The sequence below is a fragment of the Pholis gunnellus genome (genome assembly GCF_910591455.1).
Source record: "Pholis gunnellus genome assembly, chromosome: 8".
NCBI lineage: Eukaryota > Metazoa > Chordata > Actinopteri > Perciformes > Pholidae > Pholis > Pholis gunnellus.
This window is the reverse complement of record NC_136534.1, coordinates 10,142,985-10,287,163: the sequence shown is the minus strand read 5'-3', so window position 1 is coordinate 10,287,163 and position 144,179 is coordinate 10,142,985. Positions and strand designations below refer to the sequence as shown.

The 144,179-nt window shown below is 42.4% G+C and overlaps 9 protein-coding genes across 10 annotated transcripts; 3 read left to right on the top strand and 6 right to left on the bottom strand.

Annotated features, from left to right (window-relative positions):
* The first annotated feature begins 68,850 nt into the window (after positions 1-68,850).
* On the top strand, positions 68,851-82,286 carry rspo3 (R-spondin 3). The gene is made up of 6 exons (XM_079165567.1): positions 68,851-68,960; positions 73,593-73,787; positions 74,334-74,477; positions 74,692-74,838; positions 74,973-75,158; positions 81,319-82,286. The coding sequence occupies exons 1-6, from the start codon at positions 68,861-68,863 to the stop codon at positions 81,540-81,542; spliced, it is 996 nt and encodes a 331-aa protein (XP_079021693.1). The 5' UTR covers positions 68,851-68,860; the 3' UTR covers positions 81,543-82,286.
* A 730-nt stretch (positions 82,287-83,016) lies between these two features.
* mdh2 (malate dehydrogenase 2, NAD (mitochondrial)) lies at positions 83,017-84,563 on the bottom strand. Its single transcript, XM_079165552.1, has one exon. The coding sequence runs from the start codon at positions 84,448-84,450 to the stop codon at positions 83,437-83,439; it is 1,014 nt and encodes a 337-aa protein (XP_079021678.1). The 5' UTR covers positions 84,451-84,563; the 3' UTR covers positions 83,017-83,436.
* A 95-nt stretch (positions 84,564-84,658) lies between these two features.
* LOC306699670 (E3 ubiquitin-protein ligase rnf146-like) lies at positions 84,659-88,558 on the top strand. The gene is made up of 3 exons (XM_079164367.1): positions 84,659-84,768; positions 85,454-85,516; positions 85,767-88,558. The coding sequence occupies exon 3, from the start codon at positions 85,779-85,781 to the stop codon at positions 86,931-86,933; it is 1,155 nt and encodes a 384-aa protein (XP_079020493.1). The 5' UTR covers positions 84,659-84,768; positions 85,454-85,516; positions 85,767-85,778; the 3' UTR covers positions 86,934-88,558.
* Positions 88,559-89,783: 1,225 nt separating this feature from the next.
* On the bottom strand, positions 89,784-93,460 carry echdc1 (enoyl CoA hydratase domain containing 1). The gene is made up of 7 exons (XM_079164088.1): positions 93,251-93,460; positions 91,879-91,951; positions 91,227-91,405; positions 90,924-91,066; positions 90,746-90,798; positions 90,540-90,620; positions 89,784-90,438 (listed from the first exon to the last, which is right to left on the bottom strand). The coding sequence occupies exons 2-7, from the start codon at positions 91,938-91,940 to the stop codon at positions 90,021-90,023; spliced, it is 936 nt and encodes a 311-aa protein (XP_079020214.1). The 5' UTR covers positions 91,941-91,951; positions 93,251-93,460; the 3' UTR covers positions 89,784-90,020.
* Positions 93,461-98,160: 4,700 nt separating this feature from the next.
* Positions 98,161-111,218, bottom strand: mtcl3a (MTCL family member 3a). Of its 2 annotated transcripts, XM_079165300.1 has the most exons (8): positions 110,421-111,218; positions 109,900-110,067; positions 104,866-105,168; positions 102,800-103,354; positions 102,435-102,514; positions 100,482-102,312; positions 99,604-99,639; positions 99,385-99,519 (listed from the first exon to the last, which is right to left on the bottom strand). In XM_079165300.1, the coding sequence occupies exons 1-7, from the start codon at positions 110,853-110,855 to the stop codon at positions 99,610-99,612; spliced, it is 3,402 nt and encodes a 1,133-aa protein (XP_079021426.1). In that variant the 5' UTR covers positions 110,856-111,218; the 3' UTR covers positions 99,385-99,519; positions 99,604-99,609. The 2 variants fall into 2 exon arrangements, with proteins under 2 accessions (XP_079021425.1, XP_079021426.1); XM_079165299.1 differs by lacking the exon at positions 99,604-99,639 and having other exon boundaries at positions 98,161-99,519.
* A 2,257-nt stretch (positions 111,219-113,475) lies between these two features.
* mtcl3 (MTCL family member 3) lies at positions 113,476-118,265 on the bottom strand (the record flags this gene model as incomplete). The annotated part of the gene is made up of 10 exons (XM_079164756.1): positions 113,476-113,586; positions 113,721-113,850; positions 113,962-114,508; positions 114,634-114,724; positions 115,178-115,337; positions 115,572-115,891; positions 116,217-116,288; positions 116,743-116,901; positions 117,020-117,244; positions 117,504-118,265. The coding sequence occupies 10 exons, from the start codon at positions 118,263-118,265 to the stop codon at positions 113,476-113,478; spliced, it is 2,577 nt and encodes an 858-aa protein (XP_079020882.1).
* An 8,154-nt stretch (positions 118,266-126,419) lies between these two features.
* Positions 126,420-129,198, bottom strand: elovl4a (ELOVL fatty acid elongase 4a; the record flags this gene model as incomplete). Its single annotated transcript, XM_079165353.1, has 6 exons — positions 126,420-126,740; positions 126,920-127,047; positions 127,555-127,726; positions 128,228-128,308; positions 128,436-128,623; positions 129,132-129,198. 6 exons carry the CDS (start codon positions 129,196-129,198, stop codon positions 126,420-126,422), a joined length of 957 nt encoding a protein of 318 aa, XP_079021479.1.
* Positions 129,199-131,492: 2,294 nt separating this feature from the next.
* On the top strand, positions 131,493-133,345 carry prelid3a (PRELI domain containing 3A). Its single transcript, XM_079165056.1, has 7 exons — positions 131,493-131,606; positions 131,872-132,040; positions 132,174-132,263; positions 132,546-132,616; positions 132,710-132,812; positions 132,991-133,067; positions 133,225-133,345. The coding sequence occupies exons 1-6, from the start codon at positions 131,575-131,577 to the stop codon at positions 133,060-133,062; spliced, it is 537 nt and encodes a 178-aa protein (XP_079021182.1). The 5' UTR covers positions 131,493-131,574; the 3' UTR covers positions 133,063-133,067; positions 133,225-133,345.
* Positions 133,346-135,122: 1,777 nt separating this feature from the next.
* fbxo32 (F-box protein 32) lies at positions 135,123-142,555 on the bottom strand. The gene is made up of 9 exons (XM_079165339.1): positions 142,338-142,555; positions 141,681-141,811; positions 141,284-141,333; positions 141,057-141,149; positions 138,252-138,345; positions 137,540-137,724; positions 137,239-137,421; positions 136,533-136,676; positions 135,123-136,395 (listed from the first exon to the last, which is right to left on the bottom strand). Exons 1-9 carry the CDS (start codon positions 142,451-142,453, stop codon positions 136,306-136,308), a joined length of 1,086 nt encoding a protein of 361 aa, XP_079021465.1. The 5' UTR covers positions 142,454-142,555; the 3' UTR covers positions 135,123-136,305.
* Positions 142,556-144,179: the final 1,624 nt, after the last annotated feature.

The window sequence follows — 144,179 nt, the reverse complement described above, 5'->3', positions numbered from 1 at the left end:
CACGCACACACACACACAGCCATACAACAATCCCCCCCCCCCCACCTTACCCCCCGTCTCACCCCATCTGTGGCCCATGAAATGAAGGTGCTGATGAGCAGCCCCTATCAGCAGATGCCATCTTGACCTTGTCATCGGTGGCTTGCATGGTCACAGAGAAGGGGGCTGACGGCTTCGCCTTTCAAAGGCTCTTTGCCAGCCGCTGCCTCCCCTCAAATTCCTTCTCTCTCCATCTCTTTATGCTACATTTATTACTTGCACTTAGATAATATCCTGTCTGATCGTCCTTTTTTTTCCTTTCAGGTCAAATTGCAGTGGCTCTGAAACCGCGAGCCTCAGGAATAAGTAGAGGTGTTGAAATCCTGACATCACCATTGTGACCGCCATTTTCCCTTATTCACATTCATTTTCTCAGGAGCAGCACAGCTTTATTAGCTTGGCTGCTTGTACTTGTGTTGTCAAAGTCTTCCATATTACAGCTGATATCTTATACGTATAAGTCCATCTGGTTCTTGCACTTGTCTGTACAAGAATCTGCATACATGTTTGTCCGTTTTGTCTATCCAAACGATGCGTTTGTGTCTGGAACACACCGTTTCATCTGCTCTGTGTGAGTGTTCGTGGGCAGTCGGTGTGTATGAGTCAAACTAAAAGTGTCAGTGTCAGCATCGCAGGAAGACGGGTTTACCACTGTGCCCGTCTGGTTCCTGGACTCCACAGGAAACAGACGTTTTCAGAAGACACCTGGTACCTGTTTCCTCTTCAAACGTTTGAAGAAAAACAAACACCTGAGTGGGAAGGCAGGGGATTTCTTTCTGCTGGCCTCTATGACGTCAAACAGGGCTTCTGGTCCTCATCGCCCTGCATGGCTGACACTTACAGAAAGAGGGAGGGTAATAGAGGCAAAACATTAAATTAAATAGTGCTTCACAAAGTCGGGAATGGTTGCACACGGAGGTTGTAGAAAGATAAGACATTAGTGATTGTGTTCTAGGCAGCTAAACGATAGCTTCTTGCCAATGTCATTGATTCGTTAGCTATTTATTTGTTTATCTATTGGATGTCTAGTATATGTACTTTCCATAAGCTTCAGGTCTGTTCTCAGCTTTACACACTCAGCCGCTTGAAAATATCCACTAAATTGATACAGTTGACCTGAAAAGACTCAGCAGCATAGTTTCCTCCCCAGTGGCAATGTCACAAAGACACTATAATGCATCAAGTGTTAACTTACAACAGCGTTAATCTTGTCACTGTAAATGTTATCCTGGAACAGCAGAGGAAGAGAACGGGACAGTAGTCCGACCATCTCACAAGGACATGTTTGAAAAACTTGACTCCAAAGGACTCACTAAAAGTTCAAGATATGGAAGGACCTAATATACTTTTTGGTATGCGTGCATGTGATGAATTGAGTGTTTTACAATAATTAAGTGTTGTGCGACTGTACTTAGACTGGCTGAAGACCAGTTTAGACACTAAATGAAGGATATGTTACACAGGTTTCCAGGATTATGATTGAAAATTCCATTCAATTCATACCTCTGTAAACGGACACCTTTCTGTTCATGTTTCCAGAGTTAACATGCCAAGGAAATGTAAAAGGTTAAATGAAGAGCAGCCGTGTTTTCTTGGGCCAAGATAAAAGGCAGGTCCTTAATTCCAGCCCTGATTCCTCAGAATAGAGAAGAATGAGCTGATCATTGCACGGCTGTCGGCCGCTGGGCCTGCGAATCTGTAGGCATGACGGCCGCACACACTTTCCCCCAGTTTGCCACGCACACACATACACTCGAGCAAGAAAATGCTATCATTCAAGTGTCTGTAAAACTGCCATGCACCTTCATGAGGAAAGACACTTCCTACCATTCGCTGCAGAACAAATTTTATAGACAGTGGTTTAGTACTCTACCTCATAGACACACACGTGTATATAAATAGAAGGTTTGATTTCATTATATGGCATGTTCAAGCATGACAACATGAAAGAGGAGCTGCATTCCCTCCATAGGCTCCAAACTGTGAGGGACAAATGAGTTTAGCTTGGTGGTCACAACCACAGAGCCACTACTTCCTCTCATCGCCTTGCCTTCATCCTGTTCACATTGAGCATGCCTCACCACACAGGAGAATGACTACTCTGCTCAGAAATTATTAAATTAAAATTAATCTTATTTACCTATATAGACTACAGATGTAGCTTTTTTTCAAATCCTACTTCCTAAATGCTGCACTGCCCCAGGAAGAATAAAAAGAGAACTCAAACCTAAAGAATAATAATATAGACATGCACATATATTTGTACACTGGCAACTGTCTGAACCAGGAATAGTTGGTACAAGCCGTCCCTAACCATGAGGAAATCACACACACACACACACACACACACACACACACATCCACTTCTCCTGTCTTCATAACTCATCCTGATTGCGCAAAAATTGTTCCAAACTGTAAGCCCATGTGCAACAAGTACTTCATTCTACAACACAAGCATATATACACATACCAGTATAAAGGTTCACCGGCGGATCAAGATAAATCCCAGTCTATACTCCAGGAAATGTATGTTTTCTAGCGTAGTCTTGAGTCTACAGTCTTTTTCTTATTCCACACAAATGCAGTCTGCAGGTGAAATGTCTTACAGAGCCCATTTTGTGGTAATACTGATCAATTAGAAAATTCAACATCTATTCAATCCATTGCATTGCTATAATTATAGTATAGATCTTGTGAAACCAGCATTTGTGTAATGAATTTTTGATTGTATTCGCAAATAAAAATACAAAATAAAAAGAAATAAAAAGATATTCATTAATTTAAAGTAGTAACCCTCATATCATTTGTTTGACTTTTGGTGATGGGAGGTGGTTGCTGTAGGCAGCGCTCATTGCTCACTGTTCTTAACTCTCTGCTCTTTTTCTATTCAGTTATTCCAAACAAGTAACTGTCGGTGCTGCTGACGCAAGTCCCTGTACGTAAGAAGATTTTCCAGCTAACACTATCTGTTTATGAGGGTGAAAGCTTGCAGGTTGAGTCATTGCTGTGTTATATCAATATGTACAACATAGTTTTTTGATAGTCCATCTCGGAGTTGTGGTACCACAGCTGCACTGGTGCAACGATCCAGCGGAAAACTACATTCTCACAATAGCCTCATCTGTAGATGTTCCCAGGCCACAAAGAGCCTCACAGGCTAATCAGAGGTGTAACAGATATAAAAGTACACTTCCTGCTGGTTTGTTGCTGTTGTGGGTGATACCTGTGGGGGTTGTGTGTGGGGTAATGTCTGCACGTGGATGCCCACATTTCATAGGAAAGAGAGCCAAGGCGTGTGTGTTTATGCATCTCCTCTTTGACTACAGTGGAGTCATGTTTGAGTGTGTAGCAGCACATACAGTAGGTCTGTCTGACTGCGTTTAAGTGTGTGCGCCTGTTTGGGATGGCCTGGGGAAGTTGACTGGGCTAGTAAACTGAGAGTAGTAATTAAATAGAGTTAAAGCTGCTGGTTCTGATCTGCCACCGCCTGACAAAGCATAGCCCACCCCTGGAGACTAGCATGTTAGCACAATATTAGTGTTAATGTGCTTTTATGGAGACAGGCGTTAGTGTGTGTGTGTGTGTGTGTGTGGTACGTGAGGAGGAGAGAGAGAAAAGACCTGATTCAGACTAGTGTGGTTGTTTTGCACTTACCTGCTGTGATTCCATTTTGTTAGCAGTTAGTAGATTTTTTTAAAAGTTAACCCCCTATTCATAATACAAAGAGGTATTGAATCTTGTGAAATCAAGCTTCAGTCCCCGTTTATTTTTACAGACAAAATAACACGAGGAAGTGTTTTCTTTGTGCCTTCACTTGAATAAAATGTGTTTGACAGGGGGGTTCTTATGTAATCAGAGTATCGGTTAGGAGTTTTATGTCTCTGTGACTTGTCTCAGCTCTCATAGAGTTGTTACTCATATGATTCAATGAGAATAACCTCTTTCAAACTTGTCAGATATTGCTGTTGTAATGCCTTTTTGTTTCATTGTTTTAGTTTGATGAACTAAGAGTGTATGTCTCCCGAGTTGTCTGGTTCTTGTTCAGGCAGACAGATCAGGCCCTATTTTTGATGCTCGAAGCAATCTATGTTTTGTTTTACAGATGTATGACCCACATAAGAGCTGATCATTTGAAAATGCTCTTTTCTTTAAAGCACACTTTATTGTATTGTATAAAATAAATTCCCCATGACACATCGTCAGGTTGCCATGTGTCATTGCATAGGTGCATTAACTAGGAACTGCTCCAACATGTAAATCTCAGTTCTCATGAACCCGTCTAAATTGAATGCAGGCTGAATCAGTCATACTCTAATTCTACAAATTCTAAATAAACACAAATGTCAGCGGCTCTGTGAGGCCGTGCTAATAGCAGCATGCTAACATGCGCATGAAAAGTCAGGGGATCAAGTGATTACAATTCATCCTGAGGGAGACATGAATTTCCCCCAAAAATGCCATGGCAATCCATTCAATAGTTGTCAGGAAATTTCACTTAAAGCCCAAAACGTCAAACTCATGGTGGAGCAAGAGCAAAAGTAAGGGAATCAGTCATCAGGATTCATCCTTTGAGGACCATGAATATGTATTTACAACATTCCATGGCAATCCATCTTATAGTTGTTGAGATATTTCAGTCTGGACCAAAGTGATAGACAAATCGACTGACGGACCAGACGACAGACATTCCCACACCTAGAGCCATGCCGCTAGCGTGACTAAAAACTACACAATGTAAGGATTTGAGTGCAAAAACATGACCGAAATGAAAGAACAATATCAACAGACCCAAGAATTGTAAAAAACGATATGTGAGACTGTGGTTTGTGTGTGTGTGACCTGCTGTGTAATTAGCCCAGTGATCACTAGAGGTGACGAGGAGAGCAGGCCCTGGAATCCCCTCCCTTATGACAGCAAAGAAATACCCCCCAAAAAAAGCTCGCACACACAAACACATTCACTCTCGGCCTCTCCACCTCGACGAGCCCCTGCTGCCCAGTCTTCATTACCCTCCTGCCCCCCTGTGGGCCAAAAGGAGGTGGGGGCAGACAGAGCCCAATCTCCCCTTATATCCGGAGCCGTGGGGATGCACTGGAATTTACACCCCTGGCCTTGAGAACAGACGGGATCCACACTCCTCCACTCTTCCATTGTTGAGGAGGAAGAGAAATGTAACTGATTTCCCTTGTCTCAGAGGGGGCTTTTGTGAACAGGCCTCTGAGGGGTTCTGAATGCTGGAGGGATGGAGCTCAGCAATGGGAAAATCTTATTTAATTGCACATTTCTCCTCATCTTTCAAAAAGACCTTCTCCTAAAAGGTTTCCCCCTTTATAGCTTGTTACTATGTCTTAACTGAATGTCTACAGTCTTCCAAAATTAAACCACAAAAGTTCTAATCTCCAGCACTGCTAATTATCCTTCACTTAACAGGCCACATTACACCCATAATTACCTGAACTGGTAAAGTGAAAATGAGATTAGCGCCATCATTGGCTGTCTTTGAACTGCAGCATACAGGGGGAGTCTATTGTAAATTTACATTGTTCTGAATTCAAACTCACGTTGTGTGTCTGTGTATACTGCCAGAGAGGCCCGTAAAAAAGCACTTCCCCTGTAATTGAGGACGGTTTCATCCCCTCCCCTTCTGTTAAAAACAAACTGAGCAGTTAGACAGAATGAGGGAGGGAGAGAACGAGAGCGATCTCCTACCACCTGAGGTCTGTGTTTGTGTGTGTGTGTGTGTGTGTGTGTGTGTGTGTGTGTGTGTGTGTGTGTGTGTTTGTGTGTGTGTGTGTGCGTGCTGGCCTGCTAACCATGAGTAAACACAGTAAACGGTTTTGACTGTAAAAGCTTAAGTTCGCCTGCCCTTTCTCACGAGGAGGGAGCAACCGAGCCCTGCGCTCCGGACCGGCCAGCCAAGACAGACTCAGGCAAGCTCTATGAAATTACAATTCAGCGACGGACGGATCGGCATCGTCCCCAATGCTGACTGTGCTTTGTTCAAGTTGCCGTCATTTTCATCTATCCTGGGTGGGCTAAGTCTCATCTTTGCTCGATCATACATTTAAAAGCACTCAATGCTCACAACCTCCGTGCTTTCGGAGTCTCACTGTAGAGTGCTCTTCACATAGAATACAGTAGACCTATATTTCTGACTGAATTTCTGGAAACGCAGAGCCTTCACGCTGTTGACACCTGTGTTTAATTCTGCTTAGGTGAGAGTCGCCCATTCAAGTCTATTTAATGCTTTGTGAAGCCGACTCACTGTGCAATGTTTACACCAACACACTGAAACACGGGGCCCCATTGTGCCTGGTCCCCGCCCTGGAGCTTGCGAACTGAGTTATACCACCGGCTGGGCCAGAGTGCCCCATTAGCTTAATGGCCGTCTAGGATTTCACAGGGGATGCATCGCTGTTATGGCTGAGAGCTTTGCGTTTCCCTTTTTATGGCTCCTTCGGATTCACAACACCCAGAAATAGGGGTTAAGGAAGAGAGGAGGAGGAGGAGAAGGAAGAGGTGGAGGAAACAAAACAAAACAAACACAGAGACAAATTTATACTGGCTGGGGCTGGGCTCAAACAGACAGGTCAGGGAGGGAGAGATGGTGCAAGGAAGAGGAAGAGGCAGGAAGCGAAGGAGGGAAGCAGAGAGAGTGAAGGAAAAGATTTTACAACCCTGAAATAATACAACAAAGGAAGTACTGTACAGTGTGGTGATAAAAAACATAGAAGCTGCTGTTTTATGTTTTGGCAAAACGTCCTGAGTCTCAGAGTTTGTCTTTAAGCGTCTCTCTTGGGGATTGACTGACTTAACAACTCCTGACCTGACTCTCTTTCCCATAGCTTTGACCTTTGACTTCAGGGACTTTCTCAGCTGGTCAAAAAGCAATAGGAACAAAGGGTCAAGTTCCACTTCAGCCAAGTGGCGCATGTAACATGCAGCATGTCATCTGTTTGACTACCAGTCTTCGTTTTCCATACATCAGAGAAGATATATAGAAAAATGACAATGTCTTCATTGACTAACTCTTGAACAATGTGGGGGTTTTAACAGTTAACTTAACATAAACAAATCATTCCGTCATATTTCTATGTTCCGTCTTTTTCTAAAAAGATGTCAGTTATCCAGCCAAGAAATTCAGAATACATCAAATAGCCCGAACATGACGTAGACCACAATAAATGACCCATTCTCTCATCCTTTCTCAAAAGCCTTAAATTAAAACTGTGATTTGGATGGACTGGAATGTAGCATTGATAGCTGATACTTTCGTGGACAGACATTGATCCATAGCTAAAATATACACGAGCATTCCATGTTCATGAATACCACTCCGCACACACTGCTTTGTTAACTGCATGCAGGCATTTGGGTGTCACAGAAGAGATATGTTAAAGGCTTTGAACTTGTCGGATTATGATTGCCAATTACATCCCTACATCCCGTACATCTTATGATGTCATTTGATGCTGTTACCAAGCACAATGGCCATCTACATTGGCAGAGTGTTTTCAGTCAAATGTTAGGCTTCACTTAAGGACCCACAGGATCATACCTGCTTGGCATATATTGGGCACATGGCCAAAGCTATTGAGACTAACCTCCAATGACATATCTTGTCCTGCTGTACAAAGTAAGTTGATACTATTATAGGGCTCTGTGGATTGTGAACTCTGAAACTGGCCATCTGGTAGGCATTAAGGCAAAATGATTGTGATGAATTGACTTTTATTTGAAAGTGAGCAAGGCCATGAGTAGGATGATACTACAGCAGCACCAATGACCTAAAAATCAGGTGTTGGTAGTTTTTGTTATCCTTTCAGGATGGTTGTTGAACTAGGATTCACTCAGTGGTTAGTGAACAATGGCTTAAAATAAATAAATGGTAAGACATTTTGTCAAATGTACTTTTTACCTCCCGTCCTAGAGTTAGATGACAACACTGAGACAGTACCGCTCTCATGTCTGTTCGTTAAGTATGAAGCTACAGCCAGGAGGCCGTTTGGTTTAGCTCAGCATGAAGACAGGAAGCGGGGGAAACAACAAGCTTGGTTCTGTCCAAAAGTAACAAAATCTGCCAACCAGCACCTCTAAAGCTCACTAATTAACACGTGTCCTCTTTTGTTTAATACTTACGTACACGGAAATTCGAAAAAGTCACGTTGTGGTATTACCGGGGTAATGTGCTGTAATAACTTCAAGGCAGCTTCCAATGTTAAGTCAAACTTAATTGATATAGCATTTTTGTCTGTAAATCAATTTGTTATACATTTTTCATACTTTTTGGAATCGTTAGGTATTTGCTTACATGGATGGAGAACTTATTGTGATACAAGCAATCAAATGTAGATTTGAAGATGTTTTATAACTGTTTGAACAGGCTGAGTACTCTTCATGACGAGTAAACTGAACTTTATATACCTATCATTTTGAAAAGAAATTCTGTCCTCAGAGATACAAACATTTAGTGGAAGACATTTTTCCATATCAATATCACTCATTTTATTCTGTTTTTTCTACCTCTTAGGACTCAGTCACCTCAGGAAATAACTTGCTCAAGGTTCAGACATTTGCTAAAAATTGAGAAGGATGTATTGTGTTTATAAAGCATGAATGATCACAATGGACATCTGCTGGTGGGACAAATATTAAAGATAGAGTGGGATGATACTGTATTCAAAGAGGACGAGTCAGTTTTCTTCATGTTTAGATCCGTGGGCCAGGAGCATTTTCACTATTGTGACCAACTTGCTTTGATATATCTAGCGTGGAGCACAATGTGGTTATTGAACTTAACGTGAGCATCTGCTTGTCATTGAGAACATGTGACTGTGATTTATGACTAGGATTCAACATCAAGACATGAATGGGATGGGATAAGAGATGACATCAGGGAATCATAAACTGAATGAAAAAGCAGATTGTGTTCTTCACATTTACCTTTTTGAGCCAAGGTCAAATTCTGTATCATTCGTATGAAGTAAATCTTATGATACAAATTAACATGGTGATAAATGTTCATAGCTGGATGAGATCATAATTGCGTAGGGAATGTCATTAAAGGTATAGGGATGTTACTAAAGGGAGATGTGTCAGTTGTATTTTGTCAATTTTACCTACTGACTCACATGGACTGCAGAGTCTTAGGCTGTGAGCCATCAGTTGATGTTATTATACCACAACCATAATTCAATTGGCCCTGATCTGATCTGTATCTCTGACGGAGTTGACATTTTGTGAGAGGAACAACAGTGAACAGGAAGTAACAGACACATTTCTCTGGTGACCCAAATGAACAAACTTAAGAGAATATCAGGAATAGTATCATAAAAAACACGTTTTCTCTTCTGTGGAAAAATGTGTTTTGTTTGTTTTGCTATGAATGGTTGACATGATATTGTAATCAAATGTTTCATGATTTCATTATGTGATCTCAATGACTTAAAAAAAATGTAATCCTCTCATTTAATACATACTTTAGTATGTAACAATGTATCTTCAAACTCCCCTGCTTGGTAACGCTAAACATAAAGCCTAGTGAGTAAAAAGACAAATCTGGGATTTTCGCTGCACATTTTAAGAAAAGATCAAATTCAAGACATTTATTAAAAACTATTTGACAACTTATCAACAAAGGAACACACTACTTAATATGTAGTATAGTAGTATAGTTTTTATTATTGTCTTTTATCGTGGCATCTTATTCAAATACTATTGTAATTATTGAACTATTGAATTTTTGCAATATATTTTTTATTTCATGTTTAAAAACTTAACTCAACATAGTATCATTTGGAGTGTTTTTTGTATTATTGTAGACATCAGATCAGAGCACTGATGCGGTATTCTGATTTAAGAGACTGGTATTATTTGATGGCATTCTGTATACAAATGCTGTATATAAAACATAATCCTCCCTCTTTGGAACAATATCGCATGGTTGCATACCTCCTTTTCGCTCGTCTCTCCCTGCTTCCAGTTGAAACATTTTGAAAACGGAAGAGTTTTGTGCAACATTCATGCATACTGTTAGATAGCCGTTTGATGGGGAACAGCGAGAGTCGGCCCATCATAATGTTGTGCCAATTAATGTGGGTCAGGTCACCACTTCAGCCTCTTTACTACTAAAGGGACGGATGGAGGTCCATCCACTTGATACCACTCTGTAGGCTGTCTAGATTAAAGAACCTTGATTGCCGGGGAAAAAAAGGATCACTGGGATAGAAGAAAGACATAAATGGCTCCACTCACATACCTTACCCAAGCTGCCTTCAGTGTTGAGTTCCACCACAAAGCAGAACTGTGTACTTTGATCCAGTAAACAGAGCCAGCGGTTTGCCATTTGATAGAGGACTTGAGTGTGAGAGGCATGATACACAATAACATTTGGACATATTTTACCAAGATAGGGTCTAGCTGAACTGGTCTAACCCAAGCTGGGATTAAGCATGTCACTTATTATCAAAGTGAGTCAGTAGTGAACTTTAGATTAAATTGTGCCATGAAATAGGGGAATGCTCATTCTGTTTTGCTGGATGCTCTTCTTATCTTTTCCAAAAAGACTGAATTATTTGTCAAAATACGATTAAGCCATTAACGGGTAAATGTTTAAAAATGCCCCAACCCTTGAATAACAAAGAATACATTATTGTGAAAGTGAAAGCAGTATTGGGGCTATTTACAATGATATGGGACAAATTAACAGGGAATATATTAATCACAGTTAATGCAAATTTGGCCACCTGTATTATCGGTGTGGCGTGACCTTCAGAAAAAGATGAGCTCAGTGTCACAGATAACTATTTATCTTCTACCGGCTGTAAGTGGCAGAGCAGCCAGGGCAGCTCTATCAGACTGGCACTCTTGACCTTGCATGACTCTGCTCGAGTACCAGTTCCTCTGGCCAATAGCCAGGACAGCTTAGACCACTTTAACCAGTCTGCTACAACAGAGCAGTAATATCAGATATCAACAAGGTGAAGCTTTGCAGGGTTGCAACAAGAATAGGTATCCATCATTAACGTTAAATATTTGAAAAAGTTTATTTTAGTTCTGAATAGATAAGAAAAATCTAACTAAAAGATGAGTGAATGTAGGAAAGTGGAGATAAAGGTATGAAAGGCATGAATATCCTTCAGTTGTCATAACCATAACACTTGTGCCCTTACTTTGGTTCTCACTTCTTATTAAAACTAATCCCAATTTGCTCATTTACCATCTTTACATTCTTTCCTTCTCACTCCTTTCCTGTTTCTTTGTTTCACTCCTTCTGTCTTCCCTGCCTTTCTGCCTATCAAACAACTTTTTCATTCACGTATTTCTGTCTGTAAGTTTTTCCTCTCGCCGCCTCCTTCTCCCCTCTCTTTCGGACACCTCACCATCAGGGAGCTGCGCTAATCTTTTTGACCTGCCACATCCTCCACAGGCTCTTCCGCCAGCTTAAGTAGGGGCTCTACTACAGTATGTGCAGTGTATCTGTTGGAGAGTCTGTGGCGGGTAGCGTTTGTTGATGTTGGGATGTGTCTTTCTGTAGTTGTGAGGCCTGTTTGCACGCCTCTCAGGTTCACTGAGCTCATGGTTGTGTAAGCAACATCAGAAAAGAGACAGTTTTCTCTTTGAAAAGCATACAGGGCAATCAGAGGAATCAGTTCTAATTACAGTCATATTAGCATCCAGTCAAATTCAAAAATGGTGATTTTAAATGAAGAATCTCCTATTTACCAAATGTTTAATTTGTAATTAAGAAAATCAATGTGCACACAAAAGCCTGTTTTATTTGCTGAAATAACCTTTATACATATATTTTTCTTATATTCATATTGCTTTATTATAATTATTACATGTTCTTGTACACTAGTTTTCATTATTCATTGTACAGAAGTCATTTAGGACGGGGTGTTTTACAACATATATTGTTAGTTAAGCCCTTGAATAAACTTCTGAATTCTTTGATTCAGAAGAAGTAATTCTCAAATAGAAAGCCAGATTTTAGGAAAACAAGAAAAAAAGGCCCAAAATGAAAAAAAACTGCATTATGGGAAATAAGTCAGAAGGAGAGAAAAACATTTCAGTTAACTATAAACTGTGTGTGTGTGTGTGTGTGTGTGTGTGTGTGTGTGTGTGTGTGTGTGTGTGTGTGTGTGTGTGTGTGTGTGTGTGTGTGTGTGTGTGTGTGTGTGTGTGTGTGTGTGTCTCTCTCTCTCTCTCTAAAGGGCCAGCCCGACATTGTGATTTATGAGCTGAGAGCAAATTCTATCTCTTACTGACTTTTACACTTTGTCACCAGTGATAAACGAGCAGGTCACACACTTTCACCCCTAAATAAGCTAAATCTGCCTCACAAAAACAAACAACGTCGCTCTTTCACATTAGCATACAGTACATATATACGCGTGTACACAAAACGCACAGTCCCACACTGGTACGTCAACTGTCGAAGTACAAACAAATGCCCCCAAAAAAATCTATGCACAAGCACTCTCCTTAACCCATAAACACACGTTCACGCACACTTCTCACTCATTACCCAGAACTCTCTCACCCCCCGAGCCGCCGTCCACTGACAGGCGCTCGCCCCGACTTCTCTCTGACACGTCCCCCAGGGTCAAAGGCCACCTCAGTAGTGTGAAGAGCAGGGGGTGTTAAGGGCCCCGTGGCGTGACTGGGGGGATCAGACCGGGGAGGAAAGTCATATTCCTTTTGGTTCATTGTGGAGCAAAGGGCCAGGGGGACTGAAAGGGGGCAGATTGTTGAAATATACTTGTGATAATGATGTTATTTGGGTACTCGCAAGGCCTGCTCGGCAGCTGTTGACAGTAATGATGTAGTGTGTGAGCGTGTGTGTGTGTGTGTGTAATTAATGATTCTCACAGCTCTCCTACATACCAGCTGCTGACTGAGGCAGGAAGCGGATGATTGATGGGAATTATTGATACCTTTCTCCTTAAACACACACGTACATGTACCAGCACCATACTGCACGGGGTTGCTTAATCCTTGATAGGGTTTTTAGTTTGTTGCCGTTTCTCCACCCATTCACCAATGCACTCATCAGTCATTGGTGAAGGAATGTCAATACTCCACTGTGTTTAAAGTTACCATCTCCCATATGTTCTTTTTTGCGATAAAGGCCACAGAAATGGCAGCTACATATACTAATGGAAAGATTAGTGGAAGGCAGTTGGCACCAGTGGGTACATGATTGGTGATTGAAAACCAGTTTTATTGAATTTGGTGCATGACAAAATAACTTTTCACTAAATAAGATGATGATGATTTTATTCCAAAAATGGTTTTAAAAAGTATTAGCAGTGCTGGAAGTGGGTAGGTATCACCGGTACTTCTAAATTTTACTTTGTGTACATTGACTTCTTCTTGAATATCGGCACTTCTCACAAGCTGCAATACTCTTGTCTGCTCTTGGGCAATCTCCATATCAGGGCAATTCATTATGGCCTTAAACACCATTACCCACAGGGCACTGTAAAATAAATAATAATAGTCTGCCTCCACGGGGCAGAGAACAAGAACAGAGTCTGAAGAAGATGACACACAACAGAGCGAGTCACACATAGCTAAATGTAGGGCAGGAGCAGTAGGCTAACCCTAGCAGCGTTGACGAGCGTGTTGTCACTGCCAACTACAACATTAACAATTATATCGTGAGTCAAAATGAATGGTCCGACTGTTGGTCAAAGGATCAAATGCTGTATTTTTGCTGGCTGGTTGTCAAAGACAAACAGCTTGGATGCAAAGTAGGAAGCAAAATGACATCGCTTTCTGCTCCAAAAGAGCAGGGACTGAGGTTGACAAAGGAGTGGAGTGAGGGTTTAATTCCTGCATTTGGTACTGACAAGGCTAGACAACAACATCGATTGCAAAAGAAAATCAAGGAACACAGAGATTCCCAATCCCACTTAAAAGCAGCAGAGATTAAAAAGATTCACCAAGTAAGTTCAAGAAATGCACAGGTCTGAACACAATACAAGATGCAGAGTGTTCCCAACGGCCTATAAAATTGGTAAGCATGGGCATCCATTTAGAGGTAGGCAAACTAGTGTGAGTTTGCAAGAGTTAAATGAAGTGAATATGGGCCGAGTTTTGCACTCAGTCAAGACGTGTGGTGATATCATCGACGACCGTTGGTGGTCTGTTTGTGGGCAGTTATCGCTGACGCAGAGCCAGACACAATATTGTTTGAGCTGCTTGAGTTGGATGGGACCAAAGCAAATGATATCACCGAGACATCACTGGCACATCCTCACAAATATGGCTTTGATGACCACTTTTCGATGAGTGTTTTGTGGCCTTCGCAAGTGATGGAGCATCAGTCATGCGGGAGTTGCTACACAGCTTTGTGCTAGATTCCCAGACCTGTATTTATGGAACTGTTCGAATAATTGCCTAGAATTCGCAGTTTGGGACATTGCCAAATAGGTCAGTGGACTTAATCATTTTAAGACTTTCTTTGATAAGCGCTTTAAATCTTGCCTCACACAAAAGCCAGAGCGAATTGGTTGAGTGTGCACAGAGTGTCGGGGAGCATCTTCTGGTCTTTGGACGTGTTTTATCAATCCCCTGGGTTGCTTCAAGTGAGAGAACTGGGAAAGCTGTCTGGGAAAGCTACAGAGTTTTTCAGATGCACTTTTCTAGCGCTGCCAATGATGTTACCAGGGGTTCAACAGAGACATGATGTTCTTACCTCTGTGCCCTTTGTTTTAAGTATGTATGATGCCTTAACAGAACTCAGTGATCTGTTAAGGATGCTCCAAAAGAGAGACACAACGCCGCCTGAGGCAGACAAGCCGCTGGCTCAACAGATTTGGCTCTTTCAGTCCATGGTCTCAACTTCAGGCCCCTACGCAAAAACTATTCTTCAAGTTCCAACAGAGAATTCTTTCAAGACTGTAGCCCTGCATGGTAATTAAAAGATCATAAAAATCAATGCGGGATCAATGGTTCTTTTGCAGCATGGCCGAAAATATGAAATGCAGAATGACTCCTACAACTTCCTCTCATGTCAGGACACAAGACACCATGAGCAGCAGTTCAGTCCAAACAGTTATATAAGGTCATGGCTGGCGAGGGGAAGAAGCTCTGCAGATGAGACGGCATGCAAAGCCCCTCATTATTCAAGCACAGTTGACCCCAAGGCCTGCTGGAGCTCTTTGGCCAACATCTTATTTCTGATGGATGTCATCACTGGCTTATAATATTTAGTTCATGAAGAATACATGTTTTAGAGTAAGACTTAATATTTCGGTCATTGGCAATGAATATTTGTCAACTTTACTGATGTGTTTCAATAGATGCAATAGTACAATAGGTGACAAGTGGTGCTGAATTAATTTACCATTTAATGAGATAACCTCACTGAATTCATCAACACATTCATAGCTACCTTATTTTTCTTTTAGCCGCAGGCAAGGAGAGATGCTGATGAAACAGCAGCCAAAGAACCTGACAATCCAGTTTAACCCGGGAACATACTGGTGCCATTTCTGTAAGTATGTGAAAAATGTATTAGTTATGAATAACCGAGTTGTTTGTGTCGTCCCAAAAATGTCTAGTGCTTGCTGAATGTATGCCAACATCAAATATTCAACTCGATAATTCAACTTAATTGTCTACCGTTTCTTTAGAATAGCCAACTAGGTTAATCTGACACAGCACAGCAGTACACCGCTTGACGGAATTCATTGTCACCTGCATAGCTAACTACTCTCAAACCTTCCTTTTTTTAGTCACACAACAACATGTGAATAAGGGGAGTACTGGCACTTTTTTTCACTTCAAGAGTTGATTATTAGCACCAAAATATAGGATACCAATTATTCATTTAAAATTCCAAATTTAGCAAGAACGCCTACACTTGTCACTTCAGGCGTTAGAATGCTTTTACCAAGCTGCTTGTCAGATGGTCAAACAGCGTTTGAAACCCCGTCCCCACACGGCTTTTCAACAGCAGAGTTTGCGTCTTTTGTAACCTAAACTGACAGTCCGACAAATATGCCCACTTCAAGAAGCAACTGGCCAGGTGTGCAGATGTAAAAAAAAAAAAACTAAGTAGGGTTTGAATTTCTTTCTCACGGTATCGTTCAGGCATGGTCAGACAACTCTATAATATCTCAAAGTTTTACTTCCACTTAAGCCCCAAGACTTGATTCATGTATCTATGGTACATAGGGTTATTTTAACATGACCTGCCTGATCAGTGATTTCCATCCCATACGGAGCGTGTATGGGGTTAATTTTCAGTCCCCATGTGGTATCTCCATAAACGCCATAGCCCCAATATGTAATGACTTTTTTGAAGAAGCGCACATCAGCTATGGTGTTGCCCTATGAGGTATTTACAGCCTCTACTCACATAGACACAACCCAGTAACTGCTCCCCTTAGCTGAAAAAGAAAATGTTCACAAATGCAAAGTAACCAGGGAGTACAGGCTTTACTGTGAAACTGGCCACTGTTCTCACTGCTTTCATATGCACAACCAGATAATCAATTTCTCTTTGCAGGGCATTGCACACATGATGGTTGTCACTGTTGGGACTTCAAGTTTCTGACATTTGACTGATTTCTGCTCGTACTAAATGTGAAGCACAGGAATCTCTCTCCTCTTGAATAAAGAATTCTTCTCTGTGCACTGACCTTGCAAATCTTTGCATCTTGATATCATTGCAATGTAAAAAACATGTGTCGACTACATTTCTGAGCCAAAACCTATATACACTTGCCAGACAGTGTGACTTCTTTATTTTTCCATTTGTGCCTATTTGCAATGAGGCCAGAATATTGTAAAATAGATCTTTATGTGTAAGAACTTTTAAGTATTTATCAAATTATCTTATGGCCGGTACTCTGAGGGAATGCTTTTCATCCCTCTGTCATCACAAATTTTAAGAAAATCCTGCCAACAGCTGTAGCCATCAATAATCTTGTGTTATACATTAGGAGTCAGGAGGGTGTCCATGTTGATTCCACTCCATTTTAACTCTAGCACTGCGGATGAATATTCATCAGTTGCGTAATAAAGTCCCTGCATCATGTGCTACACTTGTAGACATGACCTTGCACAGATTGTTCAATCCATTGCATTTTGATATAAGCTCAATTTGGTGATATGCTGAGGATAATAAGCATATTGGCAAATTATATTTAGAGACTACATTCTAATGTTGACCTTTGACCTGATCTGGGTCTAGATTTACAAAACCATGCAGGATAACAATGATAAATGATCACAATCAAGACAGGATGGGAAGTACAGCAGAAGGATGGGGAGAGTGAGAGATCTGATTGAGTAGGAGAAAATGTAATAGAGACAAAGAGGGGTAGTATACACATTGCTATGCGTTAGTAATCATGCTCTTCTGCATGTGTTCAATGTGTGTCTTGGTGTGTATGTGTATTTACAGTAAAAAAAAAGGTCCTGGAACATGTGGCTGCTATTATCACCACAACCTGTGATCAATATAGAAGACTCTCGGCTTCTTGTGAGAGCATATGTGTGTTTATGAAAGACCCATCTAAGCTGTGAGAGGGCTGTGTTTGAACTCTGGATCGCCAATAAGGTCAGCAGATTATCATCATAGATCTTCAATTGTTACAAACAAAAATGTCAATTGTCAGTGTAAGAGATATACACTGTAAAAGAAAGGAGACAGAGAGAGAAGGACAAATACAGCAACGTGTAACAAAAACAGATTAAACTGGTCAGACGGTAAAGTGAATAAAAGATAACAGATTGAGTTAAATGGAAGGAATAAAAAAAAGATTCAAGAAATGCTCATGTGTAAAACACTGCCTGTGTTTATTTCAACGCCTTCTGTCCATCTGCTAGCAGGTCATAAAGTGTAGAGTCTCTGGCAAGCCTGGTGGATCTGCAGCATTTTTAATCGGTGTGATAATTCAAAGCGATGCGATGCACATGAAGAGTTGCCAGGAACTCGCAATATTATCCTGCAGACCTGTCCAGTTTTTAATGTCCCACAGAGAGACAGGGGGGGGGGGGGGTGATGTTTGTTTTTAGTTGTTTTGCTGAGGTTCTCTAAACTCAAGACAAAATCCGAAACAGAGAAGTTTCCAGCGCCTTGGTGGGTTCACAGGTTAAAGCACCTTCTGTATTGGGCATCTGTCATGTGAGCTAAAACCTGTTTCAGTGTGTCTCTCACTGTACTGTAAAAATCAGAAGGAGAGCTGCACAATGTCATCTTAAAAAAGTTGCAAAAAAGAAAGTAATGGTCAATAAAGGCCAGATGCAGATAGATAGTGATGTCGGTCACGGTACTGTCCTCATGTATTAGTCTGGGTCATATTTAGATCCACATTGTTGTATTCCATGGTTTTTTTTCCAACAGCGTTCTGCTGATACAGACACCAGCTCAGTGCGGGACTGTGCAGCCGGTGAGCGGTTCATGACCTGCTTTAATCTTCTTTTCAACTTCATCTTTCTGGTTAGCGCTAGCTAACCTTGTGGTTTTATGTTTTGACTCCAGCAAAGTTAAAACCCCTCGCTCCTGCGGGATCCAAATGCTGTCCTCCAGCAGAGCGCTGCACACACACACACATCCGTCGCAAATCTACACAACTCATTGGAACGGCTCTTCTTAAAACACTTTCATACTTAAAGTACCAGTACTAATAAAATGGGGGTATTGTACCATTTGTAATGGCAGGGTATTCCAATGACTTTCATCAGTATATGTGCAACTGTGTCACAATTTAAATTCTAAATCGAGCTTTCGATTTTGACCTTCAAAGTCAAAAGCCGGATCGGCGATTCTTCCACCTACTAGCACACGTACAAAAGGACGTAGCTACAGCTGCACTTTTTGAGACGCCATGGCCACTGCCAGAAGCGGAGATAACGGAGACACAAAATAACTGGAAAATCCTCCCGCTTCACTGAAGTCACACGTCTGGCAACATTTTGCCTTCCCTGTAAGTTATTTAAAAAAACAAATGCATCTACAGTTTGTCCCAACCAATGAAACGCCCCCAGTAAAGAAAACAGGGCTCAGCAAACTGTTTACCGATTCCAGCGGTCCTGTATGTCCACTTAAAGTTGATTGTGTGTCTCCGTCGCTTTGTTGTAATCTGCCATCTAGTGGATCTTCTTTTTGTTGTTTAATTAACAATCTGTTCACAATTGACTGGTGAAATAAGTTACTGTCATTACGTATTAAATCAATTATTTACATTCTACCATATAGTGTGGTACATTACAGATAAAGATCACACTTGATACCATGTAGCTTCTCTTCTTAAAGAGGAATGAAGATTGACAGTCAGGGCATGAAACCAATGATCTGTTGATCTTAATGAATCAAGACTCCATCGTCTAACAGTGCCATAGTTGGCACTAGATGTCAGGATTTATGTTCGGTCACAGGCCTGCAATGATCTCGTTCAGTCAGCCATAACCACAATCTATCTCAACCATACTATAGTTGCCATGCTCAAATACGGCAAAGAAAGTTAGAATTAAAATAAAACATTGTCACTGGATGTTGCAGAAATAGATAAAACAATCTCATTGAATGTATTCGAATGTCTTGAAACCATTGGAGGAACCTGGAACACCCAGAGAAAACTCAGAAAGAGGGAGCAGATGTATATTGTATCTACACAGATAAAACCTGGCAGCTTCCTGCTGTGAGGTGAGATAGTGTGTTCAAATAGAAGACCTTTGAATTGAGGCGACTGTACATGTGCTATATACATTTGACATGATATATGTACAACCGACTTACTAAGCAGCTGTTCTTAAAAACAAAGAACCCACCGTCACACACGATGCATATCCGGAATTAGAACCGTTAGAATTGGAGACCACATGTGCAACAAGTTTTGAAGTAATGTCATAAAGTAACACCCACTTCAATCGTACTGGAGGCTTCAGTAGCTGCTGTGCATCTACAGCTTCTTCTGTAGTCAGTGTGCTGTCTCTGTCTTGCACACTGTTGACAGTCAGTTGGTAAAATTAGACATCAAACAGTGAGGCCTGATGTTCGTCTGCTACATCTGTCTCAGTGCTGCTCACTGTTTATTGTTTCATCTCCACTTTATTTACTGTTGCCTTAATTATTTCCATGTTTGATCTTTTCGAGGGATGTTAGGGGCAGCCATTTTCTTGATGTATCCACACAGTCACACATGCCAAGTCCAGAGGGTGTGCATACATCCACTGTTCCACACACACACACACACACACACACACACACACACACACACATACACAGGGTGCTCCTTTTCACTTGCAGTGCAGGTGACAGATACTTCAACCACAAGATGGATGTCTGTCTGACTGCGACATCTTAAACCTGTTACCTCTGAGTGGATGTTTATTTGAATTCTCCTCCCCGCAGTATCACATACAGGGGGGAATTCTCTTGAACTGCAGCAACAGGAGTGTAAATATTATGGGGAAAGCCACCGAGACATGAAATGTAGCTTTAATTACAACATTGATATATCGAGGTCAATCCCTCAGCGCATGTGGAAGGAACTTGACCTTTCCTTTTTCTGCCCATGATTTCTTGTTTGATTTGGTGTAGACACTCATTAAACAAATGTATTATATATGGTACAGTGTGTTTGTATAAGGGCAAGATGTATGGTGAAGGCTACATGGGGTGCTGGGGGCTGAGTCACAGTTGTGCAACTGGATGAGATATCAAAGACAAGTTATGTAAAACAACCAGTGGGTATATGAGTAAAATGTGTCCACAAGGTTGAAATTATTCATGAATAATGAATTATTGAAAAAGTTAATTAATAAAGTTACAGTGAAACAACTGTGGAAGATGTGACACATTTCAGATTCAGGCTATGCTGTAGAAATAGAAATGCTCTTGTTTCTCACTGTATCGAATCATCAAATTTCCAGATAAATAATCTTTAATTTACAGTGCCTGCTCTGGCTGAAAATCAAATAGACATGATTAAAATATATTTCCCTGCGAGAAATTAAAGACAGTATAAGACCTGTTAAAAATGTGACTTGCTTTAAAGCCCCAAGACAATTGGTTTCAGAACTTATTTCTCCTCAACAACAAATATTCATGACTTAATAAACAACAATCAAAGTTAAACTATAGAAAAAAAACATCACATTATATATTATTATATATACACAACTTGGCTGATCTGCTTCATAGGGACCTTTAGGGTGTTTTTATCCAATTTGAATGAAAGTGCCCCATTAATATCACCTAATTTTGATTAAAATGTTTCTAAACTCTGATTGGTGCATTTCCAACTGAGCCACCCCCACTTCAAACCAGTGAAAGGATCACATAGAAAACAAAATCTGTATATATTAACCAAAACATTTCAAACTTTGGCTTATCGTTTTATGTTCATGAACGACTCCCTCATTCCTAGAAAGAAACAGATTGAGAAATTGTTATTCGGGCCTTTAAAAAAATCTAAAGAGAGAGTTTAGTTCTAAAGGATGTGTATACTGCGATACTGCCCTGGTTTGTCTGAGCTGTCAGCTCCACAGTTTATACTGTAGCAACATGTTAACCATCGCCACCACCTCTACACTGTCAAGCTTAAACCTCTACCTGTAAAGAGAGGTGTTTGATGAAATATCCAATGTGGGACTGGCAGCCATTTATCTATCTCTACTCCTCTCTATCTTTGGCATGAAGAGGAAGCCACAGCGTATTGAAGCGTAATGGTATGTTCTGATAAATATTTTAAATGTTTTGTTTCATTTTCACTTTACTCTCTATTTGATGCTGCAACCACAACTAATATTGTACATGAATGTCTCTTTTTATTTTCAAGTAAGAAAAAGTCTTGATGACAATGAACATTTTGTATCATCTTCATTTTACAAAAAAGCAACTTTTTGTACACACAGCAAGTCATTGTTCAGCAGTGAGGAGCGAGAAGGCTCTCTCTCGGGCCGCAGGTGTGTTTTCATATGAGGTCTTTTAGGTTTGAAAGCACAGACTCCCCCAGCTTACTGACCGGGCTTTATGCTGGTCCCCAAGGGCAAAACAACCCCCCTGCTATTCCCAAAAGGACCCAATTTAAATCTAGAGGATTTAAAGTATGCCAGATATACCTGTTGTTGTCATGCCTACTTCATAATTTAATAAGACATAAACCAAATCGTTGAGCTGCAATAAAGATGGTATTTAGGCCCCCCCAGCTACATGGCTGTAACCCAATACTCAGCACTGGTGTAATTTAAGACCTGGTCTGTGATGAGCTGGGCTGGGCCAGGCCAGTATATGCCTGCTTTGTGGCTCAGGGAACTGACACGCTCTCAAACACAGAGGAGAGGCTGTCATGAGGCTTCACGGAGGAGGTCTGGTTTGAGGTTGTTTTTTTGTTTTTTTTAAAGTAGTTCAATGTAGGGAACAATGTCAAAAAGGCATAACACACACACACACACACACACACAGAGAGAGAAAAAGAGAAAAAGAGAGAGAGAGAGAGTCGCACCAGTAGAAACCAGCTTATTCACTCCTAAAATGCGCAAAAGCACATCTAACACACGCTCCAGTTTAATAGTTGAATAGTCAGTCTCTGTATTCCTGTCACAAATTGTGAATGATTAAAATATTAAATGTAATAAATAAAATTTCAAATGGATTACTGGAGTGTGTGCAAAATTGCTAGAAACAACATGAGCGCACTTGTCTGACTGTGTTTGCCCTGTGATAAACTGGTGACCTGCCCATTTACTGCCAGGTACCATGGGTCCACCACGCATATGCCACAAAATGAGTTTGTATAGAGTAATGAATATCTATTTCAATACTGGTACTGGTAAAAGTGTATTAGATGCAGTCTAGCTGTGGGTGACAAACATGGGAAAAAAATGCTCAGAATTGCAGTTCTTTTCTGTTTAGCAGTGCTTAAAAAAAGGGTTGAATAATGAATTAATAAAAGGTATCCACACTATGCCGGCTTTGAGAAAAACGATTTTCTGAGAGATCTGAGTGTGCGCCTCTTCCTTAAAAAAGTGGAAACATAAGAAAGTTGAATCCGTTGACAAAGTCGATCACTTTGCCTCCATGTGCACAAATCACTGTGATGTATTATTTCATGAACTTCTGCAGGCCGTCGTACCACCTTACGGTACCGTGGTACCCCAAGCTTGTACACTGTAGGAAATAGGTCTGGCCCTGTACGAGTCTTTGTCCAGGACAGGTACACGCTGATGGTAAGCATGTCTCCAAGCACCCTGGACCAAATCCTCACTGATGTGAAGAAAGAAACGGTTCCACAGCCTTCCAGAGTTTCTTCGATATTCTTCCTGAATATTCAAGCACATGAGAAGACTGCTTATGTAAATGTTTGGATTTTGAGACATGTTCAGCACACACACTGTTATCATTATCGTGGGGTACACAAGTCCCAATGGATGGATGTGGTACGGCCACATATGTACATAGTATGTACAGTATCAATCCATCAATTAAACCTGACTCTAACATCAGCAGTCAAGCATCAATCATGTATTTAAAAAGAGCATCTGATAATGTACAGCACATGCAGCTGAGAATCTGTCGGCAAGCATACAGATTAGTTTAATGGGCGCAGTTTTCCTTTCCCCAGAGGCTGTCTTGTGGTTGAGGAAAACACAATGGGATGCTTTTAGCACAATGGGTAAGCCAACAAACATAATGCTGCTTTAGTGACGTTGTACCATAAAGAATGTGGGTCTGTCATTTGGGCCCATTTTGAAGCAGGACAGTCCATGTGAAAATGCTGTGACATAAAAACCACGAGATCAATGTTTCCCTTTAGGTTCATCACTATAGACTTGATTGACGAACAATATTTGTAAAAATATTTATATATATATTTGTAAAAAAAAGAAAATCCACCCACCCACTATACTGCATATACCATAGATTTATCAAATTAGACACGAGAGTATTTATTTTAGTTCAACTGAAATATTTTAGATTTCCACCATCAAGTTGAGCCGAACTTTTACGGATGTGTCAGCCAGAATAAGATGGTAAAACAACATTAACCTCAAAAGATTCTAGCAGTGTATGTTTCATATTTGGACCAAAAGTATAAATCACATTAGATGTTAACAATGTGACATTTCTATATGAGGTTTGGACCTGCCAGACTGCGGATTTGACTCACAGGAAATGTGAAAGTGTAGCCAAGTCCATTGTCTTTTATCCCAATGAAATGGTCCCACTGTGGTGTACGGAGGAGATAAACAGTCCCATAGCTGGGAAGCCACGACTGTTTTCTATAACTCATAACGATGCAGGGATCCTATTACAAAACAGATGGATTGAGAAAAGACGCCGTGCAAAAGAGAACAATCAGTGAAAACGGGTTTAGACAAAGACTTAGAAATAGGATCCAAGCATTCAAAGAATTTTCCTGATTAGGAAAGGTCTAAATAGGCCATAATGTCTTCTGATCTTTGCAGTGGAGGGCAACCCACATCCGTAACTAAACCAAGTGCTGTCACTATATCCGATAAATAAATGTGCCTGATGAGAAGTTAATTTCTTAAAATTAAATTCAAAAATTAGATAGTATCCCATTCTACACACACAGATTTCTTTAAGTGCCCTGAACTGATCATATTAATTCTATGGAGTTTTCCCCCTATATCTTAATGCTAAAATCAACTAAATACACATTTTAAAGCTGATAAATAAAGAAAATCTCATTCATTTGGGAAGGTGTTTCTTGGAAATTGTTACAAAAGGTTAAGAACCCTCGCCCTCATCTTTGTCATCTTTTTTCACCCCTGATGAGTGCATTGGAGAAATTAAACAATTATGTTGGCTAGATGAAGAGGGGGACATGAATTACTGTGACAAATTTCATGGTAATTTATCCAATAGTAGTCGAGACACTTCACTCAAAACCACACATGTCTATGTTAAAGTGTTGCTACATGATCAGTCCCTACCACAGATTTTCCTGGCACATCTTGTTATGAAATATATTTTATTCCCTAACTTGGAAATGGCCACGTTCTGGGTATTTCTTCCATTGCTGTTTCCCTCCCTTTTGGCCTCAGGAGGGTGTGCCTCACCAGCAGGGCATATCACCACCCACTTTTTCATCCCTTCTTTTTCTGCACAGATGAACCAACCATGCAGCAGGAATACTGCAGGGACAAGCAAAATGATCTTGCTGGCTTCCCACCAGCAAATCCTGTCAGTTGTCCATCGTGGGCTGAAATGGCAAGATGGAAGCATTGCACTGGGGAATTGAACTCTTGTTCCTGCAGAGGATTGCAATCCTTACCCCTCTCCACTGAAAATAGTTGTTTGATTTGTTCTACTGTATGCAGCACTGTGGAACCGATGTCTCCTCAGTTGATGGATCTGACAGTGGTTTGACCAAAATACAGGAGTTAACCACATTTGGTGTGTGTGACACAGATGATGTCCATGAGGATAGAGGTGGGGACTCAGTACTGAAATATTGTATTTGTCCATTGATCTGACAGAAGAATAAGAGGTAATTTAATCTTGTTTTGGTAATTCTAGATAACAGAAAAGCTTGAATTTGGAGGGTGCTTAGCAGTGGTCTGCATTGTTGCTCACCTTGCAACGCACTCTTTCATCTTTACTAGCAATCCCACCACACCCATCCGCCAGCCTCCAAAAGCCCACCTCCGTCATTGACCTTCAGTCTCCATGGTGGATGCACAGCTAAAGAGCCCGGGAGGCCGGGGTCACTGCTCCTGACAGGCAGCCTTCACTGATCTGTCTGTTGGCTAGACACATCGACAGGGATTTGGTTACTGTCAGCGGGGTACTTCTGAGGACGAGCCGACCCAACACACACAAACACACACACACACACACACACACACACACACACACAGAGCAAGACACACACAGAAGTGTGTATGCATGAATGGATGAACACATGCTCTCTGTGTCTCACAGGCACAAACACACATCTAGATATCCACAGAGTTTTGACACATAAACACTCACATTCGCAATCGTCGCTCTACAAATTGCTACACAGCCGTAAATACACACGTGGAGTGAAGCAGCTTGAAATATAGAGCTAACAAGCCTCAGGTTTGATTCTAATTTCCCCATGAACAGTTTTCACCATGAACAGTTTTCACCCAGTGGCTGTTTTTTTTCTGGAGTTGTTTTGTTGCCGTGAGCTCTTCCGAGCAGGAGCTGGATGTGTTACGCCTGTTTCATCCAACTGTCAGTGTTGAGAGTCTCACTCTCCAACCTGCTAAAAGGCATGACACTATAGAAACTTCAGACGAGTGGAAGTTAGTGGAATTTCCTGAGGTCTTTAAGTGTCCCAGCCTGCAGATCTGACATTTATTCCAAATTACTGATTTAATGGAAATTATGACTGTGTCTGGCTTTAAAACTTGTGCACTGACGTTGTTGATTTCAGCAGTCTACAGTAGCTTGAGTTTCTGCTTGAAAAGGCCCTCAAATCAAAAAGCATTCTGTATTTATGACTAGAATTATGTCAAAGAAAACTGTTATCTGTCACCTGCATCAGTTTGGTCTGAGTGCACCTGTGCAAGGTTAGCTAACTCAACTGGAATGTTTCAGAGATACAATCGGAAATACAGTACTTCATTTGTTCATATTGCTCGTTCACTTATTTGTCACATGTAGACAACGGCATACATTTGAAAACAGAAATGCTTACTTATGCATGCTCATATCATTTTGGTAACATTTCTTCCTGCTCTCTGCCTCCAACCCTTTGGGCTTTCCTCGCTTTGCTTTGGTAACCCAATCCCTGTGAATCACCAGGTGATAAATGATCATTTCTTTCCAGCAGAGTATGGGTGGCTTCGCCTGACCCTGCAGCTCGACCTCGCACACACAAACAGCAGAACAACAAACTGCCATAGTCTTGACCTGGCACTGTAAGGTCCCAGCTTTCTCCTCTAAACACCAGGGATGCCTGTCACAGAAGAGCGCACGGCAACAGAGATGTATGTTCAGAAGAAGTGAAGATCAAAGTCAAGATTTTTTCAAGGAAAAACTGGCTACTTCTATTTAGGATGCAGAAGAGAGATAATCAGTCTTATACGGGGTAATTTAACCTAATGACCTGTTGCCAATTGTATATTAAGAAACAGTAAGATTTTACCGTCATTTAGTATGCAAAAAATAAACATACATTTTGTTAAAGACTGATTCTTTAAAAATATGGTTGAATATTCAATGATACAGTCATGATTGAAATGGTTCTTGAAATGATTTGGTTGGCACAAATGCCTACCAAATCCTTATGTACATTACATCCCATTAGCAGAGTAGTACCGTACAGTCAGTTGCGTGTATCTCGTTTCAAGCTATGAAAATCATTAGCGAGTTTATCCTCGCGTATGTTGCCGATTTTCCGGTATCATTCATTTGGTTTCCGAGGAGCATGTTACTTCCTTGGTGAACGCTCCTCTGGTATCAATATAATTAGATTCAACCGAGGCATACAATCTCAGGGACAGACTTTCCTGAAACTCCATGTGCACACAATGATATCAGGCCTTTCCATCTGCAATTTCAACACAGCACAGGTTTTCGTGACAAAAACAAGCAAAGGAGGCTCACAAACTTTGAAACAATGCCGACGTACTGTAAATACCCTCCAACTTCCATCACGATAAACCTGACATGCCCTATTGAGTGTAACACCCCTTGATCCGCTTTGAGTGACAAATGGATGTATTGGACTACAAGAGCGGTGGAACATTCGTGTTTGCCTTCATCTCGGTTAAAGAACATCAAAGTCACTTCACAACCTGCACCGGATGCATTATTGTAATGTTTCACAATGAAGAAGGGAGAAATGTAATCATTGAAATGAATATTGGACACGGATTAAATCAATATCAGCAACTGTGATGAAGAAATGTAAGTCACAGAGATATTTGAACAAAGGAATTGAGTTTCCAGTGCACCTGTAAGATTCCTCAATATGACGTCTGCCCTTCAGTATGCCTGTCATGCATGGCTCACGGGTGGCACAACCGTGGGAAGCAGTGGTTCCTGGTCCGACACGCATTCCTGTCCCTGAGTGCACACATGAACACACACCCAGACAAAATACACACAAAAAGACACACAGAGACACACTCCCCCAGCCCGCCCACCTGGGCTGGATGACCCCCTAAACAGCTCCAATTACCAGGCACTGACAGACAGACAGATTAGGTCTGAACAAGGGTGCTGAGGCCTGCGCAGACAGACAGACAGACAGAAAAGGCCGGGTAGACAGACGGGTAAAAACAGCAATATGGCTGCCCCAGACAGCCACGGAGAAGGAGAGAGGGATCGAAGAGAGGGAGAATTCACAAGGGAATTTTGTCATTTATTACAGTGAGTATGTTTACATGAAGCCTTCATCAGACCAAACCAAGGTGGAGATTAGTTTGCTCTTTCATCATGACTGAGGTTCCCTTGTGCCTCCCTCTACCTCCCTTTTGTGCACGCACACACACACACACACACACACACAGCAAATATTCTTCCTTGAGGCAGCCACCTTCACCCTACAGCCACCGTCACTCATGACCTAAAGCAGATATAACAAAACCTCTGTTAATGTCTAAAGGCCCAAATCTAACCCACACACACACACACATGCACAGACACCCCCCTCACACACCGCCTTTCTTCCCTTTTATGAAGGTATTTTACTGGCATAGAGTGAAGGAAAAACACATTAACAGGGTTGAATGTGAATTTTCAGGGTTTAGGTGAAGAACAACCAATGAATTGTCTCCCGACAACGTTGACGAGAATGTACTAAGGCGTTTTGGTTGATTATTATTCAGAAAATTAAGATGTTTTTCTGTGTTTGGGCTTGTTTGGGCAGCAAAATGTTTCAGTTTTTTTTTTTCACTTTAGGAAAATTGCTGCTCATGATGGATTTGTTTTCCAAGTAGGCCAGCGTTTACGCAGCAGTGGATAAAGTGATGACAAAGCACATTATGTGTTGTGTGATGTATGAGAGTGGGAGAAAGATTGCTCCTCTCATAAGGATTTGAGGGAGCACGATTAAAACAGAGAGTTTTTTGTTTGGAGAGCCTTACATGATAAAGCTGATCCCCCTTGACCAAGCCCTAACCCACACTGGAACAGAAACACAAGAGTAAACACACAAACACACACACACACACACACACACACTGATTCCTCACAGACAATCCTCCCAATAATCATCTGACAGCCATTAGTCATTAGATCGTGTTGTCCCCGGCAATGGGTCATGCTCACAGCAGAAGTGTCGGAGATGTCAAGTGTAAAACTTAGTTTTTTTCCCTCTAATAGTTAACATGTGTGGCTTTGGTTTCTCTCAATGTTGCTCTCTTTGCTTTTCGTCATTTTTTTAATGGCGGGGAAATTGAATGTTTTGCATTTTGTGCTTTGTATTTTTGTCTCTTTCTCCCTTTCATGTAAGTTACACCAAGGAGTGAAACTGACGCCTTGACAGGGCTCAACAATTAAAGTCCCAGTGAAACGGAAATTAGAGCGTCTTTGTCTTCTGTACTGTGACGTATTTCACAATAAACAGAATATTTGAGCACTGCACAAATAGAAGAGGGTTTTAAATCAAATCTTTTGCATTTGATTGGGCCGCTAAAAACGTGGACACAGTGTAGTTTTGCTACAGAGGACTGTTGGCTGCGCATACACGCTTCCCTCACCTGTTGATAGATTAAGAAGCTGCCCGCACTGCAGTTACACAGAGCCGGTTCAAAATCTGCAAAGTTTTCCTTTGAATGCATGAGACCTCAGACAAATTGTTTTGGAAATGTAAGTCTTTTTGCCCACTGAAATCCAAACACGCATCTCTTCCCATGTCTCTCCATATTGCTCTGTCAGCTACTGCAATCCACAAACAGTGAAGTGCAGATTTGTGTGACCAGAGCGACTAGCTCGTGGCCCAAAGTCTCATTTAATTGGATGAGCAAGTGAGTGCAGGATGAGCTATCAAACCTTTAAAACAGTTGTATTGTTTAACGGGGATGTAATCATGATTTTGATGTAATAAATGAACAATTAACAGAAGTTCCCAGGATTAAAACACATCTGAAATAACATTCATGTTACATTTTGTTACTGATAATATTTCTTAATAATTTAAAAAATAATAAAAACAATGAAATGGTTACTGATTAGAGCTGTATTCAGTGGGAAATGAGAAATACAAACATTGTTAACAATATTTGGGGTTACTGAAGGACAAAGGCTATCTTTAAGGACAAGGCAAGCACCTTAGCAGGAGATACAATGTTACTAACTTCCATTAAAAATCACAACATATCCCTGATGCGTAAAGACGAGGTTTGAAAAGCAGGTCAGAATTAATTTGAGGTGTTTTCAAGAGCGTCTGGCCAAGAAAGACTGGCTCAGCAAAATGTCTGATTAGGACCACATTTCCCCTGCTAATTGGAAGATCGATTGAAACAGAAAACGGAGAAAAAAGGGGGGGGGGGACAACAATACGAGGACAAGAGAACTGAAAGAACCCGAAAGCAGAAGTCTCAAGAAGGTAAATCAAAGCGAGAGAACCAGAACAAAGAGTGGGAGAAAGAGGGAATTGAGTTTGCGTAACTTTTGTCAGGGAGCCCCTTTAACAAGTTCAACAAGCAGACTTTTTCTAAGCAGCTCATTGGATCCAGATGACAACTTCCTCACTCTGTCCAGCTCTGTGTAGTATTGTTCAGCCAGGAAACCCACACTTTTGCAGAAAAGTACTGCTTCTGAAAGCCCAAATCAGTCATTATTTGGATTCTGCCTTTATACATTTAATGTTATGATATATTGACAAATTGCAATGTATTTTACTAAGTTTAACTGATCTCAGGCTCTGTGGCCAAAGGGCTATGGAAACAGCTGTAGAAATTGGATGGCTTACAAAACATTTGTTGAACTACACACATGCTTTTTGCTTGATTTCTGTCTTTCTTACTTTGGGTAGTGATAGTAAAGGCTTTATGAGACAAATCTTTCTGCCTGAATTTGTGTTTTTGAAGTTTATTGAGCATTCAATCACTTTGTAAAAGCTTTAAACAAGATATCCAGTGTAGGAGCTTGGACAGACACAAATACAGAGATATGACGTGATGTGTTTGAAGAAAAGAGAAAAATCTAGTTGGATGCATAAAATATGAGATTTACAACATGAAATAGATTGTTTCTAATATTAGCTGAAGTTGTGGATATATAGCTGAATTGTTTCATTTACAATTTTAGATAATAGGGGTGTATGTTTTTTGTTCAAAGTCCAGTTAAGTTTGCATCTCATTTGTTGTCTTCAATGTCAATGAAGCAAATCGCTTTCTTCCCAACATTCCTGACTTTTTAGTAGCCCAAACTCTTTATGTCATCCTGGAGTCTTTCAGTTGCCTTTTCTTTTTTTTTTGTTAAAGCTTCAGTTAAGAGATAGAGAGGTCAAATCTATCTGAAATCAGTCTGCACTGCATAATCATTTACACTGAAGCACATGTTAAGGGTTTACAAATGAATGCATATGAGATACAAAGACTAACATAATAGGATTCCAACAACGCAGTAATATATGATACGTCTTGGTGATAATGACACAGGCTCTCTTGTAAATGGGCTAAAACATAAACAAAGGCAAATTAAACCATTTAATTGATAAAGGCTTCCTGTGTCAAAACAAGCAACACATCAGGTACTATATAAACCTTATACTGGAGATTTTAGCTTTTTATCAGCATTGCTGGAAACTACGTCCAAGACAGGTTTTCCCCTCAGTGGCTCTTTAAGTGCTTAGTAAGTAAAAGTAGAACTGCAGCGGTCCAAACCTTTGTAAATAATTATCTTTCTCCGGTTGATGACTCAGACATCTCTGCCAGTGTTTGACAGCAACACTAAACATTACTGTCATCGCCACCAAAATCCTGTCCTGTCTGTGATGTGTTACTGTAACAGTTTGCTGATTGATGCTGATTTAGTTTCACAACAAGCTCAGAAAGACAACCACGTTTTCTGGGTGGTGTTTTTAGTTGTTTTATTTTGCTGAACATTATTCTTCATTATGAAGAAATACTTTTGAAGCTTTCTAAAGGGCATTATCTTCGGTCTGAGTATTCACCACATTATTTGTAGACAAAAACACACAGCTATTTGTTCTATTTCACAGATGTAAACCTTTTCTTGACTTTATTTTTTATTATGCATTTCCTATACATTAAGCAAATACATGTATTTGATCTAGTTAAGCAATGTCTATTGTATACGGTTTGTCTGCATGAAACGTTTTTGAACAGAGGATGAAGCATCATCAAAAAGTGATGATACAAAAATGTGGTGAGATGAAAAAAGTTATATTATTGTTTTGCAGTGGGCTCAAATACCATACATGGGAAAATCACTCACCTAATAATTGTTTTTCCACCATCAGTATCTTGATTGAGGAGATTTGTGCCACAAAGTAGACAAATGAATGACTTACATTAGCTTATTTAGATTTTACCTGTTAATCCTTTGATACCTTCAAAAATGTAATGTGTAGTGAATAATTTGTAATGATTCGAATGACTTGAAACTGAAAAGATATTTGTGATTTCTACTGTTTTTTTCAGAGTTACCATAATTAATATTCAATGTATTACTTTAGATGAGGTTTTGTGAGAAACACCGTTTGCATAACCTCCAAGGCTGGCATAAAGGGCAAGGTGATATAAATACTGTCCATGGTCATGGATGCAACCTGTTTTTCTAGGCCAGCCGTAGTTTAGCTGACGGGGCACGAACTGAGGTTGGCTGGATACCCACTGAAGGCTCTAAAAGCGGCTCCAGATTGCTTTGACATGGCATAGATACTCCTCTAAGTTTTGTTTTACACACATCTTCACTCTTTCTGCTTTGTCTCTATAATGGACCACATAATAGCCTGCCTCGTGTTTGTCTTATCTAGGAAAAAAAGAAACATTGTGTTGACAGAGGGGCTGCACCTAGTGGGAGAGCTTAATTGAAGGTGAGTGTTGGTATCTGGGTTTGGCCAAAAGAATGTGCGCGGCCCCAGAGACTCATGGGATGTCACACCCACTCGGTGGGCTTGGTTACAGCTGTTTTGCATGTCTCTAAAACAAGCCGCTACATCTGTTTTTACTTTGTGTTTTGTTTGCAGATTCAGTAAAAAAATGTTACATTGGCTTTATTCTTCTGGACCTCCTGGACTAACAGGAAGAGGGGATTGGTTGAACGAGGCAAAGGAGGAGAGAGGAAGAAGAGCGTCTGGGATGAACACAGAATTTTTTGGAGAGAGGGTCGTGAAAGTACAGAAAAAAAATGACACACAAGCCTAAACAGAGAAGGATAGGATTTCCCTGAGAGTGGAAACATCACATCTCTGCCTCGTTCAGCACGGCTGGAACACATTGAGGTTTACACATCAGATCCGGACTACTTTCCCCTTTCTCTACACTGTGTCATGCCCAGCAACTGACACCTACACAGGATTAGTATTAAAGACCTGTGTACTTCCAAGATGGGTGCCATTTTACCCGATGACCATGCATTCAATTCAAAGAGTGAACGATGGTGGCTAAACCACCTTTAGTCACAGCATTTTCTATCCATAAAAGGAATCCAGTTTTGTGACCTTTTGCATTCATTTCTGATAAAACTCATTAAGAACTCAACATCTACTCGTATAATCAAGTACTTTCTTAGATGTGTGGTCCCTCCAAACCATCTACTACTGTAACATCATCACGCTAAAAACACCAAACCTTCTCTATGCACTTGTCAAATATTCTATGTAAGACTGACGGGTGCACAAAAAGATAAAAATCTGTTTTTCCATTGAATCTCTCATCTTGTTTCATAATAACGCTAAACTGCTGCCAAAGATTTATAGCTCTCTCAAAATTCGAAAAAGTACACACAATTGTTTGGCTGCTTTTCATCTGTCTCTCTGCACGGCCTATCTGCCTATCAATCAGTATTTTTGAAATATTTGGGATTTAATATGGCGGTACAGCTCATAAACAGACATGCTATTACCGACCCTTATTTTTTTAAGGGCTCTGGCTAAATTTCACTTTATTACAGTCACTGAAGTAAAAGCAACTTCAAATAATATTAATATATAATGAGCAGTTTATGATACACAAGGGGTTCTCAGATTTTTATCAGGACACATAATCAAAGGAGTTGATGAATAGACACAGCAGACATATTGGCTGGTCATAGTAGGAAAAGCACAGGTGTAATTGATGACTTTAAAAATGACTGCATATTCTTTAGCTGAGCTAGTCCTATAGGGTGCTGGTGTTGTGCATGCTAGCTCACAGTCATTGCTTACTAAGACAATAATGGAAATAAGCCTTTAACGGGTTAAAATGTCTACCATGAAAGAGGACTAATGTTTTAACATAAGAAAATTGATGTTGTGTAAAGGTTTGGTGATAGCTTTGTGAAGCTGACGTTGGGTAAAATAACCTCTGTGGACACTTTAAATTAAAGGGCAGGAGATTATGTCACTGCAGCTTCTTCTGTGTTTGTTGTGTCGTACCTTTGATCTCAGCTATAAGTATTCAGTCTGCAGGGTTCAAAAGGCCGTACACTCTCTAAATGGGTTAAAACTTTGGTCTTTTCCACAAGGATATTCAATATTAAGAGCCAAAAGGTGAAATGCTCTTTAACTGACTGAGCTGTGTTGTTGATCCGTCAGTGGACTTTTGTCTCGGAGGCGAGAAAAGGTGGGAAGGGTGGAGCATGTTGCTCTCAGCCCCAGCTGTTACTGTTTGCATTGAGCGAGCAGCAATTACACACGCACACCCACGTACACACATATAAATATTGCTGTTGGCATTCAAATGGATGACTAAAGATAGAAGTCCTGACATGGGATGTGATTATGATGAGTAAGTGTTGAAAGTGAAGGCTGACATACAGTGTATATACTGTGTCCCTTGTGGTTTCGAGTGTCCATCTGTGATGGGACACACACACACACACACACACACACGCACACACACACGCACACACATAAAGTCCCAAACCACAGGTGAGGAGAGAGTTTTGTTTGTTTGGAAGGATTTAACTCCCTCCTACTTCTCCTCTCACAGTTCTCCCTTCTCCTTTTTCAGCCCTTCTCTGCTTTTTTCACATCTAGAGAAGCAGCTTCTCTGGTCAACTCTCCGCATTTCTAAAATACCAGTTCATGTCTTTTCATTCTCCTCCCCTTTTGACAAACTGTTCTTTCCCAGCTACTTTGCTTGTTTTTATCCTCTTCCCCTGTCTTGACACAAACTTTCACACGCACAAATTTGGAGGAATGTCGGGAATGTGTCCGTTCCTGCAGCATCATGTTGTTGTTGCACATACGACTGCAACCCCAGAACCTTAAGAGTGTGAGTGTTTTTCCAGAGCCTGTGGATGGACGGATGGATGGATGGAGGCAGAGTGATGGATGAAGAAGTGGGACAGTGTTGACCCAGCCCTGAAAGGCTCACTGCTTAATCCAAAGGTAAACAACAAGGTGCCGACCCAGCGAGAAAAGTCCAGCTTATTCCTGTGAAACCCTCCCTAGCAGCACGCCGATTTATACATATACACACACACACACACACACACACACACACACGCACACACACGCACACACACACACACTTCAGATTGATGGATAATGATTATATGATATGATTGAGTCTCTCTTTTTTTTAAAGTTAAAATTGCCACAGTGACGACACTGGCGATGATGTCACGTATTCTTTATCAGTTTTGTTTCGAGGATTATCTGTTGCATTAGCATGATTTTATTTAGTTCAATATTTGATATGTAGCACATAATTAAATACACACTGTCCTGTAATGCAGCACTAATTCTTCTTTCCTTCTTTGTAGTCCTGTGGCCACTTAGCATTTTGTAATTATAAGCTGTATAGCTTTGATGAAAAAAAGTATTGTCAGCTATGGTATTGTTCTTACTGTAAACATACACAACTCTTTACCAGTTTATTAAACCTGCTCATTGTAGGTCTAATTAGCACAGTCCCAAACCCCGACATGCCTCAGACCTCCTCCAGCGTGGGATGGAGAGGAGATTCATCTCTCCATGCATGGCTAACCTGATAGAAATGAAGATAACCTACCTGCTCATCGTGGTTTGGCTGAGAAAGCAGAATGTCTGTCTTCACTGGTCTAACAGCTGGTGTAAACAAATATCTGACCGTTAATGTGCATTTAGTTTGCAGGCAACACATGGCCGGTTTACTTCTTGTTAAGCCATCTGATTACTTTACCTGCAGGATGTGACGGATGTAAACTATTACATCTAAAAACAACAAGCAACAGACACATTTTCCTTCTGGATAAAAAAACCAGAATGCTCAAATGTCCTGCTCTTCCTAGTTCCTCGGCTAAGAGTATATAGAATTATAGTAGTTTATTGGGTTATATGTGTTTAGTTTAGTTTGGATACATAGCTTCCTTCATAAAACAACACCATCAGTGCATGCATTGTCATTAATCAATATGCTGTACGACATACTGATGAAGCATCACTGTATTAACTTTTTTTTCATAACAATAAAGTCAGGATCAGTGTCAATGGTCAAATTATGACAAAACATGTGTGCACCTGAATAAAGTAGGAAAACACACCGCATGCCTTCTTATCAAATCACTGGTATCAAAATCCTCATCCTGACTTATCTGGCTGAATGGGGAGTTGACTCCTGAGTGGCTGATGATAGGAAGCGCCTTACCTCACATCTCTCTCAGCTAGCTTACTGTAGCTAGCTGAGTCCATCTGACTGGGCTTAAGCTTGACCCCTTGTTTATCCCTCTGATTGATCACTTTGAACTCTGCTTTGCATTATCTCCATTAGTGTTTTACAATAATGGTGACATCAGAAGTCTGGAGGGCACAGTTTATTTCGACTAAAACTTCAAATTCTACCTGCGGAGAGTTGGACAGATGTTGTGCTGTATTATTCTGCATTGACACGCTTTACCTGCGTCATTATTTATTATTTTAGCTTCACGTCACAGAACTTTTTGTGCATTAATTTTAGATCCTGATGACAATTAAATTCAAGATGCAAAGGTGGATACGACACAGTTCTATTTGTATATTGTGATGGCAGCAGATAAAGGGCACAGCCTTATTCTTATAGAGTATGTCCTCAAACTACTCTGAAGACTCCAAAGATCTCCCAGGCCAGCTGAGATGTAGAACCCCCCTTTGTACTGGTTTGTCCGTGGATCTTCTCCCACCCAGCTATGTATCTAAACTAAACTAAACACATATAACCCAAGAAACTACTGAAATTCTATATACTCTTAGACGAGGTGGACATTTGAGCATTCTGTTTTTTAGCTGGGCATACCTCCACATGTGAGGCTTCTACAGTAGGACACATCCTTATCAGAAAGAACTCCTGAGGACATTACACAATAAAACGTCTATATTCATAAGACCAAGACTCAACTGAGCTCCTGGCTATATATCTTTAAAAAAAAATAAAAAAAGAAGGATGGCATTTGCTAAATCATTGGCTTTGCCCTCTGGCCTTGCTCCATTTGTACCACACCATTTACTTGTGCACAAGGTGAGGTTCATGCAGGTGCTGTCTTTTATATTTTGCAGCAATGCAAGTCCACTACAAGAAAGTTTGGGTAATAACAGCAACCAAAATGAATGAAAGGTTAAAGCTCTGTTGCCACCTTATAAGTATAAAGCTCAAAAATATGGGCAATCATTTGGATGATATACTCTGGCACTAATGATTGCCCACTGCTTCAATCTCCAAGTTCATATTTCTAAAAGGAAATAACATTTGCCATTTGCAGTTGTTTGCACAGCCGGGCTGTCTGGTGGAAGAAATAACAGCAACAGCCCAGCATCACCGACATATACTCTCCACAGCACATCCCAGCGCTGTATCTTGTTTTCCAACCAAAGGAAGATGGGAGACACAAGGTTATGAGAACCTCTGACGTCTCATTCTGTCTAAAAGCTTGTGGGCAGTGAACCTTAACCTTTTTTGGTCCAGGCCTGAAGGTTATGAAAACATCGGCAGTTTTAAAGTGATTACAATGTAGAGCTTATCTGCGTGTGGCATTTACAGCTGAAACATTTAGTTTCCGTAGTTCTAATTGTTCAGTTTGGATGTACTGCAGTGGATGAATGTATTGTGTATCTTAAAAACATCGAGCCGTAACGCTCTGAAACCAAAATATAAATAAAACTATGGAAACACTTAGAAATCAGACAAATTACAGGGTACTGAGAGATGTAAACCAAGCTATTTTAAAACCATTCAGAGTGGTTATTCTGTCTAAAAATAAAGAATATTTGAATTACTAGAAAATAAAAGATTTCCAGTGTGCTGATTGCATTTAATTTGCTGAGTAAAGCAAAGCTATCACAAAACAAAGATTGTGCACTTTCCTAAATCTGACCAGTTTCGTTTGCAGTTGCGTGTTCAAACAGAGAGAAGAAGAGGAGGGACATTTGTGTGAATTGCAACTGTACAGCACATGTACAGCCATGAATTGCATCACTTAATATTAATCCAAAATGAAGCGTCTCATGTGGTATAAAAGCAGACGTATCCGCCCTGGTATGTGTTTAGCTGGTCCACTCTGTTTTGTCAGAGGCCTAAATGATTTTGATTGGAATGAAAGTGTTCATAATTTATAAAGCAAACTGAAAAAGAAGTCACTGGCAACACACAACACTGAAGGATTTATCCCGAGCTAAAAACACCCAGCAGGGGATTGTTTTTGAAGATGTTGGCTGACCTTCCAGACCAAAGAGCTGTTTATCTTAAATGTTAGGAAACGAAACCATTTGTGTTTGCTAAAATTATCCATGATTGGAGCCAGACATACCAAATTAGATGCTAGAAAAATGTTTCTCATTGAAGGTGAAATAACATATTAGATAAAGTTCCATTGTTTTTCCCCTCTATCTCCGTTTAGCGATAACAATCTTCTAGAGCCATTTGATATACCTGTCAAAGCAAACAAAACACATTAACATCATTCACAATTACTCTCATTATATTGATGTTTTCCTTTTAGGGGTCAAGCTGACTGAGACAAATGTATGATTTTTTACTGCCCGTTTAAGAGAACAAGGGAAGCTGCAGAGATGGTATATATATATATATATATGTCTATCTCCATGTAGAATTGAAACTATGTTTGTGGGGCTGGCATTGTTACAACAAAGAAAGATTATTCTGTGGACTTGTGAAACAAACAGGATCAAATGGCAATAATCAAGTTTGAGAAAAGTCAAATTATTTGATCCAGTGTACACAAAGAATATTCGGTAACAAGACAAATGAGAGGAAAAAATGTTTCAGGAGAATTTACAGAAATCCAAAAATCAGTCAGCTTTGCTTGAGTTATGAAAGCCAGGGAAAGCCCCAGGAATTTCTCCCCACAAAGACAAACAAAGAACAGTATGTATGGGATTCTGGCAAATTATCTGGGAGCTACGTCTACATATTTGAGCCGTTTCCCATTTAACATCAATTAGGCTGGTCTCACTAACCACCTCTTACATTCCTCTCTCTTCATTCCAATGAATCTCGAATATACCGCAAAATTATCTGTCGGTTAATAATTCAACGCAATCCTTCATGTCACGCCGAGAGAATGATAGCTGTATAAACATTTCTCTAATGATCTACTTCACACTTTCACTTGATGGCAGTAATGATGATGATGCCCTCTAATTTTCTTTGATTGATTGATTCAGTTTGACATCGTGCATTTATTGTAAAGAATAATGAAAACAGCTTGAACATCGCTGTGAAACCAACATTTTAAGGATATGATTGTTTAGGGCTGCTTCGGCTGAGAAAGTGCACTTGCCAGTTTTTGTAGCTGGTAGGAATTTTGTAGGCAGTCATCAAAAGCGTTCCTGCACTAAGCAAAACTAAGCTGGTTATATAAAATACATTAGACGTTCTGTGTGTCGTACTTTTTTTAATAATCTATGTGGCAGCCAAACAGGTTCCGGACCTTATGTGATGGGAGCCAATATCACTACAATGTGTGAGTGTAGTGTGAAGCTTAATAGTATTTTGAGGAGAAACCTGCCAATGTTTAGTTCATACACAAAGTTGTTCTTTATTAGCCTGTGGTTTCTATAAATACCGTACCAAAAGACCCACAGTAAAAACGGATCACTGCAGATTTTTACACTATAATATGGAAAATGTTCTACTGTGGTACTGTCAAAACAATCTGATGTTAATTCTTATTCAACAAAGAATGCTTGTTTAATAACTTAAGGCTCTTCCCATGCGTCTCGGTTGTTTTGCATCTTTGTTTTGTTGTCTTCTTTGGTTGAACTGCTTTGTCCTTTGCTGGAATCCATTGTTCTCCATAATCCATTCTGTGGTAGTGTAACTTTCTGTGTCTACCTCGTAACCAATCGGAGGACTGAGAGAGAGAAAAGAGACACAGTTTGACTGGAGCGGCCGATGCCTGCAACATGTGTGAAGAACAGTCCTCAAAAAGCCCCACACACTCCGTTTCTCTAAGACTGTTGTATACAAACCTTTGAGGCTAGCTATACAGTGAGCTCCGATTGCTATGTCAAACAAATGTAAACTGATAGAATGTCTGACAGAAGAAGTTTACCCTTTGAGGAAGTGTTGCAGGCCGAGTACAATATGTCCTACAGAGTGAGGGCTGCACACTGAGACAGACCTCCCATCCCAATATTGCACCATCTAATGATCACAAACTCAAATTGGCACACTATCGCTTCCTGTTAGAATGATCAGCGAGCCTGGCAATAGTTAGATCTTATCACAAGTGAAGTCGAGTTTGGACTGCATTTTAGGAAGAAACAGATGAGAGACTAAAACCATTTACTGTAAAAAAAAGTTCCAGATTATTGGTGTTGCAAAACTTCAGAGATATACAATCCAGAATGTACCTATCCTGGACGACCACAGCTGAGGGGCATAACTCTGTCAGAGGAAGTGGTTTTCAAGCCTACACACTGAGGTTAATGCCTTTAAACCTCCACATGTGTCAGTGATTGTGGTTTAACAGGGTGACGGCCCAGTTGGCTCTGAACAAACGCTCAACGATGTTGCCACACTTTAGCCTCCTACTTGACATGACACTGGGATTATTAACATGCCGAGGAGGAGGAACCAATGCTGTATGGGTGGTGGTGAGCATGGTGAGAAACTAAGAAAGTATAGGGTATAAGTATATACCATTTCTATCAGTTCTTCTCCACACAACATCTTTAAAGCAAAAACAAAAAGACTCATTTGTCCACCACATACATCTGTCCTCCTGCCTATCTATTCAACATATGTTACCTGGGATAACCTTTTGACTTCCGTGGCCCTTGGGCAGAGATTTACATGATGTCGTTGTGGTAATATTACTCATCCATGTCCAACAGGTAAAAGGCAACACATGCAGACATTCTCTCACGTCTCCCTCGTTTAATGTGAGGACTTCATGGTAGACAATTGTTACAGTCCGTTCAGAGGGAACCTAATGTTTGTTTGGGGGCAATAATTGTGCAGTGGTGCCTAAATTAATCCGACGAGTTGATGTGTTTGAAACGGAGAAACGTGAACACACAGAACACTGTATATTGACCAATAAATCTGTTATTTGAATGTATAAGTATACCTGTTTAACGAGTTGGTCTCTAAAGCAGATTAGAGCATACAACCATAGATGATTAGATTCCAACCAAAAGGCAGACAGACAGAGAGAGGCAGGGGGGGAGGGGGAGAGAGAGAGAGAGGGAGAAAGTGAAACTCAACCAGGCCAATTACTGCAAAAGAGGACAACAAGTTGACCCTGTAAAACACGAGACCAACAACAAAGCTTTTAGTCAACAGCAAAACTGTCAAACACATGGAAGTCCTCATCAGAAAACAGAGGAAATTTGCGTGTTTCTTTGTGCGTTTCACATTTTTCAAGAAGTGGCTTAAAAGCAGATATCCCTGCTGGCAGAGGTTGGAAGGGACCTGTCCCCCTGAATTTCCTGGTCAGACAGTAGAAGCTGTAGATATGGTTACTCCCGCAGAAAGCTGAAGGGGACTACACTGCAATTAGACTGTGCCTCTGCTGGCCTTGATAGCTCTCAATTGGAGAGGCAGATGGAATTGATATATGTATGCCTGTATTCCCGTACGTGTGTGTGCATTTAACAAACCTCAACCTAGACATTGCCACAGCTTTCCAACAATGCTAAGAGCCTACATCCGTAGAAATCTAATAAAATCCATAAATTGTTCTGGTGGAATGCTGCGGTGCAATGTATGCTGAGCAGGCCACAGGAAGCAAATGAAAACCACCCACTAAAGACAGCGTGTGTGTGTGTGTGTGTGTGTGTGTGTGTGTGTGTGTGTGTGTGTGTGTGTTTGTGTGTGTGTGTGTGTGTGTGTGTGTGTGTGTGTGTGTGTGTGTGTGTGTGTGTGTGTGTGTGTGTGTGTGTGTGTGTGTGTGCACTTAATATGAGCACATGTATGTGATTAAGGTGCCAAAGTAAATAAACCAATTTTAATCTGTAGATAAAAGCAACACAATAACTGTGTTTACTTGTGCTCTAAAGTGTGTTGATAAAAACCTATAATGGATGCATGAGAGGAAATAACTCACCATTATCATTAATGCGTTTTACAAATATGTTGTTCTTCCCAAATTTGTTAAGTTTATTTTGTATTCATGATGAAGAAAACATTAAAGTTCAGCACAAAATAAGCATCACTTTAACACAAAAAAGTCAGATGACAGATTGAGAAAAATAAATTCGTAACCAATGAGAATAATGTGCAGCAGGTGCTGGTTCCATTATGACCGTAGTCTGTCAAAAATGTCAAATAAACTTCAAAATGCAGATAAAACTCAACCCTATCAGAATAAAAGAGTAAATCAATACTGTGAATGGAAACTGTAGGAACAGGAACACTAGGACTTTCCAAACGCAGTAAGAACGGAGGGGAAGTGCAACTATATTGGAATACAGCCAGTACCTGAAACATTCACAGTGTTGTGCACACTGTTGTGGGATGGGTGCTGTGGTTAAAGGGATCCATTCTTAATTCATGTGTTGACTCCATTAATTACACTGTGTATTACAAGCCTGGCGTAACGTTAGGGAGCGTCCGGTCAAGAGAGAGACCATGTGAGTGTGTGACGGTAATGAAGTCAGCAGCAACGTTATCGCCATGAACGTTGCAGTTCAGTGTGTGTACAGTTTATTTGTCAGTGAATAAATGCTACAACTCATCAAGACCAGTGAGGAGGCCATGATCAAAGAGAAGGGGATTAGCCCCGAAGTAAGCAACAACTCCGGCACACTTAAGGTGGGCTGACCTGTAAGGTGGACCAGCTATATTCCTTCATGTGACAAGCCGCTCCACAGAAGTTTGTGTGTGAAATCTGAATGTTAGGAGTTACATTTAAAAGCTCTTTAAATCTCTATCATTCCAACCGCCTCGTGGTACCCTGTGAAGTTGACTGCAAAGGGTATTCAGTGATGTTATTTAAGATTCCAAAATGCTCAGTTCAAAAGGGAACTGTGAACTGTGTAGGGAAGAACTGAACCACGGGCTTAAGATAACAAGCAAGATTACCCATCAATCATTGCCCCTCACTGGAGCACCAGCTATGCTAGCCAGACTAATATTGAAGTAATGGCGCTGTGTGACTTCAACAGTGATAATGTCAGCTGCTGAAGTGGTGTCTGGGTTCTTGTTGCAGGGTGTTCTGAATGGAGGTATTTTTTAGAGGGAAGTTCCCTTAACCAACATTCCCTGAACAGCAAGCAGGGAGTACCGTTCATGTACACTGTGGAAAAGAATGCAGCCAACTACATCTTTGTTAAGGACAGTAAGGCCCTAACTTCAAGTTCAACATCCCACTGAAACAGAAACCACAGTCTCAACAGGGCAGGCGACTGTAACATGCAGTGATATCTTTGCCTGGGTAGCAGTGACTTATCAACGTGGCATATATATGTCTACATTACCCATGGGTAGATGAAATTTAGTCAAAAACATAGTCGACGTTTGTTAGGCACACTGAGAAAGAGCTTGGTGTCAATGCACCAGTAGGAAACAGCTTATTCCGTCCTACAAAATGCACAAAAAGCACACACACTAAGCGTCTGGTGACGGCGCGCCCGGAGAAATAAAAAAAGGAGACAGAAAGCTTGGTATCAGCGCACCAATAGAAAAAAGCATATCCTACAGATTGCGTAAAAGCGCACAGATAACCATACACTGTGAGCATCTGGTGATGGTGCACCAGGATACAGAAAAAAAAGAGAGAAATATTGGTACCAGCGCAGAGTAGCCTAACATCAGACACATACACAAAGCCAAAATAAGTAAAGATAAATAAAGGAAAATAAATAAAGTCCATGCGCCTATCCCTCTGGACAAAGATGTCAATGACTTTGTTGTGAAAGTCTCAGGAGTACCCCTCAGTTCCATAAGTCTCTCCTTTCCAATGGAAATATGAGCCGAGGTTGAAAGCCTGTTCTGTTCCATTCTGTTAGGGCTGTAGGTCTTTGGGCACTTTAATGGTCATCTCCACAGATGCGGGGGTAGATGCTATAGTCAAGACCAGCTTTTAAAGCTGTGTGGCCTCGGGTACAGTCTCCAGCAGATTGATCAATTGTTATTGTCCATTGTAGCTGACATCTCGGCAAATTCCTTGCAGCAAAGCTAGAATATTATGTCGGGTCTCCTTATTTATCAATTTGAAATGTCAAAAAAACATTGTCAAACTGCAAACTGATTGTTTCAGGTACGCATGGTGTCTCTGACGCGCACAGAGCATAGGCCAATGTCAATAGCTTTGGGTTGTAGAAGATGTGAAAGCGCATCTGTCATTGTATGCCATCAGGAGAACACAGATGCTTCTGAGAGCCAGAGATCACATCCTGAGGCTAACAGCGAGGGTCTCGCCATCCCAGCCATTTGAGTTTTCCATCCTCATCTCCAGTAGGTGTTGGAGGACAGTTTGTACCAACCTACAAGGGTTCAGGACTTTCACCTGACAAATGATGCTCTGGATGCAGCCTGTCACAACTTCATCCAGTAAACGTGTGCCTATGGCAGACTTGTTGAAAAATGCTGCAAGCCTTAAGACTCTGGAGTGAATGTTGCTGATCGTGAAAGCATTATATTCAATGTATGCACATAGCAATGATTTAATATGGCTTCAGGCACTTTCTCCTTTTTTCCAATCTAGATATTTCCATGTGCACTCGTCATTACTCACGTCATCAAATTAAAAAAAAGGCTTCTTTCACCTCATGTGCGGTGTTGACACTGATATTTGAGCGTTGTTTGTGACATCCATGGCCTTATCCACTTCAAGGAAGGGGCTGCTTGTATGTATTTTTTTTAATATGACTCCTGATGACCTCGGTTACAGCTGCAATCATTTCCAATCATTTCCATGATTGGCAGAGCTAACGTTACTGCTCTCCCGAAAGACTAAGACCAGCGCTTTCTCGACAAGGTGACAGGTCACATAGATGAGGATGTTTGTTACTTCCTGTTTTTATTTACCTTTGCATTGAGCGCGCGGATATGGAGCCTGCATTGCTCGTCCAGGGCCGCGAGAGTGCGACTCTTGCCGAAGGTTTTCAAGGCGATCTGCGAGTGAATATAGGCCCCTAGATATTTCATGCTTCACCAGAGCTCATGATAAATTGTTCATGTCACAGTATCCCTCTTTAATCCGCATGCAGTCGCTGCTGAAGGAGAAGAGTCGGCACGGAAACCAAAATAAAGTGTGCGAGTCAGGCGGCAGGCGCACAGCCAGTCCATTTTCTTCCATACTACTCTGTTTGGAAAGTCCGTGTAATCTTTTGCCACTTCCGCTTGTAAGATCCTGCAGGTCGAGGTCTTTATAAGACAGCGTTGAACATCTTCTTAAGTAAGAAATATCCATGTGGACCACAGCTGTTTATATAAGCACTCTAGACATAAGGTGCTACTGCGAAGGCCGGGGGGGGAGTTTATGTCAGCTGACATGAGGCAGGGTGTTTTTCATTTATTTGTATACTTTAGCCTCTAATCAATGGTAATGTTAGAGAACATTAGATATTACAATACAGCAATACAGGGAGTATTGGGGAAATCACACTCACAAAAAAATGATGTATATACACAGTATATATAAATCTGCAGACAGGCACAGTTAGCCTCTGCCTTGAGAAGGGTCTAGCTCTATACTACTCTGAGTATTTCAAATCCTGAGACAAACAATGAATAATTGATAATTCAATTTAATTGATTAGATACAACTCTTAATATTATGATTATGAAGAAATCATCATGTAATCTTAACATTTCTTTTTAGCTTTGGTGAGGCAGTTCCTTCCTCGCTGACTCTGATCGCACATCAGCGAACAGGGGAACAATTCACCAGGACGATTTAACTCAAAGGAAATGAGCCGGACAGCGCAGCACATTAATTCTCTTGCAGGCTCAATCTGCTCAGCAATTCATCACAAATTTGAGCCGCGCAGCTCAGCTCAACGCCAGTTTTACAGCAAAGAATGACGGTTGGGCTTGATGCTTAGACACACAAACATCCCGATGGCCTCTCCTGTGAAATGTAGCATCGGTCAGAACTACATTTAAGGGAGGAGATGAGTGAGGAGCTCGAACCTCTTAAATGCTATTTAATCACTTGAAGCAGCAGCAGTAACCATGCAGTCCAGCACTTAGACTCCCCGTTGCTGTTTATCTCATCTTAATAATTGAGAAGAAGGTTGATGGACGCGTTTAATAGCTGGGGAGAACAAGACCACTTACAGGGCCCATCAATCTCGACCTGCTAGGGGTGAAAAAAAGACAAGAGCCTTCTCCATATCCAAGGGATTTGGCTGCACCTTTTAAGGAGCTTTTCCCAGATACATCAAGACAAATTGAGAAGAAGAAGAATGAGAAGAAGAGGGAGGGGAGGTGAGGGGGCGGTAGAGGTGGTTGGAGGAATGAAGGGAGATGGAGAGAGAAGATGAAGACAGAGAGATGTTAATTCAAGATGGTGAGAGCTCGCTGGATTTCCTTGTAGAGCAGAGAGTGCAGTGGATTTGATAAGAAGCATCATTTCCTCAATACGCTGCTTTGAGGTCGGGGCTACAGTCGCATGGTAAACTGGGAACAGGCAGAGAGGAGACAGGAGCCAAAGGAAGGAGGAGAGAAGTTACAACAAAAGTTACCACTATCATTTTGAGCTACTGTCAGATTTGAATTAAGGCGTGTAACACTGCAGCCACAAGAGCGAACCCAGAGTTCTGGCACCATTTTGTTTACAACGCAGAGAACACACTGTGCATTTCCCACAGTGCTCATGAAAGTTGAGATGGTTTTTTCTATCTCATGATTTAAAACACAAGCACATCAAATTAATTGATTTCAAGCTGAGGGAGCCATGAATTATCTCCTACCAAGCAGCAGTAAAAACCTTTACAAAAACATGTACAGTTGATGGAACAAATATGCAATATAAAAAAGGTAGAAAAAGGTAGAAAAACACACAGGTTGAGTGTACATATATTGAATTCTAAGCGTGATGGGACTACATGAGTAAACCTGACTTGAACGTATAGCAGCTTCATCTTCAAGCTTTTTTTTTTATTGTTCATAGTTAAACTTTGAGATGAACTCAAGTTTGGGTTATGTAATTCGAGATATGTAACTTTTGAAATAAGATATGCCACATTCTTACTCATAGAAATAATAAGTTGAAAATACTGGCAGTAAAGCATCCCCTTGCTCAATTCAATACACTGTTATAGCCTTGTTTGTTCTGGTATGACTTGTAGTTTATGGTGGCTAATGTAAACTAATGTCAGCAAACTACTGTTAAACTGTATTTTAACATTGACTTCTATCCTGTCATTAAAACAGTTACCCCAGTTAAGCCACAGTTTGGATTGCTATAAAATCTAACCTTAATCCTTCACCAACATGGTTTTACTTGTCTATAACTATCTGTTGGCTAAACATATCCATCTGGAAAAAGCTTGAAGATGGTGTGTCTAATTCACCCATTATTGTGTCACAAGGAATATTTTCATCCAATCTTGTAGTCATGAAAAGCAGAGCCTCTTTATCCCTCTTTCCCACTTCATGTTTTAAAATGAACACTCTGAAATGCTTCCCTCACTCGCCGCATAAATGAACTGCATCTCGGTCTGGCTGGCCATCAAATTCCACATGACTCTGCTCATAGCTCCCCTGCTCGGCTTTGCTTCGTTAAGAAATATTATGACTGTGATGATATGAATGCGGCTATTTAAGTGCTGAGATACTGACAGAGAACGAGAGTGATCCTAATCTAATTTCCTGGTTGTGCACGCTCAGGTCAACATCTTAATGATACCTCTAGTTTTTAGTGAGGTTTTTGTACATTCTGAACTAATGTTACTCTTTTACACGCATGAGGTGGAGGGGATGGAGGAGGGGGGTTATGGGGGTAGCAGGAGGAGAGAAAAGCAGGGACGAACACCTGCTTGCAATTTTACAGAAAAGAAAAAAAAAAGAATCTTCAATCTGGGCTTGAATGGCTGGCTGGCTGGCTGGCTGGCTGGCTGGCTGGCTGGCTGGCATAGGAACACGGCGTTGTTTTTCAGATCAATCCGATATCAAGCCTACATAAACGCCAACTTCTCTGGAGAACGAGCCAAGTGTTGACATTTTTGACACATGGCTGGAGGCCCGTGTAGGTAAATCTACTCTTGAGCAGAGAAATGTGATAAATGTCTTGAACAACTTTCGCACTCTTGGAAATTCAGCTTGTCCATATGTACATTCCATGCACAGCTCAGAGTCATGAAATATCAAAAGAAGACAAGCTGTCTTTGCCACTGTTCAGCAGTGAAAGTGTTTGATGGGATTTAAATTGGGTGGGATAATTTGTCCTCTTTTGGTGGGTCCCGACATTGAAAGCATTGTCCCACTGGGACACTGAATCCATGGTAATAAATATTAAGAATCCATTGTCTCTGTGCATCATGTTGACACATTCTATAATTATAGACATAACTTTGCTTAATGTTCTGCAACTTGCCAGGTCTTAAAAAAGATATTAGTTCTTCACATAAAAGGGTGATTACATTTAATATAAATGACATGTCAACCACTAAAACTATGAAGGCGGTCTTTACATTCCCACATTCAATTGCCAACATTCCCTTTTGGTAAGATCTAAAAACCAGTTTTGCTTTCACTAACTGGTCCTCTGAGCTAAAACATTTTGCATGTGGTTGAGTGTCTGTATGGGTCTGTTTGTGTGTGTGTGTATGGATTCTGTTATTCTTGTGGGTGCATTCATGTATCTGTATATGTACTGTACTGTACTCTGTATGCATTTGTTTACTCGAGCATGCAGAGCCTGCTGGAGATTTGGAGATTTGAAGCAACCCAAACCACAGTGATGTGGACATCGGAGTTTGTGCTGTCTCTGTGTTTCGGGCTATATTCTGACTTTCTGGCCTCGTCGAGAGAGAAGATATCAAAGGACCGCCATCTGGTTCTCTCTCTCTCTGTTCCTCTGTCTCTGTCTGTTCCTCTGTCTCTGTTTCTCCACATGTAGTAACAGGCGATACAAGTTGAGGATTCACTGAGCTGACTTGTGGGAAGCGATCTTGTACTGAAGTGACAATTGAAAGGACCGACGTATGTCGCTCCCTCTCTGGCGAGACATTTCACACACCATGTGAGGAAGGCCAATTCAATAAACTAAGTAACAGCTCTCCAAAAATCAACCTTTTTTTAAACTCCCTGTTGATTTAGCAGTTAATTGAGATATTTTACAATGAATTTAAAAGGGCTTGGTTTTCTATGCAGTCACAGCAAATAAATGTCATCTGGGATATTCAGGGATTCAGTAGAGCAAAAGTAAAACTACTTACAATGCTCCAGCGTCACAGAGAACATGAATGAATTTGAATGGCGTAGATATTACACATAGTGCAGATGCTGACATCTCACAGTGTTTATCCAGGCCTTATGACCCAGTGGCCTTGCCGCTGGTACACAAACATTTGAATTCACTGATGCATGCACACACTCACAAACACATACACAGCTGTCAGACACAAATACACGCTCACAGATCTCATCTCCACCTGGAAGCAGATCCTCCACCATCCACGTGGTGAACTATGTGCAAAGCTTTCATGGTGACTGCACGTAGTGTACATTTCTCTGGAGCTGGACCACGACCTGCCTGCCGCAGCTCTGCGGTTTAGCCTATCTTCAACTGATAAGAAGAATCTTCTGGAACAAAGCGTCCAAATATGTATGAACCGCAAGGCTCTGCAGGGTGACAGAGGAGCCGTGAAAACAAACAACTTTTTAGGACTATTTATGCATTCCTGTTTCACTAGTTTATTTGACAGCGTACGTGTCTCTCTAATAAAACTTCAGAGCTGCAGTACCATCAGAGAGCAGGAGAGAGTATTTACTCAGGCAGACACAGGCTCACTCTGATGCTTAAGCTGATAAGAAGAATATTTTGAGCTAAAAGAAAGTTAAAAGTACTGTTTCAGTGCCAGCCAGGGATCACACAAGTTACTTTGAGAAAACAAACATTGTGGTTTCAGGACAGACATGCTATTGAAACCACTTAACGCATTCAAGACAATGTCAATGAGATGCAATGTCATGACAAATATTGGTTTCTCTTTTCTCTAATATCAGGTATATGCCCTATTAGCACATAATTCAGCACCCTGGACAGCGAATATGCGAATTACAACACATAATAAAAGCTAATCAAAAAGCTAATAGTACAACATTCAAGCACCCATGAAACCCATTGGAATTAACTCAAACGTACATGCATGGGCTGCACGGTGCAGTGTGGCGACTGTGGCTCAGGAGGTAGAGCAGGTCTTCTACGAATCGGAAGATCAATGTCCCAAATTGCTCCCGAAGGCTGTGCCGTCGGTGTGTGAATATGTGTGTGTTATATGTTACATGTAGTGTAAAGCACTTTGAGTGGCCCCCCCAGACGACACCACCTGATGAGAACAGCTGATATCATGATTGACGGCCCGAAACAATGACAGCAAGGAAGTTATGAGTGAGCATTGTTAAGGTTTGTTATTCATATTGTTTGTTTGGTGGATAATATGCGGAGGTAAGTTAACATGAAAGTATAAGAAGAATACAGACAATTTTGTGTAAAATCTTTGATTTTTAAAACAAGAAGGGCAGTTTGTCACTGGTGTGCACAATATTATCTGAAATCTGACGCGCTGCACAACGTGGAGTTTTTGCTACAATCTCATCTCTGACATGAGTTGCTGTGCACGGGTCTCCACACATCTCGTCGCAGACAGAGATCTCTAAAGGCGTTATCAGTCAGAGCACTTAAACACTTGGGTCCGGGAACACTAGGTCTCCTCATAATTCTCTGGAAATCTCTACATACGGATAAACCTGTGCTAGCTTCTCGGTGTGTGTTGACAGACACCAGTATATGAGTAGAGATGGAAGGATAGTCTTTCAACAGAACAGAAACAAACAGGCTGAAGAGCCCAAGCATACTTCTAACCCGCTCCTCCCTCTCTCCTCTCTCCTCTCTCCTCTCTCCTCTCTCCACTTCTCCTTCCTCTCCTCTTTCCATCAGTTATGGAAGAGTCCTCCAAATCATCAGTCAGGCATGCACAAGGTTGATGCGAGGATGTTAGCTGTTACTCAGAGGGCTTTATTTATTAACCTGGATGTACAGGATTTCCTGAATTTAGAGTAGCGCTAAATTGTGGTTTGTTTGTGTTTGGCGTTTAAGAAATAAATGGCATTTTCTTTTTATTCTGTTTCACACTCAATCATTATGACTATAAAACGAAGGGAAAGCAACCATACCACCATCTAATGCACACTATCATGTATGGATATGATTGTTGCTATATAATATTAATTTATAGTCATATCAGGAAAAAATAGCAGGACCAAAAGAACCCTTAATATATCTGTGACATTCCTGGTACGTGTTGCAGCACATGAATACAGATACAGTAGTTTTGCCGTTTTCCAGAAATGTTGGCTGCCAACAGTAGCTGACACACAATACAGCCAATAACACATTCTCCAAATCTTACTCACAGCACTTACTCATCCTGCTGGAAATAATGTCCATTTGGTTCAGGAATGTTTTTGTCTAGGGCTTTAAAAAATCTGCATTAGGGTTAGTTTACGATGCTGGTGGCTGGTATTTCTTTGTTTCAATTTTTTTCTTGGCATTTTCTAACCAATTTGGTATCGCCAATTTCCTAGAGTCCCCGTCACTGCCAACTCCTCTGATGGCCTGGGGAGGATGAAGACACTCATGTCCCCTCTGTGACAAATGGACACAGCAACCTCTTCTTATCACCTGTCAGCAAATGAGCTTCACTGGTAGAGTGAGCAGAGGTTCACAATATTTTCCTTAGCTATCCCACCTCTACTTTGTGCAGGCTGCAAAGCCCAGCAAACCAATAAGACTCACCAGTGCAGTGCCCCACAGTTAGTGCAAGGTCATGATCCCCCACTGGCCTCCCACCCACAGAGTCAGCCATGTTTGATAGATTGCACATGGCGGGGGAGTGTGTTTTGTTTGTTTTGCTGTTGATCTAAGTTTTGCTGTTGCTGGTTAATGAGTTAACCGCAAACCATTACATTCAGTTCCTTACTAAATCTGAGTTTTGATTGGAATGGCATGTTTTTTGCCTGTTAATTTTCCTAAGCTCACAGTTGCAGCAGTAAAAGTCAACAATATGGATACTGGGACTGCTGGAATAAGATGGATAACATCCAAACAATGTACCAGCCTTTATTACCAGATATGTATGTTGTGTTTCAGTGTAACATTTTGGATATTGTGAAGAACTGTTTAGAGGAGAGTATCACAGTTTGGCGGGGTTGATGGAGGAGTTAAAATCACATGTACATGCACAATGTTTGAACAAGGGCCTCACATGACATACACAAACATTCATAAAGACCAGTTTCTGGAGTAAGGAGTGACATTCCTTAAGATGGCTTCGACATGCAGCTTTAACATCCCAGTTTCCTGTGATGCATTCAGGACGATACAGATGTGTAATAAAACAATGTTCTCTGTGGTTCATATAAAAAAGAAAACGGTAAAGAAATAATCAAATTAAACACATTTCTAAAGAATATCTAACCCGTTGCCATATGTAAGGCCTGGTCACACCAGAAAGTGTCAAAGTGAAATTCCTCCATGTGTCGTCATGTTATACGTGACTCTAGAAGCTTGGTGAGCTACTGTACACCATATTGGCTTACCCTTATATTTTTACCCTAAACCTAACTAATCTCACTAATCATGTCTAAACCTAACCAACCCAAACAGACTCTTCCACTAAAGGCAACGAGTACACTAGCCAATCAGAGGCAGAGGCAGGGCGGATGGCGACTTCGCCATCCTAGGAAAAACAATTTGGCCTACTGTAGCTGTTGAGCTAACCAATAACATGCTAGCCAGCCAGGAACATGCTACTTGTTCTTTGGATTCTAAAATCATTTTAAACAAAAATATGTTAAATTGAAGAGGAATAAAATGCTTTCAGAGCTCAGAAACTTGCTGACTGCTCGCTAACTGTCAGTTATCAAGCTTTTTAGCTCGGTTGCCAACAGTTCAAAAAGCTCACAGTTGAATTCCAAAGACATATTTCTACCATGGATTCCTGTCTCATAACTGTAAATAAATAACCTCTAGTCCATTAAGCTTGCTTTTAATAAGCTGTGAAATTTCTGCTGAACTTTTCCTTTGTAAAATGTTGCCGCTTTAGATGCTGGTGTGATGCAGGATTCATGCAGGACAGTTTTAAGGTATGCACTCATGGCAAGCTGTTAAAACACACCCTCTTCTCCCACCAGTTATTTCTTCTGTTAACCTATCATTGTTCCCCATGACCTCAAAGACATTCCCACAACTTCTACACTGGCTTCATTCAGTGACATAGACGGTCTCAAGCGCTGCTGTCATGGGGAAGCTATGAACATATGAAAGAAACAAGGCAAAAGATGAAAGCGTGACACATCACTCCAGAGAGCTTCTCTTTGCTCTGTAACGCACTCTGCTCATCAATGAACGGCTTTGACTTCAAACAGTCCCAGTCCAGCCAGAGAGTGACACGCAGGAAAACAAAGCACCACTTTTGATCCTGTCAGTCTGTCCGGTTCACCCAACAATAGCTTCAAAAAGGCTTTTAACAACATTTTTGTTTCAGTTTTGTCTGAACACTTAGTACCAAACATTTGCTGTCATACAAAACACTTCTTGTATATGCAACTTGAAGTGCATATTATAGAGTACATTTCCTTTTTAGAAGGGTCAGAGAGGGCCCTATTAAAACTGGAAGAATTATAATTATTTTTTATAGAGTCAAATATTTTTTGATGTTCACTTTTTTCAACAGCATGGGCATCTTTTTTACATTTTTAGGTATTACTTTAGTCGAGTCATACCTCTTGTCTGCAGGGGGAAAGCATTAGGCGTGCTTTGGTTAAAATCCAGCATGAATGAATGGAGATCTTGTTTGATGTCATTCCTAAGCAATTATCCTATTGGTAAGGAAATTACGGCTTCTAATCACAGAGCAGAAAACAATTCAGACAGGATTACTACCTCCCTCCAGACAAGAGCATTTCGACTGAAAGTCTATTAAATATCCGTCTGATCCTTACCATCCCCTGGATGCTTATCTGTACTCATATTTTCCGCTCTCCAGCTTCATTTTCAACAAACTAAACCTCAGTACTAAAGCAAACCCACAGCAGTCGAAAAACAAACCACGGAACTGTTTGGGTTTCACCCAAACACGGTTCAGGTTCAGGTGAGCATTTCCTCTGCGTTATCTCCTTCAGGTTGATTGTCATTTCTCTACAAAGCGAGAATCATCCCACCAGCCAGCATGGAGGATTACTCCCGGTGATGTGCCCTGCTTCCTAAATGTGGAACTGATTCAGGAAGCAGAGAGACATGGTGGTTGGCTGGTGGCGGCGTCACACTTGTGAGAAAGCCCATGGGTCTTATGTCTACCAACAGTAACCTAAATCAACTCCAGCAATCTCAAACCCAAACTATTGCTGAATATTAAAAATATTTTGACTAAAAAAGTCTTCACCTGCATTAAACTGAGAAAGAAATTGCACACTTGCCTCCTCTGTCAGTAGTTGGTTGTGTTTTTCTCCCATTTTATCTGAAGGTAATGCATAAAACAGTCGACTGAGTTAAGTTGTTGCATATGTTGAAACTATTTTAACAATAAAAGCTTGTGAAACAGTCATGTCCCACTTTGTAAAACAATACCAACACCTTGCCTGATCTTTTTTTTTATCTCCCTCCACTTTTGCACCATGCAGACAGAGTCAACTTGTATCCACATCCACATCGCTGCACATCATCTTTTGTGATGTTTCCCTGCAGAGTTGTGCAGTCCCTCCCTGGCAACCTGCAATATAAACCAAAATGTATTTAGGGAGTGATTTGAATCATTCCGTGTCCGTGTTGACCAAGGATCTGCCTTGGTCAATAAAAAACACAACCCTTGCTGCTACTGAGATGTCAGGGATTCTCAGGCTCAGCAAGGGGGCCATACCACTGATTCCATGCATGCCTTCTCTGCAGGACACCTCCATTTCACATCACAGCCGCAACCACACAACAACTCTCCCTCTGCCGCTAATTTGATGTTGTGTTTGGTTTTTTCTTGCCCTCTAAGAGCTTGTCTAAATGGCTGACACTGATGAATGCATGTAAAGGATATGCTGCAGGTAGGATATGGTTACAAGCTAAGCTGGGAGGGAGGGAGGGATGAGGGGATAAGAGGGAGGAATAGAGGGAGGCATAGTTTATAGATGGGCCTGGGGGAGTGGTGGGGGTGTGTGGAGGGTCAGGATGTTTGTCTTCCAATGAGCCGTGACTCTGAGAGAAAGAGGAGGGGAGAGTGGGATGAGAGAGGAGAGGAGGGTGAGAAGAGATGAAGGGAGGGAGATTAGCGGAGAGTGCCACAGCATCTTTATCGACAAGGCAGGGGGTGGTAGGAAGGTATCAGTTTTTATGTACGAGACTGTATTATTCCTGATTATGTAACAATTCTGAATACTCTCTTTTTCAATCTTTATTCAATTGTGTGTCTTTGAATTGAAATGTTTCTTTGAGCATATTTTTTGCATACTGTGTTGTAGTGATTGATGATAATCAATAGAGAGAGAGAGAGAGAGAGAGATGCACAGACAGCTGGGGAGATTGTTGGCGTGCATGTGCCATTGCTCAGTGGGATTGTGAAGTTTGTTTATTTGTTTTTCTAGTTGGGTCATAAAATGTGAGCGTATGCCTGTGTTTGTCTGTTTATGTGTGTGAGTAAGGTGCTGTGCATGTTTCCCTCAGGGCACGTACAGGGCAAAGGGAGTGTGTCCGTGTAGGTGTGTAAACAGAGCAAGTAGTGTACACACACGCACACACACACACACACACACACGCATGGCCCCGCGCTGAGGTGTTTATAAGTCCTGAGAGTTGAGATTCCCTTTGCACCTAGAGGGCAATCTCATTCCAAACCAATTAAATGTATACCAACACACACACACACACACACACAATCACACACACACACACACACACACACACACACACACACACAAACACACAAGCCCACACAAGAGCACACAGGAATGCCGACTTAAAAAGTCTCTGATCATGTAAACACATTTACCTAAACATGATAAGAATGTGACAAACTTCGTGTCATTTTGACTTTGAGGAAAATCCCTGAAATTATTTTCACAAATAAGACACAGCAAGGCTGCGATATTGTGTCACAGAAAGTGAAATCTTTCAGGTTTTTATGAAAACAATTGAAAGAAAATATAAAAAAGACACAACTGAAATTGAAACGTGAAAAAATATGAAATATGAAAGAAAAATAAATCTAAATCTATAATCATCAAATAAAGTATCATGTGAGTGACACACCAGTTTTTTCAAGAGCTAACCTGCCCAAGGATCAGAACTTATTTTTACAGTCCTGTCATGATATGCTTTGTTTTAGCACCTAACAGGTGCTTGAATGGTACAATATATTAAAATGGTTATGTGCATCTGATGATCATCAACCATTCTTGTTTCTTCACCATTCTACATAATAAGATGACTCTGTATATGAAAAACCTTCTATCGTAAATATAATTTAGCTTTTTCCCAGCTTCATTTCTTTAATTGTTCTAAAATCAGTTGAAAAACAAATTATTTATTTATTACATTAAGTTCCAAATTGGCCGTTTCTTCTCTAAAGCACATGGAGAGGGTGGAGTAAAAGGTTGTTGAGCACATAGGAGCATAAGAGCATATGCAGAATAAGCTACGTGGTTAAATCAAATAGAGCAGAGCAACGGAAATGATGAGATACTTCTTCCCCGTACAAATGTTTGGATTCAGCTTTTGTAATCATAGAAAACTAAAGAAACTATTTGGAAGAAATTATTAATTTTAATGATGGAGATCATTCATTCGACATTAAAGGTCTTTAAGTCTGTGGCGTGTACAGAACCTGTAAACGGAGATTCACAGGTACCATTTAAAGTGTGTGTGTGTGTGTGTGTGTGTGTGTGTGTGTGTGTATGTGTGTGTGTGTGTGTCCGCCCTTATAACATTGTGTGTCTGTTCTGTTTGCATGTGCCATCACTATAGTGGTGGTCATGCTAAATAAGTACATTGAGTGGTTTTGCCAAGCCGCCCTGGCACCTGTTATCCACTAACTGCACTTGGTTCAGTGTATTTGTTTACACAGTTGCTGATGAAAACACTACAGGGATGTGTTGCTGCGTAACCACTCCAGACATATTTACTGCAGCGGGTATTCCTCCAAAAGTGTGTACATTCTCTGTGTGTGTTCTCCCGTACACACACCGACTTGTCTGCGTAGCCGTAGGTGTTCAGGATCAAATTTATGGGCTAATAGTTCTGTTCAGAGTCGTTATGACACAGCTGTAAATGAGGTGACAGATGATAAATAGATGCAAATACAGATACAGGAAGAGGGGAGCTTGATAGAGAGAATGAGATCCAGAGACAGGAAAAGCTCGACACAAACCTGTCAGTCTCATCAACACTGCTCTGCTTTACGCAGCAAGGACTGTTTTTCCGTTCTCATGCAACGCCTCTCTACACACCCATAACTCTCCGTTAGTTAACTACCAGCACTAAAACATCTCTGATTAAATAGCTGGAAGACAACTCCTTATACTGCAGACTGAGAGAGAGTATCCGTCTTTAAGGCCAGTCTCCTCTCAGATTGTTATCCAGCGGGGTCGGGCGTTGTGGGATTTGACGTGCGGTTGCTAAACGTTTATTTCTCATAAATACATGCTCTGTAATAACTGAACTTAAGTCAGTTGCTATGTGACTTATGCTATGTTGTCATCACTCACATTGGCACAAAGGGATGTTGTGGGTGTTTCATTCATTTGCAGACACATGCCATATCATCTTTCCCCGGCCCTCTCTGTCTCTTTGTGCATTCCTCTTCTCTTCCTCATCTTTCTGTTCTGTCTCCCGCGCTTTCTCTTCCTCTTCACTTGTGTCTTTCATTAGACATTGTTCAGTTGTGGTTGTGGAATTCAGAATGATTCAGAAATTGTGAAGTAATGTAAACAGCTTGAATGTAAGTGCAGGGAAACTACTTTTTATGACGTAAAAAATGTTCCAGCAGTCTAACATGGAGGTATTTCTAAAATAACATTGCATCCAGTTTTTTGCGTGTAATCCACCTTTTCTCAGAGGAGCCAGGTAATGGTTTACCACCTCTGGTGTCAAACAGTGGTCTTTCCTGGTGTAAATCATTCCAAGACCACGTTGCTGTAAAGCGGTTTTGAAGCCGGTGAAGGCAAAAGACCATAGAGACCATAAATTCATCTTAGCGCAGAGCACAGATGGAGAAAATGTTTTTATCTTCCAGAACCAAACATACACAAAGCGACAGCAGCGGGGAATTGAGCCACTAGTCTCATCTTGTAAAAAATGATTATAGCCCTAATAACTTTGATTTAACACCTTATAACAAACACATCAATCAACTAATTCACTCTCGGGCCACAGCTGCTTGTAGCCATTGTTTCCACCATTTGTTTTTGTTAAATGACAGATTGTTTCACAGCAAAATACTGTTCACCACTAGTCAGGCTTAAGATAAGTTATATGGTGGGCTTAGAGAGGTGCAAATGGCAAATGGAGAAGGCAGTAGAAAAGCAAAGCGATGATTCATGTGACAGAGCATACAAGAAGTTCTGTTTGGTTTAAGCTTCAGTGACTATAATCCCTCTGAGACTGAGCAAGCTGTTGTTAACCATGACTACTGCACTGCAGAAAGAACAGCATCAATTCTCTGTCAACTGTTAATCTAGTGTGTGTGTGTGTGTGTGTGTGTGTGTGTGTGTGTGTGTGTGTGTGTGTGTGTGTGTGTGTGTGTGTGTGTGTGTGTGTGTGTGTGTGTGTAGGTGTGTGTGTGTGTGTGTGTGTGTGTTTTCAGTGTGAGCGTATGATTTAATATATTACATATGACATATAATATAATTTCATCCTTGCATTGTATGCTATAGCAGGCGTACACACACACATACACACACACACAGACACACACACAAATGCACAGTCCCTGTGTGTGTGCCACCTGTTGATAATTTGAAAATTCCAGTAAGTTCCACACGGAAATGTCAATGAGTCATCTATTATGACGATTAGTGATATCCACATATCCTGTGTGTGTGTGTGAGTGTGTGTGCGTGTGTGTGTGTGTGTGTGTGTGTGTGTGTGTGTGTGTGTGTGTATGTGTGTGCGAATGCAACTCAACCCCCCCCCCCCCCCCAAAAGCTTTTGGTAGCTCACCACAGTTTGTTTTCAGTTCAATCAGTTTCTATTTCCCAAGATAATTTTGAAGCATGATTATAATACACATACATTAGTACTAAAAGTAAGGTAAGTGGTATTTCCTGGTGTGAACCATCGGAGCCAACTCATTTCAGTCACGATCAAGGATGGGAATATCTACTGCCAAACAAATCATCCAAGAACAACAAACCTGCCCATATCACTCGCATCCAATCACAGTCCCTCAGCGCCACCAGATCTGTGCTGCATTAGCCCTCCCCAACAGCCAATCCCACGCCACATGTCTGTCTATGTCCAGAGAAATTTGCGCTTTGACCTGGATGAGAGTTCTTCTGAGTACACAGAGATCTGCTGATTGAAAAAAATGGTCTATGCCAGATTTCCTGAACACTTTATGCAGTCAGGGTCCAATCAGAGTCAATTCAGCATCATCAAGGATCTCAGGTTTATTCAAATACATAAGAACTCGTGTCATTTGGGGACTGTGCAGAAACTATTTTAGGCTCCAACCCAAAGGGTTAAGACGCTGATACAAGCACATTCAAATGAATCTGACTGTGGACACTGAACCCTCAGCGATGATTGTAATAGCAATCAGCAATTTTCCCTGCAATGGGATTCTCTAGTGTGATTCTGCCATTCTTCCACGAATACATACTTGTATTGTATCTATATGTGGTTATGCAAAATGGTGGAAAAAATGACAACCGTGACCATGACCATGACCATGTTCCTATCATTATACCACTGGTTTTAATTTCCTGACCACAACCATACTTTAGACATGCTTCAATTGCCAATATGGGGAACATTTTGAAAAAAACTGCTGACAGTCAGAATGAATGTTTTGTCTCATATGTCAATTTTTTTTAAAAGCACTTTGCAGCATGCAACAAAATAACTGCCCTATCTCACAAACTCAAGAGCATAATTAGCCTACTGTTGCTTTTATATGGAGGCCATTATCACTGGCTATAAACAGCCACTGTAGTCAGTCGCCCCTCTCTTTTGGTCAGATGCAGAATCAGTCATGTTTTACTGGCCTCATGTGCTCCACATACGTCGAGCATGTGTGCTGTCCAGCTCCACTCAAGTTCTCTGTGGGTGAATACTGTTGGTATGTTTCACATCGACTCAGGGATCTCAGTCAGGAGGAATACCATCACCAATGCGGTCAATGACTATGATCTGAAACAAGATTACTTTCTGGGAAACATCACAAACAACAGAGTTTGTTTGTCACCATAATTGTTGTGGTTCGTATTGCTGATGTTGTGTAAAAACACATTGCAAACATTGGTGATGATTTTCTATACTTTCACAACCATTGAACCATAATGTGCTTGCCTTTGGGTTCAAAAAGATTTTCCAACTTACTAACATCAGAGGTTTGTTGAACTTTTTTTGAGAATTGGATAATGTCATAACTTTCAATTGACTGAGGTGAAACAAGGTTGTTATTCTTGTTTCTCAAAAGTTACTGACGTTAAATATTGTCAGTACAGCAACACATATAGTATTATTATTACATTAACATATAAGAATGCATCATATAATTTATACATATAGTATTTATTGTATACTGTATCATTGGAAGGGAATTACTCATTGCTTTCTAATGCTTCATCATTACATATGGCACTTTTTTCTTTTCTTTGTAAATTTGCTGGAAAACTTTGGTTACGGCTCCAGTGCTTATAAACCCTGTTTGAGTTGGTCCGTGAGATCAAACCGTACACAATGCCAAATTACAATCAGACCAGCTCTGCACTTACAGGCTTGGCTCAACAACAGGCACATACAGAGACACTGTGCCCTCCCATATGCTCATATTTTCACCTCCAAGTTGTTCTAGTTTCCTTTTTTTTAGTTTATCTTAGTTTATTTTACCTTCTACGCATCAGCTGGATTTGCGCTGTGTAGAGTTCACATGTACTGTCCCTGCTAAACACTCCAACTCTGGTCATTAGCAAGAGCTATGGCTTTAATTATAAAACACCAGCCCTAGAATCCTGCTGTTTTATGGGTCCTGGGTATTTTTATATGACTGGTTTTCAAACATGAAATGGATTGCTTGTGTGCGAATAATCAAAACTTGTTAATTTTCAGTGCCTCCGGCCTTTGTTGGGAGAGATTTTTTCTCCTTGGTTGGTGAACCCAACAATATGTGACTAAAATTAAACAGAATGAGAGCTGGCATAATTAATTGATGTTATTTCTTCATAAACATCACAACCTGCTTGTATTTGGGTTTCTGATTTACACAAAAATATTATGTAATATCTTACAAAACGCCATAACGTAGAAACCGTCTGGAAAATACTGCATGTTGCTTTTTTACTACGCCAGCTCCACGGCTACGTCAGTCGGTGCAGACTGAAATATCTCAACATTTCTGGGATGCATTGCCATGACATTTTGCACAAGTCCCCAGTGGATGAATCCTACGGACTTTATGATTCCCTTGCACACTATGAGGCTGACATGTTTTAGTTTTTGGATGAACAACTATTGCCAGAGGCTTGGTACACGCACAGAGATGAATTGTAATAACTTTGGTGATTCCTTCATTTTTCGCCAAGCACCATCATCAACTCAAGATTGTGTCCAATACTTTGTTTTGTTACCAAATACCTTCAAAACTAATGACATTCTGCTTCAGCTTCAGATGCTAACTCACTAAACTAAGATGTTGGACATGGTATACGTTATACGTGTTAAACATCAGCATGTTGGCATAGTCATTGGGGGCATGTTAGCGCGCTGACATTATCATTTAGCACTGCTGTTCACAGAGCTGCTAGCGTGTAGACTCTTAATCTTGTTCAGAAGAAGTCTGGTGGAAACTGTCTGGATAACTGCTCTTGGCTCAATATGGAAGTTAGTTTTTGTGGATCCAATTATATGGACAATTTTGTCGTACGGTAAATTATACTTTCTTTGCAATAAGATCCTTGAATCGGCTCAAAACAATGTGGACAGAGGCAACATCCAGTGTCAAGTGTTCCGAGTGCTCCAGCATGATAATATGCGGTGCATTTGAGACAGGAGCGGCATCACTCCAGCGTCTCAATGTTTGGAACATCGGAGCAGCTATTTGTTGACTGTTAAAACCACACTGTCTCAACAGTTCTTGAAATCAACAAGCTAACATTGGCCACTGGTAACTCCAGTAGAGCAGATTTGGCCAACGCTCAGATTTGCTGGAAGAGGGAACGAGTCCTCATTTTTTTTCACTGGATGGAAAAAAGTCTGCATTAATTTACATCATAAAAAGACAAGTTCTCGTTCTCAGCGTGGTTCGCTGGGGTTGTTCTGCCTGGGTGAGAAACCAAGGGGTAAATTGTACTTTCACACATGTTTTAATTCAGGGACTTTCCATTAGAACTCCTTAGATTGAGAGGAAGTTGTTCACTAGAAAAATAAAGCTCAGGCCATCTGCCTTCTTTCAACTTTCTATAGCGAGTAATGTTGAAGTTTCTCGAGGGCTGTTTCTGGACCATATGTTCAGAAAAAGTCAACAAAAATGATTTACAGTATTTGCATTTCAAACTAGATTTTCTTGAGAGATTCCACTTTGCAAACTTTCCATAATGATAACAGTGTTCTGTATCGCTCACACATACCCATAATTCAGTACACCTATACTCTCAAAGGCTGTCTTTCAGGGGGATGCCTGACACGGGTCCCCGCGGAGCTGAATGATCGCGGGACAAAAGTCGAGGGCAGACGGGCCATGCCATGAAGAAAGAGCTGAAAGGGCTCTATCAAGGAGAAAGAAAATAGACTCCCCATGCAGATTAATAAAATAACCCCAAGGTTCCTCTATACACACCCTGATCTGCACTGCCGCCCACTGCCCCACCAGAAATATACCACACACACACACACACACACACACACACATATGGAATATCTGGGGCATGCCTCACCTGTTGCCTGGCAACAACTGATGGGGGGGGGGGGGAGCTGGTGGTGCGCCAATGATTAAAATTTCCTGGGTAGCAGTGTTTGATCCCCAGTACGCTGTCATTGTCTCTCCACAGCTTCATAAGAGACCCAACGCTGGGGTTGCAAGAGGGAAGAGAATATATAAACTTTCTCACTCTTGTCAAGAGGTGGCTGGCTTTGCTCACTGACTTTTCCTCTACTTTTTGGAGGGTAAAGAAGCCCCCCCCCCCCCCCAACTCAGGACTTTCTTTACTTTTCCCCCCTCCTGTCATACTAGTCACTTTGACAATTCACTGGTCAGTCACATTTTTCAGAGAGAGGCTAAAAAAAAGAGGAAATACATCAATTGAGGTCGTACTAAGGGTCAGACACAGAAAGCGGTGGCCTTTCCTGACAGTCCTGGGCTCAGTTTATTTAAAGTGTTGCTGTTGAGGGGGAGAGGGAAGTGGAGACACCGCTTCGGAAGGAATGTGTAGTTAATGCCACGCTCATGGCCAAATTAGTCAGGCCTGCTGAGGGGATTCCTCCTGGGGTCACTGCCACAGTAAAGCAAAAAAAAAAGTACACTTGAGTACATCACGCCCACATGAAGCAGATATCTCCACACTTACATGTGCACATACGTATTCATAATTTATTAACAAACACAGAAATACTCTGTAAAAACAGTTCCCTTCTCTTTTGACCTTCTCTATGCAAAACTCTGAGCTGCTTTCCCTCTGTGTGTACAGCTGACAGCTCTGGCTGACAGTGATTATCTGTCCTTGACTACCTTCTCAATCCCTCTTACTATGAAATGATCCCCTCAATCACCCTGGTACACTCACAAAAATGCAGCCTCACAAACATGCACACACACACTTAAGATGAGTTTGCCCCACCTGCTTCCCCAAAACATGCACCTGTCTTATCCTTGTTTATATTTATCTAATCCTCCCAGGCTCTGTGCATGATAGAATTTCAAGAATCAATGATTATTTATTAGAACTTCTAGATCCTGTATTTATGTATGTATGTGTGTGTCTGTGTGTGTGTGTCTATGTGTGGGTGCTTGTCTATTTTCATAAGTTTGCACCGCCTCTGCTGCCCCGTGTCACTGTCTCTCTGTACTTGCTTCATGCAGAGAGAATGCACAGGATTGCCACCGGGCTATTTGCAGCGCTAATAGATGCAACGTCAGAAAAAAACCTGCATATAAGGCCACAGACTGCACCACGATGTTTTCACAGACCCCAGCGAGACACGCGCCATCAATTGCTGTCCACACTGAGCCTGGCCTAATTCATTAACCGATGACAGGACAGCGGATCAACATTGTCACTGTCATCTGGGAATTTTATGAGTCATAGGCCGGGGCATAAAGACTTTGGACATCACAGGCATGAGCTTTGTGGTGTGGTGGTATGTTTGCTACTCTCATGCATCTGAGGATTAAGAGCGTAAATGGATTTGTGCAATGTCATTTGAATATTAGAAAGTGGACATCTGCTTGTTAGCCTATGCTTGTAACCTCTGATTGTAGCTTATGCTGGGGGATTGTTAAGTGTCTGATACACTTTGAACTTCAGCCTCTCATAACAAAAGTTATGTTTGCATTAAGTATTACTCACCAAAGAGCATTGTATGTAACCTAACAAACATGTTGAACAAAACAGAGACCCACTCGTATAAAAACTGTGCCACTGTGCTACAGTACCACCTACCCAACACCAATAGGGAGACAGACAAAGTGAAGCATTTAGCAGCTAAAGAGTCAGACAGTCCTTTGTACTTTCAGAAATTTTGAGAATTTATAGAGTTAGTAGTTTAACTGCTTGGCCAAACTTTATGTTTGAAAAGATGATGGCGTGCGCTCTTATGCCCCTCTCTTAGCTCAAGGCCTAATTAAGAGTAAGGCTAAAATAGGAATAAAGGTGGTATTTAAAAAAGAAAGAAGTTGTAGTGTGCATCCATCCTTGGTCGGGAGGGTCTATGCACCTGCCCGACTTCATTTGCAGGTGTCGACTGATTCTCTCACTGGACGGTCACAGGGACTGACCAAGTGACCTTAACCTTGCGCACCCCAATCCCACATACGTATACACACACACACCAACACACGCACACACACACACACACACACACACATGTTCCTACCCCCAGGGGATGGTGGGGCTAGTTCAGACTGGGATACAAAGACAAGCATTATTCTTCGACATCCCTTGCGCCAAACTGCTGGGACGGAGGAGAGAGAGGAGGGAGATTTCATAATTTCATCATAATATTTTAACATTTTTCCAATCTTTTTGAACATTCATGTATGTTCAATTGAACACACATGAGCTTATATGGGACACTAAATGTCTTTGTCTAATACAATCTGTGCTTTTTTTCAAATATAGATCTTTGAAAAATTACATGACATTTACATTTTGCATAACTATAATGCATCACTTAATGTCCTGTAACGTTTGGATTCAGCAGTCTGCCTCAGTGAAGGTGAAAGGGTTTAAAACAATGCATCCATCTCTGTTATGTCTCACTGTCCTGGTCCTGAGCTTGTACAGGGCAAACAAGGAAGTATTCCCATAAAGGAAGAGCCCACACTGTGTTTGCATTGCTTTCCTAAGCACAGTGACTGATGAAAGACCAGAAGCCACAGCGAGGAGAGGCACTGGACTTGTGCATACTGTTCCCCCCTAAACATCAACACACCAGTTAGACAAATGAGGCTTCAACCCCCCCTTTACACTGCTGTGCTCCAATCTCCAGAGGCCGCAATTCACTAAACCTGGATGTATACAACAACGTCTCTGCATCTCTGACCAATTATCACGAAAACTTCCAAACTGAGAAGTGACAACTGAATGATGATGGGCAATGTATTATCAATGCACTAAATAGTCCTGAATGCGCCTTCCATGTGATTTATAAGATATGCATTCTAATTGTTTTGTGGATATTTTTTTATCTTAGTCAGCCTAACAATACAAACGTTTGCAAGGAAAAGGTCAAGTGCAACAGTTTACCATAACTCACTGACACCAATGCTGGTCTGTTATGACAATGTGCCTCAAGCTTTTATGGAGCTAACTCCCTCTAGAGGTAATAAGATGAGATGCTGCTGCTTCTTTGGCTGATGTTAACTGGGGTGTTTTCTCCCTCCACACCAAACCATCACTGTGGCTTGAATAAAAAGTTGTTTTTTCTAAAGTCATTGCACAGGAATAGAAAGGGATGATCCCACACAGTATCCGATAAACTACTGGTACATGAATAAATTACTCTCTGGTACACTGGCTCATCTTTAGGTGCATTTCTGCAGATCAATTTCAAATGTCATAATTGAAATTGAATATTGAAATTAAATATAATTCCAACTTCTCAATCCTTTGAAAGAACCATTTTCCTGGAGTAATATTAGAACAGTATCATACACAGATATATCCTTAAAAATCCATATAATTATAAACTCACTGTAAAGTCAGTAATATTTGTGCTAATCTTACTTTGTGGATAAATCACAGTCTCAGTCAAGATAAGGAAACAACATCTGGTCACCTCTCTCTTTGGAGGGAAAAAGTCAAACATCAAAAGGCACAAAATGACATCAAGTTACAACACCTGCTGTCATAACGGAGCTCTTCTTTTTCCTCATGCTGCACTAATGTAATCTGGCTGCAGGGATTGTGACCAGAATGCGTTGAACCAAATCAAAAATCTTTTTAAAGGACTTTATTGATTGGAATACAATTTACTTGCGTGAAAAAAACATTTCTTCTGTTAACTTTAAAAAGAAACATTTCAAACATATAACAAGTGTAACTATAGTGGCTATATATGTATATTTTTTCAGTTACAAAAAGAAGCTGGGTAGCAGGTGAGTGCATTCTCTTCAATCATGTCATTTTTACATTCAGTTCATGTTAAAAGATGCACATTTAAAGCATCACTGGGAGCAAAACGTCAGACAGGAATCATGGAGAAGCTACAGTACACATTTCTAAACCCTCGTTGAAATAACTTAACCGCTCTCTCTCTCTCTCTCTCTCTCTCTCTCTCTCTCTCTCTCTCTCTCTCTCTCTCTCTCTCTCTCTCTCTCTCTCTCTCTGACGCGGGGGTGCTTGCCCTCTAAATAAACTTTGGAGCTCATAGGAGAGAGAGAGAGAGAGAGAGAGAGAGAGAGAGACAGCACAGGGCTGAAGTCATCAGCCGGCCGGCAGAAAGGGGAGTGAATGGGTCCTGCACGCAAAGCAGAAAAGCGCTGAAACTGCGGAGATTTACTTTTGTTCAGTTGCCTGCCGCCGACAGCGAGGGAGAGGAGGTGTGTTTTGACAGCCAACAGTAGAACAACGAAACTTCAACTTAGATATTTCTTTGTAATACCAGTGTTGGTCCTGTGATGTCTTTTACTTTTTGCGCTTTAGCTGATGCTGAGATGAAGCAGAGACCCTCACCGCGCCTGGCACGTTAGGGTGTCCGCACACACATCGGGACGCGCGGCGCATCTCCACTGAGAGAGACGCGGAGAGGAGGAAGGTCAATTTGGAGTCCTGCACATGGAAATGTTATCTCAAACTTTTTGAGAATCATTTTAATCATAAATACTAATTCTAATTATCTTCTTGACCTACACCAATGAGTGATTTTGCTTTCCTCCTGCGCACACCGGATGAGAATCGAGCTTTTTGGCGTGTTTTCTTTTTTTTTTTCTTGAAGTGATGTTCTTTAACACAGCACGGATAGCGGATCCCTGACTCACTCTGGCTTTCTTGGCACATATGAAGATCCTATCCAGGATGTTACATGCTAAGCGGCCCAGGCATCATTGGGCCACAGTACACTACCATCACCACATATCACCACATAGCTGGGGGTCCTGCTGTGTCTAGGAATTACCTATACCCTGCACACTCTGCCTCCGTCTGGGGGGAAGAAAACGGAATCTTATTCCATAAGTGACTTGGTGAACATTGACATTGGCTTTACGAGTCTCATCTCTGGGCTACTATGCAATTACAACTGATTTCCTTTGTTTTGATCATCTTGCACTGCATGGATTACACTGGTTGTCAGCAGCACAGCAGCCCCAGGCACCGGCAACATAAACGTGAGTATGTCAAAGTGCGGTTCCCAGTGTGCGCACACACTAAGCATATTCTTTTTAATTTTCTTATATATTTTTTCAGCATTTATTGGCCTGTTTTACTCAAAGACGCGTTAAGTCACAACGGTCTCCCGACGATATTCTACATCTTTTACCAACGAAAAACTGTACATTTTATATTCATTCTAGATATTTAAATTAATGTTATTTGGAAGGTTAAAAAAATCTCTCTCTCTCTCTCTCTGTCTCTCTCTCTGTCTCTCTCTCTCTCTCTATTATATCATTTAAGATACAAAAATCAACACATTTTGGCAAATTGTAAGAGTGATTGTACTGATTTTCCAGATTATTAGGAATTATTAAAGCCACCCTACACTTCTCCATCATGGTTTAAAGCACTTCAACGCACTACATTGCTGCTATAAAACGGGGGAGTTATTCTTGATAAAATTCCAGCGCAAACTCCAGCGCTATTAGCTCTTTGGTTGTGCGGTCCATCCATGGTACCTTCAGTAATGTCACCATTTTTAGTCCACTTTTACTATATTTCCTTTGAGCCTTAGTTTGATGAATGAATTGTTCTGCCTGGCTGTCACCTGAAGCCTGCAGCGGCTTCTCGTTGCGCGCAGTATCTGGTTCACTTCGCTCTCTAGCGGCCAGAGCAGCAGACTTCATGCACAGTGTGCCGCCCGGGTGTCCGGCCTGATCACTGTTCAAGTGTATATTCACAGCTTTAGATAAGTAACCTCCATGTTCAGATCACATATTCACATTTATGAAAATTGAACTCAGTATTGTAATTTGAAATCATGCCTCATCTTCTTCTCATTACTGTATCTGAGTTCGTGCACATTTGGGCTCCATGAAACCACCAGAGATGCTCCACATTGAAAACACTTAGTGAAGGTATTTCATTTCCCATATATCTCCCCAAGGTCCAACATTATGTCTCCTCTCTTGAGCTATGGCCAGCCAATTTCCATGACACAATGAAATAAGTATTAATAAAGTGTATTTTTGTACTCTTATACGCTCACTTTATCATTGAGGGTCTCCAGATGTGCTCTGTGGCTAAGGCTGTTAGAGAAGAGCATTGAAAACTGGAATATTTGCTTGCCAGCGTGGCAGAAGACTGACTGTGATATACAACAATAGATCTCGAAGTGATGTTTTATCCCTGCCACCTGGGGCTGAAACGTCTCTCTACATATCTTTACATTTAATCATTGAGCTCAGATCTGTAGTCCGGACCAGGACAGGTTTTGGTGTCATTTCTTCCCTTGTGACCACCAAAGTGGAAATTTAAAAAAGAGCAGGGACTTGCAGCATCCGGGGTTAACTGTGTGTTTATTATGTAGTTTGAAAGGGGTCCTGGGGTTACTTGCTCTTGGCAGCTCTGTTCAATGTAGTTTAGGTCAGACCTGAAGAACTGAGTGTGGATGGTTTTACTGTTCATCAGAGAGAAACAGCCAATATAGATCTTATTTAAACTGCAGCAAACAGACATATAAATGACACCAGACAGACGTGTTTACAATAAAGGACAAGGAACATGTCCTACTGTATTAATAGGTTGATTATTCTCAGATGTTTGTGCTGTGCTAATATAGGATATATATAGATGTTGTAGAGTCTGCTTCCCTACACTGCATCAAGACACACAGATTCTCCCTTTTAAATGTTTATTTCCCCCTAAACAATTTTAAAGAGCCTCTTAACACAGTGTAAGAGAGGGGGGCAGGAGGGTCTATTAAGAGTTCCCAAACACTTGGTTTCTTGAATACTGAGACTGAAAAAAGTGTCAACAATGTGCTTTATATGAAATTACAATTTTTTAAATGAGTATATGTTTGTTTTTGTTCAAAATGAGATGCTGAAAATGTGTTTTAAGGTCTGAAAAAGATCAAACATTGTACCATACAGCACATATACTCAGCCATGATGCAATGCTGTTGTTAGATGGCAGCACCAAAGCATTAATTCATTTCTGTCCAAGCTGAAGGTTTAGTTCACGAGGAGACTCCTGCCTTTCCAGACTGACTCAGTACCATTAATTGACATGTGCTAAGAATCCAAACTTCCTCCAAGGATGCAGATAGATAACACTTGCAAAGATATCAGGGAGGATGGAAGGATTAGTTGGTGAAGGGTGAATGAGTTCACACTTCAGAAGGAAAGACGGGGGTAAAGACTGAGCTGGGAGTCAATGACCATTGAGTCAACTAGCCAAAATTACAATGCAGGGACTGAACCCGAGCTCCAAGCTTCCTGTCTGTGATGATGCATCCAAAAGTGAAGGCATGTGGGTGCCAGGGTGTTAACAGTGGAAACCATGTATACTGGATAGTTTATCAGGTCGGTTCGGGGCATGATGAAGATGGGATGATTTAGATCTTCAACATAGAATTATAAAAATGTGTCACATGATAGAATCCTATAAAGTGTTAACCATCCAATACGTATGACACATTCTTTCACGTTATTTCTATTTGCACAGTTCTATTTTCTCCATGAACCATCTGTGTTTGCGTGTGTGCAGGCACGTGAATGTGTTTATTCATATGTGACTTTGTTGGTATGTTATGCAAGTCCAACTGAGGTTTTGTTGGTGCGAGTGTGAGGGCAAGGCCAAATTCCTGTGTCTTAAGACTTCTGTGAATCAGGGCATCTTGGCAGGAACACATGTGGGCAAATGGACAGCAGTTGTAAAGATTGTCGAGATATTTCAAACAAAGTATCCATGATCTATGGTAAACTGTCAAAGCCAAACCCTGAACTGAGAGAAGAAGGAAGCGGTTCAGTTTAATGCAGTGGCATGAGATGCCAAGGCTGGAGAGGAAAACCAATTCCTTGGACGCTTACAGGGATTGCTTTCGATTTGCCTACCATGTGTGACTACTGCAACATTTTCCAATCAGTGCCTTTGAGAATGGAGAACCAATGTGCCATGGGTGCACAAGTATGTAAAACATGGAACTTCTGTCATGTCTATTGCCTACATATTGACTCTATGTCACAGGTGTCGCTCCTATATACAGTATATATATATATATATATATATATATATATAACTAAAGGCTGTAACATGCCTGTCCCTAAAGCCCTGTACAACTTTCTGGATTCAACTCTACAATGGTATTTCTAACAGAGGAGAGATTTAAACTAATTTCCTCATAACAACTGTTATACTGTTACTTAAATATCGGGACCAGAAGCTAAAAACATCCTCTCTGAACTGCCCAACATCCATGGAACCTGTCAAGTATATACAAATCACCATCCAACCACCCAAAACCTCTGTATTACTGTTTTTGTCAACTAAGTGCAATCAGACACTGAAAAGGATGATATACAACCGTTTCCCGGAAACTGACTGCAAGAAATCACCCTGAATTTGAATTCTTCTTTAATACAATTAGTTCTTTAAGACTTTAAGCCCTTAGTGTTTATCCTTTTAAGATTTATTTTAATACGGAGGCTGTAACTTGGAAGAAATTAAACAGGTCTGTGACAAATTGTCAACATACAATTAAAATGATTAAAACTTGTACCCAGAGCTTTCATCCAGGGCAGACACAGTTTGGTGAATCATCCCACAAAAAAGTGAAGAGTGGGGGATGAAAACCCCACTGTAAAACATATCAACATGAACTCAACACTACAGTATTTATGTACATAAACAGGGTTGTAAACAAAGTGTAAACAGCTGTCATTGGCACTGTGCTAAGGCAGTAGGTGATTATTCCTCTGGTGCTGGAATTCGAGACTTATGCCTTTAAAAAAAAGAAGCATTCATGATACAGATGACAATACTTGAACTAAACTTGACTGAAAGATTTCAATACTTGAAACAATAAACTTACATTTTTGCCGAATGTTAACAAAACATAGATTTCTTTGTTTTAAATTATCAAGTCATTGTTACTTTTTGTTGAATTTACTGAAACTGGTTATGGAACTCGATACACACACTGATACCATAATGCAACAGTGTTGCTCGACAAACATTAAAGCTATCGCATCTCATTGATGTACTTATTGTGGTATTGAGACATCTGCATTGTTTTGAAATGTATAAACCCTCATAACAGTCTGGGTTGTACTGTGTACTTTATGTTATCAGCCTAATCCTGATTAGTGCATGGCAACCTAACAAAAATTTTTTACTTTAACAACAGCACAAAATCAGATTTTCCATTGTACTCGGCACAAATGACATTCATATCATATGGCAGACATCAATAGGAGGGACTTTATTTTTCAAGTAGTTGCAGGTACATGGGTGGAAATTCTCTGTTCATTGGCTGTGTTTGGTGGCAAGATAAACGTTTTAAAACCTGCAGGTATATATGTTAAAGAGGCTGGTATGAATGGGATGAAACACTAGAGCAGTTTAATGTAGTAGGGCTCAATAAGGTTCTGAGCTTTACCACTTGGTGACTTTTTGTCAAGGACTAAAAATGGGACTCGTTGGACTGCATTGGTTCCTTAGCTAAAAAAAATAGTGGTGCATATTTAGCAAGCCATCCATTGAGATAAATTCAAATTTCATTGTTTAATATGCCCCAAATAGTAATTTTATACGATGTGAAATTCATACTTAACCTAACCCCCCATCACTGCTCTTGTCAACAGAGATCTCTGGTGTGAGCTCAGGGTGCCAGCAGGGTGGCTGTCTGACCTGCTCTGACTACAATGGCTGCCTGTCCTGCAAGCCGCGCTTCTTCATGCATTTGGAGAGGATTGGGATGAAGCAGATCGGGGTGTGCATGACTTCCTGTCCTCCGGGCTTTTATGGCACTCGCTCCCCAGAGAGAAACACCTGCACGAGTAAGTAACAAACTGCACTTGTAGTAGCCAGGCTTTTGTGTAATTAGGTTCCCCCTGAATGGATGGGCAGAAGTATTCAGCGTAATCCTCACTGTTCTGTGTGTAACAAGCACACACAGAAAAGTATCTCAGCCTTGTCTTGAGTTAAATGTGGCCTCTAAACGGTGTGTTTTACTTAGATGTGACAGGCGCAAGAAGTCTAGTCGGCTCCAAGACATTGTCAAAATACATGTCCTCTCTTCTTTACAAGCAACAGTTTCATAACCTGTTTGTGAAACATGGCATTATTTATACATACAGTATGAACTCATATAACTTGATACCTGTGAAGTATGTTTCCTTTTGGTGACTTTAAATGAAACCAAGTGTTGCTTTACTTAAAATCATAAATCCATCTGACTGCAGTGGCCTATATATTCCTGACTGTATTCCCAGTGAGACATGCACACACACACACACACACTGACACCCTGTATATTTAACACCAGGACACACACGATAACTTGTACAGTTTAAATAAACGCTTGCGGTGGGTCTGTGTTTCAGAGTGCAGGTCGGAGTGCGACTCCTGCTTCAACAAGAACTTCTGCACACGCTGCCGAGCAGGATTCTACCTTCACCTGGGCAAGTGCCAGGAGAACTGCCCTGAGGGGCTGGTCCGCAGCGACACACAGAGGGAGTGTGTTCCCAGTGAGTGTTTAGAGTTCACATTTATCAGGGACAGGGATACAATGTGGGGTTTGCCCCTTATTCTACTCTATTTACCTCATATTTATCCTACATTCATCATGCAGAGTTTACCAAACAATTCTGACTTTGGAATGAAGCGCACATAAAAACATGTTTCGGTGTTATATTTGGCCCCTGTATTCAGAGATACATAACTGTGCTTTTGTCTTTACAGGGTGCCCTGTGGAGTGCGAGGCGTGTGTGAACAGTGAGACATGTGCGCGGTGCCGGCCAGGCCTGTACCAGCTCAGCGGGAGGTGCCACCATGTCTGTCCAGAGGACTACGAGCCCAGTGACAAACTCATGGAGTGCACACCACAAGGTCAGTCCAGTGTGTGGTTGTGTCAGAAGAAAAGACTATCGTGATGGCAGGGGACGGGGGGGGGGCTTGTTGTATTATAATGGCTAAGCACTTTCTCACCCTCACTTCTGTGTCTGACTTTTTTCCCCTGTCAGTGCACTGCGAGGTGGGTGAGTGGAGCGAGTGGAGCCCCTGCTCTCGGTCCGGGAGAACCTGTGGGTTCAAGCGGGGCCAGGAGACCCGCACACGGCAGGTCCTCCAGTACCCATCACCCTTGGGCAATCCCTGCCCCGAGATCTCAGAGATCAAAGAGTGCCTGGTCAAGAGGAGGAAATGTCCAGGTAAAGACAACAGTAGTTGATAATAAATAAAACTGTTTGAAAAGGCCGCATTCTAGACATCGTCTATTGTAGCTGCTGTTGACCCATCCCACTCACTGCCAGCAGCGTATTTGTGACACATGGCACAGTTTCTATGAATTCCAGACCGTGCTGCTTCAGCTTGTACAATCAAAGCTGGTCGGTCTTCCGCTCAGGACTACGACTGTTTACTCAGAGGATTGTCATTGTGGTTAGAGTGAGGACAGTGGGGGGAAACACACATGTGTGATGTTGCAATGGGTATGTTGTGTGTGTTCCCACGAGACCTCTTTGGATTTTTCAACAGTAAAACCGCTTTCCCTGCTCCCTGTAAACAGGGAAAAAACGATCTAATGAAGAGAGTTAAAACTGCTCTCAGACGGGCTCGTCTCTTTGTAAAAACCCGACCGCTTCGTGTTATGTGTGTACTGCGTGTGTCTGGTTACTGAGCTGGTTGGCGGCTAAGGCTGGTTGTTTTTTAGCCTGGCCTCTTTAGTGTTAAATGACAGATTGTAGCCAGGCTAGGAGGCTGAGATCCAGCCCCCTGGGGCCTCACACTTACAGAACAAACAGTGTGTATATTTGTGTGTGCATGTTTCTGTGCATGTGTGTGTCTGTGTGTGTGTCTGTGTGTGTGTGTGTGTGTGTGTGTGTGTGTGTGTGTGTGTGTGTGTGTGTGTGTGTGTGTGTGTGTGTGTGTGTGTGTGTGTGTGTGTGTGTGTGATGCAGCAGAAAAGCAGTTGACTCTGGAGCAGAAACAGCCAGCTCAACATCAACATCCTCCCCCTGGGAGGCACGCGGCGACCAGGGGATCAGTATTGGTTTATCCTCACAGCTGCCAATACACACACACGCACGCAAAAAAACACATGCACACACCCAAGTCCAGATACAGATACACCCACTCGCTTGTGCACACCAAACACACACACATACACACACGCGCGCGCACACAGATACACACACATACCATCTTTGTCTCACTAAAATAACTAAACAGCCGTTGCTCTTGGTGGTAATTTGTGAAGAGAGTCAACTGGGTCGACGTGATTTGTAAGGCAGACTGTGAAATGTGCCCTCTGTCACCCCTGCTATCCCTCTCTCCCTCACTTTCTATCTGTATCTCTCTACTGATCCATTCCCCCTTCCTCGTCCCCTCCACACACACAGGCACACACACACACACACACACACACACACACACACACACACACACACACACACAGACAAACACACTCCCTACCACACCAAAGAAAACACAGACCCCCATATAAGCTCCCTGTTGGCGCTCCCAGTCAGTCGGGTCGGGGCCGAGACTTTAGTGCGGAGTCGACGGCTCTGTTGATCTAGTTTGAGCCTGGTGAGAGGAGGGGGCTCAGAGAGAAGGGAGGTGAATGAAGAAAGAAAGAAAGAAAGAAAGAAAGCTGTCTGTAGTCTCACACGCTACAGACCCAGTTTATCGATGTTGCCCCTGCTTGTGATTACCCAGTTGCCCTCGCTCCAAGAGCATCCGCAGTGAATGAAGAGCTAATTATCTGCTTCGACGCTTCCTCCCCTCGCTGTTTACGTTCTGCACACGCTAGGGGGTCAGTGGTCCGACCTCAGAGAGCCCCCTGTAATCCTCCAGCAGCCCTCAGACACTGATACATCCTCCTCCTTTTCCTTTCCTCCTCTTTTGCACTCTCTCCTTTTTGCCTCCTCCTCCCTCTCTGTCCCACCTCTCCTCCCATTCTGCTCCTTGCTACATCATTTTACTCCTCCACATGAGTCTACTGAGTGTTTGCTCATTTCATCCTCTTTCGCCATTGTTCTGTTCTAACTCATTATTCAATCTTTCTTAGAGGAAGTTCAGTTTGACATTTGGTGAAATACAACTGCATTCTTGCTGGGAGTTAGATGACAAGATCGATGTCACCTTCATGTCAGTCAGCGTTAAATGTGAAGCTTGAGCCAGCATTTGATTAGCCTAGCTTAGCATACAAGCTTGGAGCAGGGGGAAACAGCTATAGCCTGATATAGGCTATAGCACCTTAAAAACCCAATAATGAACATGTGTCTTGTTAGTTTAATCCATTCTCAAACAAAACAATTACAAACGTAACTTGTTTTCCACAGGGCGGCCCCGTTTGTTGTACATCTTGTAAGTGAGAAAGAGTCCGACTAGTGCCATTGCGTTTTGTTTTTTAAACTGTGTTTAAGTTTGGGACTTACACAATCAAACTATTATTTGTTGGTGGTGGGTGAATTCTCTAGCAGGTAAAAAACGATCCTGTTTCCACGGCTTGAGGTCGTTATGCTACAGTAATCTTCTCCTGGCTCCAGTTTCATATTAAATGCACAGATATGAGAGTTGTATCAATAATTATTGACAGAAGATGTTGATCTATTGCTCCAGTTCTACAGAAACACTGCAAAATCTCAACTTGGTTGGTGCTGCCCCCCCTCCACCCCAAACAATGTTTTAAATTACAGATATCCCGTCAGAAAAGTTGTAAAACTGTAGGAAGCACACTGACATATTCTGGCTTATAGTCAGAGAAACTTGGCTCTGTTCCCTCGTTATCTGCAGTTAGAGATTGTGAATGTTTAGACATGCATCCTCATCCGCCGCTGTCTCTCTCAAGTTAACGCTGGCTAATTTGTCCTTCGATCGACCTGCCGTTCACCTCTCTATCTCTGTGGCCAGATAGACTGTGTGCCCTCTGCAAACATTAGCCTCCTTTAATAACTCATACACATAGACCCGGCTATTACACAAACCAGTCAATGAGGCGGTGGGGGGGGGGGGGGGGGGGGTTGGATGGACTGACACACACACCCCCAGAACCCCCCTCATGACATCCTGGCGGCCATGCGGCAGGCATTCCACTTGTGGGACAGCCCATAGCCTTTAATCCCGGCCTGGCTCCCGCCAAAAGCTCCCCGGACGACAGAGCGCCTGCCACGGAGGATGTGCCACCATAAAACACACAGTGCTCCTCCAACCGCACACACACGTGCACACACACACACGCACCTCCCCTTACCCTCGGTGCCCCTCTCTCCCATTTCATCTGTCTGTTTCCGACTCTCATCTGGTATTTTTTAGTTCAATAAATACCATGAAAAGGATTAACTTGACATTATAGCAAATGTTCTTCAGTTGTACTGATGACAAATACTTGTCATCTGTGTCCTGAATGTGGCACTAATTATATGTGGAACCTAAGATAGGTTACAGACCATTCTTTAACCGGATCCAGATTCACTATAATTTGAAATGAATGTCAATATTTGTACTGTGTTGGTCATAATACATCTTTTACAGAGTATCTAGTCTTACCACAAACGACAACATCTAGTGGAGCATGTATATTAGAGTATACATGAGTGACCACAGAGATTTACGAGTGCTCTCTTATACTACACCATTATTCGTGTTGTATATTTGTACTCACTTTTATGAGCTTTTGCTACACAACAAAATAGACAGTGCTCAAGGGCTTGAAATGAAATAAGTGTTTCAGTAGCTTTACAGTTGTGGCGGTTATGGCGAATGAAACCACATTAAAAGGAGTAGTTTGACATTTTGGGAGATGTGTTTTTTTGCAATCTTGCAAGAATGAGATTAAAACGACAGACTTGATTCTCACATGCGTCTGTTAGGTACTGAGCTAGAGAGACTAATACTAAGAGACATTTAGCACTAAAAATAGAAATAGGGAAATCAATCCCAGGTTTAAAAACCCACCTAGCAGCACTTCAAAAGCGCTAACACATTGTGCCTCTGTTACTTATTGTGAACACAAACACAAACGTAACAGCAACATTTTGTGGATTTACTTGCTGTAGCTATTCCCAGGCAACCAGTGGAGACATTAGGAAGTCACTGCACCGGGCTGCAGGTCGCAGAGAAACGGTCACAGTCTTAACGTGATGATGCATTATTTCCCTTTTAGTGCATTTTCAGTCATTCAACTTGTACCAATAGGAAGCCCTTACAGCATACATGTAATAGTCCAAACGCAACAATTTCACTTGATAAACAGTGTTTGCATAATTAGTCACTACAGTGACTTTTGAATTGAAATAACAAAGTGTCAACGCATTTCTTCATTACTCATGCAATTACCTCACATCAAACACTGAATACAGCCTGTACAAATGCAATATCATACAATGTCTACTTTCAGCACCCCAAGTGTAAGTGATAAGTAATGGTTTAAAACATGTGTCTGCACAAAGCAAACTGTGCCAAATCTTTTGATTCCTGGGCAATTGGAAGACACATTTGTTCCCTTAAAAAGTTCCACTTTACCAAGTGTTGTTAGAAAAATCGATTAAATAAATCTATGTGTAGTACTTGTGCATTCTCACAACATATAGCACAAGGACTAATAGCCGATGTCCTCCATTTTTTATGAAGGCAAACAAAGAAGCTTTTACGAATGATACTATATCACCACAGGTACAAGTCCCAGTTCATAAAATCACTGGAGGATTTTCAAGCCAACCTCTCACTAACTTCCAGTCCAACATTGTTCATTAAAACGTGGCTCTTGGGAATGTGCTTAATGTCAAAAACCTCCTAAGGTGTCTAATTTGGGGACCATTACACACATGTCATTAAACAGTTTACAGAAAGCCCATCGGAAACAGTTCCAACTAACCAAACGCGGCTTGGTTTGATAAACACTCTCCTAATCATCTCAACACTGGCATGGATTAGGTTTCTCCTCTGGCTCGACAAAAGCACGGGGGCTACAGTATGACTAATCCACTGAACTTGTAAATAGTTGTAAATGGTGTCTGGACAGAGAAAACAATGAGAGCGAAGGGGACTTCCTGTGTTTATAGAGGACGGGGGGCAGACTCTGAATGAGTCAATGCACCAGATTACCCCATCCATCCATCCATCCATGGACCCACCGATCTTTGCTATCTTTGATTTTGATTATTTTTCAGCAACTTTTCACCGTTTTGCAATCGAACTATGCCATCCATACTGTGTTTGAGCACATTGTTCACACATGCACAAGTCCATCCCCTGACCTCCTGTCCTCTTTCATTATTTCTAGAGGAAGATTAAACACAGTGGGCAGGTAGAGCTCGTTATCTGTAGCCCAGAATGTGTGGGTCAGGCATGGCCCATGGTCCAACCAGAGCCCTGGCTTGATTAATGAAAAGACAGAGAGCGAGAGGATGAGCGTAGGGGGCTAAACGGGAGAGACAGAGAGCTCTCTTTCTCTCCCTCCCTTTATCTCTCTTTCCCTCTCTCCCTGTGTCTGTGCCCACTGCCGACTTCAGCAGTTTCACAATCCCCGACTAGCCAGCCACCCAGCCAAGCAGGCCGTGCTGCTCCGTTCCACTCACACATGAACAGCAGCAGTACAAAAACAGGAAAGGGCCTCCTCTGCTTTCACTTGCAGGTCCCGTCTCCAACCTCCCTGGGGGTTGATCTTGTTATTATCATTAATAACTGTAGCCCGAGCAGAGATAAACCTTCAGCATTCCAAAACTCTTGGTTTTGTTTATGAGATGGTGTTGCAAGAACAGATAAATTGGGGGCTTATTTAAAGGTTTTCTATTTTGGACAAAGGTCTGCTCGCCACAGGGAGAGGGCCGCTGTCTGTGGGTAAAGACTGGCATCTAGTGGTGAACACCGAGCATTGCGAAACACCAGTGTTTTTCATTGCTCACAGGCAATGGATAGATTATTTAAAGCTATGAACCCCAGTAACTACAGTTAGCCAGACAAAAATCAACAGCAGCTTTAATCTTTTTAGCCACAGGAAAATACTGTAAGAAGTCATCTTGGAACATGTGTGTTTGAGGCTCCTAAACTGAAATATTACATACATTCATTACCATATATGCCACTTGTACACTGACTTCTTAAGTGGCAAACGCATAATAAATGGGACTACTTGACTTGTAAACCTGTATTTTGGGTGTTTCTATGGCTGTGTTAATTGCATTATATGATACAACATTCTTATTGAAGCATATGGATAAGCACTATGAAAAGATTCTGAAAATGATGCAAAGTAAAGCGTTTATTCACTGAATACTACCTTGTGACGTTGTTGGGGGAGGGAGACGACGAGCTTCACCCTCTCCCCTGCTTTACTAATCTTTGTTACGTCATTTTCTTAACTTCCAGGAGGACGGAAGAAGAATGAGCGAAGGGAACGGAGGAATCGCAACAACCGGAAAGATAAGGAGAACCAAGAGGGGCGACGGGAGCGGAAGAGAGAAAGGGAGCAAGAGAGGGAGAGAGACACAGGTGAACGCGAAGACTCTGATAACAGGAACAAAACTGAGCACAGACATCGCAGAGGCCATGACACAGACCCAGTCTCCCCCGAAGACAGCCTTGTACAGTAGTGCTCTGGACAGAAAGTCCAGCGCCCTCCCCAACCTCCGCCTGTTATCCTCCTCATTCTTCCTTCTCCATAAACTCCCCATCCTCACCCACTGTTCACCCCCCTCGACCCCTCTCTGCAGGGGTGTTGCTGCTACCTGTATGATTTGAATATAATGTTTATGCACAAGCGGGATAGGGCACATTCAGCCACAAGGCTTGGGCCACTATGGACTTAAAAAAAAAAAAATGTATGTTTTTTTTTCTACCCTGTAGCCCCTACTCCTTCACTTCCACCACTGAGAGAGTGGCTCTGTTGAAAAGTGCAGGAGACACTGCTGAGACTGCTGTTGGTACTGAAGAACGTCGTGAGAAATGTCTGTGAGGAGGACTGGCGTACAGACGGACAGAGACGTTATACTATGTGCTTGTTGATATGGTTATTTAATGGGGCCCTGGTACAACATTGCGCGTCTTGATTTTTTGAATGTAGATTTTGCAACATTATGTAGAACAATTGTTTATTATTGTTGTTCCTGTTCTTTAGATCTCTTTACCTTATTTTATTTGGTGCAGAATTTGCAAAGAAAAAAAATGTAAAAGTGAGTTTGTTATTGCCATCTTGTGACATCATCATAATCACGGCAAGCGACAGCTGTAGGAGAACCTGCTGTGAATTAAAGCAGCATGGTCACAAACTGAAAACCATTAACATGTGTTCTGTCTCGGACAAAAGCTAGTTTTATCCAGATAAGTGAGGAATCTAATCTACCATTGGTTTTTCTTTTTGTGTAAATGGAATCTGTGCTTTCAGTAAAGCTCCTCGACTAGGAACCAAAAGCACCTGTATGTCAAATAAAACTATAATGGGTTTGTACCTGTGTCTGTTTTCTCATCCAGCTGCCATCTTGTGCGATCCACTTGAACTTGCCTAAAACCTTCAGAGTAAACGCAAAGTGAAACTCAGGACAGTGTGCAGCTATCAATTGTTGAAGTTGCCACGGGCTGTTTTGACTATGGCAGCAAGGAAGCCTGCCACTCTCTCCATAACAATTATAATACACCAATAATGAGTTGTTCCACAGCACATAATGTGAATCATGATACAAGCAGACTAACAAAATCAGTAGTGCTACCTGCAGTCATCCACAGTAGAGATTATTGTTTTTCCCGGGACAATAGCACCCTTTCCTTTTTCAGCAAAAAAGCAACTACAATTACCCAACATGTAGCTCAAACTTGTCTCAACTATAATTCCAAGTGTAAAATTACTTTGAGTCGCTTCCCGACTATTAAGTTTACATTTTAACAACCCATATCTATACTATTTGAGTGCCAATGAACCAGGTTTGACATAAGAAATGAAGGTGATCCCTTTTATCTGGATTAGTTTCATGAAAAATGAACAGCCCTAAAAATGTGGTCGGTGTTTCAGCTGAACAGTCAAGACAAACTATTTGTGTAAGAAAAAACAAGAAATAAAGAATCCGTTTTTTTTAAGCTAAACTGTTTATTGGTGGTGTGAGTGTTTTGCTCAACATCTATTTGCATCAACAGAAATGATGACAGTATTTCCTCCTCAGTCATTAAGCAGAGCAATCCCCGTTAATACAGGCTTTACATGAAAATATATGACATTTTGTTTAAATTTGACATTTGCAAAATATATATATATAAGTCACAGTACAATAATCATAGTGCAAGATAAAGCCATGTTTGAAACAGTGTAGGAGATGATACAGGATATAGGACCTTGGTTAAAACCAGGATGTCTGAATAAAGATGACCCTACTGGTAAAACAAAAAGGGAAACACTGTGACAGATCTTGAGATTTACCCAGATGCCGTTTAAGTTAAGACGGAACAAACTATCATTCACAACAACTCTTTGTTTTCAACCGACTTAATGCCCCCTGTTCACTTCATGTTAGCCACAAAATCCTCGCCCTTCTTGATAGAAGACTTCAGCTCAGTCATGGCATCGGCGACCAGCTTCTCCTCGAAGGCAGTCAGCTTGCCCAGCCCGAGGTTCTTCTCAATGCCGTTCTTCCCCAGGAGAAGAGGTGTGGAGAAGTACTTGCACTCTGTCTCCTCAGATCTGACATACCCACATTCCACCACACCCTCCTTTCCGTTCATGGCGTCCAGGACAGAGAAGGTGAATCGGGCACCGGCATAGGCCATGGAGAGGGTAGCAGATCCAGCTCCGGCCTTGGCCTTAACCACCTCCGTGCCTGCCTCCTGGATCCTGGCGGTCAGCGCAGCCAACTGGTCAGCAGGGAACTCCACTTTTGGTGTGCACTGGGAAATGAGGGGAATTATGGTTATCCCAGCATGACCTCCAATGACCGGTACATTGACACGAGCTGGGTCAAGGCCTTTAAGCTCTGCCACGAAGGCGTTTGATCTGACAATGTCCAGGGTTGTGACACCAAACACTTTGTTGGGGTTGTACACGCCATGCTTCTTCATGACCTCTGCTGTAATAGGTATGGTGGAGTTGACAGGATTGGCGATGACGCAGATCATAGCCTCGGGACAGTTGCGGGCGCAGGCATCGGCCAAGGTGGCTACAATGGTGGCGTTGGTGTTGAAGAGATCATCGCGGGTCATGCCGGGTTTTCTGGGCACACCGGCGGGGATGACCACAACCTCGCAGCCCTGCAGAGCAGCGTCTAACTGATCGAGACCCATGTAGCCGGTCACATGAGCCCTTGTTTCGATGTGGCTGAGATCTGCAGCCACCCCGGGGGTGTGGGCAATATCATAGAGTGAGAGTTGACTCACCAAAGGGCTATTCTTGAGGAGCAGAGAAAGCGGCTGGCCTATGCCGCCTGACGCTCCAAGCACCGCCACCTTGGCGTTGTTCTGTGCCGAGGTGGATAGGCTTCGAGCCAGACTCACGGTCGGTCTCACGGTACGGGCAAACATGTTGTTCGTTGCTTCTTTTCTTGCTTTAGTAGAAAGTAAAAACGCTTGCTGAGCCCCTCTCGTCTGTGACACCAACGTCCTCTAGCCACGAGCCAACAGGAAGTCAAGCTAGCTGTCATGCGCAGAATATAAGGGCCGCGTGATGTTACGTAAGACTGCGTCAGCACGTACTCTTACGTCGTCGTCTTTATCTCAGCTCCTTTTTCGGAGGAAAACAAAGCCTGCTAACATTGGAGGTCGGCGAACTAGCATTAGAAACCAGCGCCGTTACGCGAATAATTGTAACTGAGCACAAGACCAACACAGCTACATTTAACGGTACGGTACCCACGCACTCGTTGCATTGTCTCTGTCGTGAGAAAATACTTGCAGTTTGTGTCGCCCTGCTAAAATAAGCTAGTACCGTCATATGAACTCCGTCTATTTGCTGGAGTCAAAGTGCTACCATAGCCTAGCCAGCGTTAGCCACAACAGGTCGTATTGTTATGATCCCGCTGTTCTGTTGTGTTTATACTGAACGTTAACAACAAACTGCTCGGCTTTTCGTAGCTGTTTTGTATCTAACGTTAGCTAAACTAGTTTGCTAATAGACTGTCACCAGTTAACAGTTAGTGTCAATACTAGGTCGTTAGCAGTGGGTTTTAATCGAGTTTTGTTAGCTGTGTTCATAAGCCAGCTGGGTTAGCACAAACGTATAACAGTTAGCTAGTTAGCTGACACAGTTAACTTGTAGTGGTCAGACAGTTAACAGAGCAGCCCCTTTGATCCACAGACTTGAGTAACATTTCAGTCATAGCTAGCGTTAAGTTAATTAACGCTTATTAGTAGCTAATGCTAATCCATTTTAGCATCTGGTTAAAAGTCCAGCTTGTTTGTCTCATAAGCTTCCGTTGTCAACTAACGTTTACATAAGAAATAGCTTGATACTGTTTATCACAATTGTATTTACTTTCAGTCTGAAAATAAATGACTACATTTTCACCACCTGCTCCTTTCCCTTTAGGCAGTGGCAAGCTTGAAGGACCATCAGCTCTCCTCATGATAAATCAGTGTTAAGGCACTTCCGGTAAGTATTACAAAGTCAGCCTTGTTTGAGGTTAAAGATGGCATATAGATTACAGTATCATTTGATATTTAGAATTCTTAGTTTGTTCATCCTTTGCTATTTAGTGACCGTGACCTACAGTTGAGTGTTAAATGTGATCATGACACCAGCAGTAAAATAGTGGTATCATTGCAGATGATATATCTAACTAGACTTTATAATCCTAACATGCTCACTATAACAAATATTTACATTTGTCCCCTTTCCTCAGTACTTCCTAAGGATGGCTAGTTGTGGAGAGGTAGACCACTCTGTCAGCTCGCTTCCATCCAGTAAGAAAGGCAACAACAGTGGCGGTGGAAGTGGGAACAGTGCAGAATCCTCATGCTCTGGCTCCAGTAACTCATCCCCAGCCCTGCCTGTACCGGAGTGTGCCATCTGTCTGCAGAGCTGCTCCCACCCAGTCCAACTGCCATGCCATCACGTCTTCTGTTTCCTGTGTGTGAAAGGAGCATCCTGGCAGAGCAAACGCTGTGCTCTCTGTAGACAGGAAGTACCGGACGACTTCCTGGAAAGGCCTACACTTCTCTCTCCGGAGGAGCTGAAGGCATCGGCGGGAGGTCGCGGTGGGGCAGCAAGCGATCACGCCTGGTATTATGAGGGCCGTAATGGTTGGTGGCAGTACGATGAGCGAACCAGCCGCGAGCTGGAGGACGCTTTTTCCAAGGGCAAGAAAACCGCTGAAATGCTGATTGCTGGGTTTTTGTATGTAGCTGACTTGGAGAACATGGTGCAGTACAGGCGCAATGAGCACGGTCGTAGGCGCAAGATGAAGAGGGACGTTTTGGATATCCCCAAGAAGGGAGTGGCGGGACTGCGCCTCGACACTGATGGTGTTACTGCGGCCATTGGGGCAGTCGGTCGAGAAAACTCAGCTGATGGGGCTGATATGACAGTAGCAGGTGTACAGCAGCAGGTTACAGGTATCCCCCCTACTGTTATAGCCCCTCCAGCCACTGCCAGACCTCCCACCTCCCTTGGTGGTCAGCCTGGCAACAGCAGCAGCCCCGCTCTGGAGGATACTCTCTCCCAACTGCAAATCAGCCCCAGGCCCACACCGTCTCATGAGCGGTCTGAGGCTGTGGAAGGTGAGGAAGAAGATGAGGAAGAGGAGGCCTCACCCTCCAGGTCCTCTGACCCTCACACCTCTGTGGATGAGTCTGGCTCTGGAGACTGGAGCGATGATGAGGATGATGAAGAAGAAGAGGGGGGAGATGGAGAGCGTGTAGAGCCCTCGGAGGACAGGCCGCGGGGGCAAAGACTGAATCCAGAGGACAGATCCCCTCCTGGTGCCGAGTCTGCCTCGCCTCCTTCTTCATCCGGTAGCAGTGGAAGGTCCAGAATGCCCGATGGCCAGTGCACAGTGACTGAAGTGTGAAGTAGTCAACGATGCCATCGTCACCAAATTGCTATGTTCCATTTCATTAATTTATTCCTCACTGTATGCTGTCGTTTACTCTGTCACGGATCGGATGTGGGTAAGAAATGAAACATAACGAACTTCCATGTTTTGTTTTTTTTAGGTCCACAACATTTTAGCAATCAAATTTGATGTCTCTATTTTGCTCACAATAATCTGGATGTATCTGTATGGTTTGTTTTCAGCCTCTTCCACTATATATAGAGAAGTAGAAGTATTGTTGCGTGTGCTAGTACTGAGACGGGAGACACAGCTCGTAAATGAGTCAGATGGATACAGCATGTTGTTGTGAGCCGGGACATCTCATAATTGTCTATCCAGCACATCATGTGAGGTAACATACTTATTGTGGTGTTCAGCTGCCATCAGTCTGCTCACTTTTTGCCATTCGGTTGCAGGCATATCACGTTTATTTTAAAATCTTCACAAAAGTGGAAGTTAAAAATGACTTTCCACCCTGCTTCTGCCTATCCAAGGTAGTCTGGTGTTGAAATTGATTCTCCTCCTACCCAGAGGGGTTCGTGGGAGTCCAGTCAGGTCTGTGACAGTCGAGGGAGAAAGCATAAATGGGGATGTTACTTCCGACAATGGATCTCTTTATCGTGATCATGAACAGCTGCATTCTAATCATCTACACTTTAACTCTCTCAGCTAACATAGCACACAGAAACGGGCTCGTTAGAGCTCAAGTCATCCGACTACTCTTGCAAATAACTTAATCCTTGATAATAGCTAGATCCCAACCCCCACTCTACCTAACTGATTTCTCTTACTTCAGATTGAACTAATTATGAAGGCTTTCCTTCGAAATTCTGACATTTATCTGTATCTTTGGGAATTGTGTTGTTTCAGAGCAGATTGTGGTTCGAAGAAAATCTTTAGGTCGTTTGTCCAGATAAAGAAAGGAAACTTAAAAGTACTTTGCTATTCAATTAATGTGCTACAACATTGTAACTCAAGAGCCCACAGGATTATCTGGCTACCTGCTGATGGTTTGTCTTTGATTTGATTGCAATGAACCTAAGGCTACTAAAATCTGTATTGATTACAAATCCTGTTTTTAAATGAATGTGAATTATAAAATTACCTATTGAATTGATTTTAGCCTTTCCCAGCTTTAAATAATTGGCATTTTAATGTGAAGTGTCAGTGTTTTCATTTTGAGAGCTGTTGAGGCCTCTGTAGCCTCATGAGTATTCTTATTGTCCCTGACTCAAGTATTCTCAATTGGTGTGTTTCTAAAGTTGTGTGATTTGTGCATGTTTGAAGAGAGAGTTACTTAAACACTACTGGAGATGAGAATTGATATTTTTGCGTTGAGTTTATGTTTTTAATTTGCTTTTTTTTGTGTCTTATGGTTGTAAATCTGTATGACGTCTGAGGCAGTCAGAGAACAATAACAGGACGCTGCTATTGGCCACACTGCAGAGATTTCATTTTTATATTTCTTACATCATCAGCTCAGTCTTAGACTTTTCATTCTGAAGAATAAAGTTTGTGTAACAGTTTTTGCTTGGCAACTTTTTTTGTTACATGGTTTGTAATTTAAGAATAAATTGTCCTTTCATCATCCTAAAATGATATTTTTGTGCTCTTGTCTGATTATTGGTATATTCTCTCATTTACCATGTGATTGGGTACATGACCGTTTTTAAATATATATTTAGTATTAAGTGTTTCATAAGTAGAACTATCAATGGGCCCATTGTAAGTCAGATTTCAGGTCTGAAATGTTCAATAGCTTTTCTTTTAACAAAGCATCCAAAATAAGACTTTGATTAAGCACACATACTAAAACTGCTCAGTGCAGAATTAGGCAACGTCATTGTGGTCTCCCCAAGTTGCTTTAAGTACATGATCAAAATAGGTGTAACAAGAAAGACATAGTTGGTAATCCAGTCCATAGTGCCCACACTATGCAATACAGCCTCTTTATTTCATTGGACACCATATAAACTGTTTGTGTGCTGTACATCATAACGAGGCCAACTCTTGATTTTCCCTCCCGCACCTTGTTTGGTATTCTGACCACGGCAGCTATCAGCACTCCAGCTGGGTGTCTGCCCAGGAAACATGACCTCTGCAGGGGGAACAGGAGATAAAGGCCAGGCATCCTCCAGGGATCCGTCCTGTTCTTGACATTTCAGTCTGTGCAATTTTGTGCTTTTGCAGTGTCTCACTTGCAGAATGGGCTAGTTTTAAGTGTGAAATGAAAAATGAGCTACAAACTGGTGCCAAACCTTACAAATAAATATTGTAACCGTCTAATGTATCTCTGTGTCTCAGCATCTTTCCATATGCATCGACAAGAGCCATTGTGCATGAGTACGGAAAATCAGCCAAATAATCCCTCTTACCTACAGCTACAGTAGGAACCTCCCATTAGAGCGGAGGGAGAGTGGAGATGATCAAGGCCACAAAGAAACACCAACACTAACCTACAAAACTGCAGTAAAGAGGAAAGAAGTGCAGCAGAATTACACTCACACGTGATGCCTCATGCTTGTTATACCTCATCAGTATCTAACTGTGATCGAATTATTACCATAATCACATTTTCTGGAGACCAGGAGTTCATTTGCTTGACTAATGAGGACAGAAGAGATTTAGATTGAGAACAGAGTTCTTTCGGTCCTTGCTTTGATCCATACTGAAAATATAAGACATTAATACCCATGGAATCATATCCTCATATTCACAGTTGATACGTTTGTATGATGTCAGTTGAAGAGAAAACAAAACAAAATAGATCACAGCAATTAAAGTATGTGACAACAATGGATCTCTTATTATTGTATCAGAGGCAATGCCCCAGCTGATTTATTGAAATTATAAAGTTCGTAGTCCTTACCAACAAAGAAGAAACCTGTCATCACGCAACTCTTCATTCCCAGAGTCCACATTACATGAGCAGCATTGTTACCGTCTTCAGCACATCGAAGGACTACGTTTGTTGATGTAAATTAAGAGTCAGTCTGTAGCAGTTCTCAACACAATTGTGACCTGAATTTAGCTTCTTAGCTGATCTGAGAAGCTCTTAGGAGCTCATCTGTGTTTGGACTTGTTAGCCAGAGCCTGCAGGTTAGCCTGACCGCCCCACACTGTCCCAAAAACATCCTTCTCAGTCCTCAGAGCCTCATACAGAGGGAGCTCTCTCCCTGACAACACTACCTTCTTCACAGCCTGGATCACTGGGGCAGCTCCTTTCGTATAGTGGCTGAGCCAGTTCTCAGCCTGCTGTAGGACAACCCCTGCACCTTCCTCTGTCTGGGGGACCTCCAGCACTCCATCCGCCAGTCCAATCTGCAGGCCAAGTTCGGGATCCACTTTTACAGAACCAGCAAGCAGCTTCAGGGCGTTCTGGCTTCCGACAATGCGGCTAAGTCGAGCGGCGCCGCCCCAGCCTGGGACCAGGCCCATGTGTTTATGGACAAACTGGATCACACTGCCAGATGCCATTAACCTGTGAGACGCAGATGACAAGACGTAAGTCAGATCATTAGAAAACCTTTGGATGAAAGGTGAGGGTGTGAAAGAAATCCTTGGGTGTATTCTTTTATTTACCTGAAATCACAGGCAGTGGTGAGTTCTGCACCTCCTCCCAGCGCCCTCCCCTCCACCAGAGCGACAGAGATCAGAGGCAGCCTGCACTGAGGAGACTATTCTGTCAGCATACCGTAGTGCACAACATATAACAGCTAAACGCTAACTGCTTTAAGCTCAAACTGGTTGCTGCTGATTTAGTTGAGAGGAAAATGAGAGCCCAATACCTGAGTAGTCTTGTGAGAGCATTCTGCATGAACATACACATCTTCATCCCGTCCTACAAGGCAAAAGCAGAGAGAGAGAGAGAGAGAGAGAGAGAGATGCAGGCAGACAGACTGACTGCATCAGTATGCAGATAGCAACAGCAAAAAGATACCTTAAAGAATAGCTCTGCTTTGCTACCTGTGGGTTAGATATCGCCCTGACAGCAGTGAGGTCCGATCCAGAGCAGAAGGTTCCAGCAGCGCCCTGAACAATGACGCCTTTACCGTCCATCCAGCTCTCCAGCTGGCTCACCCTCTCCTCCAGTTCCACCATCATACTGCCTGAGGAGTAAGGAAAAATAAAACTGGGTTGTAATGTGTTTATGTTTGTGATTGTGCACAAATGAGTGCACAAATGAGTTTCATCATTACCATTCAGAATACCATTTCTGCACTAATCAATCTGAAAAAATACACAGTGTTAAATGTACCGTCACCTTACCGGAGAAGGCATTCATGCGGGAGGGGTAGTTGATGGTCAGCACAGCGATGCCAGACTCCTGTTTGAGCAGGTCAACGGAGCCTCCAGGAAAGGCCTGCAGCTTCTCTGTGATCTCCTCCTGGTTGAAGCCATCGGCGCTGGAGTACACACAACCACTGCTCTGTCTCTGCAGCAGCAGCCTTCGAGGAACAACATGTATAAAGTTTATTCAAACCTAATCAATCGCAGCTCATCAATAGATCCAGCTCTTACAGACAGTAATAGACACACAGGAGCTGTTTGTGGATGATTCACTGAACTGCTACAACAACATACTAATGGTACATTACCAGTAGGTTTAGACAGAACAAATGTCCTCTGTCTTTACATGATCACATGGCATGGTACACAGTCACACAAACAAATGAACCATCTGATTATGACTCATCTTAGTCATGAGTCAGAATGAGAGAAAGTATTACTTTTATATACTGGCATTTTGCATATCCAAGCACCTTAGAAATGCATTTTGGTTATTAGGCTGGTCCCTGTTTGTGATTTGTGAACAAATAATGTGGGTTCAACTCAGTAGACTTGCTGTTCTTGTATTCATGTCTTTGTTTCCTGCCACAATCCGGCATGGTGGTAAACAATGCTGGCTAGTCTCCCTTACCTGGCCCAGGCTGCACAGCTGCTGCTCCTCAGGAGCTGCCGCCTCATCGCACAGAGTACCATCCCGCTGCAGCCTGGAGACGGAAAAATGTGGGAGAAAATACTCACTTTCACCTCCACTGCTTCACACATTTTGCTATAGTAAAAAAAGGTGGTGGGCATATATGAGGAGGAACAACGTTTGAGGACAGGGATCATTGCCAGGATACTCTGCTGACGGGCAAAAAAACTGATCAGAATCAAATAAATCCCTACAAGCTTTGACAGAATTGGGACTGTTATAGATTTGTATTTTCACCACAGACCCTTTGACTCGTAATAATGAGAGAAGTGTTACTAATAACATTAATGACGGGTCCATTGTGTTCAACCGTAAGCCCACGACAGTGTGACAGTGAGTCAGCATGCACAACACCAAGACCCTGGCACTGACGCAGTGCCAGGGTAATTAAAACATTAATAATTGTATTAACACCTGTGTGCTGCTGTGATGCATCTGTTAGCTCACAATATTTATAGGATAAACAACCGGTGTTTTATAAAGATGTTCTTACTGTTAACAATGTGCTCATTACAGCATTTCATGCTATGAAAGGGAATTATGATTCAGCCACTACGCACAGGTGTTTTCATTTAACGTTAATTGTGTTGCCTACTTAGGCCTCTTACCCATAGACTGTATACAGATAAGATATATCTTAACACACAGTTTTGTGACATCATGTAATTACCAGGATAGCTCCAGCCAACTTAAACCTGACTCACATAACCACAGTGATGAACCATAGTTATTGAGGGGCCAGTGACAGTGAGCCAGCATGCACAACACCTGGACCCTGATACTCACTAATTGTATGATACACACTTTGTGCTTTTCCTGTGACAAGTCAAAATGTCTTCCGTGAAAAGGGCATATTTAAGTAGGGGAATACAAAAAATGCCTAAATATGTAAGAATGTAGAGAAAAGAAAATGTAAAGTAGGGAACAGGAGATATATCTGAAAATGAAAATATAGATTGTAAGCTAACAGGCAGTAAAGCTACACTTTTATAGTGACTAGCTTTATTAGCAGTAACGTAAAGCAGGAAAAGTGTCTAAACGTCACCACGACCTCTGACATCTAGAACGTTAAGTATGTACGTTACTATTTAAGGTAGCTTTCAAATCCATTCATAAGTAGCCTTTCATCAAAGTTTTCAACAATTGTACTTGTTTTGCAGTAACGTTACACCGTTGAATGTTGTTTGGAAAAAAAATGGATGTCATACGATGTTTAAGTGTCCATTTGAGCCGTAGAAAATGAATGCATTTCATGAAATGTTTTCAATATGATAATTTCAAACCATTTAGCAACAAAAATGCAAGCACCAACCTTGCTAAATGACAGTCGTGAAGTGTTACTCTGAAATTCGTCCGTCCGGAAACTGGAGCTCTTCGGAAGTAGACAATGGAAACGCACACGTGTAGTTCCTCAACGTTCCCACGAGGGGGCGGAGTAATACCGTCACGCAGCAAATGTGATTTGGGATTCATTTGTATTCTATCAATTATTGCATAAAGGCAGATACATCAATTCATTATGTAATTGTGATATTGTGTCACATACATTTGACACAACACTCTTCAAGCTATAATTTATTGTCAGCATGCAATCTTATTTATCATTGGCCAATGCACTGCACAGAGAGATCTGCTCTTTGTCTGTCACAAGTCTGTAAACACAGAATACTGAGGAACTGGCTCTACAGACATGTCCTTATTCAGTAGTATTGACAGAGGGCTTTAAATAACACCTACGAGTTAAAATAAAGCATTGGCAGAGGCAGCTGACAGTAATATTAACATAGCCTATTGTCAACTGAAGTTTTCCTTCTGTGTCTGTGTGAAGGTAAAACAGCAAAATAGCAGGTTTTGTTTGCTTGACACCAATACAGTTTCAACTCTAACACTGTGTTGACATCCAGTCAAAGAAAAACCTACTATATATGTGCTATCAAATATTGGGTTTGGAATTATATCAAAATGAGATTAGGATTTGTTTAAATTGTGTTATAGCGTTCCACTTTTGCCATTAAAAAGCATCCTTTGAAGATGCAACTAATCTTTGAGAAATGTTCTTGTTCAACTCTTCCTAGAAACATGTAATATCATATGAGGTATTACCACCTTTCCCGAAGGCAGTAAAAAGTGTGAATTGCTCTGGGATCACATTACGCCTACTGTGCAAACAGAGAGACATAAACTACCACAGACTTGTGTCAATGAAATAACTTGTCTGAGTATAACCAAAGCCTCTGTGTGAATACTGAGGTTTGTAAAGATCTGTACAATTATAGGAGACATGTGGAAGGTGAGATAGAGATAAGTGTAATGCTCAGTGAGTGAGAGTAAGAAATGAGAGCATTCAGACAGTGAGACCAACTTGAACTAACATGAACTAGAGGATGATTTAACAAGAGATGTGCAGGAAAAGGAAGGGAAATGTGCCAAAGAGGGATGTTGAGACACTTCCTGTCCTGTGATCTGATCTATGGTTACTGGGAGCATAAATCCTTCTCTTCAATCCACACATCCACTGCCGCTATTCACAGCCCTAAATATAAATGTGAAAACAAACTTTGACAATTGCAGAGACATGTTGAATATAAAGTCTAAAACTAATTTAATGGTGACATATTATACAAATGCAAAATTCACTTTATCTTGGTTTTCTCAAAATAAATATGTGTCTAGAGACCCTGAAAGTATGAGAAAAGACCACTTTCTCTCTGTGTCTCCTTCACTAACTATCAGAAAATTGTTGTAATACGTGAGACTAGCTGACAGTTGCATAGACACAATAGGGGCCCAGACAAAGAAGCTCATCAAGGCCCATTGTATTTGGACGTGTATGTGTATGAGAACAGTGTATGTATGATAGGACGAGGTAGCTACCTGACTGTCCTAATGGTATCCAGCTGCCATACAGTAGCTATAAGGAGCCCCAGATAGTGGCTTTATGGGAGCTTTAAGGGGGTTTTTAGCACAAGGCTTTGAAGCATTTTTTTACACAGAGGCCAAACTGTGGAATTACAGCTTCCGGGTTTATACATCCATGGGAAGACCGGAAACACTAACCAATCAGAGCAGACTGGGAGGGGGGCCTTAAAGAGACAGGCACTCAAACGTTGTTTGTCAGACAGAGGAAGAATACAGGCGCTGTAGCAATGGGCAGTATGAGAAATATATATATATATATATATTTTAATATTTAAGCATGTAAACATGTTCTTGTAGAACCCCTAAATTAAATGCATGAAGCTGAAAATGAGCATTGTATCTCTCCTTTAAGTGTAGCAAAAGTGTTTGTGTCTTGTGTATTCACATACCATTATTAACTTGGATTAGCTGTTTAAGACACAGTGGCACCATTTTAAGTGATTTGATCATATACAATATATATTTGTCAAACCAATTTGATTCATGACTGTACCACAAACATGAAAGGACACGGTTTACTGCATCCAAGACTGCAATAGACTCAAAAGTACCTCTCTGTTCTATTTAAAAGTGGGGAAGGAATTCAAAAAGGTCGGTGCGAATCATCCCAGGCAGGCATTCCAGACACGCTGACTCTCCTTCTTGCTCTGAACAGTACTTTAAGCTACGTCAGCTAGCCTGCAACCTGTCTCTAAATATCACTCTGAGAAGTGCAGCACCTGGAAGACATGGTGGCTTAGCAGATACATAGTAGTCTTTAATGTCGCCCACGAGTGTGTGTAAGAGATTGTCTATGTGTGGTAGGGGTGTGATGGAATGGCTTTCTGTCCAGACAGTTTATTATTTTATGAAAGTTAATTCCCAAACCATTATCTCACTGTGCCTATCCACTTCCATTCATCCTCCGCTCAGCATTGTCTGTTTGATTAAAGTCAGCCCTGCTGTTTTATGATCTGTCCGGATATCAGTGATGCAGCCGCAGACTCCAGCTGATAATGGAGTCCTGTCTGAAATTACAAACTGACTAATGGTCAGAGTGAGAGAGAGAGAGAGAGAGAGAGAGAGAGAGAGAGAGAGAGAGAGAGAGAGAGAGAGAGATGCATGCTCAAATGTCGTTGCTTGTATCTCTCTCTGTGTGTGTTTCTGTGTGTGACTGTGTGTGTACTGTATGTGGGCTCTAAAGTGATGCATCAGTGTACTGATCGATATGCAGCTGTCTGGGGCTCCACAGGAAGTCAGGAAATGCGCTGCAGTCAGCATGGCTCTATACCAACTTACCGAGATAAGAAAACACACACACACACACACACACACACACACACACACACAATGATAAGTGCCAGTAAGGATCTATTTCAGGGCAGGAAGAATGGCAGGTTGGCAGGGGCCACAGACTCTCAGGGGCCCGGAGGTTTCCTTTGAGGAGTGTAGGGAGCTCAGGGGAGCTGGAGGGCCAATGAACACTTTTCCACCTTGACAGGGATGTGTCGGTAGCAACTCACATTGCATAACCACTGAACCACAAAATGAGACTATTTACTGTAATATGTGTTGTGTATTTGAAACCAAGCCAAAACTGTGAAAACATCACCATAATATGGTGTAATACACCAAAAGAGGTATTTGCTTATTCATTAACAACTCAAAAACCTCAAAACCCTTCTTAAATAATCTAACATGATCCTAATCTCGGTTGACATTCGAGGGAAATAATCTGCAAGGATATACCCAATGACTAAATATAACTTGCTAGTCATGTTTGTCTATGTACTGCAGGAGACAGAGTGCCAATGAGCTTCCTTGCAGGCTAGTCGAGCTTTACCACTATATTGTTTGGAGAGAAAACAAACAAGGCTGTGGACACACAGAAAGCTGCAGGCCAAAATGTAGGCTTGACACTAGTCAACAAGCACAAGGGCACAACTGCTTATTAGAATTATTATGCATACCATAGTGTGTGAAAATTGTATCTCAGTTCTTTTGAATAAGGCTGTAAAAGGATGAGGACTACAGAAATGACCTGTTTAGGGCTACACCAATCAAATCAGATCAAACCGTGTACGTGGCCAATGGGTGTTGTGTGTCAGTGTGGATTTGGAATTTTATGGGCATCAATGGCTGTATGTATACAACACTATGGTTCAGACCCCTGTCTCTGGTTGAACCTGTGTTCTATGTTTTGCATGATAAAATATTGTTCCATAAATACTTTCCATTGTGCTTTAAACCCCATTAGAATCAAAACAGTTTGTACTGGTTATATAAATGTTTCAGCATCTGGAAACCTCCAGACTTGAGCACAGGCCAGCACTGGGAATCCACGCTCCTGGCCGGCCTTGACACAGGAAAACAGTGTGAAGCAGCCAACACAGCGCAAAGCTACAGGCATCAGGAAAGGATGACAATATTTATATTTATATCAGCGCCAGGGTAGGATTTCTGGCACCATAACATTGTTGCACCTGTTATTTCAGTCAGCCTGGGGGTGCCAGGTTTCAGGGTGAGGGGTTAGGTGTCCGTGCCTCTCAGGGTAAGGATGTGTATGGTTGTGTGTGTGTGTGTGTGTGCCTGTCCCTTAATGTTTATGTAAGACGATGGGCATGTACGTGTGTGTGTGAAGTGCAAAAACAGTGCAGTAAAGTAGTGTTTTCATGTTGTAGACAGAAACACAAATACACCATCTGACGTAAACAAAAATCACACACATTTAGAAAAAGGAATGCAGAAGGATTTATGGAGGAGTGCATGCATACTGAACACACACCCACACTATCAAAGAGATAGGCGCTCCCTCTGCTCCCGTCACGTAGCTCTGCAGCCATCACTCAAAGGCAGAGATCACAGTGTCACCAGAGATGTCCGCCAACAAGATTGAAGCAGCTTTGGTTTCTGGTGCTTCATCTTTGTGAGTCGAACGGTCACCTAGGACTCCTCCCGATGTGAAAATATTACTGTGCCATGTTTGATTGATGTTGAGGACTTATTGGTCCTATTGGGGGATTGAAGAGCGCTGCACAGTGGCAAGGTCGGCTTAACCTGTAGTGTGTAAATTCAATGATTGAAGATTATTGGAGGAAATCAAAACACACAAGTTAGATAAGACTAAACTGGATTGTCTAAAGGGTTATTCAACTTCTTAAATACTACTTTGTAATAATGCTCCTTGCACAGCATGACAACACCACATACAGTATTATTCAAGTATGGTGCAACTGCAAGTATTTTGGTATGTGATGTGAAAAGAGTGGAGAAATATGTAAGTCCTTATGTTTATTACACAAAAAGAACAGCAAAGGTATCACCTTCATCATATGATTCACCACTTTCACCCAAAAAACTGACTGTACTACTCAGCTGAGTAATGTCCTGATATGTGACCATTCAGAATTAGTAAAAGTAGAAAAAGGCCTTTTAATCTGTTTTACATAAGCATCGTTATTTATGTTAAGCACAAAAGCAGGCTCTCGTGAACGGTGTTTAACATACATTTTGATTGGAAAACATCAGCAATGGGTGAGACTGCAAAAATAAATGCTGTCACAAACAATGTATTTCATTTTCAAATCAGGAAAATGCAGAAAAAGAAACCAGCCTTTGGTACAAAGTTATAAAAAAGGACCTCACGTTCACATTTTCGTGTTACTGTAATGAAAAATGTAAAGCCAGTCATGAATGTAAAGCAAAGTGTTTTAGTCACAGGCAAGGTACAGTCCAGGCATGTACTGTAGGACATATTCAAGAAGGCAAAAACTAACACGGCTTAATTCAGCACACAGAGCGATGCCATGGGGAACTCTCTGCTCCACTGCCTTTATCTCTATCCATGAATCCATGATGCTGCATATTGTGTATGAAACATGATAGTTTGTGCAAAAGGCACACAAAACATGTTGCACACAAAATACAGTACGTATTAAATACATCATTCTGGATTTCATTTTGTCTGGAAGTATTTGGATCATTTGAAGATGACCAAGTATCACTTGAAAGGTGTAAATACAGTATATAGCACTAAGCAGTAGCAGAAGGTCTGTTGGCAGATCTGCAAGGCTACACTAGTCCAGGCTAGAATCCAGACCAGAGTTAAGGACATCCATTCCAATGGTTGGCATGAATGAATGACGCGTTTTCATTGTCCTCTGAGGCTACGCATGATGCCTGGTTCTTCAGGCGGGTTCATCGGAGCACACTGCTGAATAAGTGAAGCTGCTTCAGATCCTTTCCTTGCATCCTTGGTCAGTTCGTCTCTGCTGGATGCCACATACATTCTAAAAGGTGAGTTGGTGATCTAAAGCACTTCTGAGTCTGTAGGAGTGGAGAAGCAGTCTGGGTGTGGTATGTACAATAGCAAAGAAAAGGAACGTTCAGTGTTCAGAGGTTGTCGCTGAGGTGCTTCTCGTTGGTTCGATCATACGGGGGAGGTGGAGGTCAAATAATGACAGTCTCCATGTGAAAGGCGTGTGAGTAGGTAAAAGAGGAACTGTGTTTCTGGAGGGCGAAGGATGGAGGCACAACAGGGGTGGTAGAGGGAGAGGAGGAGGTGGAGGAGGAGGAAGTGGGGGAGCGGCTGACCCATCGGGAGGGGAGGCGCCGGTTGGCTGGACGGGCAGGCCTGGAGAAGTTCTTCTGAGCTGAGGAGGAGACGGAGGTCACGTCGTTCTCCTGTGGAGAAACAAATGAATTACCATTTAGGATTATCACACCGTTCCATCAACATTTTTATATTCACACACTCAGATACTTTACATTTTGTCACGTGTTCCATCTGAAGTCTTCTTGACCCTGGAGGAAACAACAGGCATATTTCAAACAGGAACACGCTCATGTGGAAAGGTCACACAAGTAGATCCAATTCTTTTAAGTCGAGAGAAAAGCATCTGAGGTGGAATACCGTACTCGTGCCGTGGTTCTGCTGCCACGTACTGGATTTACAGAATCTTCAGCATTGTATTTTGGACAGTACTCCTCGGTTAAGGTTACACTAAAGCGGTGCCTCTAATTCAATTATTTTCATGAAGTCCAATTGGCTTGATAATCGCTCCCACGATTTCTTTACCATTTGCATGACTTTAAAGCAGCGTGATCACTTCAGCTCTGCCAAAGGCATTTAGTCAGCTGGCTTCTTGCAGATACTTCTATAATTACTACACAAAGGCCAGAAAAACACTTCCACTACGAGGCCCCATGGAAGGACTGGAAGATGAAAGACAAGTATGTTGTTGAGGGTGATAAATCTCCTGGCAAGTACTTTATATGCCACACCGCCGGTTCCTTTTGTTCGGAGCCTTTAAGCAATAGAATGGCCCAGATGCCCAGATTATAATGGAGGCTCTGGCCTGCTTCTGTCTCTTAGCACACACCAGAAATAAACAACATTCCCACCGGAGCTGTCCCCAGTCAAGGGCAATCGCTTAGTGTTTCAGAATGGAATGAAACAGAATGAAATGTGCGAGTTGACCCAGGTCTACTGGTGTAATTGGCAATGACCTAAAAAAAAATGCATTTAACTCTTTTCATTCCAAATGTTAACACCTGTACAGTGAATAGCACACCTGCTGAGCGGCAAGGCGGGTGCTTACATGTGAAAGTGTGTATACAGACTGTATTTTTCAGACTCTACCCACCTGCACTGTTAGATGTACCTCTTTCACACCCATGGCACTGTGGCTGCTGAACTGTGTGGTGTGCTTCTGAGAAGAGCTTGAAGTCTGTGTGTGTCTCAGAGCGGGAGGTAAGGGCAGAGGGTCAATGTCCGGCATGTCCAGTTCTGTCACGTTCTCCTGCTGCCTGACACTGGCGTTAGGACTAGAATCCATCTCGTTGGGTTGGCTCTGGTTCTGGTGAGCCCGGGCTGCACTCTCATAATTCTTCAGAATCCTCTCCACTGCCCCGTAGTTGGATCTGGATCCCTCGGGCCGTGGGTACGCAGCCAGAGTGAGGGCCTTCCAGGGATGGTCGTTCATCATTCGAGGCCCAGATCTGGAGGAGTCCGACTGGGAGGGAAAAGCCGACGCATGCCGTTGCTGTGCCTGCTGCCCTGGCTGTGTCATCTGTCTTTGTTTGTTCTCAGCAGACGGCTGCTGGAGTGAGACACCAACTCCGGCTGACTGAGGCTTCGCTCCGTTGGGATTCTCATTCTCGGAGCTGGAACCATCCACACTCTGACCTGGCTGGGTATTTGCAGGCAAGACAGGCTCAGAAAACAGAGCCTCTGTGGCCGCTCTGTGTTGTGCTTTCCTGGAAGGGCCGCTTGCTGTTTGAACTTTGTGCTTGACCTCCCAATGGTGCGTTGTCTCCACGCTGTGTCCAAGCTGTGGCTGCTCAGATGAAAGGTCAGAAAGGGTTCCTTGCTTCATTCTTAACTCTTGTCCTTCAGCACCACATCTCATTCGCCTTGATTGGACCTCGGGGTTCTGAATTGTGGAATTTGAGGTGGAACGAGACAACGCGATTTCAGGATGCACACCCATGACGCTAGTGGTGACATCAGTACAAAGTGGCTGAAATGTTGTCTCCCCGGGAGGTAATATCTCATCAAATGCACAAGTTGGAGAACCCACAGAGCAGGCATCTGTTACTGTACAACTGTCTTGTCCCTCTACGCCTCTACGGCCCATCTCAGCCTGAAACAAAGTTCTGTTGAACTCAGCTGTTTTTTGTTCCAGCATTATGTTTCTTTTGGAGCCGTGGAGGTTGAGTCCAGCAGGTGGTATTTCAAGAGAGGACAAGAGCAAATCTAAAGGTAATTCTTTGACAATCGGAGGTATTTGTAGCTCAGGGCAGTAATCTGAGCGCAAGTTCTTGCCAGCAGTCAATATGTTGACTTCAGAGAAGCTTTTCTGGACAGTCCCGTATGTCGACAGCTTACTGCTTGTGAACTTGCTTGCGTCACAGGACCAGCGATTGTGGCAGCAGCCCTTATTAATACATTCAGATTTAGCAGGTACGGGGCTAGATGCTACAACACCGTCTTTCAAAACTTTTCCTTCATTTACCTGTAGCATAGCCTCAAACTTCCTGACAATAGATGGGCTGCTACATTTTTTGTCAACTAGAACACAGGGACTATGGCACTTCCTCGCTGTCATCATGGGGGATTCTGGGATGTAAAGTTCTGTGTCAGAAAAAGTGGGGGAGCTCAGATTCCAGGAGGAGGTGCGGGGAGGGACGGCTGGACATTCTGTATCAATCTCTGAGAGTAATCCAGGGCTCGTCTTTGCTTCTCCGTGGCTTTCTGGATCAGCAGTGTTTGCTATCCAGGATTTGCTTGGCCCTCTGTCTGCCCTCCAGGTGTTGTCTGGTGACAAGGTGATCCAGTTTTCCCTTTCCAAGGCCCGGAGGTCATCGTAAATCTGGCTGAGGTCGCAGGGAGCTTCATCGACCTCCAGTCGGGTTTTATCACGGCCAAACAACATCTCGCTCTCCTCAGGAAGGCGCAGGGATTCAGATCGATTCCTGAAGAGAATGAAACAGTGAAATGCATTTGCCCTTATTGCATCAAGACATAACAGGTACAGTGATTATCATAGTTCCATGTTGACGCCAGGACGTTAACATAGTAAAGGGGATTTATTTACTTCTTATCCCCACTCTTCTTTCTGATCTCGTCCTGGTAGCTGCAAAGCTCCTCGCTTACACGGGCGATCTCCTTCAGAGCCTGAGACACAAAGATGGGGAGAGATACAATGAGACATGCTGGATACTATGTATTGTTGCAAAACTATGCGAATAAAACTTAAAGCTGAGAATGTGGCAGATAAGGAGGATTATCTATTCGAAGAAACAAAAGAATGACAAAGAGGGGTATACAGGAGACAGTACAGGAACACGGATGCAACAACAAGTTTGTGTCAGCAGAGCAAAAAGCCAAAGACAAGGAATGACGACAACACCGATGTGTCGAAACTGTGTATAAATATAGTGTTTTCTTTGAATCACTCACAGCATTGAGAGCAGTGGTGTTCCTCTTCTTGTCGCTGCCGTAACTCAGCTCTGCCCAGAGAGGCTTTTCTTCAGGATGAACGTGGATATTGTTTTCATTACTGTTTGAGACATTTTTCTGTGGCACTCCACATCCAGGCGCTCCATGAAACATAGCCGCCAGCTCTATTGTATCCGCAGCTTCCTTGCCATCGGTGGCTGAGTCTTGCTGCCAAGTGCCTCTGGAACTTAACTCATCCACCAGCTCAGGTTTTGAATGAGTGAACTGACCCCCAATATCATATCCAAAGAGGCTGTCTGCTTGGAAGCAGCTGGAGTGGTGACCATCTCTGCCAACACAATTCCTGCCACCGATGTCTCTGTTGTGACCAAAGCCAGGTAAAGGTGGATGTCTGCTTGGCTCTGACTGACTGCTGCTGCTGAGCGGCTCGTTGTCACTGAGCAGACTGGAGCCGGAGGTGGTTGAGCGAATGCTGCTGAGCCTGTGCACATCATCGTTGTCGTCCTGCCTTCCACTGCCCTGCACTTCTCGCTTGGTTCTCACGTCAGAGTACAGCTAGAAATAGGAAGAAGAACAACAACAGGGGTCATCATTTGTTTCACCTATACTGGATTAGTCCTATGTGGGATGGAACATTGTACTTTTGTCATTTAAATTGTATTCTTTTGAGATGAATTTCAACATTTGATTTTGCAAATATTGAGCATAAACAATATAACACTAAACAAATCAACAATTATGTCAATTATAAACACATTTTATCTGACGATATTATGCTTTTATATTATCTATTAGATCAAAAATGTACACCTAAGTCAGTGTACGGCATATATTTTGACTCTACTCTCAGTGAATGCCTATGACTATAGGATGGCATATGATTATACTAACAGTACAATACTGCATCTGCACACAGTCCCTCACAAACTAATTTGGGATGAAGTGAAGTCGAGACAGTATAGCAACGAATCTTATGACATTTTTAGACCGCAGAGGATTAAAAAAAAAAACATTCAAAGAATTCTTTCAAATTAAATTGGATAACCTCTGGCCTCCTCCAGTGGAATCCCAAAATAGTAACTATTTCATGTTGACTGGGCTCCCTTCCCATCACGCAATGTCTAGATGGGACTACTGCCTTTTAGCCTTTATTCCTCTGCTGCTTTGCTCTCTCATTTTCTGGTCTTGGACGGCCAAATGAGAACCACATGTTCTTTTCTTAGCAAACTGTTCTCCAGCTACTTTTGTGTGGCTTCCCTCATTCAAAACACTAATCTGCTCCTCTGGGCATGTCAGATTTGGACTCTGGCTTTGTCACCTACTCTATCTCGTTCTTTACCTTTGTCCCTCTCTCTGGGCCATTCATTTGCTCTAATTCCCTCTTTGACCGGTCTTATCCAGTTATACTTTCTTACTTAATTATTCTCATCCAACTCCACCATTCAACTTTTATATTAGGGCAGCAACTAACAAGTCATCTCCCTATGAAATAAATCTGCTGAATACATGGTTGATTTTTTGGTTTATCACATAATGAGAAATGCGTATAACAAGCAATTTGAAGACTTCTCCTTGAGCTTCAGGAACTTGTTTTGTCAAAACATCCGAGAGATATTTACTGTCATGTAAGACAGGAAGGTTTATTATCATGTTGCTTCTCGGTCTACGTCACTCCAGGTCATGGCTTGCTCAATCGCTGCCTGTGTCTAATTACACAGAGATATCAGAGAAATAGCAGAACCCTCGCACTCCTCCGTCCACTCCTTCCTTTCCTCAAGCCCTGCAGCTGCACTGATCGGGGATATTGTTTTGACAGTGTTGATGGTGAACAGGATGTGTGGGAGGGAAGCGTTACACACTGTAGGCCGCTCACTGCACATGAAGCCACATCTCATGCACAAGTCTCATAAGTTGGGAAATGGCATCACATACTTCTCAGAGTTTTGCTTTATCCAGTCGTTCATGCCTTACTTTTACATAAATCCAACTGTAACTCAAAATCAAATAAATGAAACCAAGACAAAACGCAGAAATATTATCATTCAGACACACTCGGAGCACCTTACCTCTTCTATTTTCCTCTGCATATCCTGCAGCTGGCACTCCCATTCCCTCCTCTCCACGTCAAACCTCTCCAGCAGCTCTGCTTTCTCTCTCAACCAGTCCCTCTCATTGTGCTCCAGGCGGCACCGCAGGTCCATGGCCGTCGAATGCGTGTCCGCCAGCAGCCTCCGCTGCTCTTCCCTCTCCCGGCGGAGTGTGGATGTCTCGCCGTGCTGTCTTAGAGCACTCCGTGACGCCACAGAGCCGGGACCTGCAGCTGACTGGACCCCGCCGCCGATCAACCCAGCACCCTCTCTAGCCTCCAACTGAAGAGAAGGAAACAGACAGGGAGTGCAAAGGGCACAGAGGAGGAGAGGAAAAAGCAGCAGGGAGATAGATGGAAGGGGAAAGAGTGGGAGAGAGACGGTGGAGAAAAAAAGTCAGTGGCGATAAGCCAGATGAAGAGACAAGCAAGGCATGAGTGAAAGGATTTGTTAAAAGTGGAATTAAGAGAATGCAGGAGTGGCAGGAAGAGAAGGCGGAGGATGTGGGGGGGATAATGCACCACGGGGACGAGTGTGAGTGGGTTCAGAGGATGGAAGAGGGAGAAAAGAGAGAGGATTGAAAGATGAAAATATCCTGTAAGGAGTCACACAGAGCTCCTGGGTTCAGGGGTCAAGTCTCTTTTCTATGGTGCTTCCCTTACACAGGATGCAGTGCAGGATACGGCAGCAAATGCTGTATGTCTCCAAAGGATGCATGTGGCCTCAGTCAAATGATATTCATACAAAGAGGATCTCTCAACACAACTCCTGATTCCTTTCAACAAATGCCAATTGTATTAGGTTTAATTGGACAATTTTGTTTTAGTGAGAATATAACCGAATGAAATACCCTGGGCATTTCCCCTGATAATGTCACTGTGTTGCAGCCAAAACCTTAAGTCAAAACATTTTTTAAAAGGCTTAAAAACTGACTGAATTCCATAACATCAAAGATTGAAGTCTTGGTGGTCTGATACCTCTAGATAAGATAATGGTGTTAGGAAAACTAATCCGAAATGTCCTCTACCAATGAGATAATACAAGGAAATTATCTGATTGAGAGGCTTTCCTCTTTTAAAGTATTTAACAATACGGGTGTGTTTCAGTACATATATCTGTGCTTCCTGTGGTGAATATGTGCATTTTTGTTACTCGTAAAAAATGTTGGCTTTGGAACTGGAAAGAGCCCAAGACAACGCCTGTGCATGAGCATACATGTGCATGCCGAGCATGCCCGAGTGTGTTATTTAAGTGTTCAGTCACAGACAGCGACCACAGCCTTCTTACTAGCCTGGGTCATGGTGCTATTTCTGCCTGTGGCCTGGGGTCATGAAATTATGGAGTTGAAAAAAACATGTCAACCCTTTTCTGTCTGCCTGTGGCTCTTTTCTCCACAATTACAGATGGATGCTGATGGGTGCTGTCCACAGTCCATTCAAACATCCAAATGTAAACAAATAGTGAAAGTGCATAAATAAGAGGGTTGGAGTCAGAGCCGACAACTGTCTTCTTAAAAAGGAACCTCTGGAGGCCCTTTACATGCAAACAGGGACATAGTTCATCGTCATTACACCCAGCTCAGGGGGAAAAAAACACACCCATGCAAGCACACATCTTTCTCAAGGAGCCAACTCCTGATACTCTTGGGCACCCTGCCTGTCGCTGTATGGAAAAGGGGATATAAAGGTAACCGTGTCACCACGGTGACCCACTATAAATAGCGGACACACAGCCTTGTACAATGTCACATTCCGAGGGGAGGTGGGGAGACGAGGTAAAAGGAGGAGGGGGGAGTTGGCCGCTAAGGCAGAATGAGATGTCTCCTATAGCTGCCAGCGGCATTCATAAATCAGTGGCGTGCGGAGAAATATCCGGCCAAAGACCACTGCCTTGGATGCGTACTTGGTGGTAGGAGTGCCCAAAAAAGGATTTGGAAACAACAAACAATAGTTACATTCACAGCCAGAACCCGCTGTGGAGGAAGGTGTGTAGTTAAAATCTCAAGGATAGAACAAGCATGCAACTGCTCATAAGCTACAACTGTGTTGATGCTTAATTATTTGCAATTAGAACTTAGAAGAATTTCTGGTATAGCAAATAAATGACAGTATCAACTAAGCCAAATTCAAAATGATATCATGATTTGGCTGAACTGTTTGTAGCTACAGAGCTTCAGTTTCTTGACCAATCAGATGACCAACAAAAGGGACCAAAACTAGCTGCTAACCACAGCTAACAATATGTGAAAATATGTCAAATGTGGACATTTTATGCAGAAAACTTCAATTATGAAGCAATTATGGAGCACTTAAGTCTGTGGATTATAGCAGACGCTCACAGTGTCACAACGTGCAAATGCCATTTCACTTATGGTATTACTTAAAGTGACCTCAAAATTCAAACTTACTGGACCTAAGTATCCACCACTCGTTCCATACACTAACTTTAGGTTTCTATAATACACTTGGCTGCTTGGATAATCCTCCACAGCATTCCTCTGACACTCATTCTACTTTTCAAATCTGTTCTGGATTGTTATTGGTGTGATCAGTATCAGCATTCAAACCATTACCTTCTACACCCTCAACACCCTCCGTCTGAGCCAAAAATGGGATCTTCCCTGCACTGGCACAGTGAAGCCAACGTGAGGAAAATGACAGGAGTTTGTCACTCATGCTGAAATTGTTCACATTTCACTTCAAAGGGACATTAAGTCACACCCAGTTTGCTCTACTGACCTCTACTGATGCTCCTTGCAGTGATTTCCATGCATTCTAGTCTATTTCTGTGTCGCCTACATGTGAGTTGCTCAGCAATTTATAAAACAAAAGTGAAACTATTATCAGCCACACATTTTTGTGTTCTGTCTAAATATAGCAAGTGAATTACATGGATTACAGAAAATATGATGTCTACAACCTCGACATAACATTTAGACCTGCTGTCTTGAACTAGAAGCAGACCAAACTTTGTTTATAGACCTGTTACAAGTTCACTCTATACTTCCCCCATTAGGGACACAGGCTAGTTAAAGGTCTGTGAAGTCTGTAAATTAGTCATTTGATTTGTAAGCTGTGAATGATTTCACAAAACTTGTCTTGAAGTATCTTGAACCTGATGAGCAAGCCTATTAGCACTTGGTAAACACGTACCCAAAACTATAAACTGTGGCAGGATGTGGCATCAAGACAAAACAAGTTTTACAATGGAGCTAACCCCGCCCAGCAGGCTTGACTCCAACACACATTTCCCTTGGTCTCTTTGTGCAATGAGTATAGAAATGTCTGCATGTGTGTGTGTGCGCATGATCCATTCAAAATGTTTGTACACTTTGGATGTTCTCACACACACACACACACACACACACACACACGTACAGTAAAACACACAAGAGACTTCCATGTGCACTTTGCCAATATATAGAAGAAGCAAAACATCAATGTGTCAAAGCTCTCAGAAACTGCCTCAAATAAAGATTCCTTACATGCACATCAGCATCTTAAAATATAACATCAATGTGTGTGTGTGCGTGTGTGTGTGTGTGTGTGTGTGTGGCATCATGGCATAACCTCCTGCAATAGATTAGGCCGCTTTCTCCCACAGCCACAATGGGCTTTACAAAAGCAAAACAGAACAGTAAAAGTCTGTTTTTATAAGGCTCTCTGTCAACCACACTGTGAGAAGGCACCGAGCCAGCAGGACAAAGAGAAGAGCTGCACAGTAACCTTGTGCCATCGACTCACACAGAGGGAATGACATTATGGCAGTTAAACCATCTGCGCTGGGAAAACCATTTTACTATTTTGCATTCCTGTGTCATCGTGTCAGCAGTGGTCTTGTCCAACTTTTCTACAGTATCGTTGCGCCACCTTGTTAGTTTCCAGCACCACGTTTCTGCTTCATTGCTTCACTCAGAGGATCGTTAGATCTTTCTTGTAGCTTCTGAGGACGAAGGACTTGCGCTGTGTAACAGGTGAATGCGTGGCCAATCAGTTTTAAGTCTTTGATGGGAATAGTATGGGGTTGAACTGGCAGATAAAGACACAACATCACAGAAAACTAGACATGTGACGAGTACCGAGACACACAACTCAGCAGACAGAGAAATCTAACTCTGAACAAACTTCCCAGAATCAAAAGCAACCAAATAAATCTATCTTCTGATACAACCAGAAAATAAGCTAAATCCCCAAAGCCGCATTGCTTTGAAGAATAGCCATGCATGGTCCTTCGAGTGTTCCTGACACAGCATGGCACTGGTATGCAAACTTAACTCTAAGCAATTTTCTGGTCATTTAAAGAAACACTTAACAGTAGCTGTCCAAGGCAACAAAAGGTTATATTATCTACTTAGAGTTAGCTGTTAAAAAGCCAAGTTGGGTGTCTGTGTCTGGCTGAGCAAGGATAACTTTTGTCTCCTCTCTGCAAATCTTTTGTCTGAACTGAGGCTTAAGTTGGATGGATGCCAGGGGACCTATCGCCATGTGATGTGGGGTGCCACAGGGTCGTATCCTGGGGCCTCAATTCTTTTAAGTATATATAAAGGACTTAAAAGCAGCCTGGTTTGTGTTCATTACACTTTTTAATGCTAAACGACTTATTTTCAAGAAACATATGAGCGCATCTCTGGTAAACACAATATTTAAAGTCGTGCTCTTGTGCGATTCTTTGTGGAGAAACTCAGTTTTACGAATCTGACGATTGAGTCAACTAATCACCAATGCGGGTGGCAAATGTGGCAATCCCAATTTACACCAATCTGGAGGCCAGACGAGTACCGAATAGCTCGTCACACGCAGACATATGACAATACACAAATATATTAACACAAGAAACAATGTAGATAAGAATTTAAATAAAGCATTCTTTGCGTGCAGTAATGCATACATCGCTCTAACACGCACACAAACAGTCTGCAACTGATTAAGTATTTGTGTGCAGATGCTTTTGAATACAGTCTTAAACCCCCAAAATAACACTCACAAATCACAGTCATCATCATCCCTGAGTTACCTGCGCAATCCTGCATTTGAGCTCGGCCTTCCCCAGCTCCCAGGCACATCTGTCTCTGGTGTACTGCAGCTGGAGCTCGCTCCTCTTCTCCTCCTCTCTCTTCACCTCCACCTGCACTTCCTCCAAAACTGTCTTCAGTTCCAGCAGAATCCTCCGGTTCTCCCCTCCCTGCATGGAAACAGTTTGCAGCAATCTTGTCAATTAATGAACTGGCATATTAGAAACTTACAGTAGCATAAACAAAGAAGAACTGAGAAGGAAATAAAAACGTTATACTAAACTGATCCTCACACTGGTGTACCACATTAATTAAATGTGAAGCCCTGAAGAATATTCTGGGAATATAAGATATGAAACCACAAAACACAACAAATTCACCGACTTCAAATTAGGCATAATTGACAAACTGCAACTTGCCATACAATACTGCTACAGAAAAAAGAATGCACGTGTACCACAAACGCACTAGGCACACACAGAAGTGTATTTAGCTTTCAAAAGGTGTAAATATATCCAATCACTTGTATGTCAGCTACTTCTCTCAACAATGACTCCTTCTCGCGGATCCATTCCTCCTTATCCTGAACGTGTCGCTTTTTCAAATCCTCAAATTTCTTTTTCAGCCGCGTGTGTTGTGTTTGCTGCTGCTGCTGCTGCTGCTGCTGCTGGGGTTCGGGCCCCGGCCACATTTGTCCCCTGAGGATCTCAAGCTGTGCCCCTGCTCCACCTTCTCCTCCACTCGGCGGAGCGCCGAACTGAGACTCGTAGATGTGACTGAAGACGGTGGGCGGAGAGGAGATCCTCCTCGACGGGCTGCGACTCTTCCCCCTGCCTCTATCCGCCCTCTCCATCCCGGAGCACGGCACGAACTCCCATCCCTGAGACGGGACGTAGCCCCCACCAGCTCCGCCCCCACCAGCGTGCAGCCCCGAGCCGTTCATTAACGCGCTCCACATTTCTCCAGCGCGTTAAAATGAAACATTTAAAAAACAACTTTAAAAACACAAAGTATCCATTTCTGCCGCGCAAAGCACGAGGTGAAATAATGTCCGATAAAGTTCAGCAGACACAATGCCATCTCCCAACTTTTTTTCAGTTGGTGAGTCGCGTGCGTAAAAGCGCCAATTATCCAAACCCGGCCAAATCCCCCGTCTGCCGCACAGCAGCGCTCCGGGCAGCAGTCACTGTGCTCATACAGGCGACGGGACTGGACGCTTTGGTCCTCTCCATGTCCTCACAGAGACATGGTCAAGCCGTTATTATTTTGTCCCCACGGCGTCCTGTTATTTTATTTTTTTGGTCAAATTTTATCTCAAAGACTTCCTCGCTGCTGCACCGCTGCGCTGTTTTTTCCCGTTTACATTTTCAAATCTCGTCTCTTTGCCCCCTCACGGAGCTGCGGGCGACAGTCCAGCGCTGGCAAAAGACAGACAACCAATACCCCTTCCGACGCGCGTGGCAGACGTTCCCAAAAATATCACGGGGCGCACTGATGTAAGAGCGGCGGGGTATTTTTACCCGCTGTAGCCACGAGTTTATTTTCCGAGAGAGCCAGCGAGCTGGAAGCAGCAGCAGAGGAGCGTCCATTAGTCAACACCGGATCGCTCCAATTGCGTCGCAGGATACCACCTTGCGCTGTATCCATGGCAACAAAACCATTTGCCTCGTGATAGACTTGTTGATAAGTAAAACAAAAACAGCATCGTGCTACGCTAACCGCAACAAACCGCTTAAAGTAGGACCCGGGGGCCTGTGTTACACGTCACTTGCTCCTGCAAAACAGGCGGTTTCGTGCCTCACCTTTACCGTACAAAAAGCTAGTTGGCCCACCTTTCCTCTTTCCTCATCCGTCGCAGGAGTAGCCTACTCACACCCTTCTGCCATTTCTCGTCTGCTAACTTAGCATGAGGGGGATGACTATCACGAGGAAAGAGACGAGGGTGGGATTATATTCATATTGATAGAAGAGATAACACAAGAGGGCTTTCTAGCCACTATGGGCCCACAGTCGCCTGTCTGTAGGCCTATTCGTTGCACTTTACTTACCCGCGACACAGTAACGCTTTTTTTCTACACAAAACTGCCGCTCGAGCTCGAGCGCCAAAACAAACTTGAAACGATCTTCCGGCTGAAGCCATGCGAAGCACGTGCCATTTGGATGAAGATATACCCTTACCTCTTCCTTTAATATGGAAGGCCTAATGTTGCAATGAATGTCCTTAAAAAAACAGCCACGAGAGCCAACATTTCCGCCAACGAGGTAGCCGAAATGAAGTCTGGTCTGGAATGCAGTGGCTGAGTTAAAAACAACTGGAGAGCGACAGCCTTTAGCGCAAATGATGCTTTCATTAACGGGAATAAGAATCCTCCTCCTCTCTCGCTCTCTCTCTCTCTCGTTTCCCCTATGTCTCTCCCCCTCTCTCTCTCCACAGCTGGCCCCAATACGTGACGTAAAACATCCCACCGCTGGGATGAAAGAAGTGGACCGGTTCCGCCCCCGTGCTGGTGGTCAGGTCCTTTGGTTTATTCAGATCATTTCTGGCTTGATTTTTCAGACCAACCCTCGGGGCATTTTTACACAATTCATATTCATAGGACGTTTGGGTGATTTTAGTGACGTTTTATCATGACTCAGACAGTTTAGAAGGTCTTGAAAGAGACATAAGCCTGATGTTTGTTTCAATAGATGGTGTGTGAGTGAATGTTTGTCAGTGTTATTATTGTGAGAGTGCACTTGAGTGTGTGTGTGTGTGTGTGTGTGTGTGTGTGTGTGTGTGTGTGTGTGTGTGTGTGTGTGTGTGTGTGTGTGTGTGTGTGTGTGCATTGTTTTAACAGTCATAACACAAACGTCGGTATTTACAATGTGCTGCTCATAAACCAGATTATTGCTGTGCTCATGTGAAACCCTCATAAATACACATTTGCAGCAGTAACGATTCAAGTATAGGTTGTGTAAAATAAATAGGATGACCCTTTGGTTTAACAGAGCCATACAAAATAAAAAAAGACACTAGATAAAATGGAAAAAGTCATGTTTCACCACAACATAACGTTTAAAATCTAATATAAGGCCCTGCACACCCACACAGGTGTTTTCAGTTATTGTGGCTGATAAGACCTTTACTCAGGTTGAAATTGGACAGAGCTATGTGATGAATTAATTAATAATGTCCCCGCTTGTATTAATAAGACTTAAAATAGTGTCAACTAAGTAAGACAGTTGTCAATCAAGCATAGTCGGTACACGCCCACACAGTCCGGATAAATGTCTACTTAGGCAGAGTGAAGACAACTGTGTGAGTACAAAACTGAGATTGTCAGAAAAAAATTTTTTAAGAGTTTCAAAGTTTAAGGACATACTCACCTAACGGTACACTGTCGCTCCACGGTGTTTGGTCTCCAATAAATGTTGAAAGCATCCGAGTAGATGAGTGGCTTGGATCGCACATGGAAAATGATAATGTCCTGTACCTTGAGTGGCCTTGTGTGACGTGTTCAAAATAACAGAATTGAAATAAATGAATAAGTAAAAAAGAAATAATGAAAATGTACACAATATGATATCGAGGGTGTGCTTTACAGAACAAAAAACAGGGTGAAAAGGAATACCAATTTACAAATGGTGGCATAAGAGAGTGAGGAAAACAGAACAAGAATGAGGATCAGCAAAATAATGGGCTGAAACATCTGGATGTGTGATGGTTAAATGAAAAGGTTGGGGGGCAGAGGCAGATTGACACGTAAGAAACAACGAGCATATTAGAGAACACATAAACTGCAGTCATTAAAGTCAATCATTGTATGTGTTTGCATCAACTTACAGACAGTGGCTCCTCTGCCTGTTTATCCTCCTGCTTGGGGACATCCAGCCGGTCTATGAAGCTCTGCAACTCCTTCCTGAAGGCCTTCATCTGGGCGGTGATCCGATACAGCAGCTCATGCTCTCTGATCCTGCGGAGCACAAGAGTGTGTTTGGACTTGAAATGTCGCTTGGAATTCTGTAGTTAAACAAAGGGTGAGTGGGAAATACTGCGTGGAGCCAAACCACTTTGTGTTTATTACCTGCCACCTTCCTCATCCTCATCCAGCCTGGCAAAGAGCTCCCCGTTGTTGGCGTACACTCGGGCCTCGGCGATGATAGTGCTGGTGTCAGTGATGAGCCTATCGATGGTCCGACCCAGCCTCTCCGCCTCGATGCGGATGTCTATCATCTGCTGCCGGTCCTTCAGGCTTCTGGCTAAAAAACGACTCTCTACAGGTGAGTAAAGGGAACGTGTCGGGGTGAGGCAGCGGATGTTCCTCACCTCGTCCGGGTCACTCTCCCCTCCAATAGGGCCCTCGCGCTTGCGCGGGGGAGGGAGGAGGCGGGGCGAGGCCGCCGCGGCCGAGGGCGTGTCGTCGTCCCGGCCCCCGTCGCTGTCCGCGTCACTGTCTCGGGGGCTGCTGCGGATGCCCAGGTGGGATGCCAGGTCGTAGCGCTGCATGTTGGAGAGCAGCACGCGGTTCTCGTACTGGAGCTGCATGACTTTGCCGCTCAGTTCATTTATCTGCAGACGTGCGGCTTTCAGCTCCTCCTGGACGGCCTCCAGTTTAGCGGAGTCGGCTCCTCCTGGGGGTGAAACAAGGCAACAATGAAAAGTGGAGCACCTCTGCAAATGAGACTTAAAGCGTGCAGCTCCATGGAGGCCTTGTGAACACACATTTTTCATCAGATACAGATTCATCAAGAATCACGGAATAGATGAAATACAAACAAACCTCCATGTCTCGATCCAGCTTCATGGGATCCTGCCTTGTATTTCAGTTTATTGAGTTCATTCGTCACCTAAAGATGAAACTGAATGTTATTCCCATGCGTATTCAGTGCTGCAAGTATTACTTTAATGAAAGGCCCGGAGTCATTGAAGATGATACCAATAATAGCGCCACATACACAAGGAAATCGGAGACACTTTACATCTTTCATTGCTGAAATCAAAACAGCAGTAAGTTGCCAAGTAATATCAGAAAACGTTTATTTTATATTATTAAGGTCTGTTGCCATTTTGATAGAAATATTTAAGAGTTCACGATGCTTAACAAGGCTTCAAATAGAGAGTGAACTAAATTGACAGCAGTCCCAGGCAGAGAAGTTACAGGGGAGCATTTCCATACAAGTTATGAACTAGTTACTATATTGTCACGCTATAAATAGTTGTGTCTTTGGATCTTACAGTAACAATACAGTGGACCTGTTGAGTAAATTGGCCCTTTTTGGAGCACAGACTAAACCATCTACCTTTTTGTTCTCTTCTTCCACATCTGCTAAGTTCCTGCGGAGAAGCTCTGCCTCGTCCTCCACCAGCTGAAGCTGCTGCCTCAGCTCTGACAGGGCCTCGCCCTGCTCTCTGCACTGTTGACCTCCAATACCAGAGCTGTCCACTCCTGCTGCCACCAGACTAGGAGAGGAAAGGCGCATTGACAAATGTGACATTTAATTTTCAACAAACGTTTCACTATACTGTCTGGTTAAACCATGAACTATATTTTCATTGTCCGAAATTACGGATTAACTGAATTCTCCCCAATATGGGTATATTGTGCTTTTCCTTTCCATTACAGCTATCACTACATTTCATCCAGTCTTTCCTTCTGTTTCAATAATCAAAAACTGATGAATGAAAGCAAAGTACCTGTCCTCCCTCATGTTATCCAGTTCAGCCTTCAGCCCCCTGTTCTCCACCTCCAGCTCCACAATCTTCCTCCCCAGGATGTTCGCCTCCTCCTCCACCAGGCGCAAGCGGAGTTTCAGCTCCGATTCGCGGGTGGTGGGTGGCCCTCCAGCCTCCCCTTTAGGCAGAGGGCTGTCCACGTCTCCGTAGAAGGAGCGGTACTTCTGCACCTCCTGATCCAGTCGATCCTTCTCTTTGTCAATCTTTGCCATTTTTTTCCTCATCAAGATGGCTTCCTCCTTGATAAAGGCCAGCTGGCATTTCAGATCCTCATTTTCCTCCTGCGGAGAGAGAAGAGAGGTATGTAGAAGAAAATACACTAGTTAGCTATGTAGCTACGTCTCTTGTACGTTCTAATTAGTTTGGGAGCGTGCGTTAAAAAAAAAAATCAATATTCCTGGGATCACTTTCATCGCCTCATATCGTAATGTTGTGGAAGTCATGTTTCTCCTCATGCTACTTTCACTCACTACAAATGAGGAGTCTGATGCCTAGTTGTGCATATTTGTTTTAATTTGAAAATTGCATTGCAAAACAACCTCAGTATTAAAACACCTCCACTGAAGTTCAGGACTTTATGATCTAATATTGTAAATGCTGACTCACCTCGATGGGGGTCTGCGGTGTCTTTCTCTCTGCTTTCTGTCCATCCTTACTTCCTTTTCTTTTCAGTGAGAGCTGCAGGGAAACAGTGGTTACATCATCATCAGCAGCAGCAGCAGCTCTCTGTTTTCTTACTGAAGGCAGTGATATCATCCAACTCTTTTGGAGCAGTGAAGGCTCAGTACTGGAAAAACAGGACTGTTTAAAGCCGCCCTCGAGAACATTCGTCGTGAAATATTCAAATTGAAATCACAGTGTGATTTTACAGGCTGGAAGTAAAAAAGACCCCCAAAAAGAACTTGTTATTCATTGTGTCATGTTTGTATGAATGTGTATCGCACTAATCTTAAAAAGGAAATAGGACATACATCTGGAATGCACCATTACTGCCATTAAAACAGTTTATCTATCGTCAACCTGACCTTTCATACAGCAGGGTAGAATTTGCATTACAGATTTATAAGCACACAAAAACAGAAGGTAGAAAAACCACACACACACACACAACACTCTCCCATCAGCCCTTCACCTCTTTGGTTTTCTCCAGTTCATTATGGAGGACCTGCTTGGTGACCTCCACCTGTATCAGCTGCTGCCTCAGCTTCTCATTCTCGTCCTCTGTCTTTGTCCTCTTCTCCTCCACATTCTCCAGCTCGTGGTGCAAGCGCACGGACACATCCTTCGCCACCTGAGAGAGGGACCCAGACAGATGACACAGAGACACAAGGAAAGAAAGAAGTTGCTGTTGCTCGTGGTCCGTATGATAGAATGTGCTCACAGAATGATGCTTAACCCGCCATACTCACTTTGAGGTCTTGCTCCAGACTTCTGAGCAGCTCTCCATCCACCTCGCCACTTTCTGCGAAGCGGAGCCTTTTCCTCTCGGCCTTCTTCAGTCTGTACTGAAGGATCCTGCAGTTCTTGTTGGCTCTCTCTAGCTCTCTGCGCATGTCCTGCAGCTGGCAGGCATCTTCCTCATAAAAGGTGTCCCGCATCTCATCCATCTCTGCCCGCATCTCCTCGATTTCAGTCTTGCAAAACACGGAGAAATGGTAAATTTGTCTCAAAATAAATAAATCTAACTTGCTCCCCCCCCCCAAAATAAAATAGAATTGGCCCTTTTAAAAATATATTTGTAAAGAAAGACTAAGCATGCAGCTACGTACAGTAGCCTAGTCGCTATTCAGCCTGCAAGCAAATCCTTCAACAGGTGCAACAATTGCGCACGCTAAAAATGACGACTTCTAAACAAATATAAATTGTCAGGCTGGTAATGTATTAGCAATTTACCTTAAGATCGTCGTTTTCATCCTCCAGCTTCTCAATATCTTCTTGTAGCATCTGGTCTGGCTGTGGAGCCGGTTGTGGACACTCTGGCTCGGGGGACAGCTCCGGCTCCGAGGCCGGCGGTGTCGCTGATTTCGTCTGCATCTTTGTCCCTTTCTTCCCCAGGCTCTTATTCAAATGGAACTGTATGAGCTCGGACTGCAAGCATCCCTCCTTCCAGAAACCGGGCCCGCAGCCTATCGTGCTTTTGGAGCTCTTCTTGTTGCCGCTCGTCGTCGTCGCCGCCGCCGCCGCTGCGGCCTCCCCACCTCTCGAAGTTTTGCTCCTCAGTTTGGGGGATTTGGATGCGCAAGGCTGATCGGAGACGACGCGGTTCGGATCTGCTCTGGAGGGCGAGGAGGCATCGGCGACAAGGCGGGGGGTGTCTTCCGGTGTGTGGATGCCGCCTCTGTCCGCCGCCGCCGCGGTCCTGCTCAGCGTCGGGCTTTCAGCACCGGCAGCCTGGACAGCAGCCGCGCCTTTGACGGCAGGAGCGCCTGTGGCCTGCCGCTCCCTGCCTGTGGAGACGGGAGAATGACCTCGGCTGTTTCTCCCTCCTCCTCCTCCTCCTGCTCCTTGCTTTGACGTGATGGGCTTTGACGAGTTGCTGCCCTTCTGCGTAGCTTTAGATCCACCGTCTTTGAGCCCAGCCGGAGACGAGGACCGCGGCTGCTTCCGGCTGCTATTGTCTGGCTGCCGCGGGGAGTCGGCAGAGGATGAGTTCATCGTGGTGTCAAAGGCTCAGCTCACCCTCGACAACATCCATCCCCTTCACCAGTATCCCCGCAGCTGGAAAAAAAACAATAGACTTTTCAGACCCAAAGGCTACAAAAGGTGAATAGGATTACGGCTAAACAGCACCCAATAAGAAAAGGTTATCCTCTACAGGTCGACTGAATAGTGCGAGTTTGGTACTTGGACTAGACTTAAAAAGCTAAATGTTAAATAAAATATTAAAAACAGGCATTCCAGAACGCATCCTTGTAGGTTTTTTTTTAAAACATAAGCAGGTCTAATCGGACAGCGCCCCTACACGGGATAGGCTACGTGACCACCAGTGATTATGCAGCCGGCCGTTCAGCCCCTGTTTGATGAGACGAGTGGGAGATCAGCTGCAGCTCGGGCAATTAGAAAGTAATTTGCGTCACGTGTGCTGCCTAAAGGGCAATGGGCGTGAGAGAGAGAGAGAGAGAGAGAGAGAGCAAAGAGAAGGCAATGTCATTAGCTATTAAACCTGGAGCAGCAGCCAGACAATTTTAATCCGCGCTGCCTGTTCAGTTGACAGAATTAAGGTTTTGAGTGGCCTCTGATCTGATCCTCAATCGACACAAAGGACACAAAGGACTGCTACTTTATATTAGATGAGCCACATCCAGGCTTCCAGGACTTCTGCCGTTTCCCGTCAGCCATCATCCTTCTCCTCATATCCAACATGCCCGATGACTCATTACTCAAATGGAATGTGAGCTATAAAAGTACCAGAAGCACCGGACACAGCGTTTCTTTGACATGTTTCACAGTTATCACAGTTAATGCTTTTTTTCTTTTTTTTCTTTGGTTTTAAAAGCACCAACAAATCGGCTACCTGCTACACAATCTCTCACTCAGCGTTGATCCAATACATCATAATAAATAAGTCGAAACAATGAAGAAATCGTCTAGCTCCGTTTCCGTGTCTTCTACCCACAAACTGGGAGCAGCAACAGTAAATCAAGGAGGCCTGACAGTATAGAACATAACGTGGACCACGTTCAGACATTTGCCCTTCATACACATTACTGTTGTCACATTCATCTAAAACAAACATGTATGCTCAAAGAAATAAGATTATCAACTGGAAATCATGAAGCAGGTGAATTTCTTACCTTTTTCCGGGTGTTTTGTCGGGTGCTGAAGGGTATAGTGGTGATGGGGAGGCAGAAGGGATGCTGACTCGAGCGCCTCCCGACCACCAAGCAACCTGTTTCAATATTCATGACATTACATCATCGCTGGGAGGACCGGGGCGGCACGGAAATAGAGCTGCACGCAGCAGGCTGCTCTCATTGGAAGAAGACATTATACTCTCTCTCTCTCTCTCTCTCTCTCTCTCTCTCTCTCTCTCTCTCTCTCTCTCTCTCTCTCTCTCTCTCTCTCTCTCTCTCTGTCTCTGTCTCTCCCAAAAAGAGATTTGATGGGGCCACCTGGAACTACATTCACCTTGCATTCAGTCATTTGAATTTACTTTAAGTGTACGGATTTAAATTGACCACTAGGGAGACTGTGACTTTTCCAAAGTTGTAGAATATGTTTTATTTTCCAAAGGCACAGCATCGCCCTCTGTGGCAATATCCAACAGCTGTCTTTGAAATACAGCATATATACAGGACTGTCTCAGAAAATTAGAATATTGTGATAATCCCCATACGTGTGATTTAGTTTACTGAACCAAGCGTTGTGTTTTTCAAGGCTCAGGAAACCCTTGCAGGTGTTTCGAGTTAATTAGACGATTCAAGTGATTAGTTGAATACCCTACTAGTATACTTTTTCATGATATTCTAATATTTAGAGATAGGATATTTGAGTTTTCTTAAGCTGTAAGCCATAATCAGCAATATTAAAAGAATAAAAGGCTTGCAATATTTCAGTTGATTTGTAATGAATCCAGAATGCATGACATTTTTTTTTTTTTAATTGCATTACACAAAATAAAGAACTTTATCACAATATTCTAATTTTCTGAGACAGTCCTGTATATGCATCAAGAATTTAAGATCATCAACTCATTCAGGAAGTACAGTTGCCTGCCTCTTGCAGTTTTGGTCATCATGTTTCTATGCTGTTATTGTTTCTTGGCTGCTGCCCTCTTTCATCTCTCATCTTTGTTTCTCAAAAAAAGTAAACTGAAGCGTGAATGCCCAGGAATTATTTGTCAAACTCTTCAGTGTTTGGATTGGGGGGATAGGGCCTATAGCTTTTCTTTTTTTTTGAGAAATGTATTTTGAGTTCTGCCTGCCATTCATTTCTCCCAGAATGTGTTTGAATCTGTGTTTGTGAGGAAACGGAAATGTGAAATTAGAGTGGATTTGGTTAGAAAACAGGTTCATGTGAGAGGTTTTCCAGTGGAAATGGCTACTGAGGAGCATTTATCCTTTTTGGAAACAGTCCCAACTCTCATGGGTTCCTCATACACTCGAGGCATCTTCACTTTGATTGAATTATACCGCAGCGGGCCAGTTTGAACTCTTGGCTCAGTGCCTACCAGATAAAGCAAACACACCCATCTGAAATGGCTCCTGGTCGTTTAACAATACACTGCAAAGGAGGCAGACTGGTGTTGCATGGATCATCCCTGTGTGAGTATAATAACACGTATAGGCCTAAATTTTCAGGCAGCGTCAGGGATTGACGTGAATTGAAAGCTAGGATTTCCTCTGCTCTGAAAGTGTTATGGCATGGATTTTAGCTTCTGTCGAGGCTTCAGTAACCACAGCTCTTAGTCCCCCACACACACACACAAACGTCCTGTGCTATCCATTTGCTTCTGTCACTGCAGGCTTTTACAACACTATATCTTGATCCATTCTGAATTAAGACTGCTCTCTGTTGTAATCACAACTTAATTGCCAGAAAAAATGTTGCAAGGCCAATCAGCCAGTTTTGGCGAGGAATTATAATCCATCTTCTCCGAATGGGATAACAGATGTTTGGGGTCTTGCACTCCCTTTCACAGTGACACACATGCACCACTTCCCCCACCAATCCTCTCCTTCTGCCCCAGGACTATTCAATCATTTGCGTGCATTAAAGTGACAGATGTCTGCATCATGGAGGCTCCCACATGGCAGACCTTTGGAGAGATTCTTTGTCTGGTGTAAAAAAAAAAAAAAAGAAGGTAATGTTTGGCTCGGAAATGGTCAATAAATGCGCAGAGAAGACATCAGTTTCTTTAATTCCATCATCGTAGTTTGAATTTATTACATTTAATCTGACGATTGAAATTACAACATGTATATTCAAGTATGAATCCATTTGGATACTGGATTGAATCACCTTATCTTGTCTTTTTTTTTCAAAACACTTGATATCAATGTTGCACTCATCCCGTCACAGGAAAAGACTTGATATGTGACTGAATAACTTGTTAAGATGGATATTTTCTACAGTAATAAACAGACAGCTCACTCAACAACAATTCTTGCCACTGTTTCACAAAAGAAATGTTTTGCTGTGTGTCTAGCTTGAGTAGTAAATCTTTCACTTCCCAGTCCTTCGTCCCACAGCATTCACCGGTGAGAGCCTGTTAGCTGTGTGTGTGTGTGTGTGAGAGAGAGAGAGAGAGGAAGTAATGAACATCTACAAATATCAGCATCATTCATTTCACACTCCCAAGTCTCTCTCTCATTCTCACTTTCTCTATTATTCACAAACACCCTTACCCGGGATCATCACTGTAACACCATGTGTAGACGGGGATCCCAGCTGTGTCGCAGTCAGGAATAATCTGCAGTGTCATCTTGTAGTGTCCGTGCTGGGTTTCCTGTTTTTTAAACTGCAATGTCTAGTATTATTCTAAATAAAACACATAAGCATTTTGCATCAACTAATCCTTTCCACATGAAGTTTGGTACGTGAGCCTATTATGTCTCTATTGTTAAACATGAGACATATAAGTGTGCCTTGAAATGCAACGTAAACCACTTTATTTTTCGGCAAAAGAAAAAGCATCAAGGCGGCAAATACTCACGTAAGAGAAGTCATACACAGACATTTTCATTGCTTCATTATTCATTAATAATCATTCTTAGAATAATGACATGCCATGGGAATGGTAATGAAAAATCATAAGTCTTTAAGCCCTTGTTCTGGCAGGTTAGTAGTGGAGGGCTTTGTGAAGCTTGTGCCGTATTGGTGCGATACGTTTTTCCCCATGCAAGATAAAAAACAGGCCTGTCTCCAGATATCAGCTGAGCTTCTGACAGGCAGGGAAAATGTTACTTTGCTGTGAAATCCACATGTGATTTCACTGAAGGGGAGACACGTCTGCACAGATACAGACATATATAAATGTTGATGTGGCCATTTGAATCCTCTCAGTAGTGGACACGAGCACATATTCACATATTTAGATTTAGCACTTATGCTCTATTTCATGTGCTGTGTGGAGACATAGAAAAGAGTGAGATCATTTTTGTTTTATGCAAGACCACCATTTGAATAAACACATTAGATTGACTGATATGAGATTGAAAACATTAATGTGGTTAACTCATAACACATGAACTGGCATACTTACGCTACGGCTAGCGATGCTATGCAGGCCAAATCTGCCATTAAGTTTGTTATGAAATATGTGTGATGGCTTATTTTCTAAAAGCGCTGCAATGGCATTTCAGTGCCAATGAAAATTCAGCATTTGTAAATCACTTCTCCTTTAGAAACCTCATTCACAGAGACATAATGGCAGAGAGGGACTCTGGGAAAGGGCTGAAACAGTTGGAGGGATATGGGGCCACCATCCAAGGGAAATGTTGCTGAGGAGGTTACAGTTTTCTGTTACAGAGTTGTGAAATTATGGCTCTGCGTTGGGGAATAACACCAACATCATCCATGTAATACCCCTCTGCTAGTGGAGGCCTCCCACTCACAAACTCTGCGAGGGGGGTTGTTGCACACTCACACAAATAAAACCTCCCCCCCACACACACACACACACACACATACACACCCACACACACACAAGCACTGAAACACCGTTTAATAGTTTATTGCGCTGGTGCTGTTTCCCACATAGACCACAGCTGATTCAAGAAGAAGCAGGGGGGGGGGGGGGGGGGGGGGTCAGGCAGCTGCTGTGTACAGTTACCATGGATACCTTTGTCTGAAATCGTCAAAATGGGAGGGGAATTCCGGGATGGGATGAGCAGTGGTGTAAATTGAATTTTAAGAGGTTTCTCTGTTTTTGGCTACCGAACATGGTTTCCAGAGATTTACCATTATCACTGTTATTATCTTTATTATCACGCGTGTGAGACGAGCATCATATTATGACTCATGACGTGACAGACATGACCCCACCCTATATTGGAAGCACACTTCTATACCGCTGCAGATTTTGATGCTTATTCGCCATAAATATGGATTATTGAATATGGAAAACTGGCAAACAGACATTCATGGCAAAAAGTGAAGCTGCAACACGACACATATGTTGTACAAGCATTTCTGATTTGGTGGTTAGGCTTCAACAACTGTGGAATAAGTATGTGCTGAAGTAAACGTAGCAATACCACAATGTGAAACTACTCCATTACAAGAATATTTCCTGCAGTATTCTTACCTAAATGTACTTAATGTATCAATCGAAAAAAGTGCTAATTAGGCTGAAGGACCCTTTTTGGAGTGTTAAAATATTGTATGCTATTTAATTATTATTGTCGCTGATGCTGCAAGTAGTGTTTCATGTATGTTAGTCACATTTATTTCTTCAAAAGCTACAGATTTAGTAGCTAGTTCAATGAGCTAAGGTATCTCAAATGTGGTGGAGAAGTAGTATGAAGTAGCAGAATGTGAATACTCCAGTTCAGTACTAAAGTAAATATACTTAGTTACTTTCTAGCACTGGGTTTTTACAAGATGTGTGTGAGTGCCATCCCTATTACACGGGGCTGCCTGAGTGTAACATGTTTTGATGCACCAAGTCAATACCAAACTGACAACCAGGAATTGAAGTTCACATATGTCCATTCAAACTTTTGAGTGATTGTGTTGCTCTCCTCACTTCATGAAACATAATGAAGTAATTATAAGTTACATAATTACAGTGGATGGTTAAAAAGGTGGGGAACATTGTGAGCATACTGTAAAGTAGCTGTGATGCTGATTTACTGTAATGTAACGGTGGTGCCCTCTAGTGTTGGAAACCCGATCTGCACAAATGTTACCATTATTGTCTTTTCACCTTACCTATTTAAAAACACAGTCTTGATCCACAGAGAATGCAAAACAATGTAAATGATTATTAACTACCCATGACATTTACTGCATTGTAAAGTAGACATTTAAATGAAGTGGCAAGAGGAAACCAGCATGTTGTACAGGCATTCAGTTTAATTGAATTTGAAGAGAGTTCAAAGTTATGATACTTTTAAAAAAAACAACTAAAAAAACACGGAAGCAGTGTGGACATATAAATGTCCGAGCTGACAAGCTGGGAACGTTCCCAAATGCGCAGTGTACAAAATATCACAATGTAATATGTACAACACAAAAAAAGAACACAAATACACAGACAAGCACTCTCAGTAACATGAACATTGGTATTTACACAAAAATAAATAAATAAAAAAACAATAAATAACATCAAAATGCATTGATAAATGGATGACATGAAGCTGGATTTGCTGACATACAGCCAACCACTGATTTATACTCTATATACTACAGGCAGAGCAAGTTATTCTTCATAGTGGTATAACATACAAAGTCACTATAGAGGTTCACCAGCTCCTTTTGTATATAAATCATACCTTTTTATACTTTTGATTCCAAATTTCCCCCTGATAAATCATTCAAGCCAGATCAGGACAGACATTACGTCTGAAAACATAGACACAAAAAGATATTTGATTGAATATGGGAAGAAATGGTACTCAAGGTAGGCTCAGTTAACTTGATGAAAACTGGCTGTTACTTCTGAATTCTCTGCCACCACTTCTTTGTTCGGCACACAACATTTTCACCAGCATGTTAAGACAAACAACGACGTCAGATATAATAGAAAAAGACAGGTAAACATCTGCAAAGACAAAACTCCACCAGCTTTTCTGTCAAGACGGGGGAACATTGATATAATCATCAGATCCACCATTTCTCTGGATGATATTCATTACATTTCAAAGCATTACATACAAGTAGGGATATATAAAACCTGCTATGGTTATATACAGAAATAGAAAATCTAAGTTGTCACCTTCTATGAGATACAGTTGATGATTATTCCATCATAAACCAGTGCTGGAACAATCCCATCCAAGTCTCAAAGGATTAGAAATCTATCATTTCTATTTCTATGTACATCTCACCTCTGGATATTGATTTGTTTTCCTTGTTTAGAATGTAACTGTGCAGTAATGGGTGACAGCTCAAAAGTGACTGGCAGCTGAGTCCACAACTTGAAATAAATAAGAAGAAATAAGACAAGTGTGTGTTCACAAATAGGTGGAGGACTGCCGAGGTGTCTATTCAGTAAACAAGAACTGTAAACTTAAAGTCTCTCTCACGTAACATCAATAAAAACGTGAATACGATGAGGTCAAAATGACATGATACTGTACATCATCATCAGCTTTATATCTGTAGAGGTGAACAACGACAAAAAAATGATGAGCTCAAATAGAAATTGACATGTTTGTGTGCGTGATGTGTATTCCTGTCTCGATACAGCAGTAACAATATGAATGGTATATCATTTAGCAGCTCAGGAACATTTGATGTAGCTTTCCCAGCATGCCAAATGGTCTTGGTTTCCTTTCCAGGCTCAGTTTTAAGTAGCTGAAAGTCACTTTTTGAACCAGATCTACAGTCCGTGGCGCCACCATAAAGAGAAGGAATACTAAGATCTATCCCGAACCACACACTACTGTATTTTAGGTTTATGTGTGACACCTTGGGCATGACCTTTAACACCTCTCACTAACAAAATGATCCTCTCTCAACACAAGCCTGTCTCATAATTTATCTACAACAACTCAGATCATGGCTTAAATAAACACATCACACCTTAACACATCCATCCATCTAAATCTTACCGAAATTAAGTCTTTCATGTTTTAGCACTATCAACCCAGAACCCAAAGCAAGGCCCTACCTCACCTCCGCCTCTCTCTGGCTCCTCCTCCTCTAATCTCGTTTAGCTCTTCCTTTCCTCTTTCTCCTCCCAGAGTTCTCCTGGGGCTTCTCCTCTTTGCTCCCCGCCACCACTGCTCCGTTGGCGGCCTTGCTGAGCCCGTTGAGGGTCCCGTTAGAGAGGGCCTTTCCCCCTTTGGAGGACGAGGCGTCACGTCTGGGCTGTTGGCGGCGGTAGGTCTGGTAGTAGAAGTTGCCGAAGAGGACGATGAAGGTGATGGCGTAGCAGATGAGGGAGTAGTGCATCCAGTGGGGGAAGTCGCAGTCCACGTAGAGGGACAAGGCTGTGTGGCCGATGGTGACGTGGAACTGGACCTGAGACACAAAGAAAGACAATCACATTTTTTGCGTTACTGTCGTGTAATTGTTTCACACCTTTAAACCTGAGAATCATTATTTCAGTGCGTAAAACGTGACTTGAGATCAACCTTCCAAAACATGTAAAAGGAATACATTTCTATTGAAATTAGCCGCACAGTGAGGTGACATCTTACCATCTGGACGATGGTCAAGTACTTCTTCCACCACAGGTACTTTTGGATCTTAGGTCCACAGGAGGCCAGGCCATAATACAGATACATCAAGACGTGGATGGCTGCGTTCATGTGGGCCCCAAAGAACGCTGCAAGTAAAAGAAAATTCAAACATTGATATTAGTTTTGGCATGCTAACTGTGGTGCTAGAACACAATTTTACTGCACACATTTTTAAACACTTTATTGTACTTATATTTCAAATGTAAGGACAATAATGGTATTTGGTGTACATAGCGAGAAATTGTGAATACTTCACATTATTGATTCATTTTCCAGCCACATTAACACACAAAGGTTACGTAACAAAAAAATGATTTGGCAAATTGTCCACTGTGATGGATTATGTATTTATGTCTGCGAGATCATTTTTGTGCTGTTGGTGATTGTGACGCAAAGGGCACATACATGTAACTCTTCCTTCTGTCTTATTACAAAACGACCAAAACAAAAACATGATCAAGACCTTTGAGTCCAACAATAAATGTTCATTTTAACTAAAGCTAAAGGAAATAGGGGGTAAAGATGTATTCAATTATAGGTAAAAGTAGGCATAGGCCATAATGTAGGACTCCACTGTAGCATGAGCTACTCACACTGTCCTCCTGCCACCCATTTGATGCCGATCCACCAGAGAGTGAACATGGTGCAGTGGTGGTAGACATGCAAGAAAGTAACCTGGTTGAATTTTTTCCTCAGGATGAAAAACACCGTGTCCAGATACTCGATGCCCTTAGAGATGAAATACCACCACAGAGCTCCTGCCACCTGTCTCGGGCAGAACGGGAGAAATGGGTTGAAGACAGACTCAATATAATTCCACACATACTTGTACTTCCTTGAGGGAATAGTTTCAGTTCTTTACTGATCTATTCTATCCAACATCTTAAACTCAGGGTCACCTGAGACCCATTGACTGTGTCAGATGTGTATCTACGTCACGGAGCGGTAGGAAGGAAGGTGAAACTGAACACCTTCCCTGAGCCCCGTTCCAGCTCGCACTTTTTCTAATAACAGGAGCACGGTCCAAATGAGCGGATGCTGGTCATATTTCTAAAAAAAACCCTGAAAGTGTTTCATTTGAGTACAAATGCTAAAGAAACATGTAACATGTTGCGTCGCAGTCAAAGAGCAGAGGTGTCTCGTTACTCCTGGAAACTAATTACAGCACAAACACACACACACCATAAGAAAGCAAGTGACACAATAGGGCAGGTACCGTGCAGTCCATTGTGGTAATGTTCCATTTCCACCTCAAAAAACACTCACCCTGACTTCATTGGGGTCCTCTGAATAGTCCACCCGTTGACAGATGTAGCTGTAGCTCGCTGACCGCGCTGCCATAAACAGCTAAAGGAACAAGATAATATTTAATGAATCACTGATTTAACAACAAAGGCAGAGAGACACAGTGAGAGGAAGACAGCTGGATGCGCTGTGATAAGGTTGGTCTAAACTCTAGTTAATAGTTACCAACCTCTTTAAAGATGAAGAAGTTGAGAAAGACCATGCTGAAGTTGTAGACAATGAGGGTCTTGCGGAGCTGGAAGGGCTCTCTGTTCTTCATGTATTTGGGCCCCAGCCAGAGGAATAGCAGGTAGGAGGTGCTGATGGCCAGCGTGGGCAGGGGGTTGTTCATCAGAGGCCATTTCGCCACTCGCTTGTCTGTGGGACAGATGTTCTCATAGCATAACTACTCTTAATGTTCACATTACGCTGTTACAGCGTGGGTGAAGAGGAGTGCAGGTCAAATGCAATAGGAGTACAGATGCCACCTTTTTGTCCAGAGGTGACCTGTCTGGAGGTCAATTTGATGTAGTTTATTGGTGCATGTGATGTGATAATTCGCTTATGAGGTGAAAGATATAATATCCATGCATCGATTTAGCGGGTACTGATTCCACTTCAGTTATAAAAACAAGATACGAATGACGGAGTAAAGCGAGACAAGACACATTGAGAATATATTGCTGTATATTTCATATCAATATATGTCCAGGCACATACACACATTATTCTACTGTGGCGCAACTTTGACTCATCCTTTATCAAATTCCCACCAGAGCACCGTCCATTTACTGACTCATTGCAGGAAAACCACCTACCTGTAGATGTAAACTTAAGTATTCAGTTACTTGTAAAACACCATTTCTCCAAAATACAAGACTGTTACCTGCAATGGTTAGGGTCCATTTGTAGAACTCTATGGTGTCATTAATTAAATGTGTGACTATCTCCATGTCTGCAGCCGATGACCTGAAATGAAAGAGACAGACGTGAGAATGGAGACCTCTGAAATCTCAGCTTTCAACTGAGGTGAACGGGTAAGAACCCTAGCCATGCTATTTTTTAAACTGCAACATAACAATAATAATAACACTTTTAAATGATTGATCATTAAATAGTATGAAGCTGTAAGAGAAACGAACCCAGGCTAACAGGAGGCCAGTTTAAAGCCTATAGGAGCCTATGGCCCCAGGCCATGATAGATGGGCTATAGGCTTCATTGCGCACAATGGCTGGGAGCACCGGGCGGCAGAGCGCGTGTGTCAGCAGATTTTTTGGCGTGAGCACGTCCCCCAGCCAACCTGGTGGTCCTTATAATGTGTGTGTGGGGGGGGGGGTGGAAGCCTCGTGCCCCACTTTCACATTGAAATGGGTCATCTCCTATACAGTGCCAGACTGACGCATATGTTGATAAGTGTGATTGAATGATCCCTAAAAAGATGACACCCCCCCCCCCCCCCCCCACCCACCATCTCTGACTCTCTCTCTCTCTCTCTCTCCCCCGCCTGTAGCGGATCAAGCGCTGCTGCAGCATCTGCTTTAGTCCTGCACGCGCTGTCCGCATAAACTACTATGAAAATAAACCCTACATCACTGTCAAAATAAATAAAAAAATAACCAAATATTGTGTGTTCCTATGGCTTAGGTAGATATATTGACAATAGGATGAACTATTTGAATGCCAAATATTTGCAATCTGCAGTATGCAGTCCGGCCTTCAACTAGCCTGCATGTGCAGTCCCATCATCAATATGATTTATCAAAAATGCCTGAGCTGTTCCCGTCTTATATCTATAAAAAAAAACACGACTGCGGTTATTGAAAGACCAACGTGGTCTCAAATCACGACTCCACACAGGCAACATATACGATCCCGTATTATCGACATTGGTCTCCCATTCTGCTCCGTGCAGATGAAGATGCTTATTACCTTACCGTGTCGGTGCTTTCAAAAAAAAATCCGTCTAAAATGACATTCAACGCAAGGTCACGCCGTGTGCGTTATTCCGGGTGGTAATCGACTGCGCTCGTTCTCTATGAATTGATTAACTGTTCCGCATCCAGGGTGAAATAAACGGACCGCTGAAAAAACGGCGATGGCATGAATTTTATCGTTAAGGGACCACACTAGGCTCCGCTGCGCGTCTGCTTCCCTGAGTCCTCTGATCCCTCACACACCAGCGTCGAGGCACAGAGAATACACCTTACCCTTCCGATTGCACCTTCAAAATAAAAAAAATGCTGGTTCTCCTTAAAGCACAGTAGAACATGGTCATAAACATCATTTAAATATGATTGATGATAACAAAAATAGTAATTATTAAATAATAATAATAATAATGCTCATCTTATGGTATTGTTAATATCAATAATCATTCAACCACTCACTTGTCTTATCAATTAAATCCCTCCTCAAACTTTATCGATAACGCAGTGAGTTTGGAAGTTTAAATGATGATTGTTTACATTATCCTTGAAGTAGTTTACTGCAGCTGTTGGAGCTCGTGTGCTAACGATTATTCTCTCAGCCTCCAAACCACATTTTTGTATTTGAATTTCCTGCTTGCTCTATTCTTGTCTAGCTTCATGCAGCTCCGCTCCTTTCCACTTGACCGGGAGGATGGAGAGATACTAAGCGCATGCGCACACATGGAGGCGGATGCAGCAGCATCCGCTTCATCGAGTCGACCAGACTCAACCAGAGAAAGGCAGGAAGAGCATTGGTGTTGACTTCAAAATAAAACAAAAAGAAACACGTCTCCTAAAATACCTACTATTGTGCAGAAAAATGTACACATCAAACACGAGTCAGCACCACGGTACAATAGATACAGGTGAATAGCATTACAGCATCAAACTTCAAACTGCATATTGATTCTAAATCCATAGGCTCTACATGTTTATCAGACATACCTAAGGCTGAGGACGACAGGTCATAAAATGGGTTTTATTTTGAAATTCCTGACCAGAATGCTGCATCTCACTCTGTCGGGCTTGACATTTGGTGGCTCCGCTGTTGCACCGGCTCCTCTCTTGTCCTCTACTGCACGAGCTGATTGTTTTAATCTATAAATCAGCCTACATGTTATCTCCCTGCTGGTCCTGTGACGTGGCGATCAGAAGAGCACATTGTGCAATCTTTACGCACGGCTGATACGAGAGATGCGAACTCGGACTCACTTCATTGATGGTCGTGAGCTTCCATCATAGGCCCTGCGCTCTTAATACCGACGCTAGTTCCTCTTATGAAAATGGTCCGGTGAAACGTAGTGTCGGATCACGGAGGGTTTCTCAGCAGCGATAAGGTCAAGACTTGTCTCGTGAACAAAATGAAGATTTGGAGCACGGAACATGTTTTCAGGTTGGTTTATTGACGTTGTATTCTCGTCTGTGCACTGGTCTGTCATTGGAGCGCTAGGTTAAAATAAATCTGAATTTAATTGAACTCTCAAACTCACTACTATCTGATTGTGGTCAGTAAATTCAACCTGCTCTATAGTAGTGATCACGATGATCATTTAACATCAGCAGACAGCCTCCCGGTGACAGTTTTGTCCCAATTTCAGCCAATAGACAAAATTGACATGCTTCTTCCCCTTTTCATATTATTTTGTTTTTGTGCGCAGTTACCCATGGGAGACGGTGATCAAGGCTGCCATGAGGAAGTACCCGAACCCCATGAACCCTAACGTGGTCGGGGTGGACGTGCTGGACCGCAGTGTTGATACAGAGGGGCGCCTGCACAGCCACAGACTCCTCAGCACGGAGTGGGGCCTCCCGGGCATTGTGCGAGCGGTCAGTCATCAACACACACACACACACACACACACACACACACACACATATATGTATACGCACATATCATACACAGATCAAGCGACATGTGGGCTCAATTTACTGTACTTGCTGTGTGTTGTCGTGTGCGTAGATATTGGGAACAAACTACACGCTGACGTATGTGAAGGAACACTCCATAGTGGACCCAGAGGAGAAAAAGATGGAGCTGTGCTCAAGAAATGTAAGTTCATACTGAGTCTGTCCGCCAGCCACGACTTCCCTCAGCATCAGCTACACAGTACATTTAGCGATGGTGAGCCACAACAACATTAAAATCCAACTGTGTAATCACCTCCATGATAATGCACCAAAATGTGCTGCTTTTGTGTTCATAAATAATAAATAACAAACAACAATTCACAGGAAATAGTACGGTACGTTGATATAGTAATTGTCAAACAAAACTTCATATGCATCACAATATTCCATGTGAGTTATCCCATAAATAAATGTTATCCTCCAGATCACTCTCACCAACCTGATTTCAGTGGACGAGAGGCTTCTTTACAGACCACACCCAGACAACCCAGAGGTGTAAGTACATTGCGCAATTTATTCAACTTCATGTCATTTCTGTAATGTAATGTCATTTCTGAAAACTCACCCTCATCCTCCCTCCCTCCTCAGCACCATCCTGACCCAGGAGGCCATCATCACAGTCAAGGGAGTGAGTCTAAGCAGTTACCTGGAGGGGATGATGGCGAGGAGAATGTCGGCTAACGCCAGTAAGGTAACGCTTCTTTTATCCTTTGCATGTACTCTGAAGTTACAAAAGTATTGCAGATGATTTCTTTGCATGCCTTTTAACTGGGACTCTACTGTCTCTGCAGTTTCATTGTGTGCACCTGTTTCCTGTGTTTGGCTCTTGACTTCTCTTTAATCTTCTGTTTCTCTGTGTGGATCTGTAGGGTTGGGATGCTATTGAGTGGATTATTCAGAACTCTGAAAGAGAGAACGTACCTCTCTGTGACATTTACTAACTCTGGTAACTGTTCTCTCCTTGCTTTCCTTCACAACCTTCAGGCTTACCAGATTATTACAAGCACGCCACTCATTTAGTTTTCTCTCGAAACAGCAAAAATCGTGTATTTGTGTGTGCATGCGTCACATATTGCTCAGCGCTCATTTGTTTGCATACGCAGGACAGCAGTTCTACAGCGACGACTACTTTTATGCGCATCACATCTCATAAACCGACGGGGGTTCTCAGCATCTCGGGATCCTCTGCAGTTGGTACTTACATCGCCATGCACTGGAAGACTGACGGGGAAATGCTGCCAAAGCTGAAATGGTTACAGAGCTGGATTGAAGGGTTGTGGGTCCCAAGTCCAGTAGGTGTTGCTTAATGCTAACTCAGCAAACGACTGTTGTCATCGAGGCAAGTGGGGAAAACGGGAAACTTTTTCCTTCCAGCTCCACTGCTGAATACATTGAAGGTTTGACATTGACCAACACCATGAGCCTACCAGACTTTACTGGTTTGAATATAGCATCACTATCACACATTTCCTTTGCGTTCATGTCATATCTCCGCATACCGCGGAGGAGACGCGGAGGAGGGATGCAGCACGTACATGTACACATTTTTAAGGAAACAAGGTATGATATAATGACAATATGCAAAACAAATGAAACAGTCATTACTTTTATTTGAACTGATGTAATTTCGCAGTGGCGACTCCTATGGCGGGAGTTCAAAAACAGTTTTTACTGGTGCTTATTATGTGTTTTTAAGATGCACAAACTGTAGATGGTATGTTTGCATGATATCAGTTTTTAAAAAGAGGGGGGGGGGGGAGACAAAAAAATATACATTTGCTAATGCAGCTTTATATAGGTAGGAATTCACAGAAATTATATTGTTTATCTCAACAACAACAAACAAGATGGGAATGTACCATTAACACGACCTTCTTTATCTGCTTGCAAAGCAAAAGTATACAGTGTTTTAGATTTTTTTTTAAATATCTGGGCAATATTGCCTTAAACCAGCAGATTTGTAACTGGGTTCATGAGGAGGATGCGGATGACATGTTTGGTTTTTGTGATCGGTACAGTAAAAAGTTAGGTTGACTGTCTTTGTGGGCAGCATTGCCCCTTTTAAATGGCCTTAAATTATGCCTGTGTATTATTGCTTTGGTAATCATTCATGCCTTTATTTTTTATTATACTATATTTATCCCGTTAAGGGGGAAATGTGTCTCTGCATTTGACCCATCCCCAAATGTTGAACCTCTCTGCGAAAAGCTACCGTCGCACCCTGAGGAGCAGGGCAGTACTGTTTGTGCAACGCTGCAGTGGCAGATGCACACAATGACAATGATCATATTTCTTGGTAAAATGAATATTTACATAATTATGTTTAAATATTTAAGAACTTTAATGATTACATTGTCTGAATGTCATGCTAAAAGAGTTTCATTTGCTTTTTACATTTTTTTTTTTTTTACCTCAACTGTTACTGCTGCAACAATTAAAACAAAAATGACATTTTGAAACTTGAAGACAGTGTTTGTTGTTCAGGCAGCTCAATGTTAAACTACCGAGTGTTATTATACAGCAGGCCTGTCTAATAAACACGGAATACCCCAGAGTCCTTTGTGGTTTAAAGACACTCCAGAGGCAGGTTTTGTTTTATTAGAGCCTCAGTGTTTCATCATCCAAGTACGGTTTCATTTATCTGCTCCAGAAAGAAACACTCTGGATTGAACAGTGATGGAAAATCTGAGGCAGAGAAAACATCATCTCTCATGAAGATAGCTTGATGTACTGATGACAAAGTACAAAGCAGAACTCATTCCTAGATCTCTTATAGAAACTACTCGCATGCAGTTCATCATGCCTCCAATAGAGGGCACCATTTAGCCGTTGGCAGCAGCCAGGCTTCCTGCTCACCTCTAGAAAGAAGCCAGTGTGGATTTTAAATCTGAAGAAAAGGAGATTGCCCAACACAATGCCTCAGAGTGTGTGTGTGTGTGTGTGTGTGTGTGTGTGCTGAGAAAAGTCTCATTAAGAGGACTACCTATAAGTGATGGCAGCGGTAAGGTTATTTTCTTTATTCAACAGAACATAAACAGAACGCATTGCATAGCATGTACATCATTCCTCACTGTCTGAGCAGTGATAGAGGAAAGTCTGGGTCAAATTGCACCTTAATACCAATATTCCCATTCCTTGCTAGAATCTCAATAAATAAATAAACACAATCAGCTGGGTGTTTAAAAATCATGCAGGAGGCTACAGAAAAAAACAATGTTTCAGACAGTCAACTTTGGTATCAGATCCTTCTTGAATACCACTCTACTGTAATTGAGACATCCATTGATGATAAAAAAAACAAACAGCATCAGGATCTGAAAACATTCCAAACAAGGATTCAACTGTACCGGCTTCAAGTTTGGTGACAAGGCACACGCCATCGTTATGTTGACTTTAATTACAATCTTTGGTAAAACTGCACACAGGCGCTGCTGCTATAGCAGCCACAGCAGAACATGAACACGCAATTAAGAATTAAAAAAAAAAGTCATATCAAATCTTTATAAAAGTGAAAAACAGCAAAGAACAAAAAAAACATTGTGGTGTGCCAACATCATCATAGAATTATCACCCAGTCTAACGATCCATTGCAGTAACTCAAGACTTGTGCCTCTCCATCCCAACTACATCTAAACTTCACACACATTGCACCCCCCCCCCCCCCCCCCCCCATGTGAGCAGGCCTTGTAATGGATCAAACAAATCACAATTTCAAAACGGGTTGGAATAATCTTCCTACTTGCTGTGTCAGAAAGAAAAACAATTATAAGGGTTGAAAACCCCCAAAAAAAAAAATTAAAACAAATTCCAAAGTTGGGAAAAATAAGTGCACACGTCTGAGGTCAAGAGGTGTGTTTGCTTTGGAGTATAATTTCAACAACCACATTAAACTAAAACTCTGACAGCCGAGTGTTCCCTTTATCCACAGGCCGACTGCTACACCTCCTCTCCTCTCCGTCACATTCTCTCACTTTCAACTGGGAACTCTCCCCAGAGGTTCAAAAGAATCTCCATTGCAGAATTGTCCCGCTGCCTTAGCCCCCTCCGGTCACACCTCAACTAAATACACATCCAGGAATAGAGTGCGCTATTAACAAAAAAAACAATATTGTACATTTCTATGTACAGTATGTACAGTCAGTTCATCTGGATTTTTCTTTGGGAGACAGGGTGGGGGGGGGGGATCAGAAGTTGAAAAGATTGATGAAGTCTTGAGGGGAGAGGGACATGGTGCAACTTTCCGGGTTGTTTGCTGTGCAGGGATGGTTTGTGTCCTGGGAGAAGACACACAACGATCAATATTAAATGGTTTATTTTCCTCTTTAGTTATTAATGGTTGTGACATTTTTGTTTTCATATCCACTTTGATCAAGTGCAGAAGGAGAGAGAACAAAAAACACATCAACACTACCTTCCAGAAAAGCATGTGGCAGTGTGTGCAGAAGTGCAGGGTGTCACTGTATTGCTCTCTGTGAGGATAGCAGCGGCTCAGCTTAGAGTACATCTTCTTCCACTCCAGGTGACCTTTGTCTGACACCATCAGGCGCTTTCGGATCTAAAAGAAGAAGTAAACAGACTTTGAGACACGACCCAAGGAGAGAAAAATACTTTCAAATATCGTCTACAATCTCAGCTCTCTTGAGAAGTTATTTTGTAGCCCAACTCACTCCTAAAGATGGTGCATTAATAGAGGGAGTTTTTTCTTTAAAGCACTCTTAACCTGTAGGAAAGCTTCACTGTAACCTACTTCAGCATAAAGCCTGAGACCGCCTCACTCTCTTATCAGGGACATGCATTGCACAGGGTGCTAGGTTACTGCGAGGTCAGTACGCGCACTCTGTTTTCCAGGAGAAAGTCTGTTTATCAGAGATGCTTGACCTCATTGAGTGATTTTCAATGACATGCATGTCAAAAAGACTGCACTGTTATCTTACTTTAACGGTCTCAAGTGTGTAACCTGGAGGTCATCTGAAGCAGTTCGAGGACAACAAGGAAGACGACTAACCCGCCGTGTGTGTGTGTGTGTGTGTGTGTGCCAATGTGTGTTAAAGGCACGAAGGAGTGCATCATTCTCATTCTGTGCATATTTAAGGATCATCCCCCTGATTTCCACGTGCCTGTCTGTCTGTGAAGTGGTAATGGCAGAGCCTCTTCCACAGCAGCCGGTCCTCGGCGAGGGCCCCCAGCGAGGGGCACACCTGGCCCAGGCTGACCAGGTCCCTGCCATCCGACAGACGCTGCATGATGTTCAACTGCAGACTGGCGGGCAGTTCGGTCAGAATCATGCCTGTAGATGTGGGCTGAAGGGGGGAAAAAAAAAAAAAAATCATGAATTTAATAGAAATTTGCATCATTAGAAATCATTAGAGGACTTTTGCGATTCAGGCGCCTCGCCCTGTATTTTGAGCACACGCTTACCCTGTTGATCTGGATGTTGTCCAGCTGCTGGTGCCACTGCAGGATGTTCTCCATGCGGTACAGCCAGGTGTTGATGTTCCCCACCAGGACAGACTTGCCCATGTCCTGAACGAGACCACACAGCGAGACGTAGAGCGTCAGCAGCAGCTCCTTGATGGGACGAACGTTCTGCTGGTCGTCCAGAACTGAGGGGGGGGACAAGAAGCAAGAAGATCATCACTGAACTCAATTCACGACCTAAAAGCAGCCGCCCAACAGTGAAATATTTATTGTGAGTCATCGAAAAGCACATTATTAAAGCAAATGTTATTTTGGAGCGGCTGCACTCTTCTCCTGTGACATTTGTAATATCTGGCCAACGGGTTTCATAACGCCACCTAAACAAGCCGAATCTCTGTTTAGCAGAGGGAACATTTAGTTTACACTGTGGCTTGCTGGGCCGTCTGGTGACTGTCTTGTGTGTTTTACGGTGCCACTAAAAGCACTAAATCCACTCCCCTGCCTCCTTCACAGGTCGTCAGGGCTCATTTCCTCACCTATCGGTGCAAACAACAGAGTAGCTTTTATGCGTTTGTCTATATCCATGTACATTTTGATGAAACAATAAAAGGAAACCAAATAGACTGAATGGAGTCAAACTGCGCGTTTGTGTATTTAAGTGTGTGTGTCGAGTGGCTTTACAAAGAGCGGGGAGGAGAGCGACAGGGCTCACCTTTCTGCACCACTCTCTCCAGAATATTCATGTAGTTCTTCTGCGCCACTCCGCTGAGCGAGGGGAGCTGGGACTTGGCGATAAGCTCCAGGAGCTAGAGCAGAGAAAAGAGAAAGAAAACAACACATCAATTTCATCCCGTCAGCCGTTGAGAGACTCTCCGTTCTGTTGCCTCAGTACTTAATGTTTGTTACGCCGCTCTCTCACAAAAGGCACTTGCACCCCTAACAATAAACGCCGTCTCCCCAACACATTTTTGAGCTGCTCCACCTGGTCCTCGCTCTCAACCCGAGGCCGGGTCCAACGAACTCACAACAGCGCTCTTGGCTCTGATCACCCTTGATCGGACTCTCTTTAGGAAGAAGTTACTGGAAAGGTGTTGGACAAGAGCCCGGGCTGTCAACAACGTCAGCCTCCGCGAACAAGCTTTTAAATCATTGGACTCCTTGATCCTCCCGTCACGTGAATTAGCTGAATCATTTGACAGAGTGTGTCTGCACTCCCGTGTGTGTGTGTGTGTGTGTGTGTGTGTGTGTGTGTGTGTGTGTGTGTGTGTGTGTGTGTGTGTGTGTGTGTGTGTGTGTGTGTGTGTGTGTGTGTGTGTGTGTGTGTGTGTGTGTGTGTGTGTGTGTGTGTGTGTTGCCGTTGGCTAGCGGACAAACAGTGGGTTCCAGGGTGTCACGGCTGGCATGCAGCAGATGCCGTGACATCATGGAGAAACTCAAGTTCCCCCTTACTCAATTCTCACCGGAGCATGTGACCTTTGTCAACATATCAACATATTGTGGGGTGCTTTCTGGTAAACTGGCGGAGGGGGGGGGGGGGGGGGGGAAGGTAATAAGAGGAGTGCAGAAGCAGACAGCGTAAACTGTCCTCGTTGAGCATTTCTAAACTCAAAAAAGGAAAACGTTAGTTCAAAATTACGGATGGTGCCTACTGGGAGTAAGAAGAAAGGCCGATTGGTTTGAGGGTTATTCTCTGACACCCTCCCTGTTCATTTTTTTTTAAGCTGCTTCGCCCTCTCCTGGCTCCCCTTTTTATTCATTCCAGCTCCATTCCTAAAAGCTAATCCCATGCCCTTCTGCTTGTAGGAGCTCATCAAGTGTTCCTCTCTTTGTAGAGCAGCCGGGCAGAACAATGTGCGTTTCAGTATCTACTTTTAGCTCCTGCTGTTCTCCAAAACTGCACGGCACAGCTTGGCACACCAGCCGTATCAGACACACCGCGTCTTGTTGTTACTGTACAATAAACAAATCGTTTTTTTTTAAGGTTTCCGTCTCCTTGAAACAACCTCTGTTCGTGCGCGAGGAGAAAAGAAGAGGGACCTCTCGGTGTCTCTTTGTGGAAGAACCCGATCCGTGTAACTGAGACAGAGTTAAATGAACCCCCAAATGCCATCAGACACAACCAATGAAGAGCAGCGACCTAGGACGCCGTGTCCAGAGTGGACGCTAGTGTTACACAGCCGTATTGTTCTTTGGGCTTACCACACTACACTGCACTTGCAGGCTGGAACCGGCGCTAGAAAAAGGTCAATACAAAACTTCAACAGAGACGGGAAACAAAGTTCTGTGTAAAGAGATAAAAGTTTTTAATCTCTTGTGAAATAAAAGACTTGATATATCAGGAATATTGCAATGCTGATACCCTACACTTGTGTTTACGACGGTAGATAAAAAACACCAAAGCGGTCATAAAACCTGATCCGCTGCAAACTCACTGTCCTGCTAAAACTGAGAATCCCCCCCCCCCCCACCGAGCAAGCCGGCTTTGGTACATCACATTCCTTAGGCAGGCAGAAAGAGACAGTTCAACAGAGGACTGTGGCATAGTTTAAGTGAAGGGAGACGGAAAAGAGCGAATGGAGGCGGCCTGATTCTGGCAGAGACGTGCGTGTGTGTGTGTGTGTGTGTGTGTGTGTGTGTGTGTGTGTGTGTGTGTGTGTGTGTGTGTGTGTGTGTGTGTGTGTGTGTGTGTGTGTGTGTGTGTGTGTGTGTGTGTGTGTGTGTGTGTGTGTGTGTGTGTGTGTGTGTGTGTGTGTGTGTGTGTGTGTGTGTGTGTGTGTGTGGGGGGGGGGGTCTGAATCACCTGACAACCACTGGGTCTGGTTTCATAAACCCCTGTCGGGTGGTCTCACCTCACCGCACAGCTGTCAGTCGTCCCCCCCCCTCCCTCCCCTTCGACCCCCACCTCCAACTAGCACAGGAGAACACGACCACATGCACTCAGCTCACATGGGAGCACATGTGGGAGAGCTCATGTTTGGTTCAGTGTGGCGACGCTTTGATGTGGAGGGGAAAAACTCAAAATTAAACTAAGGGATTATATATTGATAATGCAATCACATTATAGAGAACGATGATAATGAATGCTGACGATGTTTTTGGTGGAATATTTTTTTTCACAGAGACATTTAGCATCCCTAATGTTTGTACTACGTGTATGTACATCAGTGTAACAGTTAGAACATGTTAAAAGTTACTGAATAGCACTGGTTAACAATAACTGATTTAAAATGATGCGTTAATTTAATTTAGGGATGCCAAATGGCTTTATCAAATCATATTACGGCAAATTGTCACTCGATGTCCCACTTTTATCCTACCACAAACACACACATATACTCCCTGGGTCAGTGTCGCCACCATGGAGAGACCCTTGTCTGCTGAGCATTGATAAGAGCCTGGCAGAAGCCTGCACACCCTCTTAACCCCTCCTCCCCCACTAACAAAACACTTCCTATACACAACCACAGAGGAAGAGAAACAAAAAGAGACAGAAGAAGAGGAAGCGACGAGGACTCACTCTGACAACGTAATTATATCTCCTTGTGTCCTTGATGGCACTGCAGAAATCCAAGCGGTTGAAGGCCTCTCCCAACGTACAATATCCGTGGCGCTGAGGAAAACACAATCATCAGGGTATTAGAATTGAGATCCTCGGCAGGAGTGCAAGGTTCTCTCGGCATGTTGACACGAGCAACGGTGATGATGTGAAAGGTTATTGTGAAAGTAGATGAGTTGGTTCATTACCTCCTTGGTGCTTCCTTTATGAACATAAATCCACTTTTCCCTGTGGAAATCTGTGAGAAAGCAGATTGTTTGTATTAGTGGGCTGCCCTCATTAAGCAGCTTATAAGCACTGTGACAAATGTAAACACACACACACACGCACACACACGGTGCCAATAAAGATATAATTTCAGAGTGAGCATAGTTATTGAAATAGAGTTGATCAAATGCTGGAAAAAATTAATCACAAACAATAATATCAGGGATGCGTTCCCATCATGAACGTTACATAACATCCTCATGAGCCCCTCCGGTTAATACGTGAAGTTAACTTTAACTGTAAAAAATTACAAAATGTTATCTTTTGCTTCTTTAAAAACAATAAGTCAGACTGTGTGGGCCTTTGGTAGTGACTCACAGGGGACCTTGGTGTTGTTGTTCATTTGGTCTTTTTTCCTCTTCTTGGCAGCCATGTCGTAGCTAAGAGAGAGCAGCAGGTTCTCTTTGTTGAAACACTCCTCCTCCTCCTCCTCTTCGGCTTTGCAGAAGCTGGAAAAACACAACCACACATATTTCATTAAAGGCATCATTTCACCATTTTATCTCAGTAGCCTACACACTAGGTCTGCAGCACGTCGTTTGTTTTCTTCAGAAGGCTATAAGGAGAACACACCAACACCCAAAACTACTTGTATGTGCTTTAACAGTAACCTCGGGCCGTGTTTAAAGGCAGGCTTTTCGTGTTAGTGTCGGCATGTTGCAAAGAAGTGGACAGACGTTTGTTAATCCTCTCACTTGTTGTGAGGTTATTAATAGCTCAGTGATTAGCCTGGAAAAGGAACATGGCCCCCAGAAACAAACAAAGACACTGAGGTTAATGAGATGGAAACGACAAGGAAAGTGTAGGCCTCCCGTGTGTCTGTCACCCTGCCTTTGTTCATCAAGCTGTCTGGACTTTCTTCAAAATATCCCCCCCCAACTGGAAAAAAAACCTAATGGCGCATTTAGGAGCTGAATCTCAAACACTGTTGTGATGGAGACGGCGCGAATTCTCGGGACTTGTTTAATGACCAACCTCTTCACGGAGACATTGTTGTTGTTTTTCTCGTCCGCCGTTGTCTTTTTCCATCCCTCCTCGGTTTTAACCCAACTCTGACCCGGTGACCTCCAGTCCTGTCCGAGGAAAGGCATATCCTGCTTCGACGACGGTGAGTTAAATTTAAAATAAAAGTATCAGGAAACAGTGCCCTGTTTGCGTTAATGTGTATCGTCTCCTGAAGACGATGTGCTATGTACGTATTTCTGGTCTACTGTTGTCATTGCGCAGCTCTTCTTATATCCTCAACCCAGAACCCGGAAATACACGAGGTCCGCCCACTTTGGAAACTTCCCTGCAACACGTGGCTTTGTTTATCAACTTGAGCGTTGCAAAACCTCTCCGGGAGAACAGCGGAGGTAACGAACCCTCTGTCGTGTCATGGAAATGTAGAGACAGAGGACACCAAGGACATTTAGTTAGAAGGATTTTAACAAGATAAATCCCTTAGAAAAGCATGTATTATATGTTAAACAGCTTGGCATTATGTAACTGTCTCTGCTGTGACTACATTCACTCAAATACTGTAGTTAATGTCAAGATACTTGAAAATGTACTTGAGTACTTCCAATTTCTGCTACTTTATGTTTCCTCTACACTACATTTTAGGGAGAAATAATACTTTATACAGTCACTTTATAGAGAAAACATCCGACCAACTTGTAAAATATGATTGTGATATATTAAAGGCCCTGTAAACCCTCACAGGTGTTTTGAGTTACAGTATGTGGCTAATTAGACATGCTCAAGGTTGAGTTGTGCAAAGCTATGTATGCTCGTAAAAGTGATAAATTAACTTGTCATGCAATAAAACTAACAAGAGAATGCCTGAAGTCCCAAAAACATTTTTATTTTTCATCTAACACACAAGATTAAAAAGAAGAAGATTGAAAATGTGGTTGCACCTTGTAGACTCGGGTCATTTTGCACAGTACTTTCAACTACTTGTTCAAGTATACATCGCACTTTTACATTGTGGTATTGTTACTTTTACTTATAAGTAAAGGATCTGAATACTTCTTTCACCACTGGCAGTGACTGGGATTCATGAATGAGGAATGATCATTTATGCACACATCCCTATACACTCATCCAAGTATGTGATAGTATAGTGATATCAAACTGCATTCTAATTCTGACTTTGTTACAGGCCGCATCCAGGAACCCACAACTTAAAAACCTCTGGATTATAACAATAGTCGCATTACAGTTTTAATGGATAATGTACTAGTATTGCTAAAAGTAATAACTGTTCAGGCAGTGTTTTGCCAATGTTTACCAGTACTGGCTTGATGTCAATGTGAATACGGCTGCAAAAGTCCCCTGATTCTTAGTCACTCCTGGAATTATAAATACATCAAGTTGTCCTTTGGGTTCGTCCAGAGTATTAGGTTACATTGTGGATTGTGTGTGTGTGTGTGTGTGTGTGTGTGTGTGTGTGTGTGTGTGTGTGTGTGTGTGTGTGTGTGTGTGTGTGTGTGTGTGTGTGTGTGTGTGTGTGTGTGTGTTTTTCAGGGAGTTCACCATTGTATTTCAACTATCCCCAAAAAGTACCAGCTCATCTGTCAAGACTATGGGAATATGTTTAATTTTGGACGTTGCCATCAAAGATAATGTGTAACTATGTGTGTACCAGCCACTGGGTCAACTCTTATCAGCTTAATGAAACACATCTGTGAGGCCTTTGAGAATGATCAGGAAGAGTTGAGAGATTGGATTTGTCATCAGCATACAGTAAGCACGATAACAAAGGTCTCCATTTAGGAAGTGCCGTTAATGTCTCACCTAAAACGCACCCCAGTCTGATTACCGATGTCATGT

Coding starts and splice junctions, on each gene's coding strand:
- mdh2 (XM_079165552.1), bottom strand. CDS start 84,450: ATGTTTGCCCGTACCGTGAGACCGACCGTGAGTCTGGCTCGAAGCCTA.
- rspo3 (XM_079165567.1), top strand. CDS start 68,861: ATGCAATTACAACTGATTTCCTTTGTTTTGATCATCTTGCACTGCATG. Junction 73,788..74,333: donor AGAGAGAAACACCTGCACGA/GTAAGTAACAAA, acceptor TCTGTGTTTCAG/AGTGCAGGTCGGAGTGCGAC. Junction 74,478..74,691: donor ACAGAGGGAGTGTGTTCCCA/GTGAGTGTTTAG, acceptor TTGTCTTTACAG/GGTGCCCTGTGGAGTGCGAG.
- prelid3a (XM_079165056.1), top strand. CDS start 131,575: ATGAAGATTTGGAGCACGGAACATGTTTTCAG. Junction 131,607..131,871: donor AGCACGGAACATGTTTTCAG/GTTGGTTTATTG, acceptor TTTTGTGCGCAG/TTACCCATGGGAGACGGTGA. Junction 132,617..132,709: donor CACCCAGACAACCCAGAGGT/GTAAGTACATTG, acceptor CTCCCTCCTCAG/CACCATCCTGACCCAGGAGG.
- LOC306699670 (XM_079164367.1), top strand. CDS start 85,779: ATGGCTAGTTGTGGAGAGGTAGACCACTCTGTCAGCTCGCTTCCATCC.
- mtcl3a (XM_079165299.1), bottom strand. CDS start 110,855: ATGTGGAGCGCGTTAATGAACGGCTCGGGGCTGCACGCTGGTGGGGGC. Junction 110,068..110,420: donor GAGAAGTAGCTGACATACAA/GTGATTGGATAT, acceptor GTTTCCATGCAG/GGAGGGGAGAACCGGAGGAT. Junction 99,520..100,481: donor AGGTACATCTAACAGTGCAG/GTGGGTAGAGTC, acceptor GTTTCTCCACAG/GAGAACGACGTGACCTCCGT.
- fbxo32 (XM_079165339.1), bottom strand. CDS start 142,453: ATGCCTTTCCTCGGACAGGACTGGAGGTCACCGGGTCAGAGTTGGGTT. Junction 137,422..137,539: donor ACAACATCCAGATCAACAGG/GTAAGCGTGTGC, acceptor TCCCCCCTTCAG/CCCACATCTACAGGCATGAT. Junction 136,396..136,532: donor GCCACATGCTTTTCTGGAAG/GTAGTGTTGATG, acceptor GTCTTCTCCCAG/GACACAAACCATCCCTGCAC.
- echdc1 (XM_079164088.1), bottom strand. CDS start 91,940: ATGGTACTCTGTGCGATGAGGCGGCAGCTCCTGAGGAGCAGCAGCTGT. Junction 90,621..90,745: donor GCTCTCACAAGACTACTCAG/GTATTGGGCTCT, acceptor TCCTCAGTGCAG/GCTGCCTCTGATCTCTGTCG. Junction 90,439..90,539: donor ACCACTGCCTGTGATTTCAG/GTAAATAAAAGA, acceptor TGCGTCTCACAG/GTTAATGGCATCTGGCAGTG.